This window comes from Podarcis cretensis (assembly GCF_951804945.1).
Source record: "Podarcis cretensis genome assembly, chromosome: 6".
NCBI lineage: Eukaryota > Metazoa > Chordata > Lepidosauria > Squamata > Lacertidae > Podarcis > Podarcis cretensis.
Window position 1 is genome coordinate 24737041 of NC_137175.1, and position 121661 is coordinate 24858701.

General features: G+C 45.0%; 1 protein-coding gene across 2 annotated transcripts; it reads right to left on the reverse strand.

The window, feature by feature from the left end:
* Positions 1-7055: 7055 nt before the first annotated feature.
* On the reverse strand, positions 7056-103616 carry PLCG1 (phospholipase C gamma 1). Of its 2 annotated transcripts, none has more exons than XM_079978903.1 (32): positions 102695-103616; positions 63353-63505; positions 61857-61950; positions 60309-60356; positions 47075-47159; positions 45477-45560; positions 44644-44666; positions 43821-43890; positions 39011-39112; positions 37529-37647; positions 36449-36534; positions 35177-35297; positions 33344-33512; positions 32409-32531; positions 31460-31561; positions 30079-30266; positions 28753-28953; positions 27241-27360; positions 26307-26487; positions 24800-24877; positions 24061-24164; positions 23064-23160; positions 21753-21825; positions 19889-20046; positions 19324-19420; positions 17828-18052; positions 16071-16219; positions 13582-13696; positions 11093-11254; positions 10425-10513; positions 10091-10278; positions 7056-8574 (listed from the first exon to the last, which is right to left on the reverse strand). In XM_079978903.1, exons 1-32 carry the CDS (start codon positions 102894-102896, stop codon positions 8532-8534), a joined length of 3849 nt encoding a protein of 1282 aa, XP_079835029.1. In that variant the 5' UTR covers positions 102897-103616; the 3' UTR covers positions 7056-8531. The 2 variants fall into 2 exon arrangements, with proteins under 2 accessions (XP_079835029.1, XP_079835028.1); XM_079978902.1 differs by having other exon boundaries at positions 43821-43893.
* Positions 103617-121661: the final 18045 nt, after the last annotated feature.

Sequence of the window (121661 nt, forward strand, 5' to 3'; positions counted from 1 at the left end):
TTTAATGTGCTGGAGTTTATTTGTAGTGGCTGAAAACGTTTATTTAAGTGAGTCAGTTTGGTGGCACTAAGTAACTGTTATACTGAGTGGTTATAGGGGAGTTTTCCCTTCCTTAGAACCACCTCAGGTATCTTCTCCAGAGGTAGCACTGGATCCAATCCCAGCTCTCTTACTGCACCTATGTTGCAGCCATCCCCAGCCTAGTGCCCCCAGATGTTTTGGACTACTGTCTGCTCCAGATGGGCAGGGATCATCGGAATTGTCCTCTCAGAACATCTAGAGGGGCACTGTGTTGATTGAAGGCTGCTGTACTGAGTATATCTCAAGTCTCTGGTTCAGAAAGGTTGTCTTTGTGTGATACTTCGTTCCACCTATATTTTGTTAGCTTGTGGATATCGTGTCCTCATGAATTCTTTCCCAAAAAGCATGACTATATCTTGAGCCTTTAAATCACAAGTTTGTGTGTTTTGTCCAAGCCCCCTAAAGCACAACATGGTATTTTTCCGTCTCAGAAGGTGGAAATGCACACATTGCGTGGAGTTCTTGGATTCTTAGTTTGGATCTTTTTCACAATGCAACCACTGATGCTACAATTTGAAGTGACAGCTCATCATGTGAGAAGGGGGACGGTGTCCTCTTAACCCTTTCCCTTTGTATCATGTTTCTGTGAAAACCATGCCTTCCAGCATGATTCTACAACTCCCCCCCCCCCCATCCTGCCCCAGTTCTACCCTTCGCCATACAAAATATTTTTGCACACAATAGGAGATACTTTAGCACAGAAGGGGGGGGGGAATGTGCAGGTTCTCAAGCTCCGCTTATATTAAGCAGCAATCCACATATTAAAAGAAAAGGCCTCATCTTTCTGCTTCTGCTGTAAGGTCCAAAGTGGGGACTCATGGCTCTCCCCTTCAGTATCATACCTGAAGGCCATCTATGGCTCAAAGATATTTCCATGAAAGAGGTCTTGTGAATTCAGCTTCTGCTCTTCATGCTCAAGTAGGAAAAGGAGCCCAGCTAGCTTGCAATGTTAGAGCTTCAAACACAGGAACCTACTCTTAAGACGTAGATAGATTTGCTGGAGTTTCTTTCTGCTTTCACACGAGAGAAGCCTTATTAACACTTCCATAGCTCTTTTGAGAAACAGTGTGGGATAGCTGCTAGAACCTACTGATGGCATGGCCAGGCCTGTTTATGGTTTACTTTAGAAGCAAGGGGCCTGGATCCAGGGAAAGTTTGTGCAATGAGCTTTGACTAAAATATTGTAGCTTCCTTTTACTGCAATGCCTTCATAGAACAAATGTGGGTAATTGTCTTGGGGTACAGTCTTCAAAGGAGATTGTAGGCCACTGCTATAGGAGTGAATGGGAATGAAGCCAAAGCTCTCAAATGAAACAGCAACCTCATTCACTTCAGTGGGAGTGGCGCAGGAACAGTTCTTGGCAGTCTATATCCTTGCTTTTCTATGTCTACATACATACAGGTTTGTTTTAAGTATGCACATATACATATATGCAGTTATTTTATTCATAGCATCAATATTAAAAATGTACATGTACAGATTGCTGTGTAATTGGAAATCTCACTCTGCTCTTAAGAGGGAAAAATAGTTCTGTGTGCAGTTAAAAGGACTTGGCATCAAATTTGAAGTGGGTGTTGAGGTCTACCTAAGGATGGCAGGGTGAAGGGATTGCTAAGGCTGCGATGTTACTCAGAAAGCAGGATGTCAGAGAGACCCAGTTCCACGTAACTGGGTGTACAATTAGAGTAGCCAAGTTTAATAGCAAATCAGACATTTCTATGATGTACTTGGTTTGCAAGCCTTGAGTTCAGGTTTGTGGTTTGCAGACCTGCAACTTCAGTGGACTCTGCGTTAGCTTGTAACTAAGTAGGTATTTAATTTAAATTAATTATCATTTAGGCTGAACTGTGGCAGAGCATCCCTGGTGTATGCAACAGTCGCACACCAACAACACTCCTAAAACATTGCAGGCACTAGCCGTGTGGCTGTACTAGTCCGCAGTGCAGTCATATAGCATGGATCAGTTCATGGTGGTTCCTACCACATTGGTGTCTGATCCAACGACTGACTAGCTTTGGGCATGTGGATTCCAATGGGGGCACACAACTCCCTCTCTCCAGAGCAAATGTGGACAGAGGAGCATAATTGGGACTTGATTTGCTGACCTGTACCCAATTTAAAGCCATATTCAATACCTTAATTTGAGTTTGCAAGACAGGACTAAATCCAAAGAGAGGATGCTATGAGCTAATGCATCCTTTTGCTTCCTCTCTCTAGCAAAACCGTAGAGTTTTAGTTGATCTCCCCAGTGGTTTCACAGCTGTGTTTCATGTCACAAGAAGCATCGCCGCAATTTTGCACAGGTTTTCTAGTAAGACGTTCCAACTCTTGAACTATGTAGAAAATTTGGAAGAGGCTTTGCATACCGAAGGGACCCTGGAGAGCTGCTTAGATGAATCAGTGGTCTGACTCAGTATAAAACAGCTACCTAATTCAAAGAGGCTTGTCATTTTTGTGAGTCTTTGTCTGGAGAATGAGTTGTAGGTCTCTACTCCACCCCACAATACAAAAGCTAATTTTGACAGAGATTGGACGTTTGGTGGTAAAACAAGTCTTTTTTACATTGATTTATCTACATGAATCAGTCTCAGTTGTAGCTAGAAAATTAAGTACCATTGTAGAATTTACAGTGGAAAAAAATTATCCTCACACCTCTCCTAAGGATATTGGAGCACTTTGGTTAGAAATGTGGCTGCTTAGCTAGTTGTAGACACTGTTACATGCTGGGCAGTTAGGCAAGGCACTTAGGAGCTGGGTTTCTTGGTGCACTGAGGATGTTTTATTTATGTGTTTCATTTTCTGAAAGCATTTATCGGCTTCTTCACATTGCATTCTGCTCCTGCCCCCACATTTCACAAGCACAGGAGGGAAAGTATTTGGGTAGGAACCAAAGTAGTCAAGCCCGTCAGTCAGCTTTGCAAACATAATTACATTAATTTATTTTGGCTCATTGGCTTAGTTTTGAACTTGCATTATGACCTTACGTTTACTCTTCCTCCCCTGTCGAGTTAGTCCGTGTGCATGTGTGTCTTCCCTCCCATCACAACCACCCTGTAAGGCAGACCTGGGGAACCAATATCTCTCCAGATGTTGCTGCACTACAACTCCCATCACCCTTGACCATTGGCAAGGGCTGATGGGAGCTGAAGTCCAACAGCATCTAGTTGGCCACTAGTTCAGTCTTGGCATTGTTTGCTCACGCATTGTTTGAACCCAAGCCTCCCCAGCCCCAGCTCAATGTGGTGTTCACTACCCCACACTAGCTTTGAGTTGAACAGAGCCACACCATCATATTAACACAAACTTGATGTCTGTATTGGCTTAGTGAAATCAGGATTAATACTAGTGGTACAGCTTTTGCATAAACAATAACTTGTTGACTGGCTCTCTTGGCATTGCTCAAGCTGTGAGATTAGGAGGTGCTCAGTAGATGCTTTGACTTGACAATGACACTCCATATGGCCATCTCATCAAATAAATCTTGACATAATGATGGCATAGCATTGCAGCTAGTGCCATCATTGACGGTTTCAGAGTTTGGAAATGGTGCCAGGCAAGATCATACATACACAAGGTCTTAGAAACCATTGTTCATAATTGAAACCTTTTTTTAAAAAATCTCCTCCCCCCTGCATTTATACAAAATAGGCACATGACAGATGAAATGTGGAGATGCAAAGCATTCTGAACCAGAATGCAAAATGTTTTTAGATCAAGGGAAGGGATTGGAGTGTGTTCAGCTGCAAGCACACAGTGTCTCTTCATGTGGTATTTATTAGTCATACTTGAAATCTTAATTTCATCTGTTCCTGGTTCCTAGTGAAACTTCTGCTAGTTGTTGTTTTTAAAACTGAAAGCCAGTTGAACCACCCTTTGGAATGGGAATAGCACACTGTAAACTTCTTAATAATGGGCTGGTGTGCGTGAGGCTCACCAGTAGAATGAGCTCTGCTTGTGAAGGCGGCTGGTTTAGCCTCTTTGCAAAGAGGCAAGCCCTTGTGAGCTGCTAGGAATTTCTCCTGTGCGCCCTCTGTTGAACTGAATGAGATCTGTATGTATGAGAAGACCCACAGCTCATTGGTAGAGTGTATGCTTTGTCTTCAGATGGTCCAAGATTCAACCCTCGCAATCTCAGATATGCAGCAGGTGCTGTCAAAGACCTTGGAGAGCTGCCACTGATGAGAATAGACCAAACTGAGCCAGATGAGGAAATCTACCTGATGAGGTATAAGGCAGCTTCCTTTGTGCAACTTTCTCTCTCTATGGGGCTAGCAGGAAAGCTTCTAGGTCAAGGAATGATGTAAACATACTGTCAGTGCATCTCTTCCATTAACTAGCAGTAAATGAATGGCTCCCTTATAGACCTAATGAAACCCCAACCCTGAAACCAGCTTTGAAAATGCACAAGCCTGTCAGAACTGGATTCATGTGTTAATAATTCAGTGTGTATAAAAGGGCTGGGCAGTAGATCAATAGATCATCCAAAACAGTTTGAAGACCATATTGTGATATCAGTTTCATAATTTTTGACATGGCAACATATTGTGAATTTTTTGTGTGTGTGTGTGTGTGTGTGAGAGAGAGAGAGAGAGAGAGAGAGAGAGAGAGAGAGCTGCCTCATGCAGAAGGCAGTGAATCACAAGAGCAGGCACCAGCAAATATCACAATGCAGGAAAAATCATGAAGCCAGCCTATGCCTCTACAACTGTAACTGCATCCTTATTTCAGACATCATGATATATTGGTATATCGTGATGTGTAGCTGAAAACCAGATATCGCCCAGCCCTAGTGTATAAGCATTGTTTCGCTTGTCTCAGAAATCTAATGTCTGAACTGGCATGCACAATACGGAGAATGCATCCCCCCCCCCCCCGCAGAGCCTCTCCATAGTTTGCTCTCAATTTTCTCAACCTGTGCCCCTCCAGCTGCCATTGGACTGCAACACCCATCATCCTTGCCCATTGGCCACACTGGCTGGGTGCCTCTGAATCTGTAAAGCAAATTGGAAAGAGACAAATGGCAGCTGGCCTACTGGATGGTTTTGTGTGTGTGTGTGTGTGTGTGTGTGTGTGTGTGTGTGTGTGTGTAGAGAGGAAAGTCCATAAAAAATTAGGGCTCCTACTTTTACTTGATGCCATTTCACCCGTTTCTCATTTCCAGGTCTTCTAATAATGACAGATGATGTCTGGATCATGTTGATGAAGGATATGTTTTATTTAAAAAATGAAAGTTACTATAAGGGCATGCAAACAGTGGGGTTTTCTCAAGTGAAAAAGACCTCTCAGCAATCTGTGCCAGAGCAAGAATTGTTGCTCTTACTAAATTAGAGCTCCTTCCTTTCCCCACCTGTTGGTTTTATCCCTACCATGCATTTCTTATTATGGGAAAATCCAAGCAGGTAACCTGAATGCCTGGAACAAATGAGTAAGAACATTTGCAGATGTTCCTGGATAGTTTCTATCTTTAGGATGTTTTTGCTATGGATACCCAGTCAGATGGGTGGGGTAATAACTTATTATTATCATCCATTTTTCTTCAACTTCGGTGAAATTATCTCATAAAGCAGACCGCAACACTTACTGACTTTCAAAGCTGATGGAAAACTGTTGTAAATTGCACCTTCTAATGCACCATAGAAATTTGGTTTATCCACAAGGTTGCTGTAATGTAGCTGAAAAGGGGCCCTCAGCACCAAGCTTTGGATGGGTGGTGGTCTGCTTTTGTATTGGGGAAAGAGGGGGGTGGGGCTAACTTACAAACTACGTGAAGAAAAATTGGATTCTTTTTGTACTTTGGTAAAACTTTTTGAAGAGGAAAAAGCTGAAGGTGTTGGTGCGGGTGAATGCCAGTTCTCCTTTGGCCAGAGGGAACTGGCTCCTGGTATGATGGCACTCGCTCCTTTTCAGCAATGACGCCACTTCTGCGAAGTGAACTACAAGTTTCCCTTCATTTTGTATATGTGGCTATGAGGGTGGGAAGAGCTTGCTTGTACAGTTTGGTGATATGAGACCTTTTTGGTTGTTCCTAATAAACGACAAGGGGGAAAAGCACATTTGTAGCTTGTCAATCTTGGTGGGAGGGGAAGGGGTATAACAGAGAAGCGATGCCTGTTGCATTGTGCTGATTTTCTCTGAATTTGTCTATTTCATTATATACCACCTTTGAGGAGTTCCAGTGTACATGGGCCTCACCCTCGTTTACCCTCACCAACAACCCTGTGAGGTAGGTCCCAAGGTCATCCCATGAATTATATGTTGGGTGTGTACTTGAATCTGAGTACCCCTGGCCCTAGTATGACAGTTTATTAATACTACAGCCACAGTGGCTCCTTCCGTAAAATTGTCACTATATTGTGGCTGGATTTGGAGTGTGATTTGGCGAGTGCAAAGTTCCAAACTCTGGTTATGAGATGAGAAAATGAATCTGTCCCCAACAGGTGTATTGACATTTAAATAACTCACTATCCTGCTGTATAGTTCCATACAACTGTCCTAAATTTCAATATAAGCTGCCGCTTTTTGAACAATTTGGTTTATTTGCACACCTGCACTGGTGACAGTCTATTGTCCCATCCACTTTCCTGCCCATTATAAGCAGGCAACTACAGTAAGCCACATACATTGTGGTTCTGTGTGCAGTTCCAGTGGCTGGGAACCACCAGAGGCAAGAATGCTCTTGTGGTCGAATCCTGCTTGCTGGTTTCCCACAGGCATCTGTGAGAGCAGGATGCTGGCCTAGGTGGGCCATTGCCCTGATCCAGCAGGCTCTTCTTCTGTTCCATTTTTTAAGCAAGTTTCCTTGCAATTGAATTTCCTTGAAACACTTGGGATCTTGAGCATCACCCAATTAGTGGGAAGGGTTGTCCAGGCTAGAAATTTGTCACATGTGAAAACAGCTCTTCATCTCAGTGAAGTATTCCAAAGGCAGGGCTTTGGGGCTTCCACCAAACAAAAACACAAGGAAAGACTGAAATAAAGTTACTTGAGGATTTTTTATTGTGCAGTCTGATCCGTCCCAGCCAACAGCCAGCTGATCAGAATCCATAGGACAGGAGGAGTCAGGCAGGACTCTGCTCCTCATAAGAGAGTCAAACAATATATAATAAAATACTGCCACAGAAAATGGAACTTGCCTTTGGAGACTGGAGCATGTTTGCCTCCTGCTCCTGTCTGGGAAGCCCAAATAAAAACAGCTCAGTTCTGTTGGAAGGGTGGTATAGCTTCTCTAGTAAAGCACAGCAGCACAACTATCACTGCTGCCACGTCAACATGGAATGACTGGTTAAAGTTCCCCCCACCTGCTCAACCACAGCAGGAAGAAGATGGCCTAAGTCCATGGACAATGGTAGCGGCTGCCTCAGAAAGGGGGAGATGGTTTGGCAATATGCAGAAGTCTCCCCCTGCCCCAGCACCCTGCCCCATAAGGAGATACAACAGTGAAGTCACAGAGCAAGTGAACATTGCCTTTTGTAGTATTCCTGGCCTGGAAACTTTGGCCACAGCCACAGTGCCTCTTTTCAGGGAGACCAGGCGCAAGAGCCCATAGCTTCTGCTGCACATGCCTGCCCCATTAGTGATGGCTGAAATTCAACAGAACGGGAAGCAAATTTAAAAAAGTTTGTTTCAGTGGCAAGAGCTCCAACTTCTGCAGAGCTGCCTTTGGCTCAGGTTTCCCCTCCTCTCCTCAACCCTTTATATCTCAGTCACTTTTAAACGGTAGAATGAAGTCTTCATGTGATTCTGCCTCACACTTTTCAATGAACTGGTCACCCAAAGGAAGATTATATAGGTGGCCACTTTGTGTGCCTAAAACCGTAGCTAATGCAATACATAATCCACTTTTAGTAACATTTTGTTTGGGAAAAGACAGACTCAAGGGCCTTGCATAGCTCGAGATGGCCACGGAGGCCGGGCCTGGTAGATCCTACCAGGATTGTGCTTGACTACCACGAGAAATGCTCCTACTTCCTTCTGCCATGGAAATCACCTCACATTCTGTGCACAAGCTGTGATTAAGGAGTTTAATAACTATAATAATAATACGATAGATAGATCCAGGTCCTCTGGGCTCTGCTGGACAGCTCTGAGGGCATTATCCTCTCTATAAACTACAGTCTTGGGGAAGAAGGATGTTGATGAGAGGCCGCTGCATCCAGCCTTAGGTACTGACAAAGACATACACGTTCAGCACACCTAAGTTTACGGCTTGGTGCAGAGGGTCTTTTGTTGCTGTTGAGTTTTTGTTACAGGTCATGGTCAAGACAATGAAACCATTGATTCGTAGATTCTTTTTTTAAAAAAATTCTCCACTTGAACACCCCTCGGAAGAGAAACTCGAAAAGCTGCCTGAAAGTAGGCCAAAGCAGTGACGTTTCCATAGAAACCAGTTCACAGCAATCCGTGAGAATCACAAGCACTGGAGGGTGCTTTACAGCAGGCAAAGGTTGGGTTAGAGGCGGTTGTCCCCATTCACCCGTGTCTTTCGCAGGACCCTGCAGGGAAGGGGAAAAGGGGTTGAAAAACAATACAGCTCTCCAGCAGACTATAAAAATGCAAGTTACATTTGGAAGTGCATTGAGGGATTTCTTCAAGAGCCACGTATCTAGTGACACTGTGCTGATTTTCTTGAGAGGAAAATGTAATGGCATTTTTGTTTTATCCACCTTTGTATCCTGTCCTTCTGCCAAGAAACTTCAAGGTTTCTTCCTTTTTATCTTTACAACCATTTGTTAGGAAAGTGAGCTGGAGAGACAGGGATCTGACCAGTCAGGGCCATCTTGTGCACCAGGATTTAATCCCAGGTCTCATCCAAACCAGCACATTGTCCACTACAACACACTGGCACCTACTAACCTTATGGGACGTTGCTGGGTGGGTACCAAAGTTTAGTTATGCATTTACTCTATAATAATCAGATAAATTTACACCATCTTCTATGCCTGGGAACTGATCAATATGTGAACTGGCTGTTAGCAGTTAGCACCTGCCGTCTCTGAGGCTCGATTCTTACTTTTTGATGCTATGGTTTCTCATGAGGAGCTGTTGCCATGGCAATTTTGCACAGGGAATATTTTGCCTGGCAATCTGATTTTTTTCCCCACTTGAGGGGAAACCACTGAAAACTTCCCCATTCAATGACACATCTCTTGCATGCAGAATGAGACCCCCTAGGCCAGCGGTTCTCAACCTGTGGGCCCCCAGATGTTGTTGTACTACAACTCCCATCATCCCTGAACTCTGGCCTTGCTAACTATGGATGATGGGAGTTGTAGTCCAACAACATCTGGGGGCCCACAGGTTGAGAACTGCTGCCCTAGGCCATTGTTCCCACCCTCCCACTGCCACACATGGGAACAGTGCATCACGGCTATTCAGAGAATGAGAGGGGTTCCATTCAGCAGTTCCATTCAGTATGTGTAGTGCCATCCCCCATGAGGCATGCAATGGGAGCAGACCTCTATGTTCCCTGTTCCCATGGGACTAGCCAGCTTGTGGCTTTTGTGGAGGAGGTGGTCGAAAGCATGACATTTCCTCTTGCCCAACATATCCTTTCAGAACTCAGCAGCCCCCTGCCACAAATATTTGGGATGCTGGCAGCATTGCAGGCAGTGAGGGGGCTCGCTTTCCCTGTCAGGGAAGGCTGGCATTCCAGCAGAATCAACCCTCTTCCCAAAACAAAGAAAAATGATAATTCTCCTATCTGGGTGCATGCTTACTGGCCTTTGCAAGGGCAACCTTATAAAAGCAAAACATTTTTCCTTCTGCATGCATGGCTCAGTTGCAAGTCTAAGCTTCCCATGGGAAATAATACATCAAGACAAAGGCTGCTTATGCTATGCAACATTTCAAACTCCGCAATACGTAAAGACAACCTGGCCCTGTAGAAGGGACTGAAGCTCACCACCATAAATGGTCAGTTCCCAAATGACTGACTAGGAGACATTACCTGACTTTAAGAATATCAGTCTACCTTGAATATCCAGAGCACCTAAACCCTACTGAGCTCACCTTCTGTCTCGATTGTCAAAGTGGTCTGCTAGCTGCTCCTGTGACATCCGGAAATCTTCAAATGGTTGTTGATATCGGGCTTCAAAGGAGCCTTCTCTGGCTCTGCCTCCCGTCTGCTGGCTTGGAGAATCTGATGACCTGTCTCGGAAGGCCGAAGCTCCAAAGGGGCTAATCTCTCCATTCTCCTGCTTCAGAATCAAAAAGAGAAAAAAGCTTTTTTTTTTTAATCGTGACAAGACAGTTGTCACATATTCAACTTTTTCAGCCTCAGCTTAGGGAGTCTTTTGCAGGATGCTGCACAGCTCTATCAATAGTTAAAGAGTGTAAGACTTACTTTGCCAGGGGTGATATCGATTTCCACCAGCAAGGCAGCCAGTTCCAGATCCTCACTGTAGTTGTTCTTCAAAGGCACGGCTCGGTACCCTAAAAGACAACAAAAGGAGCTACAATGGGAGCCAACTAACTGTAGTCACATAGTTTCACGGGCCCCATTCACACATCATGGCAAACCAAAGTTACTGTATTACTATGATTGTGTCTAAAAGGGCCTTTTCACTCCTTAGGCCTGTGATGGCCAAACTTGGCCCTCCAGCTGTTTTGGAACTACAGCTGCCATCATCCCTAGCTAACAGGACCAGTGGTCAGGGATGATGGGAATTATAGTCCCCAAACAGCTGGAGGGCCAAGTTTGGCCATCACTGCCTTAGGCGCAAAGTAAGCAAACTACCATCCCTGGCTTATTTTATGTCAAACCACAATCAACAAACCAAAAACGCATGTTGGCTACAGATTTTGCTTTGCAGGGAGTGACTCCCCAATTTGCTCCCAAGTTAAGTGTAGTTAGGAATGCAGCCTTGCTTTTTTCACCCAATTAACAATAGACGTTTGCAACTGATTACAAAGCAACTTTTCACTGATTGCACGACAACATCTATGCTCCCATGAATCTTATCAGCAGAAATGTGCTTCCAAAGATATTGGAAACACCTTTCAACCACATACCTGTCTTCAGGCCTTTAACCAGGAATGTGGCCTGAGCTAAGAAGTTCTGGTCGCTGAACATATCCTCTTCATACACAACAAACCGTAAGAAGGCAAACTCAGGGTTACTGACATGGAAGTGAAACGACTTATGAGCCCAGGCAGGATTCAGGCCATTGTCCACTATATTAAATAAATAAACAAACATACAATGTCCATCATTTCCGGTATTTTAAAAAGAAAGTATTTCAATACTTTTAACAGTCATTTAGCTTAATCCATAGTAAGCTGCTAAGTCTCTAGTGTCGCAGAACTCCTTTGTCAACAACAGATTACAGAACTACTCTCTGGAAATTAACTCCCACAGCAGCACTTTTAAATGGGACACAGTTCTTCACATCCATTTATTAACCTTCCCAGTTTAAAGTTAGTGAACCCAGCCCTTAGTGCAAATCAGGTGAGAATTAAAAACAGCTACAAGCCACCTCTAACAATGCCCACCTCACTTTGATGCTGCTTCCATCTACCACCCTTCACAGCATGTAGAAGACCAGCCCATTGCTTTACATAAGGGGCTATTTTAAAATGAAGTTTTTTTGGGGGGGAGCTGTATTCTCCATGGTTTTGTATAGGGTGTGGCTTGAAGGGTTGTTTTTGGGGAGTGGGGGCAACAGTCCTCTCAATGGAGCAGACCCTCATCCTGAATGCTCCCCCCTCCCAGAGCAACCTTTCAATTCAGGAGAGGGGAGTGACTGTTTTCTTGTATGTCTTCATTCAAGAAACCATGAAAGCCCTGTGATCTTTGCAAGTACCTGATGGGAATGCTCACCTTCCTGCATCCCTAATCCTCCATTAACCACCTTTCAGAATCTCACAGCTGTTCCACAGCACCAAGCACCAACCTGTTTGCCTGGAATGGGGGTGCTGCCTCTAAGAGGAGTGTTCACATGTGTTTGTGGCACCAGCTTAATGGGATCTGTTGTTACCCATCATCAAGGAAGAGCATGTGGTGCACATCATAGACAGGTACGTGGAAAAGGGTGCAATTTTTTCAGAGAGCTGTCCAAAATTTGCCACCACTTTAACTGCCTTCCACAATGAGGCTAAGCTGAGACTTGCCCAAGTCCATGCAACCGGGTTCAGGGCAGAGCAGGGACCTGAGGCCAAGCTGTTCAACTCCAAATCCAATGCAATCAGATGGGCTCTCAAACTTAAGCTACCACAAACATGCATGTGTGGCACATTTATTGCTGCAGTTACTGTCACAGTTCACCTGCCATTTTCCCCACTTCCCTCCTAAGACGATGGTCTTGGACTCTTTCCTGTCTTACTGAGACACAACATTCTCCGAGACTCCTTAAGTGTTTCTTCATTAACACAGGACAAAATGCTCCACAAAATGCTGCACAAACCGGCTCCTTATTGATGACTAGACCAATCCGTACAATCATCTCCATGTCTCCATTTCTTTTCCAGCCACCTCAGTAATCTAATGCGTATCAAGCGATCTGCCCCCTCTTTTGCCTAGCATTTCTTGCATGTCAAGTGAGCAGGAAACACTCCTTGCCACATCACAGAATGTTTGGAACTGGCCAATGCTAAAACGAAGCTCAGAAAACCTTGCCTTCACACAATGATTTTGAGACATGAGAAAAAGCAGCGCAGGGGCCAGGGTAAGGCACGCAACAGGAAGAAACCCCAAATGTCAGGTCACCGAGTACACATATACTTCTGGTGATGAGAAGGAAGCTGGTTCAGTGAACAGGAAACACTTCTTGCCACCTCAAAGAGGCCGCAGTGAGCTTGGGACTGGCTAGTGTTACAGCAAATCTATGAAAATCTTGTCTTCACACACTGAGCTGAAGGCATGAGGCAAGAGTAAGAGAGCAACAGGAAGGGGACCCCTAATGTAAAGCGCACATATACGTCTGGGGATGAGAAGGAAGTCAGTTTACAGGAGTGACATGAGCGATGAATATTTTGAGGCCCTCTTCTTAGCTTGGACCAGTGCCAGATTTACGTACAAGCTAAACAAGCTATAGCTTAGGGCCCCACTCTCTTGGGGTCCCCCAAAAAATTTAAAGGGAAAAAAAACTGGATGTACGTTTCCAAAATAGAAGATAAAAAACAAATAAAATAAAACCCACATACAACAACAGTGTTTTGTGTTGTGTAGGCTCCTATGCTGTAAGTAATGGGCCCCGTCTGCTAGCCTGATCCCTAAAATATCACCGGTTTGCTCATTTCTATATATATAGTGCCTACATTCTGCATGTGCAAATGGCTTTAGATACCTATTAGTAGGTCCATAAATTACCATATAGTATATATTCAACACAAAAAACAGTGACAATTTGTTGTTGACAAAGAACAACTGGACATATAAAGGGCCCCATTACCTTCAGTAGCTTAGGGCCTCATCAAACCTAAATCCGGCCCTGGCATGGACTTACAAACAACACTGTCATGCCTTGCAACCCGTCTGAATTTTGGGTAGTTCAGATACTCACCCACCATCTCGGTCTTCTGCTTTGCATTATCATAATCAGCTCCAGACACCTCAACCTCTACGAAGGGGCAAACAATCCCTCTTCCATTTTTTGGAAGGTGCCGTGCCCCGAGGACCTATGCAGGGCAGGTAGGGAAGCCAAAATTAGGCCATTGCTTTGCACAGTTTGAGGAATGGCTATGCACACTGCAGCAGAGGCCGATTCCTCGATCTATTGAGGTAACTCCAGCACAGACAACATTTTCAAAACAAACAATAATAATGTATATAATAATAATAATAATTTATTATTTATACCCTGCCCATCTGGCTGGGCCTCCCCAGCCACTCTGGGCGGCTTCCATAGAAACCAAAAATATAGTAAAATATCACACGTTAAAAACTTCCCTGTACAGGGCTGCCTTAAGATGTCTTCTGAATGTCAGGTAGTTGTTTATCGCTTTGACATCTGCTGGAAGGGCGTTCCACAGGGCGGGCGCCACTACCGAGAAGGCCCTCTGCCTGGTTCCCTGTAGCTTTGCTTCTCGCAATGAGGGAACCGGCAGAAGGCCCTCGGCGCTGGACCTCAGCATCCGGGCAGAATGATGGGGGTGGAGACGCTCCTTCAGGTATACTGGACCGAGGCCGTTTAGGGCTTTAAAGGTCAGTACCAACACTTTGAATTGTGCTCGGAAACGTACTGGGAGCCAATGTAGGTCTTTCAAGACCGGTGTTATATGGTCTCGGCGGCCGCCCCCAGTCACCAGTCTAGCTGCCGCATTCTGGATTAGTTGTAGTTTCCGAGTCACCTTCAAAGGTAGCCCCATGTAGAGTGCATTGTATTTAGTTTCATCCATTGAAACTAAATACAATTGGTTGTGGCCCCTGGACCGCTTTCTCCAACAAGACATAGTAAGTCTGTTGAGAGCCAACACCTAAGTGATGCATGGGCAACCTGAAGAGCTGGGGATGAGTGTTTCATCCCATCCCCGGGAGGCTAAGGTTGCACAAACAAGAGGTTTACTCTCCTCACATGGTGGGTACAGAACTGAAGTCTACACAGGGTCTGACTTGATGGCATAAAAAATGCAGAAATGGAGGGAAAACTTTTACAGGCACTTGCCCATCTGATATCTTATGAAAGAGCCTAAAATAATTGACCCTGATTCCATGTATACATGCCTGGGCGGAAGCCCCATCGGATACAGTTGGACTTACTTCCAAGCAAACATGCACAGGGACTACACTGAGAGTCTCACTGAAGCCGCTGGAACAAGTCAGTCATAACTAACTTAGTCCCATGCTTTCAGTGGCTGGCTGATCATGACTGAATCCCAATCAGCATGAACAACCCTAGACAGGATTTAGAAATCTCTTGTCCTGCCTCTCATATGCCCTTTTCATTCTATATAAAAGTAGAATGACAACAGAATGACAGAATTGGTGGTGTGTGCTGGGACAGGAGCGACAAACAAATCACCCTGCTCTTTGCTCCCCTGCTTTGCACTTGACTTAAATTATGAAGCCAGAGTCACAACAATGCTTTTACATTGAGCCCCAGCTAAATACAGAACGCATGAGGTTTCTAAGTGGAGGGTGCCACCTATGGGTGGCAAAAGGTTGCATGATGCCATTTTTCAGCCCCTATAGAATTCCCCTCCGCCCCCACACCAGGCAGTCCTGGTGTGCCTCTTCTCCCTTTTGTCATCTATTTGAATTCAATCTGCATTGACTATTTGGTTCCATCTCTAGAGGGCTACTCAGCACACTGATGTAAGATGGTCCATTGTTATTCCAGCTAAGACAAAAGCACCTCAGGCTCAACATTTGGTAATTTGTTTGATAGGAGAGAAGAGCCTTAGCTTACAAAATTATTATTATTTATTAAATTTCTATACCGCCCTTCATCCAAAGATCTCAGGGTGCTTCGCAAGATAAAAATACAGGATAAAGAAAACCAAATAAATAATCAAAACAAATCAAAACAATTACCCCTGCCCCCACCAAAACAAACACCTTGAAAGGGCCATAGAATATTAATCAGCCAAAGGCCTGGTTGAAGAGGAACATTTTTGCATGGCACTTAAAGGTGTATAATGAAGGCACCAGATGAACATCCCTGGGGAGAGCATTTCTGCAAGTGGGGAGCCACTACAGAGAAGGCCCGTTCTCGTGTTGCCACCCTCCGGACCTCTAGTGGAGGAGGCACTTCAATGCATGGTATTTTTATGAAAAATGAAAACTGGGGGAAATATTTTAGCCCAAGAGTTGCATTCCCTTGTGGGCAACTTTCTCAGGGCTCCATGCTGGTGGTGGGCAGGGCCAGAGGATCAGGTAGGTGGAGAAATAAATGTACTACACGCACACAAACGCACACAATGTCTCTTCATGATGTAATGTAGCAGTATTCTGAAGCCTGGGGCTGTAGGAGAAGGGACATGTCCACGCAAACCAAAGTCAAAATAAGGCTTTGTTATAGCAGGCATGCAGAGAAGAGCATAACGCACCAACCTCAATGGAAATGGAAAGCGGCTCCACCCCCCGCAGAGTGCTCTTGTCAAAGGGATCAAAGATGTCATCCCGCATGTTGCCCGGTTGCAGCATGAAGCCGCATCGGCCTCCAGACATAAACAGGGCCTGATTCATCTGCATTGGCTTATCTGCAAAAGCACAGGGGGCTTTGATGAGGAACAGCTCCAGTACTATGCAGTACAATTAAGGACAATTCAGGGCATAACACCCGTGTTCAAATGCGGCCCCTAAGGAAAGTCAGTGCTAGCTGGCCAGCTCACAAAATGCTGAATACCTCAGGTGCAGTTTCTTTTAGAAGGCAAAGATAATTAACCATACTGATAATGCTGCTAGAAGGGCACAGCAAAGTATCTTCCGCCACTGAAAGGCTCGTTACAATTGACACCTGAATAGGATGAGGCAATACCGTGGTTACTTTCAGACTTCAACACCTGCATGCCCATTCTCACATTTTGCAGCAAGGGTAGCCAAAAGAAGAAGAAGAAGAAGAGTTTGGATTTGATATCCCGCTTTATCACTACCCTAAGGAGTCTCAAAGCAGCTAACATTCTCCTTTCCCTTCCTCCCTCACAACAAACACTCTGTGAGGTGAGTGAGGCTGAGAGACTTCAGAGAAGTGTGACTAGAGCAAGGTCACCCAGCAGCTGCAGGTGGAGGAGTGGGGACGCAAACCCAGTTCACCAGATTACGAGTCTACCGCTCTGGACCATAGCTGGACACCAGACCATGCAGAAGCAATACACTACACCACACTGGCTCTCAAAACAGTTTTATCCAGGCTTCACTGGACTACAGTTCCCATCTGGGTCAGCATGAGAGGAGTTGTAGTCCAACAACATCTGGAGGTTGCCATGTTGGCTAGCCCCGGTTTTAAGGTTATATAAATTTGTTCTGAGACAGCATCCTAGCTACGCTGACATATGTACCAACCCAGCACAATCCATTTTTTTTTAAAAAAATGTTAACATTATTTATTTTTTTGATTTGTGCACCTCCCTTCACCCAAAGACCACAGGGCAATTCACAACATAAAAATACAGTATGAAAAGACAAAATATATAATAAAACAAAAGCAGAAGCAAAGCAAAGCAACAACCCCCCTCTCCCAGACACATTTCAAAGTCCACAGAGTATCAGCCAAGCGCCTGGTTGAAACGTTTTTGACTGCTGCCTTAATGCAATGAAGGCACCAGGCGAGCCTCACTGAGGAAAGCATTCCAGAAACTGGGAGCCACTGCAGAAAAGGCCCGTTCTCGTGTTGCCATCCTCCGGACCTCATGTGGGGGAGGCGCAAGAAGAAGGGACTCAGATGATAATCTCAGGGTCTGGGTAGGTTCATATGGGGAGAGGTGGTCCTTGAGGTATTTTGGTCCTGAGCCATTTAAGGCTTTATAGGTAAACATTCAAATGAAGAAGAAAATATGGCCCAACTCCCAATCATAAGCAAGCACAAAAAGCTTTTGCCCATTGTAGTATAACAATGCAAGTAGCTGGACACCAGACCATGCAGAAGCAATACCCTTTTCCTGCAAAGTAGAGATGCCCTAAGTTGAGCTAGCCAACCTTGTGTCGTCCAGCTGTTGTGGACCATAACTCCCAGCCAGCATGGCCAATGATGGGCCTTGCAGTCCAACAACATATGGCAGGTACCATGTTGTATACTCTTGCCCTAAGCTATGGTCACCACAGAGAGGAACCATCACACCACTGCAACAACCCAGTGAAAAGGGTCTCACCTGGTGTCTGGAAGTTGAGTGCCACCAACTGGCTGCCACAGATCCACATAGGCAGAGGATCATAGTTGGAGGAGTCAAGGCGCTGTCCCTTTGGATAGATGCGGGAAAGCTGTAGCCGGTTATATTGCAGAAACTTCTTGCCTTTGATCTTGTTGACATACTTCTCTGCCTTGGTTTCGGGGAAGGAGGACATGTCTCTGTAGCAAGCCCTGTCTGTGCCAATCTCTGTACAGGAAACAGGGCAGACAATGATACAGTGTCAGAATGATCCCACCACAATATTTAACAGGAGAAGAAAGAGCAGTGGGGAGAGAAAGAACTTTTCAGTTCCAGAAATAGATATGCATATTTATAGTCATTTCTAAAAAAAACCCAAATCAATCAACTTCAGAAATCTAGAGTCAATTTTCACAACTATAAAAAATTAAGCCATAAGAATCTATGTCCACTTTTTCTTCCGTGGGATTATTCAAGTTGTGAATTAGATAAACCATGACTAAATAGTACCGTATTTTTCGCTCTATAAGACGCACCCAACCATAAGACGCACCCAGTTTTAGAGGAGGAGAACAAGAAAAAATATATTTTCTCCCTCTCTGCGCAACGCCTCTCCAGGAGGGCTCCGTTGGAAGGGGCTCCGTTTCTCCTCCCGCTTTGCTGAAGGGGCACTGTGCAGCTTTCCCTCTCTGCGCAGCACCCCTTCAGCACTGAAGAGGCACTGCTCAGAGAGGGAAAGCTGCTCAGCGCCTCCTCTCCAGCGAAGCGAAGTCAGAACAGCAAGAGGGATCGCTGTGCAGCAAAAGCAGCAATCCCTCTTGCTGTTCTGGCTTCTGGGATAGCCGTGCCAAGCCTCTTCAGGGCAGGGGGAGCGTTCCTCCCGTTGCCCTGAAGGGGCTTTGCATGGCTATCCCTGAAGCCAGGAGAGTGAGAGGGATCGGTGCGCACCAATCCCTCTCGCTCTCCTGTCTTCAGCGAAAGCAACACAAAGCCTCCTGAACGCAGTGGAAGGAGCACTCCCACTGCGCTCAGGAGGCTTTGCATGGCTATCCCTAAAGCCAGGAGAGCAAGAGGAATTGGTGCGCAACGATCCCTCTTGCTCTCCTGGCTTCAGCGATAGCTGTGCAGACTGCATTCGCTCCATAAGACGCATGCACATTTGCCCTTACTTTTTAGGAGGGGAAAAGTGCATCTTATAGAGCGAAAAATACGGTATATCCAAGGATAATCAATTTGCAATGATTACAAATTAGGTTTTGAACCAATACAGAAAAGAAATACTATATTGCAACTACTGGTGTGTTTTTGTCATGGTTGGCAAACACCTTTCAAATACCTACAAGTGTGAGCTTCACTAATCTACCCTGCCAGATTGGCAATGATTTAGAAGCTTCAACTAAAACATCACAAGGCTGAACTAATGCCAGTAATCAGCTCTAGCCACGCAATGGGTCACTGTACAGCATTTGCAATATTTGCCTAATGGAATCTGCACATACTTTCTTCATCAAAGGGGACAGGACGACAGTAGATGACCAGCTCAGAAAGCTCCAGTGCTATCTTCTTCCTCCTCTCCATCATCTTGCCTTCCGAAAGCTGATAAAGAATAAAAGACAACAGGGTTTATTAATTGTATGGGCGGAAGCCCTGGCTCAGGTACACGCTAACAGAATCAACATTCAACGAGCAGAAAACAGGAACAGAAGGACAAGTGGATTTCACTATGGTTTGAAAAGTGTGTGGAATATTGTGAAAAGTGTGTGCTTTTCTACAAAGGCACATCTTCAAGACCGTCAGCAAACCTCTCCCCACTGCACTCAGTCACTTAAATGCATATAGCTGGCAGAGACAGCAGGGAACCAACCACTTGCAGAGATACAAAACATGATGAGTGGAGCATCTCTATTCTGGTCTGTTACTCTTTGGGCATTCCTATATAACCCAGGAACCCAGATATTTAATTTTATTTTCACATTTCATGCAGTGATCACAAGAACCTTCATAACAAGTTCCTCAACTTTTGCATCTATGGCTTACAAAAGTTTAAGTGGCCGTGTATCTTACCCTGGCATCAGCGGTTTGGGCGGCTTCACGGATCTTCTTCACCCAGTCCAACAGGTCTTCGTGTGTGTCAGCTGCTACATCCAGGGACCATCGTGTGATGGAAGCCATGCTTATAGAGAAGACAAACATGCGGTTGTTCTTGCCCTCTGGGCGGATGGCTGTGGATGAGGAATGAGCAGAAAAACAAGGATTAGACCAGTGCCTGCCTCAAGATCCTCACAGACATGATCTATACCAGAGTTATAGTTAAAAATTTCTCCATCGTATGTAGGTGGTATTGATAACTGATAAAATGAGAAAGAAGAAGAGATTGAAGAAGGGAGGCAAACATCCTAGTTGGACTGTTTCTGCACCCCACAAGGCCAGCTGCAGACAGACTGTTGCCCCTATAGACATCATCTGCCCTGTGAGAAGGAAGAAGGCAGGCTAACATCAGGGCCTTCTCAAGTTGGCTTGTCCCCTTGGTGTATCATCATTTGTTTTGGTATTTTAAAACTGTAAACTACTTTGGGTGCCTTGTCAGAAAGGCAGTACTGTATATAAAGCTAAAGGGACCCCTGACCATTAGATCCTTTCGTGTCCGACTCATCTCGCTTTACTGGCTGAGGGAGCTGGCGTACAGCTTCCGGGTCATGTGGCCAGCATGACTAAGCCACTTCTGGCGAACCAGAGCAGCGCACGGAAATGCCGTTTACCTTCCCGCTGGAGCGGTACCTATTTATCTACTTGCACTTTGACATGCTTTTGAACTACTAGGTTGGCAGGAGCAGGGACCAAGCAACGGGAGCTCACCCCATCGCAGGGATTCAAACTGCCAACCTTCTGATCGGCAAGTCCTAGGCACTGTGGTTTAACCCACAGCGCCACCTGCGTCCCTTGACTGTATATAAATGCAATAAATAATGTCTATTTGAAAGAAAGGGAGCAGCAATGGTATTTTTTAAGAGGTAGGTTCAGCGGATATCAACCTTCCCAGACCAAGGGCCTACATTTAATCCCCAGGCCCATATTTAAAATCTCTCTCTCTCTCTCTCTCTCTCTCTCTCTCTCTCTCTCTCACACACACACACACACACACACACACAGCCCTCTCTTTCCTCTTCCCCTCTTGCTTTGTCCATCAATGCAAGATGGTTATGTAGGAACACAGGAAGCAGAATTTTACCAGACCAGACTACTGGTCTAGCCCAGTACTGTCCACTCTGACAGGCAATGTCATCCCAAAGTCTCAGGCAGAGCTTTTCTGCAAAAACACTACCCAATTCTTATTTATTATATCTTGCCTTTCCCCAACAAGCCCAAGTCAGCTAAAAATGCAGGTTTAAATGCCAAATCAACAATCAGTATGTTTGAGAATTGGTGTTCAGCAGCAAAGAAGCAACTCAGCAGAATGGACAATGAGGTGTGTCACTTTGAACCAGACAATCCTGTACCAGGTTTGATCTTCAGAACCAGGCATTGTAGATGAGCAGTCTATCCACTCTTCAATATTCCTGTAAGAATCTTATGTGTAAATCACTGGTGCACAGATCTTGCCTAACAGTCAGACCCACAAACTGCAGAATTCTGTTTTTGCATGACCATCTTCCCGCAGGCAGGCAAGACCCATGCCTTTGAAAGGGGCTTGAAATGAGGCAAAACATTCTCACATGCACAGCCCTTGCCAAATAGCAACCCAGAGAACTGGTCCTGCATGGCTGAGCACTTTGCCACACAAGGCCTTTATCCTGGAGCAAAGCCTTGGGAACAGAAAACCTGCAGATTAGCAGGGAAAGGTGGGTTCTAAGGAAATAGTTGCAGCCAGAAATCAGCATTGGTTATTGCTTCTTGCCTCTCCCGCCCACCACACAAAGCATCCACTTACCAATCTGACAGGCTGGTACGTCCAGAACTCCTCCAAGTAGGTCTCCCAATGGGCTGTTCTCATCTATCTGTTGCTGGAAGCAAGTCCATAGCTATTACTACATTTCTTCACATTTTAGAGTCTACCCTATCATGAGAACCTCAGGGAAGGCAATAGCACTCACCCACATAAATGCATTCTGTTTTAAAATAGCAAAGTATTCTAAAAATATTTTAAATGCCTATCCTTCCCTTAGCCTCCCCCTCCATTGCCAGCTGACTACCCCCTGCTTGGCAGCCTCCAGCGTCCAATATTATTTGTGGATAGCAAATTAGAGATACTCAGTCCTCTGGGAAAGAACCATCTGACACTGAATAAATGCTAAAGAGTAATAAAATTAATTCTGGGTAATATTTAGATTTGCCACATTTGAAGGGAAAGAATTTTATTACAGCAGAGCTTTCTTCTGAGATACCTGCCTGTGTGATTTCATCACACAGTCCTGGCATAGAGGTGTTAACTGTGAACAGAACCAGGAAGGAGAACTAACACAATCTTTCTCTTATCCACACATATCTTTGAATTGCAGAAGCTTGCAACCATGCATTATTAGTTATTGTTTTCATCATTGTGGCAGATAACAAGACTTATTTTATTTCGTAACATTTATATACCGATTGTAAAACAAACAAAACCCCCTCAAATAAAGCACTTTAAAATGAATGAATTAAATTTTGGACTACAACTCTCAACATAACCTGACTATTGATCACACTGGCTGAGACTTACGGGAGTTGTAGTCTAAAACACATGAAGAACAACTAGATTGCAGAAGGCCAAATTGAAACTAATATACCAGGGAGATTTGGTGCCTACAAAATGTCTGCCGGAAAGCAAATGTATTCAGGCAGCAACAGAAGGCTGTCGGCAATGGACTCTCCTTTCATGGAGTTTTGTAAGAAGAGGTTGGATGGCCATCTTTAGTTGAGAGTCCTGCATTGCGGGAGATTGGACTAGATGACCTTGGGGATCCCTTCCAACGCTGTGATTCTAAGTCTCACTGGGCAGAGAGACCCAGAGAACTTGCCACAACAACAGCAAAGGTCCTCTCCCACATCCCAGCTGAATGTAAACTAGGTGTTTGTGTGATGCATAGGACAGCCCATCTGGAAGATCTTATTGAGCAGGCAGGCTCACATGGAAGAAGGTGGCCCTTTGGGTATTTAGAAGGCCTTATTTCGAGACCAAATCTCAAGCTGAGCTTTCCCCGGAATCTGAAGCTGAAAAGACTCTGCAGCTCTCTTTCCATCTTTCTCCAAACTGAATGCTCACCTCCCTCTCAGGCTCCAAGCCTGTTGGACTAGCTATTTCTTCTACGTAGTTAGATGGAAACCACAGCTGCTTCTTACCACCACAGTCTCCTCTCCACCTGGAAGAAATGAAAAGATGCATGTTCAAAGTCATACACGTTTGATGCAAAACTAGTGTTATTTTGTACCAAGGTGATCGAAATGCATTGATTAGAACGTAAATGTGTGGCATTAAGCCGACCAACAGAGCTAGCTAGCTGTGCACTAAGCTATAGACCTGCCAGTAGTGGAGTGCGCAGGAGGGCAAACGAGGATACTCTCTTGTTAATTTTGCCTTGATTCCAAGGAATGGAAATAAGTTACCAAATTCATGCCCTATTGTACCACTAGCAGAAACACTTCCCTGTGCCGAAGTGATCTTGACTAAGGGCTGATGCTGAAGTTCAGTAGCAGACCCTGTATCTGGAAACCCTAGTCCAGGCATCCCCAAACTCGGCCCTCCAGCTGTTTTGGGACTACAACTCCCACCATCCCTAGGTAACAGGACCAGTGGTCAGGGATGATGGGAATTGTAGTCCCAAAACAGCTGGAGGGCCAAGTCTGGGGATGCCTGTCCTAGTCATTCCCAAACAGCTGCAAAGCAGCATGGCGAGTTTATAATACAAGATGGAAAGGAGAGGGGTGGATAAGTTGTCGGAAGGAGTTGTAAGGGGAAAGTGGTGGATGGGGGAAGGGTTAAGTCTCCCTTTCAAATCAACTCTACCAACTCTAGCTGCTTTTCAGCTGTTCAGGAGCAACGTAAGTTCCCAGAGTTAGAACCAAAGAGTTTGGCTCTAAAAGTGAGGCGGGTATTCAGCTTCACATGTTGCTTGTGTAAAACATATAAACGGGGGAAGTTCTTTTCAAAAGGCATTACCAGGAATGGGAAAGTCAGCAAACGCCCTGTTGCTACTTGGAGATGTGATCTCTGGGAGATCTTTTTAAAAGGACCGATCATCTGGCGATTAAAGGAAACTCACCAGCCTCCTTCTTGCTTTTCCACATTCTGGATGATGGCATTTTTGGTGAAGGTGAGTTCGTCCTCTCGTTGAGCCTTATAGTCAAACAAGGCTTTGACAGCACACTGAAACACATACAAAATAATGAGGTTAGGTGATCCCGGCAGAAGCCGAGATGAAGTCACATACCACTCATTACCAAGCAATTCTGCAGGAATCCACTTACAATCAGGTATCAATACCTGCCTCTAAGTCTTTGTGACATGCAAGACCACCGTGGGGGGAAATATACAGTGCAATCAATAGGACAAACTAATGATTGGCCAGGAATTTGCCTACCTTTCAGACTCCCATTACTAGAGTTTCCAATTGTATGTGAAAGTCAGAAGTTTCTATATGCAAATAACTTCATGAATACGCTAGTGCCTGGGGTTTAAAATTTAGTGTACTAATGTTTGCAGGGAGGGTAGGCATTTACATCAAGGTCCCAATGTGCTAATGGTTTGTTAAGAGCATTCTCCAGACTAAAGATTATGATTTATGATGGAGATATGCAAATGCAGCCAAGGCAAGGACTGATCCACACGGACCACCATGGTGCTGGAGGGCAATATTAACCCTTCCCCTCTGCATAATTTCCCCAATGGAAGCCACCTCCTCATAAGCTGCTACTTGCCCTGGTAGTGAAAACATATTGGCCCCACAAGCAATTTATCAGCTGATCTCATCCCAGTCATATCTCGAGGTACAAGGAAAATACCTTGAAGGTTGGCATAGGATTGGCCTCCACATAAAATCCTGGATTCTGACCTTCGTAGAGTGAACCGTAATCTGGTTCCTGGTGAGCAAAGGAAAGAGGATGAGTCTATCTTTATGTTCAGGCATGGATCACAGGAGTTAGAAGAGGTGGCTAAAGCCACTCACTTATAAGGCAATTCTACAGCTTGGAAAGAGGTTGAGTCTCCCCCCACGCTATAGAGAAGGGTAAGCAACTTTTTCTAGCCAACTTGCTAGATTCTTATCTCCCCAACCCTTGGTGGGACAAATTTGGTAGGCAGGTGGGGCTGTTTATCTGTCAGTCACCAGGTGTTACAGTGACATCAGGCAAAGCTGTACAGCGGTATCTCGGGTTACATACGCTTCAGGTTACAAACTCCACTAACCCAGAAATAGTGCTTCAAGTTAAGAACCATTAGCTAAAGTGGTGCTTCAGGTTAAGAACAGTTTCAGATTAAGTGCGGACCTCTGGAACGAATTAAGTACTTAACCCGAGGTACCACTGTACTTTGAAGCCCCAGTTGTTGGGATTTCAAAGCGCAGCACAGAGCTGTTTGCAAAAGGGCTTTCAAACAGCCATGTGCTGCTCCTTGAACCTCCAAAAACTAGAGATTTAAGAAGATCAGTGTGGGGTTGTTTACAAAAGGCTTTTTAACAGACTAGCACTGCACTTTGAAACTCCAGTTTTCAGAATTTCAAAGAACAGTTCAGGGCTGTTAGAAAGCCCTTTTGCAAGCAGCCTCACACTGCTCTTTAAACACCCAAAAGCCAAAGGTCCAAGGAGCAGTGCAGGGCTGTTTGCAAAAGGAAAACTACTTCCTCCTTCTATCAGCTGGGTGGTAACAGCATGCCTTAAGCTCTCAGTTGTTCCTTTGAAGCCATGCCAATACTTGTCCTGCACCTGACATCTCATATGACGTTCAGTGTGGTGTTAGTGGGTGTGGTTTGGGGGAAATGGCCTCACAGGTCAAATTCGGACCACTAGAGGGCCAAGTCTGACCCATGGGACAGAGGTTCTTCATCCTTACTCAAGAAGTGGACATCTCACTGAAGAGATGAAATTGTGGATACCAATAGGCTGGTCGATCTACATTTGTCAGTCTTCTAACTAGGCAGTACCAGAGCTCCAACTATTCCATTTCCTTAGAGAAGGGATAGGAACCTTTTTGGTCAGATCAGGTCTCACCGCCACACTGCAAGCCAACTTTGACAGATGGGTGGGACTGGGAAAATGCTGTAAAAGCAACACCCAGTAGGATTGAAAGAAAAACCCTGCCCATCAGCTGACATAACCCAGTGATATCAGGTGATGGACAAGTGAGAGTGATTTTGAAGAATGACTTTGCAGGCTAAATTAGATCCCCTGGCAAGCAAAGACTGGGATTTGGAGATTCCCCATCCCATAGAGCCACATTCTAGAAAAACAAGAGCAGTTGCGACCACAGTCCCAGGAAGAACGCACTGGATTCCATTCCTAACACCATACTCACCGCCGTCCCGATCTTCTCCAACATTTCCTCATTAATTGGATACCTCAGCTTCATCTTGCGATACAGCGGGTGCTTCTCGTAGTAGCTGATTAAATCCACCAGGCTCTCGAATTCCGAGTTACCCAAAATGACGGTCTGGCCATCCTGCTGGACTCGGCAGTGCTTTATCTTCCCTTCTGCCCTGGGGATCAAAACAGCAGCAGAACAAGTGATCAGTCATTTCCCCAACAAGCACTTAACAACGGCTGAAGAGAGTGTTTGTTGCATGATGATTGGGGAGGGGGGATTTACTTTCCTTCCCTACATTTCACAGCCACGACAACACATATATAAGGCTTCCTTTGAAGGTGACCCGGAAACTACAACTAAACCAGAATGCGGCAGCTAGACTGGTGACTGGGAGCGGCTGCCGAGACCATATAACACCAGTCTTGAAAGACCTACATTGGCTCCCAGTACATTTCCGAGCACAATTCAAAGTGTTGGTGCTGACCTTTAAAGCCCTAAACTGCCTCGGTCCAGTATACCTGAAGGAGCGTCTCCACCTCCATCGTTCTGCCCAGACAGAGGGAGGTCCAGCGCCGAGGGCCTTCTGGCGGTTCCCTCACTGCGAGAAGCTAAGTTACAGGGAACCAGGCAGAGGGCCTTCTCAGTAGTGGCGCCCTCCCTGTGGAACGCCCTCCCACCAGATGTCAAAGAGAACAACAACTACCAGACTTTTAGAAGACATCTGAAGGCAGGCCTGTTTAGGGAAGCTTTTAATGTTTGATGGATTACTGTATTTTAATATTTTGTTGGGAGCCACCCAGAGTGGCTGGGGAAGCCCAGCCAGATGGGCGGGGTATAAATAATAAATTATTATTATTATTATTATTATTATTATTATTATTATTATTATTGGCAGTCCATGGCACTTGGGAGACAAACTACTCACCGAAAGGAGATTGCGTAGGAGTTTGGCTCGCTCCTCTTGCGCACCAGAAAGGCCCCATCCCGTGGCACCCGCATCAGCATGCGCTCTGCCAGAGGCCGGGTGAGATTAGCGTGATACCATCTGGGGGGGGGGGTGAAAATATTGCAATGTAAGTGAATGTAGCACAGCAGTACCTGATAAATGTCTGGACCCCAGGATGAATTCTGTTTCACAGAAGAATACCACTTGGCTGTATTGTTTCCTTTGGAGATTTAGAGCCATTGTGGTTTCGTTGCGGAAGCAGGAAACCAGCTAATGCAGCATCACAAGCCAAGTCTTTGTTTTCACTAGGGGCCAGTGCAGAAGCAATGTTTCCACTGTTAAGAGGTCAGAAACAGACCACATATGGTCTGTGGGTCTTTCTCTTACATACAAATCCAATCCTTCCCTGTGGCAAAGCCATGCTTAAAGGTGACCTCTGCACACATCCCAACCATGGTGAATGCTAACTAAGGCTCCAAGCTGATCTGCACACACCAGTCAGGATAACCATGGCTAAGCTCCAAATGGATGTAGGCAGGTTTTATGCTTAGGGATTTTGTGGCACAATGGGATATTGCAGGCAAAAATCTCAAGAATGTTAATTCTCCCAGCTCTTAAAGCAAACTGGAACAAAAGGAAAATGTGGTCCTTTGGCTTCCTCCTGAACTCTGTTCAGCTCCATTTCATTTCTCTGCATCTCTAAACTGGGGATCCATAATAGTTCAGAGGTAGATTTTTTATTAAAATTAAATGTGTGTCAGCAGGGAAGAAAGCTTTGCAGCTTTACATAAACAGTGCAGATGAGTTAAATGTAAGAGAATGGTTTGAGCATTCTAGAATACCATTCAGATTAGACTCTTTGGAGACTTCTGGGCAATTTGTCTTTTATGTTAACCAAGTTGTGGAGAATGGCCTGAAAGCACCAGTTGTGTGTCTGTCCTGCCTTTCCACTGAAATGTTCCAAGGGCCCACATAACAGGATGAAAATTCAATAGAAGACAAGCACATAATAAGGAATAACAGCTAAAAAGAAGAGAGAGATAGCAGGTTAAATAGCATAAAACTTTGTGGAAGACAGGAGTGCCTGGCGTGCTCTGGTCCATGGGGTCACGACTAAACGACAACAACATTGTAGTTCCTCTTCTGAAGCAAAGTAGGTTATTAGGGCAAGGATGGGGAAGCGCTGGCTTTTCAGATATTTCGGAACTATAACTCCCATCAGCCCCAACCATCATGCCAATAGTCAGAGATGATGGGAACTGATGTCAAGGGACAGCCATAGGGCCACAGGTCCCCAACCCTACAGTAGGACGAAAGAACTAACCAAAATAAAACCACTCCAATTAAGTGTGAGCTATATCCAAAATCATCACTTCAAGGTGCTAAATTCAGGCTACAATATTCTTGAGTGATCTCAGCCCTAACGCTTCATAGGCAACAATTCTTTTGGAATTCTGACATAAGCAAAAGGCCAAAAAAGCGTTGGCTTACTCCTTGCTCTCATGAGCGTTGGTCTGTGGCACAGGTTCAGTCAGCCTCATCTCAAATTCATTGCATCTGAGCGGCACCTGCTGATAGTGAGTGATGAGGTCATAAAGACTGTTGAACACCAGGTTATCGGTGAGGAAGAATTTGGGGCTGCCAGCATCCTGCCGGGAATGGATCCGGCAGTGTTGAACTTTCCCATTGCGCCTGCATGCAAGAAAAACAAAGGTCAGCAGTGAAATCCCATGTGTGTTTACACAAAATAAGCCCCAGTCTACTCAGTGTGGTCTAGTTCTTAGTAAATGCACTTAGAATGACAGCCTACAATTTGTTTTTTTAAAATAAAGAAATATTATTTTAGTTACATTTCCCCCCAAACAATAGCGGTCACACTGCCTGAAAAAATGAGTGTCATGCGAAGAGTGAAAGTTGCTTATTCAGTAGGGTAGAATAGATAGGTTGGTAGACCTTGAGAGTATCCAACCAGCTCTTTGCATGGTTGTGCCTTAAAACAGGTGGTAAGCAAGAAAGGGGAGAAACAGCAGCACTCAGTTGACGAAAAGGATGAAGCAAAGGCTGCTTGGGGAAATTTCAAATTACATGAAAAGCTAAGACCAGGTATCCAGTAGTGTGTGGACTTCAAAAAAGCCTGACTTAAACTTCAGTCCTAATGCTACTTATCTTGGAGTAAGCCCCATTGAATATATATGGTTAGAATTGTGCTGTTAAAATGTTGGCATTGATGTGTGTGTATTAACAGGAACAAGTTTCTACCCCTCAACATTAAAACTTCAAAACACCTTCACAACTACTGCTAAAGCCTTAGAAATCCAAGATGTGGTATGCAACTATTCCAGTAATCAAACAGCAGCGTTCCTTCACACAGAAAAGCTTCCTGTTCAATCTAGTGACAAACTTCAAAAATGCAATGGACTCAGCATGCTGGCTTTGGATGTGAAAGACAGGTTCACATCCCTTCTCACAGCAATGCATCTCAATGTGTGGCCTTGGGCAAGTTACCATTGTTCTCACAGGTCAAATAATGTAAACACTGCATACAATTCAACAGCAAAGGTAAGCTAAATAGTAGTACACACACACACTGCTTCTCAATCTGCCATTAGCCATCTTTTCCCAAGTCCTACATAAATTGAATGAATTATGTATCATCCAAGTATTTGCCTAACAGGCAAATTCCATGAATCTTCTGGCTAGAGGGAGAGAGAAAGAGATATTGTGCAATGCCTCATATCCATTAACCTGTGTCTTTCAGTTACACATTTAGTTACAGAGATACCTGAAGGGTGGATACCATGCCCAAGAGTTTCTTACCAGAAAGAAAGGGTGTAATCGCCAACAAAGGTCTCACTCTCTCGCACCAAGAAAGAACCGTCAGGGGCTCCCGTCTCTATGCAGTACTCCGTCAACAGCCTTTCTGCTATGTGGCGCCCATCACGCCCAGCTCCCAGCTTGCCATGGAACCACTTTTCGGTGGAGTGGAGTTCAGTGCTGTTGCTCACCTAGTGTGGAAACCAAAGAAGGCTCACCAGCTTAGTTTCCTGTGGACAGGGCCAGCTCTGCATGAAAGCAGAGCCATATTACATTGTCTTGGAATTCAACTTCCTCTTCCCAGTAAATCTCCTTCCAGATTTCAGGAATCTAGATTCAGCGCAGGAGACCAGTGTTCTCAGGAGCATCAGAAATACTCCTCATTGTGCTATTATAGCATAAATGGCATACAGCATAAATGGACAAGCAAACTCGAGAGAGACCAAGGGCATGCAACCTCTACATCTAACAACAGGCTATAACCAATTATTTGCGAAAACAGTGCACTCATGTCAATGTGCAGGCAGCTGCAGGGTGCCATATAATCACAGCTTCACAGGGGATATTCAGTGGGGCCCTTTGTTTATATTTATTTTTGGTGGGAAGTCAATGCATGTTTATTTTGGGATTTAATTTGCTGTTTTTCCTTCTTTTTTATAGTGGCCTTCCTGTTCACCATTTTTTTCACTGCATTAAGATGGGCTTTTCTAATATGATGAGGAGTTCAGTGTTACAAGTGGGCCACTACTAATTAACAGAGGGGAAAGAAGACATGATTGGTCTGGCATGCTTTTAGCCCTTCCAAAAGCGAATCGCCATAGCACACTGTCATCAATAACTGGATCGAGGGTAATTGAATGAAGATGGTATAATAAGGGAAACCCACTTTCAGTCTTATTTGGTTTGTTCTTTAAGTTTAAGTTTCACACCAATAGGGCATCTTGCGTCCTTTATCACAATACAAAAAATACTGCAAATGCCCATAATGTTCGTAGGTGTTTTTTTTAAAAAATCATGACTGTATTTAATGAATATTTATCTATGCTGCTCAAGGTACAGTGGTAGTATATACTGCTGAGGCAGCCAGCTACTGGAAAGTAGGGTGATGAGGCAGCAGGTAGATCAGTTCAATGCATGCTCCTATACCTGCACCACACTGACCTTTCCACCACCTCAACTCTCCAGGTAAGCACAGTAATATGGCTGGTGGGATGCTAAGTGCACAGTGGTGCCCACCTCCAGGTGCCACTGCTCCTCCATATGTCACACCCATATAAGCACCTTCTAATGTAGGAAGAGTCACTCCTTCCAGACCTGAATGGCTGAGAAGCCTGAAGATCTTCAGCAGCTCAGAAGAAAAATTGTGGCAAGTTGTTTCACGTACCTCCTTTTGCTCCTCCTCATCCTCATTTCCCAAATCACTGCTTCTCTCTCCAGAGTAATAGATTTTGCTACTAGTCAGGACAAAGTAATGCGGGTTCCAATCCTGCAAACACACACGTAGAAAAGATGTTCATCCTAGAATATTACCCTCAAGACATCAAGTCTATTGGGTTTAGGAAAGGATTGCGGGAAGACCAGAAGTGAAGGGGGGGCTTATCCTGAGACTAACATCAACCAACATGTTGAGGCAGCCTTTGGACAAGGACCTGTCTGCTTTGTAAGTGCCATACAAAGTAAAAAAATAAATAAATAAAGATAAGCAGCACCTGCCTAAACTCTTCTTTTTTTTTTAAGTGTCAAATGCTTCCATTTATAAAATGGAGTCCTATGAATATATTATACAGAGGGATTTGCCTTTGCTTTGTATTACAACATATTTTACTTACAGTCACTGCCCTGCAAAGGCCCATGTGATCATTTAAATAAATGTTCATATTGGCCAGACCCAAGACACCACTTTTAGCCACATGCTGCCCCCCCAAAAGGCCCCTGGCAGCCCTGCCCCAGTTGGCTTGTTTATTCGTTATAGGGTGGAGACATAGCATGTGGCAGTACCCAAATGTATTTACATGCTGAGCTTTCATTCATCGTTCCATTACCATGCATTCATTTTAATCATTCTAAGGTGTCATTATGGTCAGGTCTAGGATGCCAGCAATCACTGGCTATAGCAAGTGAAAAGTCTAGGTGTAACCAGAGTGTCAGTAGAAGTGAAAAGAGCAAGTTTTTGTGTGCATTAAATGGATCACAATACAACTATGGTCGAAAGAGGGGTTACAGCATCCCTTCTCAGTCAGCTTAATTGCTGTTTTGATCATACAGACCAACCAAGTCTAGGCAACTTAGTAGTGAAGCAGTTGAGTCAGAAGCAACAGCAACAAGAAGCTCACATGATTGATGGGGTCTTCGAGGTAGAGGATTCCATTCTTTATTGAGTTGCTAATATCATTCTCTGAATACACAGCTGTGGATGGCACTTCTTCATAAGCACTGCCCTCAGCCAGTTTCTTGTGCTGCAATGAGAGGTATACACCTCAGCTTCTCTAAAAAATGAACCCAAGAGAACAAGACCTGCCTTTTGGATATCTCTAGGGCACCCACAACTAATTATGGGGCACAACAGAGTTTGCACACTAAGGTAATGACCCTGAAGATTTCCTAGCTAAATCCTGCCTGAAGTTCAACTTTGAGAATATTACTAAGGTGAAGTCATTATAGTAGCGAACTTCCCAGCGTTGGCAGTAAGGGAGAGAATTCTGTAGATCTACAACTGTGGACCTATAGGGAACATTCAGTATCTAATGAGAGCTTTCCCCTGAGCTCTCATAAACACCCTAAGGCACAAGATAAATATTAGATTTGTTCCTAGCTCACTAAAGAAATCTAATCTTCATCTCATTTCGTAGGCCATTTATTTGCCTTCACAATGCAATAATTGTGATTCTATATTATTTGTATAAATTCCCAGTACGAGAAAAAAGAATGATATACATTACATATCCAGTTAAACTGCAATAACTTAAACAGCAAGGATGCTATATTGGTTGGCACATATATAGGAATTCAGTGGGTCACAAAAACAGGGTTGTTGTTTTTTGCAGAAACGGGGGGGGGGGTGTTGTTGTTTTGCAAGATGCATCTTGTAGTCAACAGTATCCCTAGCCAGGCAGATGAATTGTTGTTAGATTTTACAAGCCAACTAGCCTTAGGCAACTTGCAGTAAAGTAGTGTGTTTGAAGCTGTAATGCCAAGAAACCATGTGCCCCACTCCCCATTTTGAGTTCTAGTAGTTATCTCAGCAGCAAAGGCCATGGAAAAGACTTGCCTTTATGAGAATCTTCCTCTTCAGCTGGTTTGGAGATGGAAGTCCATCAGCAGAGATATCTACTGGTTTGGTTAGCAGCATGTCTCCAAAGATCTTCTTAAAGTTCTGAGCCATATTCCTCTGCTGGGCAATGCTGCAGTGATCCTCAATGGACAGAATAACAGGGAAGCTGAAAGCCAAACAAAAACAGCAAGTGATGGTCATTAAGCCAGAATAATGTGGACTGGATAGTCTAGCTGCTAGAGACTATTATTCTATGGTAATTCAGGAGGCACCCATCTCTCAGTATGATCAAGGCTGTGTATATACAAGTGACTCTGTAGGAGCATAGAGAAAACACAGAATGTAACGGGCAGAGTATTCAGCTTCTTCAAAATCTCAGCTTAAGGTTTTTAAAAGTTCAAGTTTTTCTTTAAAAAAATATGCTTGAAAGGGCACTAGCAGAGCCTGCTGAAATGTCTGGATCCACATTTCATGTCAAGTGAATTGCAGATTAAAACTTCCAGCAGCTGGAGATGAAGTTTCACTGCCTTGCATAGGTCCTACACCCTACCAAAGATTAGAAAAGGGACACATTATATAACTTTATTAAAAAATGCATGATGATTAATGCAAAATAAAATTAATTATGTAGCTTGTATGCCAGTTTTTTTCTTAGTTCCATTAAAAAAACAAAACAAAACATTTTCGTCCCAGAGTGATGCTTTGTTGATATGCAAGACCTGTGCTCAGAGACCTCCACTGGTTGTCGATAACCAACTAGACATAGTTTAAGGTGCTGTTATTAGTATACAGGGACGCGGGTGGCCCTGTGGGTAAAACCTCAGCGCCTAGGACTTGCTGATCGTATGGTCGGCGGTTCAAATCCCTGCGGCAGGGTGAGCTCCCATCTTTCGGTCCCAGCTCCTGCCTACCTAGCAGTTTGAAAGCACCCCTAAGTGCAAGTAGATAAATAGGTACCGCTTTATAGCGGGAAGGTAAATGCCGTTTCCGTGTGCTGGCTCACCACAGCAGCTTCGTCACGCTGGCCACGTGACCCGGAAGTGTCTCCGGACAGCGCTGGCCTCTGGCCTCTTAAGTGAGATGGGCGCACAACCCTAGAGTTGGACACGACTGGCCCGTATGGGCAGGGGTACCTTTACCTTTATTAGTATACAAATCCCTTAACAACTTGAGACCAGTTTACCTTTGAGATCACTTTGCCCCATATGCCCACTCAAACGCTTCCATCGGGGAACTGGCACTCCTACAGGTGCATGTAATACCTGGTGCACATCTGTAAGAACTTGATCATTTAGTGCAGCAACACCTGGACTTTGGAACTCCCTGCTTATTCAACATCAGCTAAAAACATTCTTGCTTAAACATGCCTTCCCAGATGCCTAGAAAGTTGAGGTAATTTTGAACGGTTTTAGTATTTAAAACTTCTGCACGCTTTAAGGTAGGGTTGTAGATTTTTCTTGATTCTCCTGTTTTATTCTTTCGTAAACCACTTTGAGGTTTCATACAATCAAGCGGTAAATATATTTCATGAAATAAATAAAAGTATGAGCCAAATGCACACTGAATCCTGAGTTGTTTATAGCCCACTTTTAATATTTGTTACAGAAGGAAGACAATATTTAGGGTTTGGGTGTTTTTACCGACTACAATGCCAATGCATCATTGCAGACAGAAATACTGTGAGAGCGGTTCACATATATAAATTCTAGTACTGCACCCAGACAAGCTGCCACAAGCAATTTAGGGTTTGCATGTCGGAGGCCCTGGAATCCAAGTACATGAGCTGCAAGTTCCTGGAGGACAGAATGCCACAATCCCCGCTTTACTTACTCAGAGGTCACAAAAGCATGTTCCTTGATGGTGGCTAGGACATCGGAAAACTTTATTTTGGTAGTTAACGTGTGCCCGTGATAAATCACTGGCATTCCATCAGGGCCATCCCAGCAGTCAACTAAAAAGGGGAATAATTAAGAAAAGGCATCTAACTCAAGAAATACAAGCAAAGAGTGTTATCATTACAAGGCGGCAAGGCATAGCTATGCAGGAAATCTCTAGTGAGCAAGGAATCTAGAGGCATGCATCATGAGCACTCTGGCAGCCAGCAACCTGGCAGAACACACATTCTAGTGAACAATATCATTTCCTTTTCCTTCTTGATGTCAACATATGTGGAAGTGATGTGTGGAAGGGAAGGCAGGTCAAAGCAGTTTTGTGAATATACGTAGCATACAGCGCACTGGTGATGCTATTGGCACCAGAGCCCAAGCTACAGGAAACTCTTGTAATTAAGTGTCCTGGCTTCCTTGAAAAGTTCCTGATGCAGAGAACTTTGGGCTGGGCCTGTGTAGCGGCATGTGGAACACAGGAAGCTGCCTTATAGCAGACAGGGCCGTCTTTACGCAGGGGTGCAAGGAGTGCGGGGCACCTGGGCGCCGAATTCTGGGGGGCACCAGGTGCCCACCGCTAAAGCCGCCTAAGCTCTTAACTAGCTACCTGTTATGAAATAAAAAATAATTTTGATCAAGTTAGAAAAACAAAATACTAATATACCTAGGTATTACTGAAATGTATACCTACTGTTTCACTAAAGGACTTTCAACTTTGTGCGCTCATTTACCAAAGACGCGCCGCACCAGCATCATTCACAACGGCACATTTTAATCTCATCACTTACAGTTCAAATTCGTTTAGAGAAATCATTAAAAAAAATAATGTTTATTTTTGCTAACTGTCGGCAATTGTCTGACATAAGCATAATAAAAGTTAATTTGGGGGCTGAACTAAATTTGGGGGTGCTGGGCAGATCTTTGCACCTCAGTGGCGCATATGCTAAAGATGGCTCTGATAGCAGGTCAGACTATTTGTTCATCTAGCCCAGGGCTGGCTACTCTGACAGGCAGAAGCACTCCAGGACTCTAAGCAGGAGTCTTTCACATCACCTGCTGCCAGTTCTCCTCAACGGGAGACAGAAGCTGCAAACCTTAGTGTGCGAAAGCATGTGTTCTACCACTGAGCTAAAGCCCTGCTCCAAGGCGAAATCACTTCTAGTTGGCTGAAGAAAACAGCCTTGGAGGCATCAATGGGGAAGAGGCCAGCACTCACGCTCAATACAGCGGCATCCCATGCGCAGGCATCGAGCATAAGCTTCCAGCGAAGACTCACTTGAGAACTGGTCTCCTGTCAGGTACCTATCCACGAGAAGAAGGCAGGAAAACTGCTTACATGACCAACATTGAAGGTCCTATGAACACAGCGATGTTAAAAACAACACCACATACACATCAGTGACTCAAATGCAACAGAGAATTTTGCATCAGGATAGGCGTTAGGTTCATGGTGTCCCAGGCAAGAAGGGTTGGTTGATGTGCTGACATTTTCCTTCTCCCAGCAATGCACAAAATGAAATTAGTGAAGAGGGCTGAGTATAACTCCACCTCACCTGCTTCAGTGCCACAGCACCAAGGCAAAGAATTCCTAAAATTCTTTTAGCAAAAAGAATTCAACGGACTTTGCAAAATGCTGGTGAAGCTACAGAGGTCTATGCAAAGGATCCAAACTAGAGGATTTCAGAGCCAGCTTCACACTTCGTTCTTCCTCCCTCCAGTTTTCCACAAACAAGCAATGCAAGTGCCAATAGCTCAGGCATCTCCAACACAGGTTCAGGAAGCTCTGAGATGACAAAGATTACAAAATGCATATAACATTGCTGTGGGAAGTAGCTGCTGTTGAGGGGCAGGAGAGGAATCGGTACAGAAGTCATAGTGCTGGAGGGTGTGGCCCCATCCCAGATCACACACATGAAGCTGCCATTAGCTGCACAAGGTATAACCTGCTCTAACCTGAGCAACTACCGGAAATTTCCAGTTGCAGAGGCAACCTGAACTGGGATTACAGGATAAGGGTATTAGACACCTCACTCATCCCCAGTGCCACAGTATCAATCAAAAAATGTCCCAGTCTAATGACTTCTTTTAGCAAAAATATGGAAATCATTTAAGTAGATGGATTCATTTCAGGTTTTGTGTCATCCTGAGATCCCTTAACTGCTGTTGGCTAACATACTGACTTGCTGGTACAAATGGGAGACAGGTATGAAAGCGGGGGAAGAACCAGGCCAAACTCATCATGCAAATCAGGTTCTCAAAAGTAGAACAAAACAGGGAACATCCTTTATCTTCTTACGTGTTATGTGAGGAAGAAATCCAGTAGTGGGAGAGGGGATTGTTCATGTCCTCAGGACGTACAACGTCAAGCTCCGAGTTCCATATACTGTTCTCTTTGGAAAACAGGAAGGTAAGGAACTGCCCAGAGGAGGAAAAACAAGGGAGGGGAAAACCCACATAAAACACTAAAACAAGGGCAGTTTTTAAATAAGCTTTTAAAATTGTGTTTATTCCTTTACAGCATTTATGTGCCACCACTTCATCCCATAGGATCCAAAGGGCAGCAGCACAAAACAAGAATTAAAACCATAACAAAACTACAGTGGTACCTTGGTTTTGAACATAATCCATTCCGGAAGACCGTTTGACTTCCGAAATGTTCAAGAACTGAAACTCAATAGCTGACAGCTAGGCTTCAGAGTCTTGCACTCAGCGGAAGCCGCGTCTCCTGTTTGACTTTTGAGGCGCATTAGAAAACTGAGGTATTATTATTATTATTATTATTATTATTATTATTATTATTATTAAATGAATTTATATACTGCCCTATACCCAAAGGTCTCAGGGCAGTTCACATAAAAAGATCACAATATATAAAATAAAAATAAAAACAATAACGCAATAATACACCCCCCCCCCAAAAAAGAGCCAGGTTTTAAAAGGGTTTGGGATGTTGATCAGGTCAATCAAAGGCCTAGTTAAAAAGGAACATTTTTGCCTGACGCCTAAAGTTATATAATGAAGGCACCAGGTAAACTTCCCAGTTAAGAGCATTCCACAGACGGGGAGCCACTGCAGAGGAGACCCATTCTCATTTGCCCCCCTCCGGACCTCTTGAGAAATCGATCATATAAGGCAGGGATAGGGAAGCTCTTAACTGGGGACCAGATATGGCCCAAAAGGTTTTTGAACTTGGCCCACAGCATTCCCCCACTTGGCCTTGCTCCTTGCAGAGAAATTTGGGTTGTCAAAATGGGGTGGGACATCAGTGGGAGTTATCCCTCTTAAGCCTAAATGTGGGACCGAGGGTGGTGGGTAAGGAGGTTTGGCAGGAGAGAAGGATGTATATCAGAAGATAGATAAGGAGAAAAAGAGAGACAGAATGAAGGGGGGGAGGCGAGAAAGTGTTGCACTATGCCGCACTGTAGTGTTAACTCACTACAGTGAGCAACAGTCAGGATAGCTACCTCCCGGCCTGCTTCTTCCTGAAGACTATAACCTGTCCACATGTGCAGTAACACAGGGAGACACAGCAGCCAGGACTGAGGTACCAGTGATCCCCCCCAGGAGCAGCAGAGAAATGGCAAGGGCAAGAGGATGGAGGGAGGCCAAGTGTTCATTGGTTCCAGCGTGGCCAGCAGGCAGCCTATCAGAGAACAGGGAATTGTAAAGCATCCTACAGGAACTGTAAAGGGGGCTTGTGCAATGTACCTTCTCACTTCACACACACACACCAGCCCCGTTGCAGCCACCCACATCAGTAGATTCTTGGGAGTCTTACCTCATCCAGGGAAAAATAAGGCTCTTCGATTTCCCTCAGTGGGTCCTTCAGAAAGTTGAACATGAAGTCCTGGACAAAGAGGAGGTTAGTAGCCCAAAGTTCCTGTAAACACAAGGAAGGAGGAAGACAATGAAACTTTCAGAAGCCAGATTCTTCCAGCATATCCAAGCATTCAGTTCAATCCTAAGGTGCTTGACGTGTGTCACATCTATTGCTTCAGAAATCCTTAAAATAGCTCTGTAAGGTGGGTCAGTATTATCACCCCTGAATTGCAGATGAAGAGCGAAGGAAGGGTGATTGTGTTGGGCTTGAATTGGAATTGCTTGGCTCAAATCCCTGCACAACCATGAAGCCTGGAGAAGGAGCTATTTCTCATCTTAGCCTACATCTAGCAAGGTAGCTGGGATGTGGGTGGCGCTGTGGGTTAAACCACAGAGCCTAGGACTTGCCGATCAAAAGGTCGGTGGTTCGAATCCCCGCAACAGGGTGAGCTCCCGTTGCTCGGTCCCTGCTCCTGCCAACCTAGCAGTTTGAAAGCACATCAAAGTGCAAGTAGATAAATAGGTACCACTCTGGTGGGAAGGTAAACAGTGTTTCCATGTGCTGCTCTGGTTCGCCAGAAGCGGCTTAGTCATGCTGGCCACATGACCCGGAAGCTGTACGCCGGCTCCCTCGGCCAATAAAGCGAGATGAGCGCCACAACCCCAGAGTCAGCCACGACTGGACCTAATGGTCAGGGTCCTTTTAGCAAGGTAGCTACAAAGAGAAAATGGCAAACCACAGAGGAAGCTGCCCTGATCTTCTTGGGGAGTATGTGGAATGGTGAGTTTGTGGCCAAGCCAGAATTTCAACCAGGGACCTCAGAGCTCTTAACCATTATGCAGCACAAGATTTCACCCATCTCTGCTCAAAGCATCACTGAAACATGCCAACATCCAAGCGAGTGTGGCTTTCTGGACGACCACAACTTTAAGCACGTCATTTTTGCTAGATGAATATGATCTCCATGCAAGGAAAAACAAAATTATAAAGAAAGAAAAATGACAAGAGAAAATGCAAATCAAACCCAAACAACATAGCAGGGGTTCATTGTTAGAGAACAGTGCCCTTTCCGTATCATCATTACGGCCATTTGGTTCTCCTTGTGTGCATCCCAAAAACAATCTGTGCACACCACCAGGTACAAAGTGGGGCAGGAAAGTCTAATTCACCCTGAGCGTAATCGAGTTTGAGGCCCTGGGACACATCAGCTGCCCACTAAGTGTACTTGCAGGAAAATAAAAAACCTTTCTGGGAATCAGTGATGCACAGAAATTAGCTTCATGTGGACAACAAATCACATATTCAAGAGGCCCTAAAAGTCAGGTAGACTTGTGAACCCCTGAAATGGGGTGTTTGGGGCCAAGGAAAGAGTAACAGGGCTTCAGACATGGCAGTGGTTCTGCCGCTGTTCCCAAGCTCAGAGCTTGGATTATGCCCTGTGCCAGATAATATCCCTAACTCCCATCAGAGTAATGAAGGAAAGAGCAAGGAGAGACATGGTTTATTTTGCTCTTTGACTTTATGGCTCCCTCTCCTTCATTATGTGCTCAGAAAACGGGCTGTTTTCTTTTTGTTTACTTCTCCAGTGGCATATCGTCATCATTCTACAATATCAGCAGGATGAAACAGAAATTGTGCTAGTTAGTGAATATCTTAATGCACTCCCGGGACCACTGCAAGCTGGCAGCCACATGCAACATGAAACAGCTCAGACAAGCACAGAGTGTTTTTCCAGTTTACCTGGTCTATTTAAATTTGAACGGGTGTTTTTTCCCCTAACATAGTTTTTATTCATTTCCATTTTCTTTGAACTGTTTAACATGGTTGCATTGAGATATATATCTTTATTTACGTTAGAGCAAATGGCACACAATAATTACATAAAATTAAAACAACCATAAACACTCAGAAAGACATTTCTGAATATATTTTGTATCAGAAACAATTAGAATTTGTGGGAGGGGGGAGGGGAAATGAAATATTTACTTCACACATGCCATACTGTGTGGGTACTGTTCTACCATATGCCTCATTATTTGTGCAATCAATAAAGTCACACCAGGCAGAATAAAAATTGTTGTGTTTCTTTGGGCCTCTTACTACTTTTGATTTTTGTGTCAGTTTTTCCAGTAATGTCGTTTGCCAAATTGCATTGTACCATTGTGAACCAGGGTTATTGCAATAAATAATAATGGCGATAGCCATATTGCATTTCTACACCCATCCATCTATTCTCCCAATCTCTTCCGAGAGCTCAGAGTGGCGTGCCCATGATTCTCAGGCAGCCTCTCTGCCATCCTAGCAGCCCTCGTTCGCATCCAAAGTGTTCTACATCATGTGACGTCAGACTGTTCTCCAGCCGTACAGTTATCTGAAATATTTGCATCCCACTTCTCTTCTGTCTGAAGTGGCTTACGACAAAGAGAAAAGTCTATAAAACAATTAGAAATGCAGACCACTAAAATGCATCTAGCTTTAAAACATAAAAATGAGACACAGCAGCACAGAGGTTTTTTAAAAAACCACCAACTCAGCAGATTCATGCTGCATTCCTACTAACCAGCTGTCAGGATTAGGACCATGGGAGGGGGGCCTCCTCAGAGGAAGAGAAACTGGATGTCATGGAAAATCCACTATAGTTCTAAGGCAGCCTAAAGCATCTAGTCTCATTGGCGCCTGTTCTCATCTGGTCTGCCCAGCTCCCCAACCACATCCTGAATCCTGCCTTGATCCCTCATCCCCCTTTCCTCAGGACCACAATAATGAAGGTTAGCAGCATGGTAGAAGTGCAACAGGAGGGTTAATTCAGTTTGTAACTTAAGAGTTATTTCTGTTAGTGTTAAAGTCTACTAGCCAAGAGGGGGACAGGAGGCCTGCTTAGCAACCAGGCATAGTGGCAGGATCAACACCGAGGCAACATATGCTCTGATTGGCTGTGTGCTCCTAAGGGACCTTTTCCTCTGCATGTTGGGTTCAGTGTTTCCCTGCTATGGACAAGGACTCGTGTAATGCCTCTCTGTTATTTTCGCCTCAAATTATATACAGTGGTGCCTCGCAAGACGAAATTAATTCGTTCCGCAAGTTTTTTCGTCTTGCGAGTTTTTCGTCTTGCGAAGCACGGTTTCCCATAGGAATGCATTGAAAATCAATCAATGCGTTCCTATGGAAACCGCCTTCAGAACAGGTCCGGGGACAGTCTGTCCCCTGACCTCTTCTGAAGGCTGGGGGGGGGGACAAGGGCTTTTCTTCCCACCCCCAGCATTTTTTTAAAAAACCCCGCTGTCCCGGGGTTTTTTAAAATGCTGGCGGGCGGCAGCGAAGGCTTCGTTGCCGCCCGCCAGCATTTTAAGATCACCCCGGACAGCGGAGAAGTCCTCCGCTGTCCCGGGGTTTTTTAAAATGCTGGCGGGCAGCAGCGAAGGCTTCGCTGCCGCCCACCAGCATTTTAAGATCACCCCGAACAGCGGACTTCTCCACTGTCCCGGGGCGAAGCCCCCGCGAAGGCAGGCGGGGGGGGGGGGGGAGCAAAGACTTTCGCCCCCCGCCAGCCTTCAGAAGAGGTCCAGGCGGGGGGCGAAAGTCTTTGCTCCCCCCCCCCCCGCCTGCCTTCAAAAGCCGTCCGGGACAGCGGAGAAACGCGCTACGTTTCTCCGCTCTCCCGGGAAGGCAGGCAGGGGGGAGCAAAGACTTTCGCCCCCCGCCGGCCTTCAGAAGAGGTCCTGGACCTCTTCTGAAGGCTGGCGGGGGGCGAAAGTCTTTGCTCCCCCCCGCCTGCCTTCCCGGGGGCTTTAAAATCGCCCCGGGACAGCGGAGAAGGGCTCTCCAAGGGCTCTTAAGCAGAGCGCCCCTCGCGCGGGGCAGACATTCGCAGCTTGGGGAGCCCTGCAGGACTTCCCCGCAGGGGTCTCCAAGCTGCGGATAGGGGCAGCAGGCTGCTATCCGCAGCTTGGAGAGCCCTGCGGCGAACTCTTCTGAAGGCTGGCGGGGGAGAAGGGCTTTTCTTCCCACCACCAGCCTTAAGAACAGCCTTCTGAATGTTGGCGGTGTGGAGGAAAAACCCTCCTCCCACCGCAAGCCCCGGGAACAGAGGAGAGGCGCTGCGCGCCTTCTCCTCTGTTCCCGGACCTCCCACCGCAAGCCTTCAGGACAGGTCCGGGAACAGAGGAGAAGGCGCGCTGCGCTTCCCCGCTGTCCCCGGAGATTTCCCTATGGGCTTTCGTCTTGCGAAGCAAGCCCATAGGGAAATTCATCTTGCGAAGCCGCTAAAAAATCGGAAAACCCTTTCGTCTTGCGGGTTTTTCGTTTAGCGAGGCATTCGTCTTGCGGGGCACCACTGTACACTGAATTTGTTCACTTTTGCCCAGTAAAGTGTTATCAGGATTTATTTTCTCTCTAGACTCCATATGTGTTATTTAGGTGACTGCTAACACAGTAGACCTGATGAGAAGCCAGGTCTCCGAGTAAGAGCACTTGTTTGGTTATTATTTAATAGTAGTTACATGGGATTTAGATATTGTTTTCTTATGTGTCAGTGCAACCTGTGAAATAAGGCACTGCTGTTCCACATTTTCTAATTGTTACTGTGGCTGAAAGATCCCACTTATTTCTCAGCACCTGTGAAAGGAACCCAACTTTATTTAAAGAACTCAGAATTCTCAATTGCCTGTGAGTGGTCACACTGTGTTGAGTGGTATCCAAAAAAAAAGCCATTGATTATCACATTGTGCTGCTTTCTTTCTCCATTTCCCTTTCTATTGCACGAACTCACCTTTTGGTATTCTAGCAAAAACATCTGGAACTCCTTCAGTGATACCCTGCAGGGCTCAGATCTCTCTGCACTGCTGGAGGAGGAAGCACAGACAAGACACATTGGTTAGAAAGCATCACCCTACAGAACAAGCAGCTGCTGCACTGAGAAATCGGCTAAACAAGGAAGACAGTGTCAGAGCTGAGATGGATTACTGAAAGCAACTAGGGGGCCTCAACCATCCTCATACATGACAGCCTTGCTCCTTGTCTCTGTTCCTCCCTCTCCCACAGGGCAATAACGAGTCAAAGAAATCAAAGGAAGAACTAGCAGTGCTAGAGGATCTCTACATAGACATAGATCATTTCCAGATAACCCACTTTGCCACTGGGCAAGGACACTGCAGGCATAATTCCAAATAATCAAAAGATAGTAACAGATCTAAAATGAAAAGCTGACTGGGTTTTGCATCAGCTAGTTTAATCTATCTGCAAAAATCCAAGTTTTGTGGTCACAGCAATGGGCATAAAAATCACTCCAACTTGTTTGAATTTTGCAGCTTGCTGTGAAATAGATTTATTGCCATGCCAATGGTGAACTAAGAATGGGAAGAGAGAAACCTAGCCTCAGAGTCTGTTTTGAACACCCCTGATTTAGAAATTCCACCACCAAACAGCTCAGCCCAGCATTTTTATAACAAGGCCCTTCATTGAAGACATATTGAGAATAGGGTCCTATTGAGGAAACGAGCAGTCTGCAGTCAAATGTCAACATACATTCATAAACAATCTAATTTCCAACCCACTCAACCCTCCCACTGTATATAGGAAAGAGAGCAGTTTACCTTTCCAAGAATGGAATAGCCATCTGAAAAAGGGGGGGAATGCATACATCAGCTGATTCTGCTTGGTATATTCAGTGTCACACTTTACACTTCAGTAAAGATATGCAATGGCTTAATCACAGCCTATTATTTTAGGCTGTGCCTGCCATCATTATTTCAGTATACTCACACATGAAATGAATGAAATAAAAGAGGTGGGCTGGGGGGACAACTCAATGACGACACTCATTCTCATCATTGTTTTACTATTATTGTTCCGTTGTTTTTTATTTGCAAGCTGCTCTAAAAATATTCTTACTGAAGAGTGTCATGTAGTTCTTACATAAAATAAGTTAGAGAGATGCTTGGGGTTTGGAGATGGACAAATGGTGAGAGCTCACATAACACTTTTTTCCGTAATAACAAAGACAAAAATGGCAAGTAAACTTGAGACCTCTTCCTTTTCAGAACTCTACTGTCTGCCTTTGAGTCCCTTTCTCTCACACTAGCAGGTCAGCAGCACACATAGCAACAGCAAGTCCTGGTCTGTCTAGAGAACTGATGTGAGAGAGCTGGTGATCCTCACTTTTCTGATCAGGGTTACCTGTACACGGCACTAGAAACTAAACGGCAAAAGGAGCTTCCCATTTTCCACCTTCCATTTGTAGGCACAGATTTTTTTTTTCTAGTTAGGGTCATAAGTGCAGGTGAGAGAAATCATTTGCTATTTGAAATGTATTCAATTCACATGCTAGATAAAACAAAAGGGAAAGTAGGAAGTGAAACAGCACCAAAACAAAAGAGGAGGCATAGATTTTACAAAGTATCAAATATTACGATTAGAAGCATCTCACCCCTTTTTGTGCATTGAACATCAGGCTCTGGTACAACTGGGCAAACTGTCCATATGTGATATCACCATTTCTCTGCTCCACATCCTAAAATGAGAGATTGGGGAGGAGAAAATCCTCTTAATAAATAACACTCGTCCTCATGTATGACACCTCAGTTCTCTTATTTGTGGAAAACAGAGTGCTGAGATGACTGTGGTATTTTAACACTACAATCCGTGCGATCCACCAATGTGTTTTTAAATATACAAAGTGGGAGTTAGGGTTCCAGGTGGAGAAATCGAAATTGGAAACAGAACTGTTAGAACCTAAGACCAAGGTACTTTCAAGAATGTATAACTTGCTGTTAAAATAGAACACACAAGATGAAATGGTTAAATCGGCTATGATAAAGTGGGCACAGGATATTGGGTATAACATTATGTTTGAGGACTGGGAAAGGTTGTGGACCACTGGGTTGAACTTCACTGCATGTAATGCTTTGAAGGAAAATGTAATGAAAATGATATATAGATGGTACATGACCCCAGTTAAACTTGCCAAAATATACCATTTGTCTGATAACAAATGCTGGAAATGTAAAGGAAATGAAGGAACATTCTTTCACCTCTGGTGGACGTGCCCTAGAGTGAAGGCCTTCTGGGAAATGATATATAATGAGTTGAAAAAGGTATTTAAGTATACTTTCCCCAAGAAACCAGAGGCCTTCCTCCTGGGTATTGTCGGCCAGAGGGTGATAAAGAAGGACAGAACTTTTTTCCTGTATGCAACAACGGCAGCAAGGATACTCATCGCTAAGCATTGGAAAACCCAAGATCTACCCACACTGGAAGAATGGCAGATGCAACTGATAGACTATATGGAATTGGCTGAGATGACCGGCAGAATCCGAGACCTGGGAGAGGAGAGAGCTGAAGAAGATTGGAAGAAATTTAAGATTTATTTACAAAAATACTGTAATTTGGTTGAATGTTAAGGAGGATGCTAGATCATAAATAATTGAGCACCACCAAATTAGGCGGAATTAGGACGATAAGTGAGATTGAGGAAAATATAAACCTTTTGGAGAATTATTAGATTATATTCAAATGAATGGGATACAAGAATCTAAACAAGATGATAAATTGCTGGCAAAATTTACAATGATGTAAGTGGGAGCGGGAGACGCGAGGGAGTCCAAAGAAGTTATGAAATTATGTTATGATATATGTTATACTGTTTATTATTTCTGTATTTGTATTTAAAAATCTTAATAAATATATTATATATATATATATATATATATATATACACATATATACACACACACACAAAGTGGGAGTGCATGCCCAGAGTCTCTTAATAGTTTGCTGAACAGTAGAGTATATGCTCTAGCATACACTCATGCAGAAGGCTCTAGGTTCAATCTCTGGCATCTCCAGTTAAAAGGATCAGGTGAACAGAAGAAACATTTCTCTCTCTGACACCCCACAGAGCTGGTGCTAGCCGGAGTAGACAATGCTGCGCTATGGCCCTTCCCCATTTGATGCTATGGTGCAGCTGATGGCAATGACTGCGAAGAGAATGCATGTTTAAAGGGGCAAAGAATATCAAGCACTTACTGTTAGCCTCTCGCGCAGAAACTTCATGTTAGGGACACGGTAGTTCACTTGTGACAGCATGTTTTTCAAATCCTTTGCAGAAATCCTAGGTGGTAAAGAATAAAAAAATAATTTGGGGGGCATGTTCATGTGGAACATTTATATCCCTCACTAACCCCTAAGTCCCAGAGACTACCTAAAATACATTTAAAATACAATTTAAAAGCCAAGAGCCAATAAGGAGTGGGGAAAGTACATATAGGTCCCTCCACCGCAGTTCCTGAGATGTTCTAACTGCCACCCTGATGGGTCACAGCTGGCCTCACAGGAAATGACCCTGGCCCAGAAATGGCTGCCAAAGCAGCCAGATGTTCGTTCCTCAGAGGGCAGGGCTTCCTCACTCAAAGTGCTGCTGATGCCTCTCACAACCTTCTTCTCCAGTGGCTAGCGCCAGAGTCACTGGGGGAGATAACCTGTTTATAACCCCAGACCTCAGATGCTGCAACTGCCACAGACCAACTGGTTGCTGTCAGGTTCCTAAAATGTGAGCTCTCGCTTTAAATCCAGAATAAGAGGCAAATACAATAAAACCGAAGGCAACTCAATGAAAGGAGGGTGAGAGGTCAAAACCACCTACAGTCCCTGCAGAAGTGGTGGTTACCTCTAAATATCTCCAAAATTACACACCTCAGAAAGCCTATTAAAGCTGCAACTTCTGCAGGATACTACTTGGGAAGGAACAAGGCCGTAATTCCTGTGGGCCTTTCCCAAACGGCAGATTGAAATGATTTCAAAAGAGCTTTAAAAAAACAAAACACAGCTTGAGAAAAACAGGTCTGTTTGCTTTCCCAGCCATCACTTGGACAGTTTTCAGAAATTGTTTGGGAAATGGTTTCTCTTCAAGCCGCATCAGGAAGAAGAGGAGAAAATAAAGGAAAAGGAGGCAGAGCACTGAGATGTAAGATGTGAGGATTTTTTTTTTTTAAAGAGGAATGGGGAAAGTCATTTTTGAAACAATCTATTTGTTTGCTGTTGGAAAAAAGTCCTCGTGGGTCTCATGGGTCTGCTTAAGAAAATGGGTTTCCAAACTGCGTTTCAGGTTCACTGGAAGCCTAGCCAGGGTTCCCAGATGAGAAAATAAGACTGCTCTGCCACATGGGGTCACAGGGGAACACATTCTAGGTTGCACCAACTATTCATTCAGGGCAGCAGGGAGCCCATGCCCTGCATGCACTTGTGTGCCAAAAATATGGCATTGCATTGGGGCTTTGTGGCAGATGTGCAGTGGTTCTACCACCAATAATGTTAACAGAGTTCTGAAAAAAGTCAAACGTTTGAAAAATGTTGTCTTAAGGCATTGGGTTGTATTCAAAGCAGCACAAAGCAGAAATGTTCAAGCAGTGCATGGATTTCTCCTTGCATAACAGAACATTCCTCAGCAGCCTCCCTAAATCTTCTGTTTAAGGTTTTCCCTCTGGAGCGGATTTGGGGGTGATGGAGGGGAAATCCCCTCACACAAGCATAATTCTTGAGCAATTATTACACTGAATGCCATCCATAATCATACTGAAGTTCACCCCTCCTAACGCTTTTCAAGCCTTATTCTAGTTTACATACACAAGGACATTAGAAGAGCTTGTTGAATGAAGAGAAAAGCCCATCTAGTTCATTGAAGCAGGTGTTTAAATGAAATAAAAAAACAGCAAAGCTGCTTTTAAACTGACTGGGGGCAAGGGGGGGGAGTGGACAGCAGCTGAGGAAGATTTGGTGTGGCATATAACTTTCCCCCACAGATGAAGATGAAAAATGTTATGATCGTTTAAATTTCAGAGGGGTAAAGCTAGATCTTTTTGTCCTAACAAGCCAGATCTTTATTTTACCCTCCTGCACATATCAATGTCAAGTGACTGACAGGTGTGGCATATACCACCGCAGCAGCATCAAATTCTCTGCACATCAGCTGATTCAAATTCTGCTTTCTGCAAGCTTTGGACATGCAAGCCAGTTCCTTACAGGAACTCAATGGTACATGTGGACTCCTGACACACCAGCTAATATGTGGGAAATTCAATCTGCCTTCTGCACCTCTGCCTCTGCCTGTTGTTGTTGTTGTTTAGTCGTTTAGTCGTGTCCGACTCTTCGTGACCCCATGGACCAGAGAACGCCAGGCACTCCTGTCCTCCACTGCTCCCCGCAGCTTGGTCAGACTCATGCTGGTAACCTCGAAAACACTATCCAACCATCTCGTCCTCTGTCGCCCCCTTCTCCTTGTGCCCTCCATCTTTCCCAACATCAGGGTCTTCTCCAGGGAGTCTTCTCTTCTCATGAGGTGGCCAAAGTACTGGAGCCTCAGCTTCACAATCTGTCCTTCCAGTGAGCACTCAGGGCTGATTTCCTTCAGAATGGAGAGGTTTGATCTTCTTGCAGTCCATGGGACTCTCAAGAGTCTCCTCCAGCACCATAATTCAAAAGCATCAATTCTTCGGCGATCAGCCTTCTTTATGGTCCAGCTCTCACTTCCATACATCACTACTGGGAAAACCATAGCTTTAACTATACGGACCTTTGTTGGCAAGGTGATGTCTCTACTTCTCAAGATGCTGTCTAGGCCTGTCATTGCCCTTCTCCCAAGAAGCAGGCGTTTTTTAATTTCGTGGCTGCTGTCACCATCTGCAGTGATCATGGAGCCCAAGAAAGTAAAATCTCTCACTGCCTCCATTTCTTCCCCTTCTATTTGCCAGGAGGTGATGGGACCAGTAGCCATGATCTTCGTTTTTTTGATGTTGAGCTTCAGACCATATTTTGCACTCTCCTCTTTCACCCTCAATAAAAGGTTCTTTAATTCCTCCTCACTTTCTGCCATCAAGGTTGTGTCATCTGCATATCTGAGGTTGTTGATATTTCTTCCGGCAATCTTAATTCCGGCTAGGGATTCATCCAGCCCAGCCTTTCGCATGATGAATTCTGCATATAAGTTAAATAAGCAGGGAGACAAAATGCAGCCTTGTCGTACTCCTTTCCCAATTTTGAACCAGTCAGTTGTTCCATATCCAGTTCTAACTGTAGCTTCTTGTCCCACATAGAGATTTCTCAGGAGACAGATGAGGTGATCAGGCACTCCCATTTCTTTAAGAACTTGCCATAGTTTGCCATGGTCGACACAGTCAAAGGCTTTTGCATAGTCAATGAAGCAGAAGTAAATGTCTTTCTGGAACTCTCTAGCTTTCTCCATAATCCAGCGCATGTTTGCAATTTGGTCTCTGGTTCCTCTGCCTCTTCTAAATCCAGCTTGCACTTCTGGGAGTTCTCGGTCCACATACTGCTTGAGCCTTCCTTGTAGAATTTTAAGCATAACCTTGCTAGCGTGAGAAATTAGTGCAATTGTGCGATAGTTGGAGCATTCTTTGGCACTGCCCTTCTTTGGGATTGGGATGTAGACTGATCTTCTCCAATCTTCTGGCCACTGCTGAGTTTTCCAAACTTGCTGGCATATTGAGTGTAGCACCTTAACAGCATCATCTTTTAAAATTTTAAATAGTTCAGCTGGAATACCATCACTTCCACTGGCCTTGTTATTTGCAGTGCTTTCTAAGGCCCATTTGACTTCACTCTCCAGGATGTCTGGCTCAAGGTCAGCAACCACACTACCTGGGGTATATGAGACATCCGTTTCTTTCTGGTATAATTCCTCTGTGTATTCTTGCCACCTCTTCTTGATGTCTTCTGCTTCTGTTAGGTCCTTTCCACTTTTGTCCTTTATTATGGAAATCTTTGTACGAAATGTTCCTTTCATATCTCCAATTTTCTTGAACAGATCTCTGGTTCTTCCCATTCTATTGCTTTCCTCTATTTCTTTGCATTGCTTGTTTAAGAAGGTCTTCTTGTCTCTCCTTGCTATTCTTTGGAAATCTGCATTCAATTTCCTGTATGTTTCACGATCTCCCTTGCATTTTGCTTGCCTTCTCTCCCCCGCTATTTGTAAGGCCTCATTGGACAGCCACTTTGCTTTCTTGCATTTCCTTTTCATTGGGATGGTTTTCGTTGCTGCCTCCTGTATAATGTTACGAGCCTCCATCCATAGTTCTTCAGGCACTCTGTCCACCAAATCTAAATCCTTAAACCTGTTCCTCACTTCCACTGTGTATTCATAAGGGATTTGACTTAGATTGTATCTTACCGGCCCAGTGGTTTTTCCTACTTTCTTCAGTTTAAGCTTGAATTTTGCTATAAGAAGCTGATGATCTGAGCCACAGTCAGCTCCAGGTCTTGTTTTTGCTGACTGTATAGAGCTTCTCCATCTTTGGCTGCAGAGAATATAATCAATCTGATTTCGATGCTGCCCATCTGGTGATGTCCATGTGTAGAGTCGTCTCTTGTGTTGTTGGAAAAGCGTGTTTGTGATGACCAGCTTGTTCTCTTGACAGAACTCTATTAGCCTTTGCCCTGCTTCGTTTTGATCTCCAAGGCCAAACTTGCCAGTTGTTCCTTTTATCTCTTGACTCCCTACTTTAGCATTCCAATCCCCTATAATGAGAAGAACATCCTTCTTTGGTGTCACTTCTATAAGGTGTTGTAAGTCTTCATAGAATTGGTCAATTTCAGTTTCTTCAGCACCAGTAGTTGGTGCATAAACTTGGATTACTGTGATGTTCAAAGGTCTGCCTTGGATTCGTATCGAGATCATTCTATCATTTTTGAGATTGCATCCCAGCACAGCTTTTGCCACTCTTTTGTTGACTATGAGGGCCACTCCATTTCTTTTATGGGTTTCTTGCCCACAGTAGTAGATATGATGGTCATCCGAACTGAATTCACCCATTCCCGTCCATTTTAGTTCACTGATGCCCAGGATGTCAATATTTATTCTTGCCATCTCATTTTTGACCACCTCCAACTTACCCATGTTCATGGTTCTTACATTCCAGGTTCCTATGCAATATTTTTCTTTACAGCATTGGACTTTCCTTTCGCTTCCAGGCATATCCGCAACTGAGCGTCCTTTCGGCTTTGGCCCAGCCGCTTCATCAGCTCTGGATCTACTTGTACTTGCCCTCCGCTCTTCCCCAGTAGCATGTTGGACGCCTTCTGACCTGAGGGGCTCATCTTCCAGCGTCATAACTTTTATATGCCTGTTGTCTTTGTCCATGGAGTTTTCTTGGCAGGGATACTGGAGTGGCTTGCCGGTTCCTCCTCCAGGTGGATCACGTTTGGTCAAAACTCTCCACTATGACCTGTTCGTCTTGGGTGCCCTGCTCGGCATAGTTCATAGCTTCTCTGAGTTCTTCAAGCCCCTTCGCCACGGCAAGGCAGTGATCCATGAAGGGGCTGCCTCTGCCTACTCCACACTTATCATGACACCTGACATCCGATGCACGGCAGGTGCATGTGGGTTTGAGAGAAATGGCCTGGGGAGCCTAGTTAGGTCCACGGCCCAGAGGTTATGACTTCAGGGACTACCTTCTTCCCAGCAATCTACATTTTGCTTCCAGGAGCTCATGATTACATTTCTCCATGTCATTGGTGCCAATATGCACCATGACCACCAATTCTGCCCCAGAACTATATACTGGGCTATACAATGGGCAACATTCACAACTTTTGCCCAAAGCAAGCAATTCACCCTGGTGGTCTGCACCCCCAGTTAGCTATATTCCCAATTATAGACTCACCCACTCCCATAAGCAGGCATATGATGATCATTAAAGTGAAATTAGTAGCCACAGATTCAGAAAAGGTTATGATCTCTGGATGACACACCATCCTTTTACTGAAGGCCTCTCCACGTATTATGTTAAAGCTGTTTAAAAGCCTCCCATTTTCGATAAACTATATTGCCCATGGGTCATTGCTCGGCAATGCCAGGATCATTTGGATGCGACTGGGTATCTAAACCTGTGCCAATGTGCTATCCAGTAAGGTTTCAAAACAGGAACAGTGATTAGTCAACCATTTTTGTCTGCTAGTTACAGATCATTCAGCAACATTTCATTATAAACTGCTGATGACTCTAGCGCAAGACCCGGTAGAGTAATACTGCTATTACCTCAAGAGAGACTCTGCTCCTATCTGGCAAGGAGATTCCAAAGTATGGTGCATTTCTTCATTGAGTGCCCTCCATGCATACTGGGCTGTTAACTTAAATGAATTTCAATAACATGGGATAATTGACTGGTCCAATTACCAAACTAGGAAAGTAGAAAGCTTCCTTATAATAAGTCCATGGGTCCATCTAGGTCAGTAATGTCTACATTGACCACCGCTAGCTCTCCAGGTTTTCAGACAAGGGTCTCTCTTAACCCTACTTGGAGATGTGCAAGATTGAAGCTGGGACCTCCTGCTATTTGAGTTACAGCTTTTTTCCAACAGAGTAAGTTATCTGTCATTAAATGAGTTTGGCCTTCTCTGATTGTACAAGTTCAGTTTAGGGGCGCTACTGCCAGCGGCTCTATGTAATCAACATATTTTACCTTTTCTGTAGTGTGTAATCAAATCAAAGGGGCCTTCTCAACATTCTGATTTTGACCATTTGCTAATTAGCTGAGGTTTACGTTTGTCCAGGGATTCTCTCTGTTCCACAGAGCAAATTGATGTTGAGAGGAGAAACCTAACGATTCAGTACAGTTTGTCAGCCAAATGATGACTGATGAAATCCAAGCAAATCAGTTTCAGATGAGGATTTGCTGGCAAAGAAATCATGTGCTCCTGGCAACCCAGACACTATGGTCCCTTCTCCCCAGGAAGAGAGACTACAGAACTCCCTTCACAGCAGCACAGGAAAGCACTGGACTTAATCCAGTTAAAAAATCCTTCCCAGCTGAACTCCTGAGAGATGCATGTTGCAGACAGACAACCTTGCAGTTTGAGGATTAGCTCCAGTCATTAGGTCAGGAAATGGAACCCAGTAACTACCCATTTATTACTTCCAGATCTCAGTGGGTGAGAAAACAGTGTCTGCATTCCAAAAGGAGGAAGGGGAACTGAGAGACTGAACAAAGGACCAATGGCCACTAATCAGTTTTCCACACTGTAATCATGAGTTCATCTCCCCAACTCACCCCTCTCTCACAAACATACACTCACACACACATCAGTATACAGTGATTTCTGGAACTATAACAGCTGCAAATTCAATGACTTTGTGCAACTCTCGTATTCAGATTATAGTAAAAAAACACTCCATGTTGCTGTGCATGTGCAGTGGCAAAGGTTGTATGAACATTCCAGCTCAGAACCCATCCAGGCTGTTTTACTGAAGGCATATTCTGTAGAGGGAAGTGAAGGGCAGATGGGGCTTGTAAACCTTAGCTGCCTTGTGGAGTATCTACACAAATCTTGACTGGAGTCCCTAAGATGGCACCTGGCACACCTCCTTCCAGCAACTCCTGCACCCAAGCTGGTGCCAAACATATTGCTTTGCTTTTATTTGGCTCAACTGTGAGGCTGAGAGAGGAATCTTGTTATCTGGGCATCCCAGGACCTCCATACACACTGCCTAGGCTTGCGCCCTGAGAAGATCACTTCAGGGCTGCTAACATAACAGTTTGACTTCACCCCCAGAGGCACACTCCATTGTCGCTCAAGAAAGATGGACGCCGGCAATCATTCTGCAGCATATTCTTGACTCAATTATAGTGCATTAGTGGTAGATTTATTCTGCTTTAGTTTGTTCTGCAGTGCTTCCCCAATGCTACCACATTACTGCTTTGAAGAGTGGCTACGAAAGCGGGACGAAGATAAAGCAGAACATTTGTAGTATACAAAGTTATGGGATTTCAGCGAGAGATTGGATTGGAAGTGGTGTGGTGTGGCCATTCCAAAACTTCTGCAGGTGCAAATAGTATTGAAAGTGGCATCATGTGTGACTGCTCCAATAGTATCATGAGCACAAATCATAATGAATGTGCAATGAAAGGGGTATCTAGAGGGGCCCTGAGAGCCCCTCTATTTCCTCACAGAATAAAACTTAAAAACATAAACACCCCCAAACCTCACAAAACACGTTAGTTTCACTTGCCACCACTGAAATTTTCAAGGCAACTAGGGATATTTCTCTCTCTTACAAAACCCAAAATATCTGCTTATCAGCAGAGTGTGCACACCAAAGCAGGCGATGTGGGTAGGCTTAACCCAGCTAATTCCAGGAACTGTATTACTGAATGGCTTTATTCTGAAAGGAATCAAAAACACATGGCGCAAACAAGAAAAGGTAATTTACAATCTGTCTAAGAAGCAGGCTTTCCTCTGCCCGCCCCCCACAATGGTAAAAAGGGCATGTCTCTTACTTGCATAATTGCAGGAGTCTAGAAATTAAATGTACAGATTCCAAAACCGTATCAAAGCCACTGAACACCCACCACTAGTCTCCATTATACTCTATAGCACATGTTCTCTGAGAACAAAGAGCAAGCAAGAAAGAAGTTCAATCAAGGCCAGGAAGTTCAAAGCAAGATGGAACTGGGAAAACATCCTTGAATTTGCAGAGTCCCACCTTTTAATAGGGAAAGCCTTGCTATTTGGAAGGTGTTCATCCACTTTTGGAATATGAACAAATGGATAGTTTACACAGACCCACTTAAGTGCCTTAAAGAGAGGTGTGTATCAGGATATAAACCAGGGAGCTTCACTAGACAGAGAGTACCAGATGATACCACCAAGGAGCATCTATGTCAGACATAGGCAAACTCCGCCCCTCCAGATGTGACTACAATTCCCATCACCCCTAGCTAACAGGACCAGTGGTCAGTGATGATGGGATTTGTAGTCCCAAACATCTGGAGGGCCAGAGTTTGCCTATGCCTGATCTCTGCCAAACCTGGCAATTTGAGCCTCTCAACAAGGCTTAGTACCTAATGCAGAGCCTTCTTTGGTGATCTTTGCTAGAAGGAAGAACTTATGCGATAAAAAGCATTTCCTGAAGTATGTGAGGTCTAATTCCAGCTGCTGGCCTGGTGTGCATGCAACCCATGCTGCTTTGGCCCCAACACATGGGTTTACTGTGTGGATTGGGTGCGTATGGGAGGAAACTATATCGACAGCTCAGTTGTCAAGGAAGACTACTACCTCGAGCATGCCAGATTTCCCCAGCTGTCCTCAGCCTAAAGAACAGCTTGCAAACTCTGATTGTTCTTTATTTATAAAAATATATTTGCAGCACACCTAACTGCAAATGTGTTGGATCCAGCATTTACTCAAAGAATCGAAGTACACATGCAGGTTTCAAATAGCAGGCCGACAAGCATGCAAAAACATGTGAGCAATCCGCTGCCAGGTATGTGTGAGCGGTGCCTTCTATTCAAGCAGCTAAGCGTCAACATAGAGGACATTTCAGCGCTTGCAAAAACCTCATTTATTTTCCCAAGCTTTTTGCTGGCTATTAGTACCTGTTGGTTGTATTTATTTATTTTATGTCTACTTTGGTCTACTGGCTGCTTTTGCATTGTAATTTTAATGTCTCTTCTTTATTGGACGCTGCCAAGCAGCGGCATAGCTGGGCGCCTGGGGTAAGTGGCGCCCAGTGCACCTCACCGCCGCCCCAGTCCTCCCTAGCTGCACCTCTGCTGCCAATAACAGCAGCAATAGCAGAATGGATTGCACTTAAGCAAAAAGCAGAGTTTCAGTTCTCTCCTGAGGGGCACCCTCAATTATTACTGCCCTGGGGGCCCCCAACCAACTTCAATCTCATATCGCTTGCCAGCATGGCAAATTTTATTTGTTGTTCAGGTTGTAAAGATTCCCTTGATGAAGAGATGGTCACACACACACACACACACACACGAGCGAGAGAGCGCCAGTCAAATAAACACAAAGAAGATAACTGCCATTCAGATTTCGAGAGACCTTGCTTTGACCATCTAGGTCTCTTGTACAAAAGAGCAGCTTATTTATTCCTCTGGCAACAATGGCTCTTGCTCAAAACACACCAGCCAGTTGCGTCTTTGTTTCTTCAGACAAGGGACTGTGGAAAGAGGGAAACTCAGAAGACACATACAAACAAGAAGGCATGACAAAGGTTCATTTAGAACACCAGGCTGGCTTATTATATCCACTGAGAGCACTTAGCATTTTTCTGCTTTGCAGGCTGAACCATCCCCTCAAGTCCGCGGAGCAGAGTATTCAGAAAGCAGGTGGCAATAATCTCCTGAAGACACAACACAAACTCATCAATATGCAAATCATGCAAAAATGTACCCTGCCCTCCCTGACAGATGTTGCTCATTATTGGCCTCCAGGCTGCGTTGGTGCTGTGGGCTGCCTCTGTCCCAGCTCCTGGTTAAATAACAATCAAGCCAAGGCCTTCTGCCAGAACAGGAAATAGGAAGACCGACTGCACAAGGGAGAAAGGACACAAGCAAGCAGCAGAGGCGCCAGGCAGCCTTTGGCACTGGAGACACAAGGGAAATGCAACTTGTATTTATTTGCTAGGGAAAGAGATGCAAAGGGTTTCAAGTTGTGGTATCAAGCAAGTACAGTGGTACCTCCGGTTGCGAACGGGATTCGGCCGCATGCTGAGGAATTCACAGCTGGACGACTGCTTCTGTGCATGCGTGCGGCATTCGCATCCCAAAGTTTACATATCCAAAGGGATACATAAGCAGAGGTGCAACTGTACTACATTTGGCAGGTTTAATATACAAACGGGCTCTTGTGCTTTTAGTGGTTGGGCAGAGTAACTTTTGTGAGGTGTCTCCCAGCACATCAGTGCAGTAGCGGGAGAGGATGAACTCTCTAGCATTCCTCCTTCATGGCAGTGGCTTCCAAACCTATCTCAGGGAAGACTCTCCACATTGATTTACTTGCCATCTGTACTGCAAAGGATTCTGGAGGGCAATCTAGGGTGTAGACAGTGCTGGACTTAACTGTACCCCTGTGCAGTCTAAGAGTGCACCTTAGAATACATCAACTGTCCCCATTGTGGCTGCAGAACAAGATCAATACTGATGAGAAATGGTTACATTTCAGGAATGGAAGGTCTGAAGGCTGTAATGTAAGCGTGAGCAGAGATATTACCAGCAACATGTAACCCTTTTCCTGTTTGCAAAGGAGAAACGTCATGTCCTAACACAGTGAATTAATTGTGCATTATTCCCTTGGCCGAAAGAAACCCGGCTCCCTTAAGAGATCTTTCAATATTAAACCATTCAGAAATGTTTTTAAATAAACAAACATAGGTGCTCAATCTCTGTCTCGCAGGAATACTTTTTTAAAAAATGAAACGGGCAAAACAGATGATCCTGCAGACTACCCAATCCATCAGATGCTCAGTCACCATAGCAACAATGGCATTATTCCTGGTTGCACATGCCCTTGTAAGGTGGAACCATCGGAAAGTTTTCTTGCAGCATTTATTTTGCAGGCAGGTGGTTTTTGGTGCCGACACCATGTCTAGTTCAAAAGATCAGGTATCAAGGTGATGGGAAAGACCTTCACCTGAGACAATGGAGAGCCAGCGCCAGTCCAAAGATACAATAATGGGTTAGATGAACTAACCGTCTGACCTAGTGCAAAGTAGCTTCCCGTGTTCTTATTGGCAGGGCCTGGGCTCCAACTCCCATTTTTGCACTCAGTGGTAATGGTTAAAACATTTCATTTCTCTAGGGGAAAAGTTCTTTTTAAAAAATCAATACTGAAAGGTTAATGTACTACTCTCTTAACATCATTAAAGGAAATTTGTGTTGAGTGGCGGAGTGGGGGGACCTAGAGGCAATAGAAGAGGACATTTAAGATGGAAGGGCAGATGGCAAGGCACACTGGCACTGACACCAAGAGCAGGCTTTTTTAAAAAGGGAGCATTTCGCTCTCTTCTGAACATGACAGCAAATGCACAGCACATTTTTTCTTCTCCATGGACTCAATATAAGCCAACATGCCAAAGGTATCCTATGTATTCAAAGATCCTAAAATAAGTGGTTAATAAGGAGCAGCTTGCAAAGTGGAATCATTCTATGGGCTTTTAAATGTGTTTGTGAGAGGGGGAGTTACTGGTTGTTTCTCAATATTTACATTGTGAACCGCCCTATGATCTTTAGATGAAAGGCAGTATACAAATTTAAACAACAACAACAACAACAACAACAACAGAAGAAGAAGAAGAAGAAGAAGAAGAAGAAGAAGAAGAAGAAGAAGAAGAAGAAGAAGTTGTTGTTGTTGTTGTGAAGTTGTCTTGGGAATGTAAACTTATCATGCTGGCACTACCGCGACCAGTTTTCAGATCCATCAAACCGACTGTTCTTCTCACTCAATGACCTCAGGCTGCTTGGAAAGTGGTAGAAAACCCCCAGCTTTTAAGTTACTTCAAGGATTTCTCATTTTGTGGCTGACACTCAGGATAGCCTTTGGTTGGCAAGGAAATCTCCATCAACATCCCATCTCCAGGCACAGACCTGCACATTCATTTTCTCACTTCCTGGCTTCAACTCTTTTTCTCCCACCTCCCTAGACCTATATGATCCTGCTTCACTTATCTTCAGCTTCCCAGCTCTCTTTTGTTTCCTTTCTCTGTGCCAGCCTTCCCCAACCAGGTGTTGTTGGACTACAACTCCAACATCCCCGACCATCATCAATACTGGCTGGGACAGATGAGAGTTGTAGACCAAAACATCTGGAGGGCACCAGGTTGAGAAAGGGTCTCTCTGCTACTTCTGCCAATAGTACCTCCCCTTTACAGCTCTACACAGGCTTCTTGATCATAACCATGGATTCAGATGGTTTACATATCCAAGAAAAGGTTGCACAATTAATCGATATATCTTTTTAATTAATTAAAGGTTGTCATTGTTTAATCTGATTAATTTATTAAATGCTGCAACCCTAGTTGGTCTAAAATATAATTCCCAATACAGTCAAACCTCAGTTGTCAAACGTAATCCGTTCCGAAAGCACGTTTGGCTTCCGAAATGTTCGACAACCGAGGCGCGGCTTCTGATTGAGTGAATGAACTCAAGCAGAAGCCGCGTCGGATGTTCAGCTTCTGAAAAACATTAGAAAACCAGAGCATTTACTTCCAGGTTTTTGACATTCAGAAGCTGAAATGTTCCAAAACGGAGGAGTTCGGGATCCAAGGTTTGACTGCATTTGTTTAAAATTCAAATGTGTGTCTAGTCTTCTTAGTCTTCGGACTGAAGAATGTGCAAAAATACTTCCCCACTTCCAATGCAATGGAACAGCCATAAAACAGAATTGCTGTTTACATAGTTTTCTGGATGCCCCCAATAAATGAGACCACACTGCAAACAAGAGAAACGTTTGCTCTATTTACCTGTCTTCTCTGTTGCGATCAACTGAGTAGAACTGCTTTCGGAGCCACCTGAAAAAAAATAGGTTTTGAAATCTTAGTCATTCCAGTGCTGTGCTGACCTTTCGAAGCTCAGGTTATCCACAGGTTACCCACAGTTCACCAAACAATAAATAGGTACAGTGGAAGTATACTCACTAAGCATGGTTGGATAAAGGGGGAAAAAAGAGCTATACATGATTGGTTTCTACAGTATTGTACAAGGGTTGAATTGCAAATAACCTACGTTGACCTCCAATGCTTCCCTACCCCATGTCTCTGAAAAGCAAAGTTAGAAAGGTTATGCAACAAAATGGTCTGATAAATATCTGCCACTTCTGACTAGACATGCATAGGATTGCACTGAATCCTGTAAAACTGGGATGGAGAACCTACATCTGACCTTGTGCTGACTTTTAAACCCCTAAACAGCCTCGGTCCTGTATACCCGAAGGAGTGTCTCCACCCCCATCGTTCAGCCCGAACACTGAGGTCCAGCTCCGAGGGCCTTCTGACAATTCCCTCACTGTGAGAAGTGAAATTACAGGGAACCAGACAGAGGGCCTTCTCAGTAGTGGCACCCGCCCTGGGGAACGCCCTCCCACCAGATGTCAACAACTATCTGACTTTTAGAAGACATCTGAAGGCAGCACTGATTAGGGAAGCTTTTAATATTTGATGAATTACTGTTTTGCATTTTAATATTGTGCTGGAAGCCACCTAGAGAGGCTGGGGAAACCCAGCCAGATGAGTGGGGTATAAATAATAAATTATTATTATTATTATTATTACTACTACTACTACTACTACAAAGTAGCTCTGATGGCTCAGCCCTTTGCTATGTGGATGTGCGACACAACTGGCAATCATTCTATGCTCTGCTGGCCCTGCCCAGCTGTTGTGCCAAAGCCTTTGTGCTATTTTCCGCCATCCTATTACCCAGAAGAGGCTGGCTGGCTGTTTCCTGGTAGCTGCTAAGGAAGACTCTGCGGAAGAGGCAGGACTGATCTCCCCTCCCAAGTCCTGTCCCCATTGGAATGGATGCTTCCACAGACATAAAGAGACACCAGGTGTGGGTGGCAGGGAGAGGGGAAGAAAGAAGAGTGAAGGAACCCAGGCATCCTGCTGATGGGGGTGTCCAGCTTAGCTAAGTGCAACGACAGAGAGGTGGCTGAGCATCTGAGCTACATTATTGAGCAGCATTATTGTGCTTCCGGGAGTGAAAGATTTGGGAGTGCATTTGTTGATTGCCTGGTTGATTGAGAAGCTGTCATGGGGCACAGATCAAGGAAGACATGAAGACACATTCGTAATTCTCTCAGCTGTATGGGGGCTTCAGAATCAATCAATCAAGACAATTTCAGGATCTTTCACTCCCGGAAGCTGTAAATTATGGAACTGTACATAAATTTATTATGAAAAGGCAGGGCAGATTTTCTTTTTGGCATGCATAGTCTCAAATATGTTGGCGACGAGAGGGATTAAGTGAGAGCCACCTGCCTGTGTCTTCCTGCTCCCAATTTTTTGATTTACCTTTCAATCTGCAGCGGGGTAGCAGCCTTTAGGGTATCCGCCACGAGCCAGTTCAACCCTTTGATCCACATGCTGACTTCTTCTTCGGATGTGGCTGTGAAAATAAAGAACATGCCGGTCTTGTAAAGAAATGAAATACAGGCACTGACCCCTGTTTCCAAGAAGGAAGTCCCCGAGCAGCTGGCCTCCAGCAGGAGGAAGCTAATCCCACCGAGCTCGAGGTTTAATGGCTCTCTGCTTTCATTCATAAACCTCAAGAATATTCCCTGTGTTTCAAATGTTTGTGACTGAAAGCAGCTACCCTTTCTAAACAAATCAAGAATTTATTTTTAATACTCGATGGCAGACCTATAAATAGCTACTTCTCTGGTCGCCAGTGCCCTGGAAGAAGAAGAAGAAGAATAAGAAAAAGAAGAAGAAGAAGAAGAAGAAGAAGAAGAAGAAGAAGAAGAAGAAGAAGAAGAGGAGGAGTAGTAGTAGTAGTAGTAGTAGTTTGGATTTCGCTTTATCACTACCCGAAAGAGTCTCAAAGCAGCTAACATTCTCCTTTCCCTTCCTCCCCCGCAACAAACACCCTGTGAGGTGAGTGGGGCTGAGAGACTTCAGAGAAGTGTGACTAGCCCAAGGTCACCCAGCAGCTGCATGTGGAGGAGCAGAGACGCGAACCCAGTTCCCCAGATTACGAGTCTATCGCTCCTAACCACTACACCACAAGGTCTGGGCAGTGAGGTGAAGGGGTTTTTCTAAATTGGGAGAAAGTTTGTTGTGGAGACATCCTTCATATCATACACTCTTAAATTATATCCCCATAGTACAGAGGGGACATACTGGCTGCAGCTGAAGGGATAACATGAGAAAGGCTGGAGATTCCCTATCTCCAATTTAAATATATTAAAAACCAGATGATTAAGACATTTGAATTTTCTCAAAGCCCCAGTACATCTTTTAAACATTTTAGAAGTAGCAGATGATGATGATGATGATGATGATGATGAAATAACATTAAACAAAAACAAAACATCTCACAAATCAATGGTCGAACTTGCAAGCTCACATAGGCTCCCCAAAATGAGTATTGTAACTTAAGTAAACCAAACGTTATCCATTTTGATACTTGCTATGCATTAAACAGCATGAGCCTCACTCTCCAATAAGTATGACTGTTAATGGACACAAAGCAACAACAGGGCTGGCCACAGAGAAGATTCACAAGATAAGATGTGAACAAGCATCCATTTGCTCAGAAGCCTCGTGCTCCCTATAATAGCTATCTATTATGGCAGCTGCTACCAGCACCCGAGAACCTTCTTCCATCCTCTCGGTATCAGCGCCACCCCTTGCTCCCTTCTCTTCTGCTAGAAGCCAGGCTCTCCTGAAGGAAGAGTGGGTTGTGGGAGTGGTGCTTAGAAGGCTGTGGGAGGAACAGGACAATCGTTGTGTATCATCTGAAGCTATATTTACCCAATAAAAATAGGAAAGTGGAAAAGAGATCCCACCTTGCAGGCTGAGTGTTTTCAGTCTGAATTCCATGCCATAAAGGATGACAAAACAGTGAGACGGATCTGGCCGGAAAGAAGGATCCTCCTGATACCGGTCAAAGTCTCGAGAGTTTCTTCCCAGACGAATCTCTTGGATTTCACGAATATCAACTGTAAGAGAAGAAGAGAAGGGATAAATTATAATGAGGCAAGATTAGGGTGCTTTAAGAAGGCGCCTGTGATGCAGGTTCCAGTATCATGTACTGTGTTAGCTAATATGCAATCTCTCAATATGGCTTGATCCTGGATTGCAATGCTAGTCTAGACCAGTGTTTCCCAACCAGTGTTCCGCGGGACGTTGCCTGGTGTGCCGTGGGAGGGAGGCGGGCGAGTCGGGCGGCGAGAGGCCTTAGGCGCCCTGCAGAAAGGCGTCCTCTTTGTGGGTGGGTTCTCCCCCCTCCCTTAGCGCATCGTATTTAGTTGGGGATTCTGGAGAGGGGGGCGGGGGCGCGCTGGCCCCGAGCGGAACAGACGCGCCGTCGTCCCCACCTCCCTCTCCTCAGTAGCTCCGAGCCGACTGACTGAGGGTGGGACGCGGCCAGCGGCGTCCTCTCTCTCTCTCTCTCCGCCTCCCAGCACCGCTTTTCCCAAGGCGGGCGCGCGCCTAAGGCTGAATGGGAGCAGCCTGGAGGCTTGGCGGCCTCTCAGCGGCTCATGACGGGCGTCCCCGAGGCGGGAGGTGCTGAGCAGGGGCTCTGCGAGAGGGCGCGAGGGATGCGTGGTGGTGCCTGCGCGCGCGTGACTTAAGAGGGCGACCTGCTGCCTCTCCTCTCTCTCCCCTCCCTCCCCTCATGGGCACGGAGTCCCCGGCACAGCTTGGCGCTACTACAGCTACAGCTGCTGCTGCTCCTGCTTGGATGAAGGCGGCTGCTTCTTCCTAACGCCCAGCCTCTGAGGGACCGCAGTCTCCCGCCCTCTTTTTTTTTTTTTTTTTTTGGCGGGATGCTGAGGTAAAGGATCCCCTCGCGCGCGGGCGGGCATCTCTTTGGGCAGGGCGCCTGTGGAGGCTTAAGGTGGGGAGTGTGGAGGGGTTGCCGCTTGCGAGGGGAGGGTTCATATTGTATTGGGCTGCGGTGTGGGCGACACGGCTCTCCAATGGCCAGCCCGCGGAGGAACATTGAGTTGGAGCATTTCGAGGAGAGGGACAAAAGGCGCACTGAATAAAGTATTTTATAATTTTTCATATTTCTGTTTACTTACTATTTCATAATAAAGTAATTATAAAATACTTTCTTTGTGTTTATTTGATTCCTATTAAAGAGAGTTACTTTATATATCGTCAATATAGGCACAGAGTTAATTTTTTAAACATTTTCTAATGGTGGTGTGCCTCGAGATTTTTTTCATGAAACAAGTGTGCCTTTGCCCAAAAAAGGTTGGGAAACACTGGTCTAGACCTCTGTCATTAAGAACATAAGAACAGTCCAGTTGTATCACGCCAACAGTCTATCTCAGTGGATGTCAACCAGTGTGCCGTGGCACCCTGGGGTGCCTTGAATGGTCAGGGGTGCCCCAGGCTACACTGACCTCTGTCCTTCCTTCCTTCCTTCCTTCCTTCCTTCCTTCCTTCCTTCCTTCCTTCCTCTGATGCCCTCTCACGTCTCTGCCTCCCAAAGACTTGCACAGCTGTTTATTGCAGCAACCCTGGCTATAAGCTCCACAGGCGAACAGTGCCTCTGGGAGGCACCTCTCTTTGGGGTACGGAGGGACCAGGGACGGCAACCAGGGCTGTCTTAAGTATATGTGGCACCAGGGTACACAGATCTGCCCGGCGCGCCCCCCCCCCCCGGTTGCCCAGAATTGTCAACCTTTTTTCAGCACAACAAACAGACCGAGGTGCACCGTCAAAGCGCACACGGCAGAGCTGGCTGGCCACCTCAGTGGCAACAGAGGCGCCCAAGGCGGCGGTGGCAGCAGAGCAAGGCCGGGACTGGGAGCCCTGGGGGGGGGGCAGCCAGTGAGCAAGCAGAGCCCACAACAGTCAAGCCCGAGGTGGCGGCGGCAACTGAGCAAAGCCAGGTGCCTCATGTAAGCAGCGTACGTGCACTGGGTGGGTCTCTTGACGGCCCGCCAATCCCAGGCACACAGAAGGCCGGAGCCGGCTGGCTGCCTCAGCAACTGCAGCAGAAAAGCCTTCGGTGCTCCGATGGGCTCTGCTCCACTCGGCAGTGGCTGTCAGCTGGCCTGGCTCTCTTCAATCCCCGGACTCCAAATCTCTGCCCTGGACTCTCGGCCTGGTGCCCCTGAGAGCCCGGTGCCTGGGTGCCCCACACCCCTAGAGCCTATGGGTAAGACAGCCCTGATGGCAACAACTGCTGTCCAGAGGACTCCCAGGGGACTCTAAAAGGTTGAAAACCTTTGGTCTACCTAGTCCAGGATCCTGTTCTCATAGTGCCTACAGGAAGCCCACAAGCAGCACTCTCCCCAGTTTTGATTCTCAGCAACTGGTACTCAGAGGCATACTGCCTCTAACAGTAGAAGAAAAACAAAGCCACTATGGCTAATAGCCATTGATATCCTCCCTGAATTTGTCTAATCCCATTTTTAAACTATCCAGGTTTTTGGCCATCACTACATTATGTGTGGCAGTGGTTGGTGGGGCAAGTGATGGCAGGGTGGCACACCCAGCTTCTCAACAATGAGTGCCACCACTGCCACTTACTGATGGGGCGAGGCACTTAGCATGATGGGGCACAATGGCAGAGTCCATCTGATGATGATCCAACCACTATGCCTACACCACAGTGAGTTCCTGGCATCACCTGTTTCTCCATCTGCAATAATAAAGTCACAGTCACGTAAGAGATAGAGAAAGGAGGCACCGTAGCCAAAACAGTAGCAAACCAAGACAACCTGTGGTATGGATAGGGTGGCTAGTTGCAAAGGAGAACGGGGTGTAAAAGAGAGAATTTCAGCAGGTGTAGCTTGCATGACAAAAGCATACCTGCCAAAATCCACTTATTAAAGCAACGATCATCCTGCCCCTTTTGCACCTGGTTACTCAAGGTGCAGGCACAGACTAACATCTGCTTGTATATCTTCAAAAGCCTTCTCCGGCTTCAAGGTGTAGCTTTTCTTATTATTTCATGGAATAAATTCACAGAATTTATTAAAGCAAAACATCTTGCCAGTTTCACACTGGTCACTTCAAGCCCTGCCTGCATTCTAAGCAATTCTAGATTGCTCTGTGGGTCCACCTGGGACCACTAGAGGCCACTGTGACGTATCACAACCTGGTAGCAAATACAGTGGTACCTCAGGTTAAGTACTTACCGTATTTTTCACCCCATAGGACGCACTTTTTGCCCTCCAAAGATGAAGGGGAAATGTGTGTGTGTCCTATGGGGCGAATGCAGGCTTTCGCTGAAGCCTAGAGAGCGAGAGGCGTCGGTGCGCACCGACACCTCTCGTGCTCCAGGCAGCTATCCGCAAGCCTTGCGCGCCCGGGAGGAGTTCCCCCCGGGCGCGCAAGGCTTGCGGGCGGCAGCCTGCAGCACAGAGCACAGGGCGCCCTCCGGAGGACGCCCCGTGGTCCGCGCAGGTGTCGGCAAGCCTTGCGCACCCGGGGGATCTCCCCCGGGCATGGAAGGCTTGCGGGCGGCAGCCTGCAGCGCGGAGCACGGGGCGCCCTCCGGAGGATGCCCCGTGCTTCGCGCAGTCTGCCACCCGGCGTGTGGGGCGCCCTGAAGCATAGCGCCCCACGCTTCGGGCAGACATCAGCCAGCCCCACAAGCTCGGGGGACAGCAGGGAGGCACAGCGCCGCCATCCCGCTGTTCCCCGACCTGGTTTGGGGGGGGGGGAAATAAAGAGAAAAAAATTTCCTTTATTCCCCCCCCCCAAAAAAAAAAATTAGGTGCGTCCTATGGGACGGAGCGTCCAATGGGACGAAAAATACGGTAATTCGTTCCAAAGGTCCGTTCTTAACCTGAAGAACCACTTTAGCTAATGGGGCCTCCTGCTGCTGCTGCGCCGCCAGAGCCTGATTTCTGTTCTCATCCTGAAGCAAAGTTTTTAACCTGAAGCACTATTTCTGGGTTAGCGGAGTGTGTAACCTGAAGCACATGTAACCTGAAGCATATGTAACCCGAGGTACCACTGTAATGTCTTTGCACAAAGGGAAAATGCAGTCAAGCAGACACTTCTTAGAGCAGGGGTTGGCAAGGTTTAACCTCGCCTGGGCCGGTTCACTCCAGCGGAGATCCTTCTATCGGCTGGATTGCGCGTGCGCACCCCCGATTTCCAACGTCTGTGTCGACACAATTTTTGGCGCCTGCGCAGACGCAATTACCGGCACCGCGGAAGTTTAGCGCAGCACACAGGGACTCGCCAAGCAGGCAGCTCGGTTCAGGGGCAGCTCGTGGGCCGGTTAAATGACCCCCGTGGGCTTCTTGTGGTTGCTGATCCCCTTCTTAGAGGTTCCATAGGAGCAAATGTGAATGGATGTTTTTCTTTGGACAGCAAAAGTGAGCTGCTTGCCAGTGGCAGGTGAAGCCATATGCAAAAGTGGCTGGGGCGATGGATGTGGCTCTTACCTTTGTACAGTAGACTACAGAAGCCTCCCAGAAGTCAGATGTTTCTACATTCCCTCCCGCCATGCACATCTCTCCATTCTCCACAAAGGTAAGCAAGAGGCATGATCACTGTTCAAGGCGCATTCCAGACAGGCAAATAGAATTGAGCAGTAAAGGGTGTGGCCGGGAGCAGTGGTGGCCGGGAGGGTGGGGCTGATAGGGAGGGAGACAGGGAGACGGGCACTAGGTGGAGCCAGAGCCAAGTTATAGGCAGTGCTATCTAATTCGTGTTTTGTCCCCATTAGAGACGACAGAGGAAGAAGCTGGCAAATACTACCCCCACACACACTGGTTGTAGGTAAAACCCCAAAGGCACACTCCTCTACTGTCTCCCGAGACAGACAGATGCCAACATGTAAGGCAAGTAACTGAAGTTAATGCACCGCTCTCCATGTTTTGTTCCAGCCCTTGCTAAAGGGTTCCATTTGCTGTTGTTGAAACGTATACATTTATACCCGATGAGACCACAGGCTTGCCTAAATGCGGATCTAAGGTAGGGATCTTGTACAAACTGGGCAAAACAGTTGCACTCACCCACACATTTCTTTCTAATATTTTATTTCACTTTGCTTTGTTATATGCTTTATGCAAATACACACACGATCCAGTCAAACACCAGGATAAACTAAGCAGCTTTTATCGGTTGTTAAAACTCCAACAACTGTAAATTCCCTTCCCTCCTTCCTTCTTTCTCATAGGAACATTTTATCCGCCATCTTTTGGATCCTTGCTTCCAGGGATTTTCGCACACAGAGTGTCTCAGATAGAGCTGGATGACAGAAAACTGAAACCACAAACTGCCCTGGCAGGCCTCCCACTCTCTCCTGTCCCTCACAGCTGCTCTGTCCCATGGTGATCATCAGGCAGGTTTCAAAACCCATCTACTGGCCATAGAGCTGGTTGGACACTCACTTCAGAGAGAGAAAAACCTTCCTTATTCAAGCAGCTTTTCCCACACCCCTTTCTCCTTTTCCAACCATCCTTTTCCTTAGTGCCTTCTCCTACCTAGCAACTGTCTCCTAGCATCTGTTGCTGTGACTCTCCACACACCCATTTTGTCATCCCTAGCCCTGAATCCCCAAACTCGAGGACCTTGAGGAGCAGGCAGGGCCCCCTGAGCCCAAGGATTGACTTGAGGGGCTTTGCATTGGTGCCTGATGAGAAAGTCCTGGAATTCTTGGAGGAACAGCTGGAGTGGTCCTTGAGAGCTTTGGTCCAGGCCAAAGAGCAACAGCAAGGTATGCGTTTAAAGGACCCGAGTCATCAGTCTTCTCATGAGTAGGGCTGGGCAATATCTGGTTTTCAATATCACAATATATCGCCAGCTAAACATTGTGATATCTCACTATATCATGATGTCTGAAATAAGGCTGGAGCTTATAATAATCTGGGGAAAATATTGGAAAAAAATTAAAAAATCTAAATTTAATGTGCATAATTAAATGAAAATTTACTCAAGTGATAGCATGCTTAACTATGCCATTAAATATTTCTGGAGAATATATTACTGTTCTGTTAAGGGTGTTATATACCCATAGCAACACCTTGAACTTGGCCCTGTAACAAATTGGGAACTAGTGTAGATCAGTGTTAAAAAGTCTACCATCTAGACTTGCCAACTGAAAACTAATTTACAGATGACCATTCAACCTCTGCTTAAAAACCTCCATGGGATGAGAGTACCACCTACCAAGGGAGTCTTTTCCACTGCTGAACAGCTCTTACTGTCAGACAGTTCTTCCTGTTGTTTACTCAGAATCTCCTTTTCTCATCACTTGAAGCCATTCATTTAGGTCCTTCCCCCTCCAGAGCAGGAGAAAACATGCTACCTCCATCTTCCATGTGACACCCCATCAGATATTTGAAGGTGGCTACCCTATCTCCTCTCAATCTCCTCTCTTCCAGGCTAAACACACCCAGCTCCTTCAACCATTCCTCATAAGGCTGGGTTTCCAGACCCTTGATTATCTTGGTTGCCCTCCAGCTTGTTAATATCCTTCTTAAATTGTAGACATATCATGCTTAGCCTGATATCAACCTGATATTGTGCTGGGTCTCCACTCTGCCTAGCAAGAGGCAAGGTGTGTGCCTTAAACCTGCATAACAGAAGCAAGAGAAAAGCCATGTGGATCTTATCTTTTGCTGATCTGAATCTCCCTGCTTTGGCAGGGAAGCTTATTTTTATGCAGACTCTGTCTCTAGCAAGAGGCACTGATTGTGCAGGCAGAAAGCAGCTTTTACTGCAAAGTAAAGCCCTTTACTCTGCAACCTACGGGGCAGACAGGGGCTTATGCCTTGCAGATGGGCAGGCAGGAAATGGCTACTTACTCTGAAGTAAAGGCTTTACTTTGTAGTAAAGTGCTGCTTCCTGCCTGCCGGGTTTGCAAGGCTGAAAAAATATGAAACCTTTATTGTGGTTCATACCAATAAGAGACAAAGTATTGATATATCGCCCACCCCTACTCATGAGTAAGGAGACTATTCATGAGTCAGCCCTGATGCTTCTTCACTGCCAGCAGCTGTGGTTAGGCTACAGTTTAGCAGGCCAGAGTATTCAAGACCTTCTCCTTGAGCTTCTCAGCTGCTGTGATAGGCCATTAAACACCTTTCTGTTGCAGGCATCAACACAGGTCTCTGACTCCTCCTTCTTTGGCACTTAGTTCCTGATTCTAGTCTCCCCACCTCGCTGCATTGTCTGGCCTTGCCTGGCTTCCTTTCTTCTGTATCATGTTTGGGACCTAGACTGATTCTCTGTGCTAGACCTCGTTTTGTTTGAACTATACTGCATATGCAACCCTGCCTTCATTGGCGAATACTTTGGTGGAGGCTTATATATTCTATAACTCGAGCTTGATATCTTCCCAACAATTACCGTATTTTTCGCTCTATAACACACACCCGACCATAACACGCACGTAGTTTTTAGAGGAGGAAAATCCGTAGGCATGCCACCTGTAGGCATTCCCTCCATAACACGCACAGACATTTCCCCTTACTTTCTAGGAGGGAAAAAAGTGAGTGTTATGGTGCAAAAAATACGGTAATTTTCCTAGTCACTGTGATCTAGTACCAATGATCCTATTTACTCTATGGTTGGGCATACAGATCCAATTTTTCCATGTGTGCTTTTGGAAATGTTTGTCCCTACATACGCACTTTCAATTAGTTCCCCATCCTCACCCATGGGCAGTATCCACATTGTGTGTTCTTGTTCATCCCCCTTAATTTGCATTCCTCATCCTCCCCGATTTCCAGAAATCTGAGGTCCATCATGGGCCTGCATGCAGGTATTTCTTTACCTGTGTGTGTGGCTATCTTATATACATCTGCACAAAACAGTGGGTTTTAAAATGTGTGTGTCATGCCTAGGACCACGGGTAGACCACCCATCTTGAGTTTCAGAAACTTGAGGTTTCAAGTTTTGGACATGTTTGCAGATTTTTGTTTAGTTGGGCATGCAGCCAGTTTTTATTTTTGAGATAAAAGTTTTCAGATATAGCAGACTTGCACAAAATAGTGAGTTATTTCCCATCGCCCCTTTTAAAGTCCTATTTGTTGCATCCTAGTCCCGTTTCTGTTTCATGAAGTCTCACCAGCAGCCTGAGGAACACCTCACAAATGGAGGCAGGGGGTGTCGTGATAGATGGCATCCTGCAAAATGTCACCACATATCTGTAAAACATCAACAACAACCCCCATAACACAATGCGCTTTTGGATGTCTACCATTGGGTAACATGCAATTTCATATTGGATCTCCCCCCCCCCAACTGCATTGTACACAAAAAATCCAAATTAAATGGGGGGGGGGATAAAGAGAGCAGGCTGCCACTTGGGTGAGGACATCATGTGAACAAACATAAAATATGCACATATAGGACATACAGAGGTAGCTCTGGTTATGAACTTAATTCGTTCCGGAGGTCCATTCTTAAGCTGAAACCGTTCTTAACCTGAGGTACCACTTTAGCTAATAGGGCCTCCCAATGCTGTCATGCCGCCGGCGCATGATTTCTGTTCTCATCCTGAGGTAAATTTCTTAACCCGAGGTACTACTTCCAGGTTAGCGGAGTCTGTAACCCGAAGTGTTTGTAACCTGACGTGTTTGTAACCCGAGGTAGCACTGTATACTGAATCCACTTTAAACTGCTGTGTGTGCACAGCCTATGTCACATGCTCAAGTTTTACCTCATTCACTTGCCACATGTGTGGTAAAATGTAATGTGCACCCACCCCAAGTTGACTGTGCTATGTTTCCTCAGACCAGACAGGGGGGAAAGCATAGGGAAGGTATAATGGTAACGCAGAAGAAGAGGCAGAGGTAGGAAGGAGAAAGGAAGAGGAAGCTTATGAAACAGTGTCCTGCTTTGCTGTGGAACAAGCTAACCATCTTTCCCTTCTCACAGAGCAATTCCATTTCCCCTCAGTCTTTCCAAACTTTCAGAGATCCCCAGCCTCTCCACCACCTGGAATGAGGCAACAAGCTGGTCCTGGTTCTGCTTCATAAAGTCTCACGAAAGAGAAATCCACCTGTTCCTTTATAGGCTCAAAGGGATACATTCCCCTAGACGTGTATGCACACACAGTGGTGTAGCTATGTAGGAAACATTTACTGTTCTGCATTTATCCAGCTGTGTTTCCAAGGCTATGTATTCTAAAATCTAGTATTAGGTATAATAAGCATGCACTTTTGCTTCTCAGGCCCACAAACGACTTGAGGGGAGGAAAAAGAAAAATAATTGGGGTGTGGGGGGAAGGAATAATGGAAGGGAACAGCAGAATTCAAAGACTGATGAGGTGACAACAAAGATGATTACTGAAGCTCACATGGGTGTAAAAAAAAAAGATTGAGCAGAGGAGAGACCATTTATGCTGCCGTCTCACTACTAACAGAGGTTCACGGGATCTTGTTTAACAAAACAAACACACAGAGAGTCAGGTCAATATCCTTCCTGGAAAATGACTGTGAAAACCCTCAGTGGAATCAATTAATGACATATGTGACTCACAGTTTTCCAGGCACAAGACACTTCCAAGCAGCACAGAGTAAAAACCCTTTTGCAGAGACCCAGGTGTAATGGAACCCCTACTGTAAAAATACAAAAACTGTGTTTTTTTCATCCACAACCTATCATATAAGCATATTTCAACCGGTCAGGCATTGTTTGCTTGTGTTTGTTTTACTTTTAAATGTGCCTTTAGAAGTAGAAACAGCTTTGGCAAAGATGCCTCTGCCCAAGACAGCAGGCAGGTATGTTTACCCATGAGCTAACTCTACAGTCAAGCCTAAAGAAGAGATGGAGAAGGGAAGAAGTGAGATGAGGCTACCATCTTTCTGAAGCTAAGCAGGTCCAGATCTGGATGGCAGACTTCCTGGGAGCCATATTTATATTGTGGCTTCAGGACGAGTCATGCGAAGTGATTCATAAAGGATAATAATAATAATAATAATAATAATAATAACCACTTCCTTGGATTCTATAATGGAAGGAAGGCAGGGTATAAATATAAGAAAATAAATACGTCAATTTTGATATATTAACTTATCCAGGGTGTTGACATATCTTTAAAGAATTTGCCATTGTGATGGATTTAACACAAGACTTAAGTTTATTCTGCGCCTTCCTTTTCAATAACACAATGAGTCCAACCTGTTAGGCCCAGCACCAAAAGGAACGTTTTACTTCCCAATGCACACAAAATTATAGCAAACAAGATTTAGAACTACAAATATCAGAATGTGGAAGGAAGTGGAACTTTTTTAAAAAAATGAATAAAGCAATGTATTGTGCTTCGATGGGTACATATTAATATACATTTGAGCTGGATTAAATCTGAAATTTGCTGTTGGGCTGGCACTCCTATGCTAGCCACACGAGGGTTACTGCCATCTCTGAGCCCATATGTCCTTATGGCTTTCAGCAGGTGCGTGGAGCCCTTAGAAGATAGATAGGGTGTCCAATAGACTTAACCTTACCATGACTTTCTTTTCATTTAAATACTGAGAAAAGCAAAATGAAGCCCCCTCCCCATAAATCCACACATCCTCTGATCCCTGGAGTGAGTCGAAAACTGCCATCACAAATTGAAGGAGTCAGACTGCCTGTCCCTCATGTCCTCAGCTACAGCTTTAGATGAAAAATGCAATAGGGATTTAGGAAGCTGCTGGGAAAACGGGCACATTGAACAATTTCCTCAAGTCCTTTGGGTAAAACCAATGTGTTTTACTTCCAAAAACTCTGAAAGGGGGCTGGGCAGGCTGCAGTAAGGTTACAGAGGCCAATGATATCCAGACACTCAGCTGAACTCAAAGCTCTCATGGCCCAATTCAAGCAAACCAAAGCTGCCCAGTTCCCTCTGAGAGTTTTGGTGGAATGCCAGGCACACCATAAGGGATTGATGAAGTGGCTGCACTGATCTCTAAGGAATTGGAGATGGCTGGGTGATAGAAGTAGTGCCAGAAAACTTCCAGCATATGACTCCCCTTTCTGATCCAACATTTAAACAAAGCTGAAATCCTGCCAACTGGCTGTTCAAAAGCAGGTGATGGGGTCTGAATTCAGCCCCCCTCCCCTTTGTTCCACACCACCCACTCCTCATTCCCCTACAATATATAATACTTTTTCAACAGGCTATATGCACACAGTCTCATGGAACACATAAAACTCAACACTAAGCGTCAATATATAAAACAAGCCATTCTAGGAACCATCACTACTCCATGATTACTAATGCATTTTTGAAATTCCCATTTAATTAGAATCAGAGTCTGAGGACTGCAACTTCCAATTCCAAAAGTCTGCAAGATGGGGAATTGCCTGAGAGGCATGGACAACTATATTATTTTAAGAATTACATCTTTACATTAAATTTTAAAGCTTATACAGGGACAAAGGATGCAATTGTACGTCCTTTTCTGTTTTGGGACATAAGGACATTGAAAAAGGACGTATACACAAACACACACACAGCCATCAGAGTTGCTATTTTCTTCCCAGTCTTCCACATCTGTGTAGACGATTATAATGTGTTTCGGTGATAAACTAGCTCAGATAGAAAAGTTAGAAAGACAGAGAAAAATGAGACTGAGGGCAGGCAGACTGTCTCAAAGAAAAAGGTGGCATAGGAAAAAGACCAAAATGAATGGAGTAGCAGTCAACTAAGTTTTACTTAGAATAGACCCATTTAAATTAGTGCACGTGACTAAGTGAGGCCCTCAGCAAAAATAGGTCCCCTACCCCTAACAAACAGCACACCATTATTGACACAGGGAATCCCCTTCTCTTGTCACCTGTCCCACCCAGTTCTTAGATTAGCCTTTGGGTATTTGAATGGCAGAAGATCGGGCACAAATGTTCAGCAGAAATAGAAGCCACATCCCTTGCACCTTGCCTCAGTAAGTGCAGAGTGCTCCCCTTCGCTGCCACCCTTGTGGTTCAAGCTTCCTTCCCACCCCCTTCATTTACCAGCAGGAAAGGCACTTCTGCGTGTCAAAGAAGCGAAGAATGGCTCTGCGGAAGCCACTACAGAATCAGATCAGCTACTCCCCCTCTGGTACACCAGGTGGTTTTTACCGCTCAACTCCACGTGCCTGGAAAGTTTGCTCATCCTCAAAGGAAAAAAAAAGCCCTCAGGACCATTAATTTTCTCAGCCAAGAACATGGGTAGGCAAACTAAGGGCCGGGGGACAGATCCGGCCCAAACACCTTCTAAATCCGGCCCGCAGACGGTCCAGGAAGCAGCATGTTTTTACATGAGTAGAATGTGTCCTTTTATTTAAAAGGCTTCTCAGGGTTATTTGTGGGGCATAGGAATTCATTCATCCCCCCCCCAAAAAAAAAATATAGTCCGGCCCCCCACAAGGTCTGAGGGGCAGTGGACCGGCCCCTTGCTGAAAAAGTTTGCTGACCCCTGGCCAAGAACAACCAGGTTCCTCGGGCTGCCAGCTCGCAACCCAGAGAATAATCTGTCACTTTCAAAATATACAGAGGTCAGGCGAGAGACCCCTTTAGGGAAAGGGTCCAAGCTCAGTGGTACAGCATCTACTTTGCACCAGGTAGGGTTAGGAGAGAATTCCATCTGAAACCGTGGAGAAGTGCTACAGTTAGTGGATAAAATACTAGGCTACATAATGGGCCAGTGGTCTGACTCAATATAAGACAGGTGCCTAGGTTCCTAAGGTATCAGCCAACCCCAGCTTCTCCCAACCATATCATCTTGTTCTTTCTTCCACCATCACTCCTCATTGCACAGGTGGAATGGAAGGCTGCTCCCTGGGATAGCTCAATTGGTAGAGCATGAGGCATTTAACCTCAGGGTCATGGGTTCAAGCCCCATGTCGGGCAACAGTTTCCCTCGTGGTCCCTTCCAACTCAACAATTCTATGATTCGACTATGATTCTGTTAGGAAGGTAAGAAAGGCAGTGGAAAGAACCAGGTGAGGAATCACAGCTAGTTTATTCCTCACACAAAAACAAACATCTCTAGGTTGTAAGCGGTCATGAGGGCCACCTGTCAGGGATGCTTTAGCCGAGATTCCTGGATGACACTTGGGGTCCCTTCCAACTCTATGATTCTATTATCCCAAACAGTCAAATTTCCTGCATTAAAAGCAGAACCTCGAATAACATCCAAAATGAGATGCAACTGCCTTTCTCAGAAGAATACCCACATTTACGCCTTCTAAGTGAAGGTTCAAGCAGCCCCAACATGGAAGAAACACCTCAGCTTCCTGATATATCCATAGAATGACAACACGATAAGTGCTAGAGAACAGCAACATATAAAATTATCAGTTTTACTAGCCTCGGGTATCGGGACATGTATTCCTACTGCATATTACAGTGGCACAGGTAACATACCCATAAGGGTTGTAATCCAGTTGAAGAACCCTTGCAGCCAAGACACACAAATTATTGTTTGTAGGATTTATGCAGATTGTTTTAATCTGCTTGCTTGAACGATCTTGGTTCGGGGCTTGCCCTGTGTTTTGTTTTTGCTTTTACAAAGCTGTCAGGAAATTCTTTGTTCAGTTCTTGGGCTGTGCAGAGGGTAACCTGTAGGAGGATGAATTGTGCCAGGCAGCGGTGGGGAAGAGAGGCGTCACAGGAGGGAAAACGGAAATCTGTGCTCAGTTGGGAGGAATATTTTCTCTAATAGAAGGCAAAGCAGCCCACGCATTCACCATACACAAACCCCCAAAGCAGGAAAACTGTACTTTTAAAGGATGGGAAAGAAAATAAAGCTCATATTGTCAGTAACTACCTGGACTTTACCAGAACAGAGAAGTTACTGTTGACCTCTTTCTGGGGTGCCTTAGGGAACGAGACAAAATCCCTCGCTCAAATCAATCTGAGTGAGAAACTGGGGACATCTGGGATGAAGTGAAAGATTTACCAAAACTGCACCCCAGTTCACCTTTTTTTTCCACCATCACTACCACCACCTCCTTGGTCCTGGTGTTGCTCCCGAGAGTCCTGGTGGCAGGCAGCTGGCAAGGTTTTCTTCCCAGCCGGAAAGTATTATGCTTGCCCTTCATAACAATGCTATGCTATGAAGCCAATTAAGAGTAAGCGCAATGCTTCTTGAAATGGGAAAATAAAAAGCCACCAGGACTCCTGGGAGGGCCACTACGGCTGGCAAAAGCTTGGCACCATTTCAACTCACCTCTCAACCACTCTAGAAAGCACAGGAGGTAGAAATTCAGGATTTGCTGAGGAAGTGGGGGACAAATGGGAACATAAGCCCTGTACATGAAGAGGGCATGTGTGTACGAAATACTGAAGTTATTTCTGAATAAGCAAAAAAAATAAATTGGTTTTTTTTTAAGAACTCTGCCCTAATTTCACCTAAATTCTCTCTTCCAATTGTTGCATGAGCTTCTGTGCTGGATTCTACTTACTACTCCTTGCGCTGCAACCCTTTCCTTCTGTCCAGGTCTAGATCCACACTGGATCCTCAAATTTAAGATTGTGACAAAACAAACGCAAGCCTTCCCGACTCTTCCCAACCTGCGTAGCGTCATGCAAGTCACAAATAAACACCAAACACCTCGGCCAACACCAGCCACCCTCCTGAAGGTAAACAGGAAGCCCTTCCAGAGTGGAACTCCTCTTCAGTCTCCAGGCTTTACAGCACACCCACTTGTCTCGAGTACAGCACTGCTCTTGTTCCAGCAAACAATGATTACTTTAGCCAGGGCCAGAGGTTACCAATCCCACGCACTGGGGTTTGGTTACATAAACATTCATTCTCCCTTGTCAATGCAATCATAGTTGGGTGGAATGAGACTTGAGCAGCTGGAGCAAGATGGCTGGCACGAAGGAGAACGCAGTAGCCCGGGGGTGGTAATTTGTTCCTGTGGTCCAGAGACGAAGCGGGATGTACATCGGCCTCGATGGGCAACAGATGGACCCACTGCAGAGGTCTAGATATGTAGAACCAAGAGATGGGTGCACAGTGAAGGCCACGGAGCACGTTGCAATATTATACATCCGTATTATTCTCTCAAGTAGGGATGGGTGAATATTCATTTTCAGTTTGTCTCCCGTTTTCCATCTTAAATTATCCATATTTCTACATCAGCTCTCTCAACTGTAGGCAGTGACTTTTAGGTGCGTCTGATATGTGTGTGACCATGCATCATGCTAAACCCAGAAGCAAAAATGTAACAAAAAGGGGCAGGGCAGGGCAGAACGGGGTATTTGCAGGCTTTTTAAATGGTGTTTCAAATACTGTATATATGATTTCACTTAAATGCACAGTGCCTTGGAACGTAACCCCCACACAAATTGGGAGTTGCCTGTAAAATATAAAATAAACGAACCTCATGAAAATTGGCAACACTGTGTGTGAATTTCTTACTGTGTATATTTTTATGGTCTGCCTAATATCCACATTTACCCTAATAGAATGCATTTTTGTATGTTATCTTCACTAATATATGCATGCTTTACCATAGCATATCATTATTATTTTTTAGCACATGACTTGGCAGGAGAACTGCACTGCGAAATGCAGATCACTGGGAATTTTGAAGGATAGATGTGTTTCAGCTCACATATTGTTTCAAAAATGAGAATTTAGTAAGCTCGCCTTTAAATGTAGAGTGCATCAAATTTCTCCCTACCCCTACTCTCAATTTACACTTTGGAGGCCACATTCATGGCTTCAGAGGCATCATGGTGTAATGGGAATTTCAGTGGAATTTCAGGAGGTAATTACCAAGCCAAAGTCTTAACTTTTCACTTCTCTCATCCATTCCTCCCCCCAATTTCTGCCTTAAACATTCCTTCTGTTATTGCCAATTAGTGCGGCAATGAGATCTATACAAATCCCGCTTTTAAGGGAATAAGCAGTCACCCAGTTGCTCATTGCAGCAGAGGCTGTTGTGCCTGGGCAACACCCAACTCTGGGGATAATCTCCTCAGCACTACCCCCAAAAATATCACAGCTACATTTAGTAATGTGGCACTGAACAGGCCTTGTCTCTACAAATTATTAGAGTTGGCTTCTTTTAGGATGTTTTCTTCAATTACACCTAACTTAACTATGGCTGGTGCTTCGGTTTTGTTTCAGTCAAGATGATGATCTTGACAAAGTTTCCCAACATTAAAAACTATTACCTTATAATCAATGGGGAAGCATTTCCCTGGCCATTTGGTAAAGTCCTGAAAACTTCCATATTTTCAACAGAAATATTTCAAAGGGAAACTCCAGCAATTAAGATGAACAGCTGAATTTCATTTGAAAGTTTGAGACAATCAGCCTTGGACCCAATAGAAACTGGGGGTGGCTAGCCCACAACAGAACATGTCTTTCTTTTTAGAGGTTTATGTACACTATTCAATTTTCTTTGCCAATTCAATTGAGAGTAGTCACACTGACTCCTTTTATCTTTTACTCCTTTTATAATATCTCATCTTCATTTGTGCTCTGTGGCCTGCATTTTCTATCTCATTCTGTAAAAAAAAATTAAATCCCCCTAGTATTTTGCCTACTGAGGTTTACCATCTCATGCAACTGAGGAACTGAGCTCAGACCCACAAAAGCTGATGCACCAATTACTTTGCTAGTCTTAAAATGGCAAGATTTTTTTTGCTGTTTTTGCTTTGCAATTTTTGGTAGCATCTAAGCCCAGTCATGACAAGAATCTGCCCTTCAGTTGTGATGCTTATGAACAGTTCTCTTTTTCTTCCTTGTTTCAAATACTTTTTACACAACAAACCTTGGGTGAGAGTTGATAGAATACTATTTGAAGTTTCAGGAGGAATAGAATTGTCCTGGCTTTAACTGACTTTAATAATAATAATAATAATAATAATAATAATACCAGTAACACTCCCCATTCCTGTAGGGATGTATCGAAGCCCTTTATCATATGCTAGTGACTAATCTGGCCTCAGTCATGAGAATTACCACAGAACCACAAACCCCACCCAGCTGTCGGCCAAATACTCTCCAGGCCAGTGGAGTGAGCCACAAGCTGATAAAGGATGCTATGTAAATGGTTTTGCGATTCCAGTCAGCAGAAAGCAGCCAATTTCTTCCTCAGCATGAATTAAAAGACTGCCTGGATTAGACCATCTGGGTACCAAAACTCTTCAGTTGCGGTTCTTCATCTTCTGCAATGATGTACTTTTACTTACACACACACACACACACACACACACTCAAACCCAAAAGTGGAGCAATAACCAGGACAGGTTGTAGCATGATAAGCAAGAATAATCACACTATTTGAGGTACATTAGGGCACAGATCCTATATAAAATTAGACTGCAGAAGCCTAGGCAAAAAAAAAAAATGTTTAAGTCCATCCAGTAGTATTTGTCTGCAGTACTTTTGTATGGTTGCTTCCCACCCACTCCAAAAAGAACCGTTTGCTATCTATACTAGCTCTGCCACTTCCTGAAAGTGGCCCTTTCCCCACCTCACTCCAACAATGAGGATGTATCATGACGTGAATCTTGGGTATCAACAGCCATCTTGGAAATTCAAACACGCAATGCAATATAATGTCAACGTTTCCAAAAACTCAGTGCCATTTGGGTTCTCCAGTTCCCACAAGTTTGTTTTTCGCTCTTTCATATGCAACCCTCTGAATATGAACCATGGCAGATCCTTGCATTTAAAAGCAGCTTCAAGGGGGCAAATGTAGAGAGGGTGTTATATTGACCTACACCGTTCTCCAGGTCTAAATCACTCCACAAAGCTGGCATGAGCCCCACAGCAATTAACTAACTAACTAACTATCAATGCAGGCATAATGCAGTTATTTCTATTGTTTCTGTGGGTGCAGATAACTTATAGCAACTTGGAAGCAGGTTGTTTAAAACTGGAAAGCATAAAAGGGTTAACCCTCCCCTTCCCAATGCCACTATCCGGATCCGAATAAGGTTTTTTTTAGTGAGTGAACAAATCAATGGAAGGATAAGAGGACTAGCCATGTTAGGCTGCTGCAGCAAAACCTGGTCTTAGTCTTATAACAACTTAAAGACTTCCTTCCCCGGGACAGCTGCCCAGTGAGGATCCGTAATCAATGTGTTCTGACATCCCGTCCATGAGCTGTAGTGTGGCAATGGAGGTTAAGCTGAATTGTCTTCCACCATCTGGCTGACCATGCACAGCTCTCTGGAGTACAGAGAGCAATGTGGTGAGCCACCACCAACAAGGCTTTTCTTCAAAAAAGACAAAACTGAGTTCTATTTCAACTCCTAGGATGAATGAAAGACAAGTTATATAACTTGCAGCATGTAAGGAGTGGGGGGGGGGGATAGACCCATTGGTAGAAGCCCCTTAGCTAGAAGGGGGCAACCTTGTTTAATTTTTTCAAACCTTCCACACTTGCTCCTCTTGCATATTTAGAAATGACATGGAAAAATAAAGCAGTCCCACGCTTGGAAAAAAAGAAAATAAAAGAACAGTTTCATTTGAAGAACAGACTTTCAGAACGGTTCGTAAACCAAGGTACCACTGTGTATGCAGAGTAATGGAGGGGAAATGTTTCCAAATGGAAAAAAATGCAAAAAGCACAATTGAACCAATTCCATTGGAAATAGTCACAAATAACCTTTCCTCATTCCCCAGGGAGACTGCTTTGGGCCCCTATTATGACTAAGGATCTGGGGGAACCAACCATAACCCCAATGCAGCCTGAAATGCCCCCTCTTATTGATTTCTTCCCTCCTCCAACCTACCCCAATAACTCCTCTGATAATATCCCAAGCCCTGCCTTGATCTCTGATTCTTCCCCTTCACCCCCTGGACCTCAAGTGGCAGCAGTCACAGCAGAAAGTCCAGAATTGCCATACGAGTTTCTGTTTGGTTGTCAGAAGCCTCCGTGAACAAGGGTCTCCTTGAGTCTCCAGAATTCCCCTGGTCTAGCTCTGGCTCAGAGTCCAGCATCCCCACTAGGTGTGGTCATGAACACACAGTAATCCTTGATTTGCTATGTTAATTAACACGTGTTGTGGTGATAGGAAGCCATGGTCTTTATACAGACCCAAAGTGACAGAATCACGCTTCCTGATAAACTGGAATTCCCCTTGGAAGTTTCCTTGCTGAAAAATGGCCACTTTCAAGTCAACAGCAGAGTCTCTTGGGTGATTTGAGCCCTTTCCCACAGGTTTCTGAACGCTGCCTGTTTTTGAAGTGAGATTTTTGTCCGTTCATTATTTTTGCATAGATAATGGCCAATTATGGCAAGAATGCAGGGACTGATGGGGAGCTGTCACATATATCATGTTGTAAGACGAGCAGGTAGAGAAACCCTTGATGTGGTGACTGACGATATTAGGCCCCTGAAAGATTGTTGCTTGAGCAGATACAGGTACGGTGCTGGTGTCTGGGTTTGTTGCAAGCTTTGGTCCCTGTTTTTGGATCTCTCTCATGTAGCCTGTTGCTGCTGGAGAATAACTCTTTTATAAGGGGCCTGTCATAAGCAGCCAAGTCCTGTGAACGGGATTGCCCAAATCATTCATGATACAGTGGAATATTTTTAGCTGGGAGCTGTAGATGACAACAAATGAAACTGCATCACAGGGCTTGGCTATATATAACAGATCTTGTAGTATATTCTGGATGGAAGTGAGACGCATGTACAGCAGTCAGGCGCATCTGGTGTAAGGTGGTAAATATCTGTTGTGTACAGAACTGGCCACCAAGTGAGTCTGACCCAATACTTCATCAGCACTGCTGGTGCTTTCTCCTTGTTCAATGGTACCTCTAGTTGCAAACACGATCCATTCTAGGGTGCTGTTTGTACCCCAAAAAGTCCTCAACTAGAGCGACGCTTCTGCGCAAGTGCAATAGAGAGCTTCTGCGCATGTGTGAAGAGCACAGAACGCTTCTGCGCATGCGGCGAAACCCAGAAGTATACACTTCTGGGTTTGCTGCGTTTGCAAGCTGAAAAGATGCAACACGAACCTAACACAACACGAGGTATGACTGTTCTTGCATTGATTATCATGCCAACAAAGAATGGAATTTCACTTCTACAATCCAATAACATTTTAAAAACCACTATAATTTTTGATGTTTTATCGGTTTATGATGGTCACACATCAGGTGTGGTTTTTTTCCTGGTGACCTAATTTAGGATTTGGATGCACAGTAATCTAGCACGCCCTTAAAAATATAAATGTATTTTGCACCACCAGAAATCACACAAAATACATTGTGGAGCATTGAAGGAAAAAAAGGCCACTAACAAGCTGAACATACGCTTTGTTGTTTCTGAAAAATCATTTCCGTTCAAAGCTTGCCATGCCGGCAGAATAATTTGCTGAAAGGAAGTCTCATGCGATCACCCTAGTATGTCATCCTATCTGAACTGCTGCTTTGGGAGCCAGATTATTTTATTCAAAGAGCAGCTAAGCAAGATATATGGGCTCATAATGCTCCCTGCTTCTCCCATCAATTTCAGAGCCACGTCAATAAGCTTGAATTGCTGTCTGCTAATTACGCTGGCCCCTGGCCTCTTAAGTGAGATGGGCGCACAACCCCCGAGTCTGTCAAGACTGGCCCGTACGGGCAGGGGTACCTTTACCTTTTTTACCTTTAATTACGCTGTTCTCTATTCTACTTCTTATTTTAAATATCAGCTTCAAACTGGAACAGTGCAGACCAGCTGAGAAATCTAATTGATTGAAAATATGCAACTTGTTTATTTTCTGACCAAGAAATCTGTTTGCTGTTTGCAGACAAAGTGAGCCATCTCACCTAGTGTGATCGGTTTTGTTTTGTATTTAGATTTTTGCAATAGGATGTATTCTTGAGAAATTAACCTACAACTGTAGGTGGGTTGATGCACACCATGCAACCAGTTGTTAATTGTGCATTTAACATCAGAGGAGCAGAATACACACTATACTATTTCCCAAGAGATGCATGCAGCAACATACTACCACTGGAATGCTTATGGTAGCAAACAACCTCACCAGGTCAAAGATAGAGCTGGATAAATTCAGGGAGTGGGAAATAAGTTCCTCTCCAGTTGTCTCTGTTGTGGCCTTTTGTGCCAAGACATTTTTGCCACTTGCCACCTACTACCACAACAAAATAACACAATGAAGCAAAATAACAACCATCAGTCAGAACAGGACTCGGGCTAAATATTTCTTTTGCAACCCACATCTGACTTTCCTTTTATGCAATGATCACACCTTGAGCCATTCTCCTCTTCCTCAACCCCAAATGCTAGAAGAAAAATTCAGAGTAGGAAAGGGTTGAGAGAAGATGCATCTGCCCCCACAAACTCTCTCACACCAGCAAAGCTTCTTAACAGCATAACCTGTATAATTCTCTGAGCCGGATGCAACACTAACCAAATATGAGAAAGGTGTCTCAGAAGACAAAGATCAACTGATAATGAGAAACTGACATAGCTCTTCCCCCTCGGCATCCAAGGGGTTTAAGAGCTGCAGTTGGGGGTGGGCGGCAATGGGGGATGAGAAAATGCAGGATCAAAAGCCATTCTTTAAAAAGCAGGGCTGCTGTTTGAACCACAAACAGCTTTTTGGCTCAAACTAAAGTCTGGATATATCACAGGAATAAACTGTGCACTCTCACACTGGCAAGGAAATTGTGTGGCGCAATATACTGGTAATGTGGATAGATATCTGCATCTAAACTAAATTAGTAATGCAAAGTTGGAAAGGTCATACATCTACATTCAGAATCCTAGAAAAAGCCCAAAGGACCGTTCCCCCCCCCCCCGCCCATAAGCACAGAGCCTTTTTTTCTACATCTTCTGCCTTGGATTCTAGTGCCTAAATTTTAAAATACGTCCGATTGTTATATCTACTTTGAAGGAGTAAATTTGTGATACAAGAAGAAGCTGCTGGTGTTTTCTTTTTGAAAAAAGGAAATAAAGTTAAGCATTTAACAAATAATCACACCCATTGTGCGCATAAACAGCAGAGAGCTGCTTCCCATGAAGCCAAGATGATTGCTTTTTCCTGGACCAGCTTTCAGTTCACAAGGAGCTCCTTTAGGTGGAGAGAAATACCTTTGCTACCAAGTACAGTACGTTTTCCCTCCCAAGCTGCAATGCAACGCACTGCCTAACAATTCGTTTGGTCCTTCTATACAAGTTTAAAAAGCTATTGGGAAGATTTGATACATTTGACAAAGATTACATTAATGCAGGAGTATGTGCACATACTCTGGGACGCGGGTGGGCTGGGACGCGGGTGGCGCTGTAGCTTAAAACCCCAAAGCCTAGGGCTTGCTGATCAGAAGGTCGGCGGTTCGTATCCCCACGACGGGGTGAGCTCCCGTTGCTCGGTCCTTGCTCCTGCCAACCTAGCAGTTCGAAAGCATGTCAAAGTGCAAGTAGATAAATAGGTACCATTCTGGCGGGAAGGTAAACAGCGTTTCCGTATGCTCCTCTGGTTCGCCAGAAGCGGCTTACTCATGCTGGCCACATGACCCGGAAGCTGTACGCCGGCTCCCTCGGCCAGTAAAGCGAGATGAGCGCCGCAACCCCAGAGTCGGCCACGACTGGACCTAATGGTCAGGGGTCCCTTTACCTTTATGTGCACATACAAAAGTGAAGGTCCATCCAGCATTAAGAACTATTGCGTCCCACTGATTTAAACGCGAGAGTTCAGACTTGAATCTCACCCCTTTAAAAACAGTGGGTTTTTTTAATCTGTGCTTAGTTTTGCCTATATATATATACATTATTCTCTCTTTGCGTGTTTATTTCACTTGACACCTTTTAGCTGCTGTGATACTGTGGTCAGTTTAAAAGAACTAACAATAAACGATGGTTTATCCTTACAAGAGCAACCGCAGATGAGCTTTACTGTTCCTGCCCCACCACAAAGAGATTTCACTTCAGTTTTCAGCAATCTCCCTCTATTTACAGGAGACTCAGCATAGACAAGTGGAAGCTTTCATACAATACACAATTAATTTAGAGAGTCTACAACCACGAGATGTGATGACAGCTGCTGGCTTTATGTATTTTAAAATGGAGGTTTAAGATAAATTCATGAAGGACTGGTCTACCAATAGTTACTAGTCATGATGTGGCCAAATGGAACTTCTGTGTTCAGAGACCAGAGTGCCATTGAATACTACTTGATAGGAGACAACTGTGAGAGTCAAATTTTGCCTTCACACCCTGCCTATAGGTTTCCCAGAAGAATCCACAGTAGACCCTCGGGTTACGTCACTCTTGAGTAATGTAAACTTCGGTTTGCGAAAGCGGCAAACCCAGAAGTATTTTTCCAGGTTTCGCTGCTCACACATGCACAGAAGCACATTGCATGCCACACGCATGCACAGGAGCGGCGCCTCTGGATACAGATTTTTTGGAATGTGCACAGACCCCTGGAACGAATTAAATTTGTATCCAGAGGGTCCACTGTAGTTAGGTTTAGGTTTATTAAATTTATATATTGCTTCTCCCCACCCTCAATGTCCCGAAGTGATATACAGTATAACCAAGTTTTAAAAGATGAAGATAAAGTCACATTAATATATTAAAAACTATCTTAACAATGCAGTATCATATCATATCATTGGTTGATCAATCTGGGACATGATAAGACTAGACTATTATATTTTGATATTTTGTTAGAAGCCGCCCAGAGTGGCTGGGGAAACCCAGCCAGATGGGCAGGGTATAAATAATAAATTATTATTATAGACAGACCCTTGGTCTGATTCAGGAAGACTCATTATGTTCTCATAGTTTCCACTTAAGTACTATATGAAATCAATATGCGGGAAATACACGGGAAAGGAGATGGTGTCTAATTCTAAAGAATTCTAAAGAAATGGTGATAAAATCTGCAATCTGGTGCACAGCACATGGTGAGGTCTTACGGAAACCCTGTATCAGTCCATGCAGATGACTAAACATTTGCAACCAGAAAAATTGTAAGCAACTTGTCCAAACAGCACAGAAATAAAGACAAAGGGAATGGAAGGAGCTTTACTGCTCTGTTTTTTCTGTCTCTCCACTGTGATTTTGTTTGTTTGTTTGTTTGTTTCAGAAACAGGTTAAAAGGTTTCATGATAATAGTACTGTTTACGCTGAACTTGAACTTCGTGCCCTTTCATTTAAAATGCAGAAACAAATAAACAGAGCTCTAAAAATCTAAGTTTAAAATACTCCAGCTACGCCTCTCTACTTCTTCCTGTAATAGGTTCCAGCTCTCTGCTGGACCGTCTACCAAATGGCAGATGAAAGGTTCAAACTAAGTACACTCACAATGAAAGCTTTAGATCTTAAGGGATGCTCCGGCAAGAAGAAACCAGAGAAAATCCTAGAGGTTAACTGGTATCTCTCCAGCACCGCCAAGTCCATTTTTTTTTAATTACAAAACTTTTAGATCTTTACTGTTCCCGAAACAAACAAACAAAAACAACATCCCGAAGCCGCAAGCACTTAGCACAAAAGCACCAGTCTGTCAAGTCATAATTAAACTGGCATGTTCACAGTATTCGGGCAGGCTCTTAGTGTGGTCTGCGTCCAAACAGGACAGAGGTGAAAATGGGCACAATATCTCAATGTCAGCGAAAAATAATTCAAAGCATTGTTTGAGGCTTCCTGGGTGGTCCTGCACTTCCCTCCCCATTCCATGTCTTTTGCTTTAGGATCACCTTCCTGACCTCAGATCTCTCCCCCCCCTCCCTTGGAAAACTACAGGCTAATCTAAGTTCAGTTTCATGGTTTTATCAGGGAAGTGTGTCATTATGACCCCTCTGGCACAATTTGTTAAAACAGATGACATCCTTTTGCCTGAGGATCACTGGAGCTATGGCCCCTTCCAAACAAACCAACATGTAAGGTAGGCCAATGCTTATTATTCCCAGGTAAGTTACATTATAGTCCAAAGGCTATTCATCAGGAAATAAGGATTTGTTTTAAGTTTTTCATGTGTGCTAAAACTCAGTCTAAGTTTTTTTAAAAAAACAACAACAAAAAACAAAATGTTTAACCATATCAGTTAACAAACATGGATACATATGCTATAATGTTATTGCTTTAGTTAAATAAATTGTTTAAATTGTTATTAAGGAAATTATCATTATTCTCCTTCCAATAAAGTACAGCAGAAAAGTTGTCCAAATATAAACAGTTAACTTATTAAACCTCACAATAATTTCATAATTATCTGTCTATGTATTTCTAAGAGTATAACCAAATCAGTAATTTTTGATATAACTGTAAAAACTACTCTGAAAATGTATTATTCCAAAAATGTAACCTTCCTCTGGTTGTAAAGATTAAGATTATGCCAGCAAGAATGAGTCTGTTAAAAAAAATGATTTAAATCAAGTCTTACTGACTAGTGATTTAAATCAAATCCACCCTTCTTTTCGTCACCAGTTACTCCACCGTGTGGATTCACAGTAGACGCTTTCCAATGCTTATCACCTTCTTCCTTAGCAACTATGTGGCACCAAGCCAAAAGGGACAACGGCAGATATGTTACCAATGTACCTCCCTGGGGCAGATGACTTTCAAATGGATGGATGTGCAAAGATCCAAGCTTAATGCAGAAATAGAGATTGCTGGCATCATTCGAAGAATCACCTCTGATGCCTTACCTTGGGCGCCAGTAAAAAGTACTCTGTAATATACCAATGCTACAATCCCGTGAGACCATCAGGAATTACTTAGCAATTTAATCATGATGAGCGGCCCGAAAGGAGCCCTTTTGGGCTGCTTGTTCTTCCTCCGCCACCGTTGCCACCACCACCAGGTTTGTGGTGTGGTGAACCAGCTTGTACTCAAGTCAATAAGTTTTCCCAGTTTTTTGTGCTAAAAGTAGGTGCCTAAGCTTATATTCAGGTCAGCTTATACTCAAGTACATACGGTATATTGCTAGTACACAGCCTCTTGATTCTCTGGCACTATCTCTGCTAAAAGACCAACCCCTCCCATAAGAAGCAACCTACTGAAGACCTTCCTCAAGAACCTTCTTTGGTTTCTTGAAAATACTGGGGGGCGGGGGGAGAGACAATTTCATTCTCCTTTTTTCCTGCTAGCCTTCCAATGCCAGGTGAAGGCAGTGTTGTTTTTCAGAGGCCATTTGGGTGCTCTGGTTTGTAGAAGGCTTCCCTGGCTGTTTTACTGAGTTCTTTGTAACTGCAGGTTTTGTTCACTGTCCCTGCTGCTTAATTTGTTGTCTGTGTATTATGTTTTACTCTTATGTCTCTGGTTTTAATGCTATTGGCAGTTTCGCTGAAGCTTCGGTTCAAAAAGCGGGATATGCAGATATTCAGAAACAACAATGTCCTACACACTGCTAAGTGGGAAGATCTGTCCCAGTTGCAACTAAAAATCTCTTCCTTTTCCACTCCCTTTAGAAAAAGAAAAAACCCCAGAGCATTGTTCCACTGCAAAGCATTGCCACAGCAGAGCAGAGAATGGGTCGAACCATTGTTATGTCAATGCCAATGGTCCAAAGGGACAAGAATGGGCCAGGTCCAATGAGCTGTCTGCTTCCCCTACCACCATGGCATCAGATCCTATGCACCACTGCATAGTTTTCACTGTTGTTAATCTCTCTTGTATCTCACTGCTAGTGCCCCCACCCAAATGCCAGCGAGAGGACAGAGTGAGCAATTTTCAGTTGCAGATGAAGCAACATTAATTCAAACACTTCCAGTCATTATGTCTGTAAGATGATTTCCATCATCATAGTGTGTGTGTGTGTGTGTGTGTGTGTGTTTAAAAAAGAGTGTGTGCGCATGCCACAATTGAAAGAGGTGGTTGTGGGATTTGAGCACTGTAATTACCAATCCCCACAAGTCCGCTGGCAGCAGAAAGTGCACGCAGGAATCCCACAGAGGGACAGCAAAGTGGCTTGCTCTGGACCAACAGGTGAAGAGCAATTTATCAAAAGGAAAGCTGCTCTGTTAAGCATCGTATCAGTGGTTGGCTGGGCAGGGGGGTGGGGGAAGACAAAAAATAATAAGTACGCATCAAAAAAATACAGAAGCACTGCAGCTTTTGAGATTCCAAAAATCCTCAGCTCTCTTTCTGATAGGCACATGCTCTCCAAAAGATAAAGAAAAAACCAAACAAATCACATACAAATGTGTATGCGCGTACACACACAGAGGCAATGGTAAAGCGGTTTTTTGGCTTTCCATCACCATTTGGCACCTCTCCCAGTATGTAAACAGGAAAAAAATCCATCCCAGCAGCTACCTTCAGCCTGTATCTTCCAACTGAGATAGAACCCACCTCCTCTCTTCCTCTCCAGTATCTGCACCACTTTCCATATTAGACAGAGATACTATTTACGCCTACATTTATGTAACCAACAGACATGGCTATTTCCCAGAGAGAACACATGACTCTTAGTTGGTCTTATGAGGAACATATACACATTTTCATACTTCTTCATACATATTAGTAACAGGGAGAGCTGGGAAGAAATTATGGGACACCAAGTCACAAATCTTGCAAACTTCTTCACAGAATTTTAATTTGAGAGGAAGCCTTGTGCAGATCAGCAGGGCTGACTTCTGAGTCAGCAAGGGATTGGACTGTAAGGTTAGTAAAGAAGTAATATTGTCCACTGGCACAGAGTCAAATTTGAAAGGGTTATTCTGTTAGTCACTATTTCACAACCTCGGCATCCCACAGAGAACAAGAGTCTTCTTCTAAGGAAGAACTATGCTGCAACCCACTTCACAAATTTAAAGAAGACTATAAGTCTTTTACCTGGCATTCTTCCAGAATTCAAAAAAGATTAGTGCAGGTTTGAAATCCGTAGTTAAAAGTTTTGAAAGATTCATTTCAATATCTTGATTCAAAATGGCAACCAACTAAATACAAGTGCAGATGAAAACCTGCTCTTTGATGTCAAAAACCACCACGCAAACTTTGTGTAAGGTATCTTAAGAGGTGCCAAAATGTGTGGAAAACAATTGACTTTCCAAAACTTACAGGTAAAGAACTGTTCAGTGCATTTTACGCTGCTTTCCCAAAGCTCAATGTGGAGTAAGATTCAATAATAATTTAAGCCACAAGAACAGGCATGTTATGAACATGTCCAAGAAATCTTAACACTCATCTAACAACCTCTTGAAAGGCCTGGAATTGGACATTTTCAATCAAATTGCAACCATTATTCAGTAGTGTGGGTGGGGTTGTACCAAATCCTGACATATTGCAAATGCAACCATACTGGGAACAAGCTTTGCTGTCTTCTTCTTCAGTGAAATACACAAACTATGCTCCTTCAGACCACTGAAAGCAACCTCCAGGTTGAAGGAGTTCAGAAATGGGACAATGGATGGGGAAATTACTTGATGTGGCTAAAAAAAAGAAAAAAAACAAGAATCTAACAAAGGTACTGTGACTGGGTCATTTTTTTGGGGGGGAAGCACCTTATCATTTTTTGAGTTAGTTTGCCATGTCTGCTCTTTTCAGCTATAGTCTTTCTTCAGATGCATTAACCAAAGGAAATATGGTCAACAGAAAACCCAAGAAAATTGATTAAATTACTGGCATCATTTTGTGTTAGGAGTCTGTGTTGAGCAGGCATTGGGAACCTTAACCCTAGGAGCTGAATGCATCCCTTGAGATCTCTCTGTCTGACCCTTGAACACCCTTCCTGGCCTCACCTCTCATTGGCCTTGCTCCAAACGCTCCTTAAGTACTTTTGTATATTCCAGAACTATGATCATTCTTCTTGCTTGTTCAGATGGAGCATGGAGAGTGGGCATAGAAACATCTGTAGCATAAAGCTAAGAGTCACTTTGCCTCTGGTCCCACCCACCTTGAGCTTGCAAACCCCTGGAAGACTTCCTGAAAAGGTTCTCTAGGTAAAGGATAAAGGGACCCCTGACCGTTAGGTCTACTCGCGAATGACTCTGGGGTTGCGCCGCTCATCTCGCTTTACTGGCTGAGGAAGCCGGCGTACAGCTTCTGAGTCATGTGGCCAGCATGACTAAGCTGCTTCTGGCAAACCAGAGTAGCCCATGGAAACGCCGTTTACCTTCCCACCAGAGCGGTACCTATTTATCTACTTGCACTTTGATGTGCTTTCGAACTGCTAGGTTGGCAGGAGCAGGGACCGAGCAACAGGAGCTCACCCCGTCGCCGGGATTCAAACTGCCGACCTTCTGATCAGCAAGCCCTAGGCTCTGTGGTTTAACCCACAGCACCACCTTGCATTAAAAAGTAGAGATATTCTTACAGGAACTATATTAGCAGCATCCAGAAAAGGGAGGAGGACTCAGATGACACTCAATACTAAGCAGCATTTTAAATGCTGCCTTAGACTCAGATGCTGAAAAACAAAACAAATCAAAAACACCTCTGTTTTTAAAATATGTAAGGTCACTTAAAAGCAACTTTCCTAATGCAGTTTTTATTTGACCTGTAACTGATTACTGAACATCTGCTAAGAGGTTTCAGCCAGTCTCACAAAGAAGAAAGTTTCTGCTTTCTTAAGAGGTTTCCACAGCGTTTGGAGAAGAGCAACTTGAGACCACTCATCTGGCAGTCAGGACCCACAGCTGCCTACAGCAGCGTTTTATGGCTAAGATTATTTGGTCAGTCCAGGATTCATAACTGCTTCATTTTAACTTTTGCGCTGGCTTTCTTTTGTACAGACTCAGCTGGAGGCTTGCATAATTCACCCAGTTTCCCACGATACAAGCACTCTGAGACTTCTTCCATCACCCACTCAATTCTCGCAAGCAGCAAAGACGTTTTTGCTCTGGGAGTGAAGAAAGGGAATGGTCACGTTTAGACAATTATCCAAACCATGGTTTGGAGGCCCAAGAACAAACAACAGCGAGCTTCAGGGTAACATGCTGCCTCCTTCCCTTCTCCACAGTTGTATCTTGCTGTGAGGACAAAATATGGTTGATGCAAACCATGGTTTACCACATACAGACAAAAAGGTATCTTGTTGCAAATTAGAAGCAGAATTGCTTAATCTCACACCTGCCACTCATACCCAATCCATCATCTCAATTCAGCCATGCTATTTTACATCACAGAAGATACAAATGGAAGATAACTTTAGCTCAGCAATGGGAAGCCTGTAGCCCTCCTGATGCAGCTGAACTCGGGCCAGCATACCCAATTGTGGGGGATCATGGGAGTTGTAGTTCAGCAATGTCTGGATGAACACAGGTTAACCACCCCTGTTTAGATGAACTACTGAAAATGGAAGCCTAGCATATTCTGTAAAGGACAGGACCAAAGGTCTCCACAATCTTCCAATGCAATCAACACAACCAGCAACTAAGCGCAAATGCAGTGACAAACTGGCCCAGCTACGCACACGAATAGTGTGGAAAAATAATACTCCTATTTTAAAATAAGTGGTGCTACTTCCACAGTCTGTTGCTATAGTGATGAAGGGCCCAGCAGAGCAGAGAATGGCTCAAAATGATCCAGCAATCAAGCAAGTGAGATGCACTGTTATCAGAGATATGGATTCTGCAGCCAGTTGCACAGCAAAGTGGCAATCGATTTATTAAAGAGAAGACCCCTCTCACTTGCTTTCTGCTCCTGTGCATCCTTTTCTCAGCTAAGTGCTTGGCTGAGGATCTTGCGTGGAGCAGCCCTACGAAAGGTTGTCTTAAGAGTAAGCACAGCACATGTAGACCTGTGATGGATGTTGATCATTAATGTGGGGCAGTCCTGCAGCCAAACAGGCCACAGCACTGCTTTTAATGATCTATTTAATGAAGCATCATGAATACTCTGCAGGCCTCTTCCCTCAACTATGAGGGGAAGGAGGACAATACCTTGTGGGGTATCAAAACAGATACAGCTGCACTGGCCCTTGGACTGCTATCGCCCACAATGTATCCCTGAAGTCATTGGGGATAAAAGAGCTTTATTCATTGCAGTAGTTTAATGTATTTCCTATTATAGTGTCATCACACAAACAGAGCAGTTTGATGCTCTTCAGCAATGGAAACCCTGAAAAGAAGGGATAGGATATGCTGGATGAGTAGAAAGAGAGAATAGATCAAGCACTGGATCCCATGGATTAGCTTTCACTCCTCAGACAGAATCCAGAGCACTGGATAGTACAGCTTGAAAACAAAAAAACTAGACCAGGGGTCAGCAAACCTTTTCCACAGGGGGCCAGTCCACTGTCCCTCGGACCTTGTGGAGGGCCGGACTCTCTCACTCTCTCTCTCCATATATTTTAAAAATGAATTTCTATGCACACTGGGGGGGGGGGCGAATAGTCCTCCCCCCCACACACACCCCAGCTCCGGCCACCTTTTCAGTTTGCTGCCTGCCTCACTCGTCAAAGGGCTGGCAGTGGTGGCACGAAACACGCTTCCTCCCCGCCTAGAGAAAGAAGGTGCTGCGCTTACCTCCCCAGGGATTGCCACCACCGCCACCACTGCCGCTGCTGCTTCTTGTGAAGTGGGTAGGCAGAGCGAGCTTGTCCACTCTGCTCTGTGGCCCACAGGAGCCCCAGGACAGTGGCAGTGGGAGGAACAGGCTGAGCGGCAGTGGCTCTGCCAATCAAACCAGGCACAGATTCTGATTGGCAGAGACGTCCCCATGCTGCGCTGAGGTAAACCAGGTGCGGCGTTTGATTGGCAGAGTCGCCGCCACTCAGCTTCTTCCTCCCGTCACCATTGCCAGGAGTCTCGGCTTCACGGCGGCTTCTGCCTTCACAGTGCAGGCCAGAATTGTGAGCCTGGGGGGCCGCATCTGGCCCCCGGGCCTTAGTCTGCCAACCCCTGGACTAGACAAACAGCCTTTCAACAACAACAGAAGTATTCAGCTTAAGCACAAGACAGAACACACAGTATTCCTTAATGCCTCTGATAATACAAAGCTCATTCTTACATTCAGCCACTGATATTCATATCAATGCATTCTAGGGCCATCTTGAAAGAAGGCCTACTTTATTAAATCACTGCGAAAAGCAGAACAAGTGAAGATAAGACCTCAACTCACAAGAACGGCTGTTCCCAAGTTCAAATACCCGAGTACAAAGTATACTAGCATCTGTCATCATTTACTAATTTTAGTGTTCTTCCTTTTCTAGGTGTTACATCAAGCACACGCATCTACCACACCAGAAAAGGCAATGGAAATGTTTCCAATCTGGCCTTTTCCTTTCAAATACATGGAAGCTACAGGCAGGTGAGGATCAGGCTGTGATGCTTGAAACACACACACACACATGCCCTGCATTACTGACTGGCATGCTACGTAAGAGGAGTGGTGCTTAAGAACATAAGTAGGGGATGGCAGGATCACACCAATGGCACAGCTAGTCCATCATCTTGTTCTCTTCCATGGCAGCCCACCACATGCCTATAGGAAACCTGCAAGCAGGACCAGAGTACAAGAGCATTCTCTCCCTTTGTGGCTTTCAGGAACTGGTATTCAGAAGCATTATTGCTTCTGGCTGTGGAGGCAGAGTAGAGCTATCATGGCTATTGGCCCCTGATAGGCTTCTCCTCCATGAATTTGTCCAATCCTCTTTCAAAGCCATCCAGGTTGGTGGACAGCACTGTCTCATGTTGAGTGGCAATTTGTGTGAATGAGCAGCCATCCCAGATGCAACCACTGGCAAGGAGGGGGAACAGTTTCCTCCTTTAGAAGACCTCCCCTTACTCAGAAAGTTGCAGACCTATGGGCCACCCTCACGGATATTCCTCAAGCAATTCTTTGCAAGGGAAATCATTAATCTGACACACATCTTGAAAAGTTCCCTGTGACAAAATGCTAAAGACAACCATTGGATAGGTGGATAGCAATGCTTCTTGGCCTTTATTCAAGTTTTTTTGGCCACATTCACACATTAAGCCAGAAAACATTGTTCATTAAACCATACTTTGCATGGTCTGCATCCTGGTGCATACAGACCACAAACAGTGGTACCTCGGGTTAAGAACTTAATTCGTTCTGGAGGTCCATTCTGAACCTGAACCTATTCTTAACCTGAGGTACCACTTTAGCTAATGGGGCCTCCTGCTGCCACCGCAACACTGGCACGCAATTTCTGTTCTCATCCTGAAGCAAAGTTCTTAACCTGAGGTACTATTTCTGGGCTAGCGGAGTCTGTAACCTGAAGCATCTGTAACCTGAAGCGTCTGTAACCCGAGGTACCACTGTACTTCCTTCCCCCCTTCCACAAGTGGGGGGGGTGGGTGTGTGGATCAGAAGCAACTAATTATGTCTGAACACAGGGTTTGTTCCACCCAAAAAATTATGGTCACTAAGCCAACAGCAGGGACCGCTGTGGGTTAAAGCCTCAGCGCCTAGGACTTGCCGATCGAAAGGTCGGCGGTTCGAATCCCTGCGGCGGGGTGCGCTCCCGCTGCTCGGTCCCAGCGCCTGCCAACCTAGCAGTTCGAAAGCACCTCCGGGTGCAAGTAGATAAATAGGGACCGCTTACCAGTGGGAAGGTAAACGGCGTTTCCGTGTGCGGCTCTGGCTCGCCAGAGCAGCGATGTCACGCTGGCCACGTGACCCGGAAGTGTCTCCGGACAGCGCTGGCCCCTGGCCTCTTAAGTGAGATGGGTGCACAACCCCAGAGTCTGTCAAGACTGGCCCGTACGGGCAGGGGTACCTTTACCTTTACCTTTAAGCCAACAGCAAGCCATGGCTTCAAAACAGCTAGTGATCACAGTGGTTTGGGCAAAACAAACCATGGTCCTGGATTCGGAAATAATGCTACAGGGACGCAGGTGGCGCTGTGGGTTAAAGCCTCAGCGCCTAGGACTTGCCAATCGAAAGGTCGGCGGTTCGAATCCCTGCGGCGGGGTGTGCTCCCGCTGCTCGGTCCCAGCGCCTGCCAACCTAGCAGTTCGAAAGCACCTCCGGGTGCAAGTAGATAAATAGGGACCGCTTACCAGCGGGAAGGTAAACGGCGTTTCCGTGTGCGGCTCTGGCTCGCCAGAGCAGCGATGTCACGCTGGCCACGTGACCCGGAAGTGTCTCCGGACAGCGCTGGCCCCTGGCCTCTTAAGTGAGATGGGTGCACAACCCCAGAGTCTGTCAAGACTGGCCCGTACGGGCAGGGGTACCTTTACCTTTACCTTTAAGCCAACAGCAAGCCATGGCTTCAAAACAGCTAGTGATCACAGTGGTTTGGGCAAAACAAACCATGGTCCTGGATTCGGAAATAATGCTACAGGGACGCAGGTGGCGCTGTGGGTTAAAGCCTCAGCGCCTAGGACTTGCCAATCGAAAGGTCGGCGGTTCGAATCCCTGCGGCGGGGTGCGCTCCCGCTGCTCGGTCCCAGCGCCTGCCAACCTAGCAGTTCGAAAGCACCTCCGGGTGCAAGTAGATAAATAGGGACCGCTTACCAGCGGGAAGGTAAACGGCGTTTCCGTGTGCGGCTCTGGCTCGCCAGAGCAGCGATGTCACGCTGGCCACGTGACCCGGAAGTGTCTCCGGACAGCGCTGGCCCCTGGCCTCTTAAGTGAGATGGGTGCACAACCCCAGAGTCTGTCAAGACTGGCCCGTACGGGCAGGGGTACCTTTACCTTTACCTTTAACCATTTCATGGTCATCTCACCTCTTCCCCATCCGCTCATGGAACTGAAAGCAAAACAACTATGAGAAAGAGAAACAGGACCCCATCAATCACAGCTCAATGCTGCAAAGAAGGAAAATTACTCCCCACACTGAAGCCTGCAAAAAACCCTTAATGACAATAGTAAAGAGGAGCAAAGGACACATCCCATTTTAAATCTCTTCCTCTGGAAATCTGGCCTGTTGCCTGCTCCCTACCCCCACCCCCAAATTAATGCACATGAAGCTTGGGTAGAGATATTAAATTAGTATGATTAAAGGCCCAACTCACAGGGTTTAGAAAAGGATTACAGCTAATCAATCCACCATCCTGCAGAGGAAAAAAAACATTTTCTTGCAAGGCTGATAAATTGGTGACTAATAGTTAATCTCTAGAGATTAGCATTTCTTATTTTGTCATTTCCAGGAGGGGTAGCTGTGATAGTCTACTTCAGAAACAAAAAAAGAGCAAGAGGAAAAAAGCACTTTAAAAATCAGCAAATTTATTGTGGCAGAGCCCACTGACTCAGATGCATGAACTGTTGTCTTTAATTGGTGAAGATTATGTATATATATATATATTTAATCTCTCTCACTCACTCAAACAAACATGCACAAGCACAAAGGGGGAGGAATGTAAACAGTGAGGTCCAAAAGCATGAAATGTCATAAACTGTATTCTTACATTTCAGTGTCTTTCTACACACACTGCAATAAATAAATGTTATGCCACAATGTATCTATCTGTCTTGAAGGTGCAACAAGACCTTTTGCTGAGTGATATCTAGCTCAAGGAAAGGCGGAAAAGAGTGTGTTGCTATCTCAGTTGCTCACTACCTAGATTTCATCTGGCATGAGATTCAAGAACCCCAGACCTCCACATTTCATGTATGAAGAACCTCCCTGCAGGACAAATGGGGAACAAGTTAGACTGAAGAGTTGTCAACTCTCTCTCTACATTCCAGAGAACATGGCAGCAGAAGGTACTGATAAAAAAGGCAGGTTCACAGAAAATAATATTTGTATTACATGGGATACTGCAGTCTTTAAGCACCTAACAATGAATGGAAGTTCACTGAGGAAGATCTATGAATTAAGTTGGAAAATATACAGACAGTGTATCTGACAGAGGAACTTAGCCTTGAAAATAAATCCAAAAAAAGGTTTCTGGTGCGGTGAACTTTATACTAGCCAATCTGCTTGTGCATACCTTACTCATTTATCGTGCAGTCACTGCAGAAAAAATACCTTCCATTTTACAAAATCTTTCTTGTCTTGTCACCTGGATACAAATATTACTCACCACAGAGAACCAGACAATTAACTGTTCCCTGCCTGCAGGAATTACACAGTTCAAACTTGCACTGAAAGCTTTCAGAAGCTTTACATTGCTTCAAAAGCTGTACTTTCCCCTTTACTTTTTTTAAAAAGGTGTTACAATTTAAATTTTAGAATCTCCCCCCAAAAAATAATTATAAAAACCTTTCAAGAGAATATTCAAACTTGAGAATGTGCAAGTCAAAAACCAGTTGCCATGAAATAAATATATATATAGATATAGATATAGATATAGATATAGATATAGATATAGATATCAATCACTTGAGAAAAACAGGAAATATCTTTTCCTCTTGCAGCTCTGATGTATCAACAGGGCAAGTGGAAAAATTGTGGAATGGTTAGGTGATCATGACTACTTATGTCATCAGGAAGGAGGGGAATGCTTACAACAGAACGCACTTTTAAAAAAAGTTATTCTTGCATTGGCAAGATCTATACAAATCTGTGCACCATAGTTTGAGCTAAGGGGATATTGGAATTATATGCATGCCAAACACTTGTACTACCCCTTGAGGGTGATACAAAATTCACCATCAGGCCAAGTAAGCTTGCTTTCGGTAAAACCTAAACACCTGCATTACCTTTTACAACAGCAATGGTTGGACCAGTTAAATAACGGCACTTACAAATGTATGACTAGGGCCTTATCTATTTATTAATCATCAGGAAAGCATAATTGATTCCCCCCTTACACAGACATACACACCCCTACATTTCTTCTATCATACAAGTACCCTGCTGAATCTGACTAAAGGTCTCACCCATCTTCCTGTTTTTCAGTGTAGTTAACCAGATCTTTCTCAAAAGTCAACAAGCAGGGTATGAAGATAATAACCACCCATCACCATTTATGTATTTAATTTATTTGTAAAATTTATATCCTGCCCTTTATCACCAAGTGATCTCTGGGTGAGTGGCAACCATAAAAATACAGCATTTCATAAAATCAACCAAGGCATTAAAACAGAAGCAATATTGCACAGTTCAGACCACGCGACGTTCACCTCCTCCACTCAGTACACACCAGAACCTTTAAAGCAGCCTTTCTCAACCTGTAGGTCCCTAGATGTTGTTGAACTACAACTCCCACCACCCCTAGCTAGCAAGGCCAGAGCTCAAGGATGATGGGAGTTGTAGTCCAACAACAACTGGAGACCCACAGGTTGACGTCCCCAAAGACCTGACAGAAAAGTTTTCAGATAGTGCTGAAAAATAACTAAAGTTGGTGGCAGCTATACATCAAGAAGGCTGTTCCATCACCAGGGTGCCATCACCAAGAAGGCTCTGTCCCAAAGATTTCACTTGACAATTCTATGACAAGCAGCAGCTCTTAAGATCACAGCCAGGACAATACAGACAGGGAGGCACTCCTTCAGATAACTCAGTCCTAACCATTCAGGGCTTTGTATGTCAGAATCTTGAATAAGGCTTGGCGACATGAAGTATGGATCTTTAAGGACCAAGGTTATGTGATCCTGATGTGGTATTTAGGGTTCACTGCCCCTGAACCCGGAGGTTCTATTTACCCATTATAGATAACCACCACTGATAAACCATGAGTTTGTCTACTTTACAGTATATTGTAGAAAGGCTGTTCTCTATGCATTTGGACACCTCTTAAGAAATTTTGCATGATGGTTCCTGAGATCGAGGAGCAGGATATTGTCCATGTTTAGGATACAATTGGATGCTTTTAAAAATCAAGATGGCAGACAGAACCATTCAAATCTCCCCTGGATTTACCACTGATTTCTAAACTGATTTTTCCCCCTGTGTTTTATAATTCCACTGGGCATGAGACTCCTAGTCTCCTACAAAATTAAGCCCACAAACATCTCTGCATTGTGGAGCAGGGAATGCCATAAATTATGTGTTGTAGGAAGAGAAGTATTTTCATATCCTCAGAACAATCCCATGGGATAAACTGGGCTGAGATATACTTACTGGCCCAAGATCGACTAGTAACCTTTGTGCCAGAGGAAGAACACAGCAGAATTCAGCAGCCAGATTATGAATATGAACTAGGCACTCAGAATAGATCACACCCATTATGGTGTGGCTGCACTGGTTGCTGAATCGCTCCCAAGTCCAATTTAAAGTACTGGTTTTGACATATAAAGCTTTTCATGGCTAGGGACTTTTAGAAGACATCTGAAGGCAACCCTGGGGGGGGGGGCAACCCTAGGGAAGCTTTTAATATTTGAAGGACTATTGTGTTTTAATATTTTGCTGGAAGCCGCCCAGAGTGCCTGGGGGAACCCAGCCAGATGGGTGGGGTATAAATAATAAATTATTATTATTATTATTATTATTAGGACCTCAAAAGCTGACTGATGGCTGTTTCTGCAATAATAAGCCCTGAAATAGTTATCTGAGGCCATTCTCTGGGAGAAGAGAGACAGGGCCTTTTCAGTGGCAGACTCGCCTTGTGGAATGGTCACCTCAGGAAATCTCAGCAACATTTACACCCTCAGCCAAAGGCATTTTTGTTCTACCAGGTTTTTGGGTGCTAACTTTGTCATGGTTCTTGCTGTTACTTTCATGGGCAATCTCTTGGGTTTGGAGGTGGTTATCCTTTTGGTGAATGGGAAGGATTTTTTAATTTTCTTTTTAAGGCAGTATAATTGTTGGTCACTTTTAATATATATTACCACTGTAAATGTTGTTGGATTTTTCTTTGTCAAAGCCACCATGGAGCAAGTTGCTCTGGGATGGTTCTTGCACAAAACAACTCATAAAATAACCGAAGCCTATGTTATTCTAGGACCAGGATGGGGAAGCTGTGACCCTCCAGCTGTTGGGGCCCCAGATGTTGTTGGACTGCAACTCCCATCATCCCTGACTATTGACTATGCTGGCTGGGGCTGATGGGAGTTGGAGTCCAACAACAACAACAAGGTCGCAGGTTCACCATCGCTGCCCTAGAACAAATGACTCTTACAAAAATTAGGCATGTAAATCACCACTAGCCAGTCATCGCCATAGTGAGTAAGGATTTCCCCAGGTGACCAGATTTTTTAAAAGCCCATTTGTGTGCTAAACATTTGTGGATTTGCAAAACCAAGAAAGCATTACATGAGGGCAGGGGTGAATTAATATGCACGCATCCGTTAATTTATTAAGACCATCAGCTGCATCCCCTACATTAGAGGGAGAGTTCATTCAAGCAGGAGCTACGCCTTGCGAGTAATTTACTTGCAAGTAAGTCCAGTTGTGGCAAATGGAGCTTCTTCCCTAGCTTTTTTCCCCACTCCAGGACTGCAGCCTCAACCCTCGAAGTACTAGAAAGAGTCAAAAAAATGGATGAAAATGCTCATCACATTCCACTCAGACGCTGCTCCCTAAAATGTGTGTGTGTGTGTGTGTGTGTTTTCATATGCCAGACAACTTACTTGCGCCTTCGATTTTGTCCGAGCCCCTGCTCCAAATGATCTGCCTGGTCTCCAGCTTCACCTGGAACGTTTTCCTTTCTGGCCTTTGGGACTTTTTGGAGTAAAACAAAGTCATCACGGTGCCCACTTCCAAGCTCCTGGAGAGGTGAACCACTTCGGCTTCGCTTGGGTTGCAGGGTCCATTGGTAAAAACAGACGCCATGGTGGCTTCCCGAGTCCTTTTTCTTCTCTCTTTCTCTCGCCCCCCCTCGGGTTCAGCAAACGCTGGGCGAATGAAGGGGGGGAAAGGGGGCAGAAAACTTCCCAAACAAAAGAAGGAGTTCAAACGCTTCTTCTACGCCAAAGCTGGAAGCAAAAGCGTGGAAAGGGGGGAACCGGGTTGTGGATTTATTTATTTTTTCAACTCCACACCAACATCCTCCGAGCCTTTTCCAACCGAGAAGCAACGAATTTCAAATCTTGGGAAGCCGTTCCTCCAGGGAAGGAGCCAGGATGCCACTACCGACCAGTGTTTATAATGCGAACGGGAGGGAAGAGGCGAACTCCTTAGCCCCGGTCGGTGGGCGCCCTCTTGGGAACCAGCAGCTCTTCGATCCCCCAAAACGAGAGAAAATCGCCCCTCTCCCCTTCGCGATCATGCACCATTTTCCCTCTGCTTGCTTTCTTTTCTTCCTTCGTTCCTTTTGGGGGTTTTACCCACACCCCCTCCGCGTCTTCTCGAGTCTTTTAAAACGAAAGCGAGCAAAAAGGGAATCGGGCCGGATAGTACGGAGGTGGCGGCGGCGCGGGAGGTAAGAGAAAACAAATATGCATAAAAATCTAACTCCAAGTCGGTCTTCCCCAAGCGCAAGCAAGGCTGGCCGGGGGCTAGAAAGGGCTGGCTGCGATCGGGGGCGGAGAGGAGGGCTCTGGCAACCCCCGCAGCCTTGCTCCCTCCCCCTGCGACTGCCCCTTTTATCCCCGCCCCCCTTCCCTCTTCCTCCTCCTCCTTCTCTGCCAGCCCCCTTTGGCGCTGCCTCGACTCTGCAGGCAGATCTCTCTCTCTCTCTCGGAATCGATCAGAGACAGGCTGATAAAAATCTCCCTAGAGCTCAGCAAGTAATGGCTGGAAGTAGCGGGGGGGGGGGAGGAAAACGTCCAGTAATCGGAGTCCATTGCACATTCTTAAATGACTCTCTTGTGTCGTGCTTTGCAGCAACGTATGCAAGGTCGGAGTGAGGGGGGGGGCGTTGTAGCAGGGTTTTCTTTTTCGCATACCGCCCCCCCCCCGGTCCTACCACCCCCCACCTTCCTTTCTTTGCACATTATAACAAGGGAGGAGGAGGCTCAGGGTTGGATTCGGACGCCCTCGTCTCCAGATCCTCCCCCCCCCCAAAGTGAGCAGGCAGGACTAGTCCGCAGGGCTCAGCGAGAAGCGAAGATTTCCTTAATCCAGTTTTTCCTCCTTGCCTTGCATGTGAAGGGGGGGGGGCAGAGAGATCAGGAGACTTTGGGGGTGGCGGGTGGGTTTTTCATCCCAGCACAAGTGAGGCAGTGGCACGTTTCTGTTGGGTCTTGTCTTCGCGCGCCCCCACCCCAAATCAAAAGGGAGCCCAGGAGAGGAGTGGTCGCGCTGGAAGGAAGATGGGAGGCGCCGGGCTTCGCAACGCAGGGCCCTTTTTGCGGCCTGCGAGTCTCGGGTCGACTCGCGTCCAGGTGGCGGGTTGGTTGGTTGGTTTGTTATTTTTTCGCCGCCTTCCCGAACACGTGACGGCGCCTAAGAGAAGAAGCAGGAAAAGGAAGCGGTGGGGTCGGGCGTCGGGATTGTCGCCGCTTGCGTGGTGGAAGGCTGCACTTGGGACAGGCAGAAGAAGATGCAACAGAGGAAGACACACACGCCACTCCGCTGTGGAATTCGGATCAATGGCTACTGTGTTGTGGTGGCTCCAGTGTTGGACTGGGGAGACCCGGGTTCACATGCCTGCTTAGCCCTGACGTTTCCCAGACGGTGTTAGGTCAGGCACCCGATCTCAGCTGCTGCTTCTTTCAATACTGTATACTTAATTTTCAAAATAAAAGCTGTTAAGTATGGTCTAGAAGTATTGGTTCCCAATAAACCAAGTACTGCAGACCCCCAACTTTGGAAAATTTTGGTATCTCTATGGTAGCTTTGTTATGTGAATGGCGCCACAGACCCCCTGGGGTCCGCAGGCCACCAATTGGGAACCACTGGTGCAGAAAACACACAATAGGGCCTTGAGACAAAAACCTAAAACCAGTAACGCAGTGATATAAAAGCAGAAAAGCAACTGAAACGGAAATTCAAACATGTGCCACAGGGTCCATTCTTGTGAGTCAGGGAAAGCTTGGGCGGAAAGATCTCGAAAGCGACATACAGTTAAAATCAATTCTTCTGATTGGAAATCATCTTAACAGATTTTAATACAATTATACCTTGGATGTCGAACAGAATCCGTTCCGGGAGTCCGTTCAACTTCCAAAATGTTTGGAAACCAAAGCACGACTTCTAATTGGCTGCAGGAAGCTCCTGCAAGCCGCTGAAGCCTCATCGGATGTTCAGGTTCCAAAGAACATTCACAAACCGAAACACTCACTTCCGGGTTTGTGGCGTTCGGAACCAAAATGTCCGAGTACCAAGGCGTTCAGGATCCCAGGTACAACTGTATTGTACTTTATAGAGCAGCCTGCCCTAGGATGTTATGGTGAAGTAATATCAATAATACATACCTCCCCTTCACCCTAAGGTCCTGAGGTAGATTACAACACAACACAAGTAATACGGTTTAAGCCCTGGCAGAGGAGCCTCCTGGGATGTGCAGAGGCTGCGTATGAGGCCTCTCTACGGCCCAGGAGGTTCCTTCGTCGGGTCCCCTGCTAACTGCTGTGGTGGGATGGGGGACCTAGAGAAACAGCCCCACAAGAGGAGCCCTTCTGTGCCCTGCCTGGCCAGCCTCTGGTCTCCTCCAAAGAAAAAACAAATACTACAAAAACCAACCTACCTCACAGGGTCGTTGTAAAGAGAAAACATGGAGGGGGAGAACCTTCTACATTGTTCCTTCAATAGTACTTCCAGTTTCAGGGGTTGTATACTCCTGAATGTCACTTGTTGGGGGGCAACCCTAGAAGACAGTTTTTGCCTTTAGGCCTTCCTTGTGACCTTTCCAGAGGCATCCAGCTGGCCACTGTCAGAAGCAGAGGTATTGGACTGAGTTGACTTTCAGTCAAGTATATAACTCTCTATAGGTACACTCAGTTGAGAGAAAGCCCTATTTCCATTCTGAGTAGAAACACCTAGGGTTGAGCAGCTAGTGGAAAGGATACTGTTCAGGGAGAGAAACAGTGATTATTATAAAAGTGGCGTAAGAGTACTCTTTGAAGCAGAGAGGGAAAGAAGAATGTAAAGAGCAATGTTTGGTTTCTGTAATGAAAGAAACGAGGATCCAAACATGCTTAGAAGCCATGTCCTCTACCCTAGAGACCTTTTCCTCTAATATTAGGGGTTGAGATTTGGCGGGCTGTGTGTCCTACTTTGCGTAGGCCACTTCTCTAGCTGAATGGCTGTCAGAAGACAGTCTTCTGTTTGAAGGGCTGTCCAGTCCAACCCTAGTTTAACCCTAAGAATGGAGAGCAGATGCCTTGACGTTGCCCGTCCACCACACAGCTGCACACACTCTGTCCATTGAAAGCACACACACACACCCTCCTGGAAACTGCGGTGTAGACCTAACAGAGTTGCAATTCCCAATGCCCTTAACAAACTACAGTTCCCAAGATTCTTTGGTGGGCAGGAGCAAGCAAAATGCTTCAAAAGTATAGTGTGTATACTATACAGAGCTGACGCACAAGTCGTCTTCCTCACTGTGGTGAGGCATTTCTGTTCAAATCATGTTGTTTAGTCGTTTAGTCGTGTCCGACTCTTTGTGACCCCATGGACCAGAGGCCGTCAGGCACTTCTGTCTTCCACTGCCTCCCGCAGTTTGGTCAAACTCATGTTTGTAGCTTCGAGAACACTGTCCAACCATCTCGTCCTCTGTCGTCCCCTTCTCCTTGTGCCCTCCATCTTTCCCAACATCAGGGTCTTTTCAAGGGAGTCTTCTCTTCTCATGAGGTGGCCAAAGTACTGGAGCCTCAGCTTCATGATCTGTCCTTCCAGTGAGCATTCAGGGCTGATTTCCTTAAGAATCGATAGGTTTGATCTTCTTGCAGTCCATGGGACTCTCAAGAGTCTCCTCCAGCACCATAATTCAAAAGCATCAATTTTTCGGCGATTAGCCTGCTTTATGGTCCAGCTCTCACTTCCATACATCACTAATGGGAAAACCATGGCTTTAACTATTACGGACCTTTGTTGGCAAGGTGATGTCTCTGCTTTTTAAGATGCTGTCTAGGTTTGCCATCACCTTTCTCCCAAGAAGCAGGCGTCTTTTAATTTCGTGGCTGCTGTCACCATCTGCAGTGATCATGGAGCCCAAGAAAGTAAAATCTCTCACTGCCTCCATTTCTTCCCCTTCTATTTGCCAGGAGGTGATGGGCCCAGTGGCCATGATCTTAGTTTCAAATCATAGTACAGTAATGATTTCGAAATGTGCATATAAATGAGCATGTGCACATTTTATGCAGATCCATGTCCTCCTTTACCCACTTCTCTGGTCTTTTTTTTTTTTTTACGGTGTCATAGAATTATAGAGTTGCAAATGTCCCTAAGGATCATCTAGCCCAACCCCCAGCAATGCAGGAATCCTGCCCAAAGCTTTTCCTAGGTGGACTCAAACCACCAACCTTCTGGTTAACAGCCAGATGCACTGACATGTTGCACCACCTGGACATCCTGCTGGGGACTGGTTGTGGTTACTAGCTAAAGGTTTTCCTCTTTCTAACTGGTCATCTCTGCCTTTAAGAGCTACAGTTGCAACTGAAATTGTTCGCACACACACACACCCCATTGCAATTAGGGTTTATTATCAAAATTGACAGACTTTTCAGCTGTTTGCAATGAGCAAATCAAACAAAAGACGTTCCAACTCAAGCACGCCTGGTGCAACTAATAAATCCCTTGATTATTTGCATCAGGTGTGCTTGAGACAACCCCAGTTGTATTTGTGCTATTGTGAGAGATTCTCTTTAGGGGGTTGAATAACAGTGAGACTGGAGAAACCAGTATAAGTTGCAAGTTCAGCTGAATTTGGGGGAACCACTTGAAGCATCCATTATGCTGAGCTATTTCAATTGCTTTTGTCTGATTTGCTCATTGCAAACAGCTGAAAGTCTGTAAATTTTGATGAAAAACCCCAATTTGCAATGGGGGCTTGAATAATTTTGATTGCAACTGTATATGGAAAGCAGAAGCAAATGATGCTTTCTCTGGCAAAGCAAAAACAACAAAACAAAACAAGACCTTCCCCAGCTGTATTATTATCTCATAAGAATGCCCTATTTGATTAGAACAAGGTCCAGCTCTATTGGCCCCAATATTTTGCTTCCAATTACAACCAGCCATATATTTTCCCTCAAAGTACTTCAGGACTGAATCCTGGTGCACCTGTGTTAAGTGAAACTGTGGGTTGAAGGACTTTTGACTGATTTTAAAAATGTATTTTTATGATCTGAATGTTTATTAGCATGTGGCTTGGAGAGGGAGAGATCAGATTCTGTATTTAAGCTTTCCCCAACCCTGGGGCTGCAGAAGTAACACCAAGCTCAACCCATGTGGCTCCCTTGATCATCTGCATGACAGATGGGGGTTTAAAGGAGTCAGCGGGAGAAGCTACCCTGTCTCAACAACCTCAGGTGTGATCTCAGCCTATGGCTCAACTTCATGTCCTCATACCCAGGCATGAAATGTTAAATGTGTGATTTTTGTATGCTTCCCGGCTGTCACTATTTTGGGGTGGGATTTAGTCACATACCGGTAAATTCAGCATTGCACAATTCTAGTTGGTTGGGTGGTCTTTTGCAACAAGACCACTTCCCCCAAAGATCGGGCTTTTTGAGATAAGGAAAGTGATGAGAAACTGCACTAAAAAGTGTGGGGTAACACTTGCTCTGACGCAACATCATCTAACCTCCCTGCAAACCAATCAGGATGAGTGAGCGCTCAGTAAACAGTTTCTGTAGAAACACTAAGCTTGCCATACGTCTGGAAAAGTCCTGACATGTCCTGGTTTTGGGGTGTAAAAATGGCATCGGGCGGGGGTGGATTTTACCAAAGCGGCAAAGAAAACCTGAATGTATGGCAATGCGATGGGAAAAGCAGCGGAAACAGCTTAAAAAGCTTTAAATCATTATTTTGGGGGAGTCGCACCCCAAAGCCCCACAATTTGGATGGTGCCTTTCTAAAAAAATGCTCAACGACTTCGCGGGTGTCAGGAATTTTAGTTTTTGAAATATGGCAACCCTTTGTGTATATTTGTTTTAAAGTTGCTGGTTTTATTTATATATTTTTTGACAATTTTTATGTCCTGTTGTTTTTAATGTTTGATTTTATTGGTATTTTCAATGAATATTTCATATTGCTTTATCCGGTAAACAGCAAGTGCTCTTTCTGCCTGTTCAAAACTGCTTTTTTGTTTGTTTGTTTGTTTGTTTTTGTCACATACACAATTACACATCTGCCCTTCTCCTTAGCGCTTTGTGTATATGTGTGTGTCTCTCCTCAAACTCAGATGGGCATCTCATTCCCAACTGTCTCTTAATCATTGACTCCCATCAGCCAGCCACTCAGAGCTATTAGCTGGACATCTGCCTAGCAAATGGATGGCAGCTGTAACAAAATCAGGTGCTTCTGGTAAGGCATGGGTGAATCTGTCAGTTTCAGTTTCTCTCATTTCTCCAGCCTTATGTTCAGTTCTCCACATTTCTTCATCAGTTTGTGGTTTATCTATTTAAATGGGGGGAGGGAATCATCCTGAAAATTCACCAGCATTTTAATGATAATATACCATTTTTGGTAGGCAGTTTAGTCAAATATACACACATTTGCGAAACAATTGCCCCTATAATCATGTCTTTTTGTACGTTGTGTTCGCTGGTGTTTAAAATGTGTGGTAAAGGTAAAGGGACCCCTGACCATTAGGTCCAGTCGTGGCTGACTCTGGGGTTGTGGCGCTCATCTCGCTTTATTGGCCATGGGAGTCGGCGTTTGTCCGCAGATAGATTCCAGGCCATGTGGCCAGCATGACTAAGCCGCTTCTGGTGAACCTGAGCAGAGCACAGAAACGCCGTTTACCTTCCCGCCGGAGTGGTACCTATTTATCTACTTGCACTTTGTGCTTTCGAACTGCTAGGTTGGCAGGAGCAGGGACCGAGCAACGGGAGCTCACCCCGTTGTGGGGATTCGAACCGCCGACCTTCTGATCGGCAAGTCCTAGGCTCAGTGGTTTAGACCACAGTGCCACCTGCGTCCCTGTTAAAAAAATGTGTGGTAAGGAACTGCCAAAAAAGGGGTTGACAAATGCCTGGCAGAACACAATATGTGGCTTTGAGGTGGGGGACAAGGTGAGTAGTTTGGTGGGTCACAAGTTGTGGAGGCCTGTGCTACAACCCCAACTGAGCCAATGGCAGAGGAAATGTGGTCAGGGATAGCAAGCCAGCCTTCCCCAACCTGGTGCCCTCCAGATGTTTCGTACACAACTCCCATTAAGTTCCAGCCAGCAAAATCAAATGGTAGGGGTGGTAGTTAGTGTAATCCAAAGCATCTGGAGAGCACCAGGTTGGGGAAGGCTGTAATGAGCCATCTGAAGAAACAGCCAGGTAAAGGGAGGCAGCTTCAAAGTAAGTGTTAGTCTGTGCTCTTGTGCCTTGTTCTTACTATTGCAATTATCCCCGCCTTCCCTTTGACGTACATGCCCATTGCCTTATGTTTTCATTGCCCTTAGGCTAGTTTGCTTCCTGCTTAATCTAGCCTTCATGGCCTCATGGATTGGCTTTCAGACAATGCCAGCTCCTCGAAAACCCCCACTTCTTAATGAAATAATCAATCTCACACAAGATCACTAGCAAGAGCTGGAACCGGGACAAAAAGAGGCAGCAGTTAAACGGTAACGATGATTCACGCTTGGTGTTCCTGCTCAAGACACGTTTGTGGACGTCGAAATATCCCTGATGTTGGCTCGGGGAAATCCTTTGCAAAAGCACCATCAAGTACCTCTTCTAGCACATTAAAGAACTCCCATGGTCCCACACTGACCTGCGTCCTTCTATGCTCCTGAATGGAAGTGATGCCATCAGATATAATCCCTTGCAATGGAACAAGGGTCTGATTCATAGCCAGAGTGAAACAGTGATAAAGGATTTTCACCTGGCAGCACCTGGGCCATAATGTTCCAGGAGAAGATAATCATGCCATTCAAGCAGAAAGAAGCAACAGGGAATTTTGGTTTGTGGCTGAGCTTTGGAGTGGCCTGGTCACTTGAGTAGTTGGCCCAGGAGTACTCCTGGGTGTCATTTTTTTGTAGCGCAAAGAATTGGAAGTGCAAGAATTGCCTGCTTTAGCACCAGGCCAAAACTGCAGGAAGAATTCTTCCAGAAAGCTGATTCTGACATTTCACGGTGGGCTTCCGATTGCTCCTTTGCTGAAAACAGGGTACGTTCACAATCACACATCAGCTGATGGGCAGTAGGAGGGGGAAGCGGGTTTCCATTCGAGGGGCACTCACATTTTCAACCTCTAATGTCAGAGGTTGAAAGGATCAGCATGGAGCAGGCTTTGCAAGCTTCCCCACACTCCCCCTTTCAACCTCCAATGTCTCTCACTTTTCTGCAGAATCCAGGGCTCCTTTTCGTTTCCTCCTATGCTATGCTATGCTGATTTACTGCAGTCCCTTGTAAGTACCCTTAAAGGTAAAGGTAAAGGGACCCCTGACCATTAGGTCCAGTTGTGGCCGACTCTGGGGTTGCGGCACTCATCTCGCTTTATTGGCCAAGGGAGCCAAGTACCTCTTCTAGCACATTAAAGAACTCCCACGGTCCATGGTTTCAGGGTCATGTGGCCAGCATGACTAAGCCTCCTGCTCGGCAAGTCCTAGGCTCTGTGGTTTAACCCACAGCGCCACCCACGTCCCTTTTGTAAGTACCCTTAGTCGTGAATAACAAGACCCAGCTGTTGTGGCCGTTTTGTTTGCAATCTTTTATTTCAGCTAATAAGGCTGGACCTGCTTCCAAATGAAGATGCACAGGGTTGAGCTGCACGTGTTTTATTGTTGATGCTTTTTATAAATGATTTCGAAGCAATAAAAGAGTGCCACAAAGTACCAAGAGTTGCATTTGCAGGCTGAGAGTTACAGGCATGTCAGACATCTTGCCCTTCACATGGACTTACCCAGGTTCAGAAAGGAAAGCTGTGGCAGAGAGAGGAAATGAATCTGCATTCCCCAGGACCTGAGCCAGAAGTTCATCCTTCTCCTGCCCGAAAAGAAGTCTTAGTGACCCCGTGTAAAAATAACTCAGAAAGTGCATCCTCCCCGTCCCATATAAAAATCAACTTGCATCTCAGACAGAGGATCCATTTCTTTTCCTATTAACACCAGGTTTACCATCGCTTTTGAAAGCACCAGGCCAATAGCAAAGCTGCATTGGAAACAGAACAAAGGGAAGTTTATGGGAATGAAGGGCTGATATGGAAAGTATTCCAGGGGGAGTTTGTGGCTCTCATTCTTTCCAAATCCCCTATTTCCCTTTGCCTCCCCAGTCTCAGAACCAGGCAAAGGAATCTGGATAAATAGAAATAATTAAAACAAAAGGGGGGGGGGATTGCTCCATCATTGGGTTCAGCCACCCTGACTTTGCACCAGCTTAGTTATTTTATTAATTTTAATAAAAGTTCACCAGACATATTTACTAAGGACAAAGAAGAGACTAAACGGAATGAAAAGTTTAAGAAGCAGCCCTTGAAATAAGTAAAGCAATAAATAAATCTCTCGATGTGAAAACCAGACTGCCCTGTCTACCGCATGGGGACGTGGCTGGATGTAAAGTTTTGAAACGCTGAGAGCTCCGAGGTCTAAATCCGAGAAGGTAATTACTAAATGAAGCCATTGCTGTAACTCCTTAGTTCTCATGCCATAAGCATCCACCCAAACCTGTGTGCATGTAGCAACTATATTCCTTCCATTCATTTTTGCTCCTCTTCCCTCTCCTTCCTCTGTGGCTTCCCCATGTTGAGTTTTATATGCCGAACTCCTTGGAGCAGGGACCAGTCCTCTTCCATTCTGTATAGTAACATGAATACCGTTGGAGATATGTGTGCCTGTGTGTAGGATGGTAGCCTGTAGAAGCTTCTGCCATACCATCAGTGGTGGGTGTATTTTAACTGGATTTTGAATAAATGCACAATTAATCTTCACTGTTCTGAATTTTATTGTGTTGCTATATTCCTTAGTGCAGGGGTCAGCAACCTGCAGCCCACGGCAGTGGCGTAGCGTGGGTTGTCAGCACCCGGGACAAGGCAAGTAATTTGCGCCCCCTAACCCTGGATTTGCGCCCCCTAACCCTATCCCTAACCCCCAGATGTTGCGCCCGGTGCGGCCGGGCCCCCCTGCACCCCCCACGCTACGCCACTAGCCCACGGGGGTCATTTAAATGGCCCACGAGCTGCCCCCGAACCGAGCTGACAGCTTGGTGAGTCCCTACACGCTGCGCTAAACCAGCAGTGCGGAGCAGGGACTCACTTCCATGGCACTGGGAATTGCATCTGTGCACACACAATCCAGCTCACGGAGCGATCTCTGTGGGAGTGAACCGGCCCAGGCGAGGTAAACCTTGCCAACCCCTTCCTTAGTGGGTCATGCAAACCACCATTCTGAATAATGCTTTATATTGGGTAGGGGGCCTTAGGGATGGGTTTATGGAACGGGGGGGGGGGGAGGTGGCCCAAAAAGGTTTGGGAACCACTGATGTAGGCAAAGGTAAAGGACCCCTAGATGGTTAAGTCCAATTGAATTTGGCTATGGGGTGTGGCTCTCATCTCTTCTTTCAGGCCGAGGGAGCCTGTCTGCAGACAGTTTTCTGGGTCATAGCGCACAGAAACACCATTTACCTTCCCACCCCAGTGATACCTATTTATCTACTCACACTGGTATGCTTTTGAACTGCTAGGTTGGCAGAAGTTGGGACAAAGCAACGGGAGCTCACCCCATCACACAGATTAGAACAGCTGACATTATGATCGGAAAGCGCAAGAGGCTCGGTGGTTTAGACCACAGCGCCACCCACATCCCCACCATTGATGTAGACAATACTGAGCTTGATAGGTCAATGCTTTCACTGTAAGTCAGTTTCCTATGTCCTGATCAATTAGAAGCCTCATGCCCCTTGGTGTCCTGTTCCTATGACTGAATCCTGCACCACAGTGCCAAATTTGCTAGAGATGTCTGAGGAAGCACTTGCCCACCAACACATCCGACAAATCTGCTCACCTGCAGCAGGCAGGCACATTTGAGCGAGGCTAGCTGGCAAGATATGATCTAGCAGCACAGGAAACAGTGCTTTTAAAAACACTCAAGTCGGAGGGTATCTCCGGAGAAATCGTACTCGACAGCAGGGCCCCATGAATTGTGCATAAAAGGCTTTGTCGCTTGCAACAGGAAAAGCCAACTCCATTAGCAGAATATATCACATCAATCTGGGAGCGTAGGAAGTTGCCAGTCAAGCCTGCCACAGATGAATACAGAGGGTTTGGTACTGAAGTCAGATCTCCTCCTGGCCAGGGATAAGCAGACATATACATAACATGCCATTGTGGGTTACACTGATCTGTTGATATGGCACCAGTACTGAAATGGACTCCAAGGAGGAGCCCTGCATAGATTGCCTGAAAGATCACCTACCTGAAAGATTGCCTTCCCTTGCATAAACCTGCAAGGCACTGTGCCTTGCAGAATTTCATGTAGGCTCTATGTAGCCTATGGTTTAAAGGTAAGAATCCTATCCATCACTTCACCCTCTTTTGCCGAATGACATGCAGCCCCCAGTAAGTTGCCCTGGGCCTAAAAATGTGCCTTCACCACCCCTGCCCCATGTTGCATATACTGTGGTGTGTGTGAAGCAATGGAGGAAGTTGTGCATTTTGCACCCTTTGGACAACAGTCCAACATTTGCCAACTTTTAAATTGCAACAGAAGCGCCAGCTGCTTTTCACCTTGTGGAGATGCCCTTGTGGAAATTTATATCCATATCTGGTTTTCACTAGAGGCTCATCATCTTTCAGTCTCTGCAGTTTTGAAATAAACACAATCTACAGTGGGAGGTGGGGGTGGGGGACAGAAGCAGGGCAATTCCACCCCTCTCCCGAGAGACCAGTTGCCTCGCACCCTTGCTCAGCTCTGACCTAGCAGCAACCCTTTCTTCACATTACCTGAACTGTTCCCATCCCAGCTGGTCATGATGAGAACTATAACCTTTAAGAAGTGGTGCCTGAGCTTCCTTTTCCTTCCTCCCCATCTCCCACTTTCCTTCTTTCAGACTGGAATCCTGAAGTCAGAGGAAAATCTTGCTACTGATTTTTGTAAACTGCTATGGGAGCCTTTTTTGGTTTATAAATGAATGAGTGAATGAACAAAAGACTAACCAATCAGTCCAAGAGCTTTTGCTGGTGTGGTGATTCTTTGTTTCCTCTGTGAATCATCACATGGGAGCAATGGCATTTAACTAAAGCCGTTTTATGGCTTTAGGTAGCAACCGAACACTCAGCCTAACAACATGAGGGGCCATTTCTCAAAGCAATCCAATGATGTTATTTGAAGGACTAATTGCACATCAGTAAACCTAGGTTTGCTACTATGCTACAACAGGGAGTTGTAACCAATCCTGGCTCAAGAATAGTGCATCAGAGTGACACTCATGTTTGTTGTTGCAGCAGGCATTATTTTGGGGGTTATGCGTCACCCTGAAATATGCAATGTGTGACATGTATTGATCACCTTTAGTGATCTTTCATCCAAAGAACGAAAGGTGAGGATGGTTCTTATCTCCACAACATCCCTTGAAGTAGGTTGGGCTGAGAGGTAATGACCAGTCCAAGGTCACCCACAATGAGCTTCCTAGCTGAGTGAGAATTCGAACCTGGTTCCTCCTTGTTCACCACTCTAATCACAACAACATATTGACACTTTCCCAAGTTTTGTTAAGCCTGGACCCTTTAAGTAATTCGCTGGTGTTTTCCCAGCTGGCTTTCCCAGTTGAACAAACAATCTTTACCACGAGTAGGGTTTTAGTCTTGTTTTAAATGAATTTGCTGTTTTTAATTGTTTTTATTATCTCATGTGTAAATCGCCTTGAGACGCTGGTTTAGAGGATGAGCAATAAACAAATTGTAATTAATAATATGTGTGAGGACAGCAGAGCTTCTCATCTTTGTTAGTAACAGAACAGATCAAAATGACTTGAGGTTCATATTAGGCATAAGTCTGTGATCTCACATGTCTGATAGTGGAAAGTAGTATATTGTAAGTAAAAGGTAAAGGACCCCTGGACGGTTAAGTCCAGTCAAAGGTGACAATGGGGTTGCGGAACTCATCTTGCTTTCAGGCCGAGGTAGCCGGCGTTCATCCACAGACAACTTTCTGGGTCATGTGGCCAGCATGACTAAACCACTTCTTTCCGCCACAGCGGTACCCATTTATCTACTTGCACTGGTGTGCTTTTGAACTGCTAGGTTGGCAGGAGCTGGGGCAGAGCAACGGGAGCTCACCCCGTCATGGGGATTCGAACCGCCAACCTTCTGATCGGCAAGCCCAAGAGGCTCAGTGGTTTAGACCACAGCGCCACGTCCTGCAGTACCTCAAACATGAACGTTGGTGATGCTGCACCTGAAGGGAAATGGTTGCTACAGCATTTTTATCTGCACTGGCATGAACACATCATTTCAGTGAGGGAAAATCCCCCAGAACTGAACTCTAAGCAAAGCCTCTGACCTCAGAGGCAAAGCTGTTGACAACTGCATGTTTCTAGATATAAAGTTTTGGGGTACAATCATGGTGTCAAATCATGTGAAGCTTGGAAACAGCTTGCATTTTTTCACTTTACACGTCTCCAGCCATAGCTGGCCTGAAATTCTTTTCCGCAAACTACCACAGAAAAGAATGGGAAGAGAAAGGCTGCAGCCCTCTCCCTCCAACATCAACTACAGTGCTACCTTGGGTTAAGTACTAAATTCGTTCCGGAGGTCTGTTCTTTACCTGAAACTGTTCTTAACCTGAAGTACCACTTTAGCTAATGGGGCTTCCTGCTGCCGCTGCGCCACAGCTGCACGATTTCTGTTCTCATCCTGAAGCAAAGTTCTTAACCTGAGGTACTATTTCTGAGTTAGCGGAGTCTGTAACCTGAAGTGTATGTAACCTGAGGTACCACTGTATTACTGTATTTCAATTTTTAAAAATGTAATTCCTTGTTTCTCCTCAACATATTCCTTAAAAGCTGCCTCGAGAGGGCTGTGGAGGGACAGCACTACTTCTCTCCAGGCAAGCAGAGCTCATCTTATGTCCTTATGAGAATTAGAGGTGAGACAGTAGGTGTTCAAACTGAGAAACACATCAGTCACCAGGCTTTTCAGAGTCCACATTCAGGCAACGCTTTTATCAGGACCAACCAAAATAACACAAAGTAGCAAGCAAGCACCTCAAGTTTCCCAGAACTTTTAATCAGGCTGGATGTTAAGCAAAGCAGGGGTTGGGGTGAAAGGAAGGGGCCGGGGAAATAGCCTAACACTGAAGCCACAAAATTTCCATTTAGTCACAGGCCTCATTTGCCTGTAGGAGGTAGCAGATTTGACTAGACTGGGTGCTATGTAGGTTTCAGGTTACACCTAAAGCTATCTGGGACAAATACACCTAAAATGGTTAATTCACTTTTTTTTTTTGAAAATATGAACCACCAGCACCAACTAGGAACTGTCTCTTTGTTGTTGTCTAGTTGTTTAGGTGTGTCCAACTCACATAGGTTCCTCATTAGGTAGAGAAGTGTAACATGGCAGGTTTTTTTATATTAGCAAAACTGAAGATTAATTTTAGGTGTCATGCTATAGATTTTTTAAAAGCCAAGAACCCAGCTTGGGACCTTCCTTGTGTGCATATGCATGTCTTGATGTGCAACACTGTGCAGAAACTAGCGGACTCTACAAAGGTAAAAAATCACATTTGCTGTTCCACTCACTTTGCTTCTGGCTCTGCCCAGCACTGGCATGCGGTCCCTAGAAGATTGCTTAGCAAAGACCGTGGCCCTTTGAAAAGTGCTAGGGAACAGCCAGACAGTTAATTCTGCACCCACACCCACTGCTATAGCCAAGTCCTGCAAGAAGTCCAAAACACAGGCTTCATGGGTCCATGTGCAAGTAACCATTGTCACGTACAGACCAACCCAAGTAGTGTCCACATAATGGATCCTCCTTGGCATTGATGAATCACATAGGACTGGTTTCTGCAGTGCGTTGCTCCTAGAGTGCATTGCCCCTGTTGCAGTGCTGCTGCAGTGTGAAGAACATAAAAGCTCTGCTGGGTCAGTCTAGTCTTCTGCTCCCAGTGGCTGAGCAGGTGCCCCACAGGGAGCCCCAAAGAAGGATGGGAGCATGGCTGCACTCTCCCACTCTTGTTCCCGAGCAAGTGGTATTCAGAGGCATACCACCTCTTGACACTACACCAGTTGTAAGCATTAGCTTTGCTTTTGTTCCCTTTTTATAAAATACAAGAATCAAAAGATATTTATTTTCACAATCTCCCTGCTTACCCTCTCTGGGTTGCAGTCAATCACAGCTTATGCGCCTGCAGTTCATCACTCAATGCTGCAGTCGCCGAATGAACTCCTTGCCTCCACAATTATCTGCTGTCACTCGACCCAAGTTGTTCAGAGGTAGGCTAGAGCTGGTATTTCTCCCACTATGCAAGTGGTCAGGGTTTTGTGCAAGCTTGCTCCTTAGGGTTTTCAAAATAAGTCATGTGCAACCAGGAAGTAAGATGTTAAGATAGGCTAGAGAACCAACTTGATGCAGTAGTTAAAAGAGGGTTGGCACATCTGTAGCATCCCAGATTTTGTTGGGACTACATTTCCATCATCTGTGACCGTTGGCCTTGCAGGCTGGGGCTGATGGGAGTTGGAGTCCAACGGCTGGAGGGAAAGAGGTTCCTCATCTCTGGACTAGAGTGCCAAGCTAGGACTGGCCATGGAACTCACTGGAGGACCTCAGGCCAGTCATCATCTCTCAACTTAACCTCCCTCACAGGGTTATTGTGAGGATAAAATGGGGACTGAGGACTATGCATACACAATGCACTCCTCAGAGGAAGCGCAAAAGTAAAATGTATTAGGTACATCAAACAGCTTAGAACATGAACATTGTGCTAGGGGAGACACTTCCATCGGTATTAGATGGTGGGAATGGGGAGAATAAAAATGGCTGTGACATCTATAGGACTTCTGGCACATTTCTCTGCTGCTCTAAACGTTTTTATGAAATAACTTCCATTTCCACCATCTCGTGACAGGAATTGGAGGACACGGCTATTGACCAGATGGATTCTAATCACAAGCATCTCTTTAGGTCCTTCTCCGGAAAGACTCAAAGCCACTCCTGCACTCTTTTCACATCCTCACATCCCTTCCTGGAGACACACAGGGAGTCAGATAGCAATGGCCTACAATGCCTTTTCTTCTTTTGTATTATTTACAGAGCATTATAAATAGAACGTTTTGTCCTCCCACATAGCTCTGGCATTGTCCAATGAAGTGCTTCTGGCATATTCTGGTCAGCATATCAGAGGTCAAATATTTAAGCATTTTCTTACATTTATAGAACACCTTTCTTTCATTGTGAAACCCAATACACGCAGTCCAGGAAGTCTGCCTCCCAGCCAGGCACTGACCAGCCTGACCTGCTCAGCTCCAGCAAGGTGGTAGCATCACGCCATCTACAAACCACACCCCGGGACCATATTATCTCCTTGCTACAGGAGAATTTTGGAATGTTTAGCTATTAGACTCCATCAAACTGTTTTATGAATAGTCAACTGGGTGCGCACACAAAAATTATGAAGGTGCAGATACATGATGCCAAGTAGAAGCACCATGAATGTCTGTATCACGCCCCCATCTTATTGCGTACAACTGAAGCAGCAGCCTTTGCCAACATGGCACCCTCCAAATATTCTGGATTCTCAGCAGGCTGACCAAACAGACACTGGTTGGGAGTTGTGGTCCAAAAGAAAACTGGAGGACACATTGGTGAAGACTGAGCTACAGTGTCTTCAGGGATATGCTGGATATTCAAATGAATGGTGAAGGCAGATTCAGCCCTCTTGCTGTACTTATCATCACAGGAAATCAAGGGTGCAGCAAGGGCACTGGAAAACCAAGTTTCTTACTCTCCTGTACCTACCATCATCAGGGCATCTGGATAGCTGCGGGTACTGCTGATCTGATCTTGGCTCCAATTTATTGCTCAAGGACAGGGTGAACTTCTGAAAGACTGCCTAAACAGTAGCTAAAGCATGTATACTTGTATTTTTCAAGGCTGCCAGGCCTGTGTATACTTTCTCCATGCTCTCTCTCCCCTACTCCAAATTTAAGCTTAAATTGGGCAAGAACTGTAGTTCAATGGTAGAGCACATGATTTGCCTACAGAAAGTCCCACGTTCAGTAGCCAGCTAGTCCAGGTAGGGATGGGAAAAAGTGCAACCTTGGACCACTGCTGTCAATTAGCCATCAAAGTGGCCTTCAGACCTTTGGTACATCTAGCTCACTGCCACCTCTAGTGACTGGCAGTGGTTTGCCTGGGGAATATTCCTAGTCCTGGAGAGGGTGGGGATTGAACAGTAGACTTCCCACATACAAAGCAGATGCTCTATCATGACTTGGCAGCCCTTCACCATGGGTGCAGAGTTTGAAGGTATAAGGCTGATTCCTATGCTCGTATGCAATGTAGGGACAGTGAACTCCACGTCTAAGCTGCGTTTGAGTGCTTGGGGCCAAATCCAACCCTGTTGACTCCACTGGATGCCAACTAGAAGTAGTCTAGGCCAGGCTAGGTGCATATTATGGAGTTTTTTTGTATGTTGTAGAAAGTGATTTTTTGTTTGTGGTCAGCTTTGACAAGGGAAATGTGTATGCATGTCAATACTCACCCCATTCTAATGGCAAAATCTGTGCCTAACTAAAACATAATTATGGAAGCACTACAAAGCACACACACGCAAAACCAGATGCAGAAATGGCAAATGTCAACATGGAATGTTTAGATTCAGGATTTTTGTCAAATGTTAAGAGCCTGAGAAACTTTTGTTCACCACCCAAGTGCGCTCAGAAAACATCGCAAACAATGTCAAAATACAACGTATCTAAAAGACTGTTGATCACTCTGAACTGAATTAAATGACTGGATGAGAAGAGATGCATTTCTACACTGCAAAATGATGGGGAAACAACTTCACGACTTAATTGGATCTGAAGCTAGAGAAGCTGCTGGTTCTTAACTATTTATGGAATAGATTCTCCAAGACTGTTGCTATCTCTCATTTGGCAACATTGTTTCCACCAAGGGCCAATGCATCACTGTATCGAGAGGCCTTGAAACAGATGGATTTCCTACTTGCCTTAAATGCAGACAAAAGGAGGAGGGAACCCCTGGTGGGAAACACTCTCCCCTGGGATTACAGGCTTGTTCTGAGCTTCCTGTCAATAACTTCAGGCACAGAATAATCTAACGCATCTGATTAAGATGGGATGCGGTTGGAGTCAGTGGGGGAGAACATGTAAAAATAGAAAACATGTTTATAATAGGCAACATTGTTACAAATACGGAGACATAAGGCTGTTTTCAGAGAACTTACATATTTGCTGCTCTCACCAATTTTATCACTAAAGTTAAAAAGAGGTGGGAAGGGGGATCTCCCAAAGGAGATTTTTGAAGGTATTATTGTAGGAAAGACACAGCTAGGCAGAAACCTTCTCTAAATGCTTCTAATGCAGTGGTTAGATGCAAGCTAAC

What these genes read in the sequence shown, in the direction of transcription:
- PLCG1 (XM_079978902.1), bottom strand. Translation starts at nt 102,896, where the DNA reads ATGGCGTCTGTTTTTACCAATGGACCCTGCAACCCAAGCGAAGCCGAA. An exon ending in GCTTGGAGCCTGAGAGGGAG is followed by an intron (nt 21,826 to 23,063) that starts GTGAGCATTCAG and finishes ACTTGCTTCCAG; the next exon opens with CAACAGATAGATGAGAACAG. An exon ending in CGTACCAGCCTGTCAGATTG is followed by an intron (nt 20,047 to 21,752) that starts GTAAGTGGATGC and finishes CCTCATCCACAG; the next exon opens with CCATCCGCCCAGAGGGCAAG.